Consider the following 121,317-nt stretch of genomic DNA (forward strand, 5'->3'; position numbering starts at 1 on the left):
CTTTCTTCTGATTGGAGCTTCCACGAACACAATCATAAATTTAGTAAAAAAATTATACTTTTCCAACGAAATTGAAGTTAAAATTACTATCATATATTCCTATTATTAAGCAGAAAGAGGCGTGGGAAGAAGAGGTAAGAGACGCAGAGAACAACTGAATTTCTCTGCTTGTAGATCTCTAGAGTTGTGGCGTCCTATAAGAACTGTAGACTTGAAGCTCTTAAGCTGAAGTCTTGATTCTCATATGCTCCTCAAGAATGCAGAAATAGCAACCCAATAAAGCATACATTCATAGAGTTTGATAAGATAGCGTATAGAATCTGCTTAGGTAAAGCAGGGTATTTCTTAGTCGTGCATATTCGGCTGCGCTCTTAATTGCTTTTATAAGCTTAGCCAACTCTTATTTAATTAAAAAAATTAGATTTAATAAAATAAATATTTAAATAAATGAAATATATTTTTCTTTTCTTTTTTTTTATATACATATATATTTTTTTAAAATAGTTTTTGATTAATTTAAATGTAAACTGTTTTTTTCGTGTGTTTAGATCAATTGTTTAGATTAATTGTTGTAGCTAAGCAATTTTTATAAAATTTTTTACAATAAGTTGAAGTGTTATAATTACCTAAAGCAACCTGTGAAATTCCGATCTCTACCTATTTCAACAGTGAACTGAACATATACCTTGCCTCCAAATCAAAAGAGATAAAATATTGCAAATCAATTCGCGTCAGATTAAAGAATCATAGATATGGCTTTTATCTGTTTGGTATAGGCATATGTTAGCACAGGAAATATATAATATTAATATTAGCTTGTTATACTTTCATTCCGTTAGCAATCGTAGAGTCCGCCTTAATCTTGAGTGAATGCAATATTTTGTTTTAGTTTCTTATCGGGGAGATTTGGTTAGCTGGTACGAATTCATAAATATAGTAAAAACTTTGACACCCAATTATCAATTAATAATTGCCACAATCATCAATTAAAATTCATTTAAATAATCTACAGATTAACACATATTATGGCCCCTTTAATTTATTGAGTGTTTTCATAATTGTTATGGCCACTTGGGATAACGGCATTACGCTATTATCATAAAATGCTATAGATGCAAACAGGTACTTGTAGATTACTAAACGAACCCCTTCTTAAATAGTTGGAATACTATTATTTATTTGCTTGGGTGAAATGTGTATACTCTTTATTGCAGTGAATAGAATAGAATAATAATAATAATGATATTGATAAGTAGTAATGCTTAAGAGTAGTAGCAAGTAGGGCTCTCCTGATACCTCTTACATTTGCCTTCTCTTCTAAGAAGATTCTTATGGGATCATTCTTCAATTAGGTTCTTCTTCAAACCTTATGAAACCTGCTTCGGCTTGAGGAATGAATTCTGTTTCCTTCCTTTGTTAGATAAATTTCCTGCTGATCTCCTTGGCTGCCTTGCCCCTTGGAGCTATCCCGCCTTAACCATCGAGATGGAGGCCCACTAGGCTGTTAGACCCACTCTTTTCACCCAAGTAAATCACAGACTTCTCTCTAAGCATCTGCATAAATATGATTGCAAATTATATATTATTAAGCATATTTGTGCTATAATTTAATATATATATATAGTTAATTATATAATATATATATAAATAATTTAATAATACTTAAGCTCTATGCCGACTGACTGATTAGAAATTTTTTACGATTTAAATTCTATTATATATTTTTTATTAAATAACTAACTTAAGTTAGAAAAAGAAGCTAACTCTGTTCTATAAATACTTTCATTCATATATCAATCTATAACTTTCTATATTTATAAAGTCAATAATTCTCATAGAAATTTCTGAGGCAAGAAATTCATAGGCGAACAACAAATTGTATCCGAGCTAAGTGAAGTGCGAGCTTATCAGCTACTTGGCAAACGTTGTTATGCCCACTTAGCCCTAGACTTGTAGATATACCCGACCCAGTCGGGCAGGCATATGGTTAATCCGTAACTCTACGTTATCTTCACTTGTGAATGGTTGCGCTTGTTGGCCGCTAATCGCATGGCTGAGCACATATAAAAGCTGTTGCTCTCTCGGCCTGAGCTTCAGTTCTAAATTGGATTCGTTTGCGAAAGAGTCGGATGCAATGCGATATATAGCTCTTATAGCAGCTGTGCTAGTGATTAGCTCATGTCCAGCGGAGGCTAAGTGTGGCTATGAGGTACAGTGCCGTCAATCATAATAAGAATCATGTCTATAAAGCATATCAACAGGCCTGTCCAGCCAGCAAGCCGAATATGATTAATGTGCACTTGGTGCCCCACTCTCACGACGATGTCGGCTGGCTGAAGACTGTGGACCAGTACTATTACGGGGCAAAGAACAATATACAGCATGCGGGTGTACAGTATATACTCGATTCGGTGATTGTGGAGCTCTGGAAGAACCCCGACCGACGTTTCATACAGGTGGAGACGGCCTTCTTCTGGAAGTGGTTTCAGGAGCAATCCGATTTTGTGAAGGAAAAGGTTAAGGAATTGGTGAATGCAGGACGCTTGGAGTTCATTGGAGGTGCCTGGAGCATGAATGACGAGGCTGCGGTGCACTATCAAAGTGTTATCGATCAGTTTTCATTGGGTTTAAAGTATGGCTAAGAAGAGATCTGAACTAAGTGAACAGAGCTTCATTTATGATTCTCTCTCTCTCTCTGTCTACCTCTTTCAGGCTGCTCAATGATACCTTTGGCTCCTGTGCGCGTCCACGCGTCGGCTGGCAAATCGATCCATTTGGCCATTCCCGTGAGATGGCCTCGATCTTTGCCCAGATGGGCTACAGCGGCGAGTTCTTTGCCCGCATGGATTATGTGGAGAAGAGCAAAAGGCTGGACGATGTGGCCATGGAGATGATTTGGCAGTCGAGTGAATCCTTGGCTGATTCGGACATCTTTACCGGACTGCTCTATCGTCATTATTCAGCTCCGCCCGGCTTCTGCTTCGATTTGCTCTGCAGCGATGAGCCCATTATTGACAGCAAGAGCTACGACAACAATGTCAAGGCCCGAGTAGACGACTTTATAAGCTATGTGAAGAAGATGTCCAATTCGTTCCGGGCTACGCATATTATGGTGCCCATGGGCGACGACTTTCAGTACGAGGACGCCGAAATCAATTTCAAGAACATGGACAAGCTTATCAAGTAGGAAATACCAAATTTCGATAACGGAACATCATAAAATAATATCGATTGCCTGTTTCACAGATACGTGAATGCGCGTCAAGTGGAGGGGTCCAAGGTGAATGTTTTCTATTCGACGCCTTCGTGCTATCTGAATGAGCTGCACCAAATGCAGCTGACGTGGCCAGTGAAGAAGCTGGATTTCTTTCCCTACTCGAGTGATGCGCATTCCTATTGGACGGGCTACTTTACCTCGCGTCCCACTCAGAAGCGTTTCGAGCGGGATGGCAATCATTTGCTGCAGACGGTCAAGCAGCTGAGCGCCTTCGCCAAGCTGATCAGCCAAGAGCAAACGGAGGATTTGGATGCATTGCGTCAGGTGATGGGCATAATGCAGCATCACGATGCCATCACAGGCACCGAGAAACAGGCAGTTGCCCGTGACTATGATCGTCTGCTCACCGATGCCATGGTGGATGCCCAGGATAACGCTCGGGATGCACTTAGAGTGCTCACGAATCTGACCTCGGGCCAGTTTGATAGCTGCTTGGAGCTAAACATCAGCGTGTGTGCCTTTACCAAAGATAGTGCCAACAACGTCGTTGTGACTCTGTTCAATCCACTCGCTCATCCCTCGACCCAGTTTGTGCGCGTGCCGGCTAAGCAGGAGGAATACCTGGTCACAGATGAGAAGGGTAAGGCTAAGGTTTCCATTACTTAAGTTGCTTCTGCTATTCACGCCCTTAAATAGGTCACGCTGTGCCATCGGAGCTAGTGCCCGTGCCCTGGCAAGTCCTTGCCATACAGCATCGCTCGAACGACACCCAGCATGAACTGGTGTTCAAGGCATCCGTGGATAAGCTTGCAAGCTACTACATACGCGTGCTGCCTACTCCGAAGACTCTGCGACGTTTCCAAACGGTGCACTCCATGCAGCAGCAAAAGAGTAAGATTGAGCCCAAGGATGAAGCGGATGAGCTAGTGGTTCAGAATTCGGTAAGTGATAGAGGAAGAAGGGATGTAGTGGGGGAGAGGGAGAGGAGGATTGAGTGGGGGAGAGAGAAAGAATGAAGGGAGACAGGCAAAAGGTGTGTATGAAGGAGTGCAGAGAAAGAAAAGGGAGAGAGTGACTGAAAACCGAGATGGGGCGAAAGATCAAGATAGAGCGATACAGAAGATATAGAAAAGGAAAGAGATGTAAGGAGGAAGAAAATGCAGGAATGTGAATGGGAAAAGGAGTGTGGAGAGTAAGAGAGAGAGAAAGAGAGAGAGAGAGACAGAGAGAGAGAGAGAGAGAGAGAGAGAGAGAGAAAGAGAGAGAGAGAGGAGAGAGAGAGAGAAAGAGAGAGAGAGAGAGAGAAAGAGAGAGAGAGAGAGAGACACAGAGAGAGGGAGAGATAGATAGAGAGAGAGAGAAAGAGAGAGAGAGAGATAGATAGAGAGAGAGAGAGAGAGAGAGCGAGCGAGCGAGCGAGCGAATGAAAGTGAAAGGGAAGAGGAAATAAGAGTGGGAGACAGAGTGAGAGTGAGTGATTGCGAGAGGCAAAGCCTAGGCCGGAGAGAAACCCGGAGAAATAGTAAAAATGAGAATGAGAGTGTGCAAGAATGAAGAGAGGCAAAGTGAGTGTTAGAAATGCGACGGCAATTAAGTGAGCGAGTTAAGGAAGAATGAGAGGAAAAGAGAAATGGAGAATCAAAAAAACTGTGAGATTGAGTAAAAGGGAAAAGTGTGAAGATGTAGATTGGATGTGAAAGAAAGAGACTCAATATATCCTTCATCTATGCAAATAGAAGTTAATATTTGTCATGTGACCAAATAAATTCGACTAGTTATACTAATCATATACAGACATTCATAATGTAAGATCCTTACCATATTTGAATAATTTGAATATCTCTGAATTACAGCAAATTAAGCTGATTTTCGTCAAGAGCACAGGACATCTGAAAACAGTCGAAATGAATGGAGTCTCGGAAAATATAGAACAGAACTTTGCGATATATAAAGGTGCGTTAGGGGACAACAGCGCCTCCGAAAAGCGTTCGTCTGGTGCCTATATATTCAGACCCGATGGCGACATTACTGTCCTCTCCGACAAGATTGAGTACACCGTATACGATGGTGTTCAGGTGAAGGAGGTGCATCAGCAGGTGAACGAGTGGATCTCTCAAGTGATTCGCATCTACGAGGGCGTAAATCGTGTGGAATTCGAATGGCTAGTTGGACCCATTCCAATTGAGGATAATAATGGCAAAGAGATTGTGACACGCTTCAAGAGTGGAATCGCCTCCAATGGGGTCTTCTACACCGATTCCAATGGACGTGAGATGATTAAGAGAGAGCGAAATAAGCGAGAATACTTCACTCCAGATATGTCCGAGTCGGTTAGTGGAAATTACTATCCAGTAACAGCTCGCATTTCGTTGGAGGATGAGCACAAGCGTCTCGCACTGCTCAATGATCGTGCTCAAGGCGGCTCCAGCTTGGCGGATGGGCAGCTGGAGTTGATGCTTCACCGGCGACTACTGAGGGACGATGCCTTCGGCGTGGGCGAAGCACTGAATGAGACACAATACGGAACTGGCTTGATTGCCCGCGGCAAAGTTTACCTCATCCTCAATGAAGCTGAGAATAAACCCAGTGTGGCCGAACGCTTGGCTCAACAGGAAATCCATTTGCCCTACTGGAAGTTCTTCAGTAGCTCAAACACAGCCAGTGTTGTGAAGCCTCTGAGCATACCCGACTTTAGTGACTTCCCCCAATCGGTCAATCTTCTAACCCTGGAACCCTATTCCACGACAGAATTCCTCGTGCGTGTGGAGAACTTCATGGATCACAATGAGGGGCACACAGTCAGCTTCAATATTCGTCATATTTTCGATGCGTTAAATGGAAAGGATATACGCGAAACTACCTTGGATGGTAATATGGATTTGGCTGATATGAAGAGATTCAAATTTCAGCACGATGGCTCTAAGCCTAATGCAGTGGAGTATATCTCCGCCACATATGAACCATTGCTGGCCACTGAGGCTAGCGATGCCTCCAAATTCAGTGTCACTCTGAATCCCATGCAAATTCGCACTTTTATTATCACTTGGCAATAGTTTTCGGTGTAAATAAACAAAACTTTTAAAGAACTTGCAATTTACTTTCATTTTTCAGCTATAGATGAAATTTGTTATGGATAAAGATTAAAGATGGGAGTTTTCGTCCATCTGTCCCATATGTACCTTTCTCTATTCATCATACAACTTTAAACCTTACATTTTTAGCGCCCGCAACAAATCAAAGAGGGTGGCAGATGTTTTTCTTATGCACAGCCGGGAGTCCATAGACGGCTGGACGTCTGTCTACACTACTTTTACTGTTTGCGCTTCAAATCTAATTTGTGTGTGTGCGTGTATGACCAGAAGTTGATCCCATTTTGCTACCTGATTTAAGGTCGTTCCCATTTCTATTCGCAAAACAATATATAGTTGCGCAAGACTAAAGATTTTTGGTGCCATTATTCATACAAAAGGAAAATGCATTGTTGGAAGAATACGACAGATATTTGTCGTCTAATTAAGTAAATTATTAAGGAATGTATTATATATAGGATATGTATAATCGGCAACATCTGACACTACTCTTTAATATAATACTACATGGAGTTTTTATAATTTATTCAAATATTCTATCTACAAAAGTCTTCCTAAAAACTGATGCCTAAAATTGAAGTCTGAGGCTTTCAAACGACTACTGTCAATGTTTTTTCAACTGATCTGGCAACACTCGCCGCAATGCGCTATCAGTTGTGCCATAACAGTGCTTTAACAGAATCAATATTAGCATGTAAAAGCTATATATCGATACTTCCACATTAAATTAACGATGAGTAGCCACATTTACATTATAAATTAGCTTTAAGCCAAACTAATGCAAATTTGCCAATAAATTATTATTCATAATACTTCCAAAATACTCAATACCATGTTCAAATTTTACAGAAAATATATCGCTTAGATGTATTAATCGATACCTTTTGTTAACTATCGAAAATAACAACGAATGGACTAGCTCGTTCATGTTTGACCGGGAAAAAATCAAATACCATTTGCTCTTTGGTCGTGCGTCAAGCATAATTTCGGGACTCGCACACGGTGACGGATCTAAAGAAAAAAGACTGCAAGCGTAAGAAGGCAAGATTGATTTAAGCACGGGCTGAGTTTTGTATGTAAATAAAATTCAAGATCTGCAAATACGCAACAATGTTGTAAAAATTTAAAGGCAACTGTATTATAATATCGTATGCGTCGTGAATGTTGAATGTAATTTGTGCTTCAAATTTTGATGATAAATTTTGCTTGTGTGTAAATGTGTTCGACTTTGAGCATTCGTAACAACGCATACATATGCGTTTATGCTAGTGTGAGTAAAAACCGAAACGCAAGCGACTCAACAAACGGCGACAGCGATTCGAAGCCGCCGACGCAGCAGCTGAGCTAAAGAGACGATATTACATACATTCTCACGCACACACTTTTACTTGCGTACGTAAAATAAAGAGAAGCGCAGATAAAGCCACCATTTTTTAGTGACGAAGAAGAGAGCAAGGCGCATGCAAGTAGTCCGCGCCTTTGGATACAAATAGAGGCATTTCAATTATTTTTGTGTGGAAATAACTGTAAACATAATATCTTAAAATGGCCAGTTTTCAAATACATCGTGACAATACTGAAAAGGAGAATCCCGGCATGCCGAGTCTAAAAGAAAAGTCATCGCTTCTTCATGGAGCTGGTGGCAAGCAACCGCTCGCTGTAATTGGTGGCAAGGAGAAGGCTCTGGCACCTCGCGCCAATTTAGTTGTGCTGAATACCAACAATAACCATGGCAATGTGCAACGCGGCAACCCCGTGCCGTCCGCTAAAATGGTAAGGTTCCATCAGAATTCATATCCTAATTTTGTTATATGTTGGGTATTCTAACGCAGCTGCCCCTTGTTCAGCTTTGCTGGTGGTGGAAGTGCGATCACTAGACAGAATGGTGGTGGGTTTTCCTGTCTGTCTGTCTATGCCTGTTTCCTGATTACTCTTTTGAATATCTCTTTCCTCTCTCACACGCATTGAATAATAAAAGTTTAATTTAAAATTCTATAAATTTTAGCAGATGATGTTAAGTATATGCACATGCGTATGCGCAGGTTAAGGTTTTTGTTTTCCAGGCTATGATGGCGCGCCTAATCGTCAAAACTAACCTAGAAATGCATAGACGATGTGCGAATCTTGCGCGCTTTTTTTTCGTATGACATCAGACTAAGGCGACTATACAAAAAGAAGGCTATTAAAGCAAACAGCAAACAAAGAATACATACATTGAAATACAATTACAGCACCTAGGCGCACACAGTCACATATAGAAGCACACTGCATGCTTAAAAGGAAGAGAGAGTAAGACAGAGAGAGAGAGAGAGAGAAATGTATGCAGGGAAGCCAGCAAAGGGCGCGCACACAAAACAAAAACAACTAAAGCGAACGACGACTGCGTGCAGCAGCGCATTTAACAGGATTTTTCCCAGAGCACAGGAAAGAATACTAAAGCGAGATAGCAACTAACCTTATGAGGCTTCCCCTTTCTAACACATTTACACACCGACACCATGTTGTAATTGCGTTACTCTTACATTTGTTTCTGTATGTACTCCACTTTTGTTCGCAGGGTTTTCGCGAAGTTGCCAAGGTAAAAGTAGATGAAAATGCCTGTTTTGGCGCCACCAAGAAATCAAACGTTGTGCCCGTGGTGGAGCAATTCAAGACATTCTCCGTCTACGAGGACAACAACCATACTCAGGTGCAGTTGCAAATCGGGAGCAAGGTACTTTCCAACGTAGCCGACAAAGAGAATATAAAGGGTGTCGATCAAAATCTGTAAGTGGATACCGAATTGGATCGTTCAAAAGTGTATAAATGCAATCCTCGTATCTTTAGCGATCAAGTGCGCAAGGAGTTCGCCATAGATCATGCCTACAATTTGGATGGAACTCCCATGTCCGTCACCGATGTGCAATCGCCCATGTCCGTGGACCGTTCCATGGCAGAAACTAGCATCATTAGCGCCGAGATAACTGACAACAGCCAGGTCGAGGACATGGCTGATCTCAAAAGTGATGCAAATATATCACTCATGGAAAATATTGTTTTGCCGCGCAACGATCGTCAGCGCTTCTATGAGGTGGTCCAATATCAACACGATATATTGGAAAATTTCCGCGAGAGCGAAGTAAGTACAAAACTCTGTAACTGTAATTAGAAATATTTAATGCGAGAGAATGGCTTATATTTATATTAAGGTGTCTCTGATTCTGATACCCCGTAGAGTAGTGTTTCCATTGGCCCACACGTTAGTTAAGTTGCTTTTCACTTAGCGCCCAATCTCGGTGTACTAACAATATATACCTACTTGTGCATATGGACAGCTAGCATGCACACAAACACACACATATATGCATACATACACATACAAATTTGTACATTCTAGCAGCCTGCTGCACCCTCGTGACAACGTTGTCTTCGCGCGTCGTTGCTTTTCTTTTCTTCGTTTGCCTGCTTCGCCAGTTGTTGATTACTGCAAGCAAACGGGGTTCTACATCAGCGACGTTCCTTTTAAGTGCGCTCACGTGCCTTGTTTACCATCCCTAACTTTTATCAGCCTGGAAAGTTCCGCTTTAGATTGCTTGGTTTAAGTTCCATTTTCCAGCTGGAATGTTACATTGACTGCTCAACTTCCTATTTCAGCACCAAATGCATACTTTTTATCAATTATTGCCAAACAAAACACTCAACTTTTAATTTAATCTTTATTAACTTTTCATTAATTAAATTTAAGCATTATTCAACCGTTAGCAGCTGAACTCGGGCCTGGAATAGTTCCAGCAGCAGAGCTTGAAAGTGCTGCAACAAAACAGGCTCTGCTGCTGGAACCATTCCATAACGAGCTCAGACCAACTAACGTGAGGTCTTGTTGAACTGATCATAGAACTCATCGGTGACGGCATTGCTAAGCTGTGCTAGTGCATCCTTGCGTTGTTTGTCCTGCTCGACAGCCAGTTTGGCGTTGGTGCGTACTAGATCGTCCAGTTGCTGCTTGTGTTTGCGATCCATTTCAATCTGCTTGAGCTTGAGTGTGCGATCCATGTTTATGGCATATTGTTCCCACTGTTTGTTCATCAGCTGAACCTCGGTCTTGCGCTGAAGCGTATCGGCCAACTGCTGCTCCTGCCCCTTGCGGAACTCCACCAGTTCGTCGGGAGTCATGCCCCGATACATGAATGCAATCTTTTTGTTTGGATTAAGACGTGATTGAGCAACGTCCGGATTCTCGGTCAACATATCGCTAGACAGCATATTGTAAATCTCTGCCATATCGTCCTCGTATGTCTCACGCTTGGAACGCTGGCGATTCACCTCCTTCTGCTTGGCCAGATTGATGTTGTACTGACGTATCTTGTGTATGATTTGATGGCGCATGTTATGATCCGACTTGGCCATTTCCTCGAGATGCTTATCGCGGCACTGCACACTCTCCATATACACATTGTCGGCCTTGCGACGTGCGTCCTCTGCCTGCTTACGCTCCATGACCTGCTGATCCAGCCAGGCGCGCTGTTGCTCACGCTGTCTCACCTGTCGATCACCCCTATGCAGATCCTCGCCAATAAAGATCTGTGCACTGGAGACGCCAAGCATTATGTCATCGTCGGCTATGCGAGCCGGCTTTGCTTTCTTGAGAAAGTTTGGATCATTAAGATCAAATTCGCGACGCTGATCCAAACGCTGATAACGGCAGCGATAATAGTTTAGATCGGAGTCCGCAATGCGTTTTTCCTTCTCCAGCTCCTTTTCCTTGGCTGTTATTAGGCGCTTCTGAAGTTGTTCCTGCTCTTCATAGCGCTTGTCGCATTCCCGCTGTTCATTGTTTTGTTTCTTTTTCTCCAAAATCTGACGCTCCAATGTATCCAGATCGAGCTAATAGAAATGTAACAACGAATAGAGACTCTCTTGGCGATAATTTGTACTTACTCCAAATAACCGTTGCCTGGCATTAAAGATGCGACCCTTACGCTCTTCCTCGTACTGCGCACGCTTCCGCAGCCTCACCGCCTCACTGAGGTCCTCCTTGGTACACAGTGGCATTTTCAGAGTCATCTTGTCCTTGTTTTTATAACTTGACTAGCTGTAAAAATATATATATTCACATATGCGTATTCCGTTTCAGTGTAAAAGTATTTCAGTTTCTGATGCTCGAACCGGATTTTAAGCTTTGCGTTGAGTTTGTTTGCCCGGTTGCCGGGTCGTTTGTTAGACTATAAAACAAACAAATTCTCCATCAGTTACAAACAACCCCAACAAAAAGAACTTGGTTTCCATATAACTGATTTCTGAATAAATATATACTAGCGGATCGATGGTATATGTTATAACTCTTTATATTTAAATAATTTTTAAAAATCCTTAAACATACTTTATCTAAATTCGCATAAGTCTTAAAGCAACATTTCTTATTCCACTGTATTTGAACATCTTAAGCATATTTTCTGCATTCACAATTTCACCAATTTCCTGCTTTGGCGCTTGGCGTGTCCCATAGTCGTTAAATGGCCCATTAAGTAAACACCTAATGTACATCGTGTTCGTATTGCCGTCTTTTGGCCGAAAATCTGTATGCTGGGAGTGGCTTGTTAGCTCTTCGATTGAAATGTGGCTCACGTAGCGCTAAATAACCAATATACAAATAAAAATTGGTAAATTCGATAGCTTGCTAATGTGGGAAAAAGAGGGGGAGATATGAAGCCAAACGGGTTTAGTTTCCCAGATCGTAATGATGAAGCATAAACTGGCAAATTCGAAAACTATTTGTTTACACAGTCCAAAGGGGGGAGAACATAAAACAAAGAATTCAACGAAGTTTTAAGATCAATATATAATCAAATGTGTAAATTAATAAAACAATTTTGAATATAACAGCATCTCAGCAAGATATATACTACATGGGTTATAATTACTTCTAAACATGCTGTTCATCATATTGCAGTGCCTTTCTGTGGGATTTTCATCATTTTGATATTGATATTCTCTTGCAGAAAAAACATCGCCCGAAGCCTCAATATATGCGTCGCCAGACTGACATCAACCACTCGATGCGCACCATTCTGGTTGATTGGCTGGTTGAGGTAGCCGAGGAATACAAACTGGACACTGAGACATTGTACTTGTCTGTCTCATACTTGGATCGCTTCCTCAGCCAGATGTCGGTGAAGCGTGCCAAGCTTCAATTGGTGGGCACTGCAGCCATGTACATTGCATCGTGAGTGAATGATTTAAACCTCATTTATGCTGTTTATGCATATGAAATGCCTCTCTTTACAGCAAATATGAAGAGATCTATCCACCAGATGTTGGCGAGTTTGTCTTTCTCACTGACGACAGTTACACTAAGGCTCAAGTGTTACGCATGGAGAATGTGTTTCTTAAGATTCTATCCTTCAACTTGTGCACGCCCACGCCATACGTCTTTATCAACACATATGCCGTGCTCTGCGATATGCCCGAGAAGCTAAAGTACATGACTTTGGTAGGTGATCGAACGTTCGACCGGTAGATGATCAATTAATTTAGCATTTCTTTAACTTTTCCTTTTTTAGTACATTTGTGAGCTGTCGCTTCTGGAGGGAGAATCGTATATGCAATATTTGCCCTCACTCATTTCGGCCGCTTCGCTGGCATTTGCACGTCACATTCTAGGATTGCCGATGTGGACGGCTCAACTGGAGGAGATAACCACATACTCATTGGACCAATTGAAGCATGTGATTGTGCCGCTGTGCAAGACTCACAAGGCGGCCAGAGAGCTAAGCACGCAGGCCATACGGGAAAAGTACAATAGGGACAAGTAAGTTCAGCCATCAAATATGCTGCTTAGAACAAATAATTAATAGAATTCTTTTTCTTACAGGTACAAGAAGGTGGCTAGTATTCAGCCAATAGAACTGAGCCAATCGGAAATGGAAAAAATTGTACAGGATTATAAGGCGGCCAGCAAATGCCAGGCAGAGGAGCAGCAGCCGGACAACGATATGAAATCTAAAGTCAATTTGTTTTATAAGTTTTAAGTGTTTTTTACATCCAGCATCAAGCCATGATCAAATTGTATTGTAGTTTAGAGTTTTCAATGTATCCCCTCCCTCTAGTAGTAGTTTTATTCGTTGTAAGTGTAAGTACGATGCATTAAGGTTTTTGTGCCAGCTGACCGCTGACTTGGGCGTACGCGGCATAATACGAGCACTGCCAACAATAGCAGCAATAGCCACATAACTCCAATTAAACATCCATCGTACACTGGCAAGCTACTGGACATTTGTATATGCTAAGAGGCCATATATAAGAAAGCGGAGCTACAACCATAAGGAAGATGAGCTAGTGCGATCCACGTTCAAAGCGTGCGCTGTAGCAAATCACAAACATATATGGATTGTTTGAGACAGAGAAAGTGAGAGAGAGAGAGAGCACCACAAGATGAACCGAGGTAAAAAAGAAAGATGAAGCGTAAAGACAATCCTTAGGCTACTTATACAATTTTTAAGTTATTGAGTTCATTATTTGTTCAATGTCGTATTTTTTATTTCTTACGTATTTATATATAACCAGATATGTATGTTTACAATATGTCAATCAAACAAATCGGCCCGAAAACTAAAACAAAAAATAACATAAAATATTTATGCTACACATATGCTAACTAAATAGGCTATAAATGTTCTGTGAACCCGAAGCAAATATAAAGAAAAATACATAAATTTTACTTCAAATATCATTTAAAAGTTTTACCCAACCAACCCTAGAAATGTATTCAATTTACTAGCTTATACATATATATATCTATAAACATTTTACACATATAATGACGCTTACTACACTACTTAGTTCAACTCTATTCTTTTAAATTATAAATGAAGCACAAAAGAAAAAAATGTATGTTTAGTTATTTGCCCAACATTGACGAACAAATACTTTTTATCGTATATAAAACAAAAGAAAACTTGTATTTCGAATTTTACAAGGCATCAATAAAAGTTAATGATAGACCAAGAGGCACGTCCATTAATAATATATGGTTTTATTTCGGACTTATTAACAATCTGTAGTATTTGTGGCATAGAATATAGAATTTTGGGATGTATTTAAATTAAATATTCATGTCAACATTCGTCACCTTTGATTTCAAATCCAATTGCTTAACAAATCACTCAACTAATTGCAAATGAATTTAAAATTCATTTGATGCGCATATTTAATTGAAACAAATGAAAAACTTAAGCGAATTCCATGTTCTCATTTATAACAAGTGTTTATTGAAAAAATTAAAAAAACAAAAGTAAATTGCTAAGAGATTTAGCATTTGCTCGATTTGTTCCAATTGCCAATGGAGCCGCCGGACACCCACCTCGATATGAAGTATTTAATATAATTTAATTCTTGCTCGATTCTCGATATATTCATATAATTATTGTCCCAAATGCAACTCTTGAGCGTAAGAGAAACTGACAACAAAAAAATGCGAATGTGAGTTCCTTTAAGTGGAGCAGTTATATGGCAGACATATCGTTGATCATCGCTAATATGCAAATCGTGTGTCCGGATGATAGCCAAGCTTGTCTAATGCTGGATTGCAGGCAAAGTTAATCATGGGCGGCGGGCCGCAGAGCAGTACGATCGTGTCGTCATTGGCGGGCAGCAGGTGAGCTTCAACCATCTCATCATTGATAAAGCCAACACTATAGGTCCAGCCTAGGATAAGAGAAAGAAATGAGAATCGGGAATTAACTAGAGAACTCAATAAAAGTCTTAGTTCGACCAGAAAAACCTACACAGACACACACAACATTTCCCTTGCCTTGTGATTTGAACTGAAAAGCTCGCGTTTAAAATATACAGATGCTAGGCTGAAAGATTCGTTACTTAATAGCTAAAACGTTGCTCGGAACGGTGTCCCAGCCTTTCAAGGCCCGGTATACAGGTATAGTTGACCATGGGCGGTGGACCGCACAGCAGGCACAATGTCTCCGGGCCGGGCGGATGCAGATGCTCGCCCATCATCTCGTCGTTGACATGGCCTGTATTGTACAACCAGGCTATGAAGCGTGCGTTCGCCGGGCGGGGCATCCGTTTATGGGCAGCATGTGGCGAGGAGCAAACACAAGATTCTCAACATAATAGATGGCTTTTAGAGCATTAGGAACTACAGAGATTGCACTACACTGATTCAAACTGAATGATTTATGTGAATGAGCTCGAATTGTGATGTGCATGCAAATACAAACAAAGAAGATTATACTCGACAACCTGAATATAAATCTGATTTAACATAAGTTTGAAAGCTCTTTCTCAATCTGTAAATCTAACTTGGCTTGAATTAATGTTTCTTATTCCACAATTTAAATCAATTAGATTTCTCTCGCACAACTTCTTCGTGCTCTCATAAATTAATCTGTAGTCTCTGACTATGTATCTTAAGCTAAGCCCCAGCATGGATATGATGTTGATTCGATGACAGTTTAATGTGTTGCACAATATTTGAAGCCGCAGCTCACCTTCGGCTGCTTTGTCCACAGTGTACCAGACCTTGAACTGATCGGGATGCTTCTTGGCCAATTCATCAAGCTCGTCACGCAGCAATATGTCTTTTTCACTCTGCAATATTAAAGTTAGATAGTTAGTTTCTAGGGAATTTGAAGTATATGAACAAGCTCACCTGGTTGGCAAAGAGCAGCGCAAGCTGCGTCTTATCCTTGTCGCTGCGCTTGAGTACTTCACGTACGAGTTGCAACATGGGCGTAATGCCACTGCCTCCTGCAATCATGTTGACGCACTTGGCCGTCACATGCTTGGGCGGATCTTTGCGCAGTTTCTTAATGGAGAAGGTACCGTTGCCCAGATATTGCAATCGTCCAGAGGGTCCACGGAACGAAATCTTATCGCCCAGCTCCATCTCTTCCAAATGCTGCGTCATTTTGCCACCCGCTGGGAATTTGGGATGCGTATCCTTGAAATACACCTTTACAATCAAGTCAACATAGCCCACATCGTCATCGGACGAGATAGGCGTATACGGCCGTATGACGAGCTCATTGTCAATCGTTGCAATCAGATGAATATGCTGGCCCACAGGCAGACCAAGTATATGCTGCTTGGAGGGCAGTCCAAAGCGAAAACGTCTCGTATCAGCGCTGAGCACCTCCTTTTCGATTAGGGGCAGCTGATACTTATCATTGGGATCGACTAAAGTGCGCAATCGTGCGGTTCGATTGGGTTCGCGACGGGGCTTCGTCGACTTCTTATTGATAAAATAGTGGACTATCAAGGCGCCGGCAACGATAGCCACAACGCCCACGGCAATTGGAACAAACTGTAAATATAAAACAATACAAAACGTTAAACAGAGAAAACTTGAAAAGTTCGATTTCATACGCCTTAAGTTTCTTCTAAATAGACCTACATATATATACTATTGTCAGGCATATTTCGTGGCGATACGTGTTTTTCCGCTCATTTTTTTTTTTGCCCGACAGATGCCTTTGCTGATTAAAGTCTACACTCAATAGGTCCCCATCTAGAGCTAGGTTCACCAATAACAATTTCATATGCTTGAAAATAATATCTAAAAATATTTTCCCCAATTTCGGGTCAAAGTGAAATTTGACTCCGTGATCTCTTTGTGGTAAGTTTTTTGCCATCTCTATGAAGCCACCTAAGAGTTGGTGTCTCTTAAAAGCTCACCGTAATTGAGGTTATTTTGTTTTGCAAGCAATCAACTGACACCGAAAACGTCTTGGCAGTGACCTTGAAAACGTAGTCCATTTTGGGTACTGTTTCGCCATAATGCACAGAGCACTAACTAGGCTGCGGGTGATAAATAATTATCGATGACGTCACTGCCCACGCACAGATAAACAGAGAGCACATTTTGGCCCACAAGCGTGGAACCAGACAAGAGAGAAAATGAGAGGGAGAGAGCGGCATATTCCAATGCGTGGCAGCAGTTGCGCTCATATTCACTTAAATCTTATTCAATATAGACTTACATCAAAATCTGTCATTTTTCACACACTTGATGAATGTTTCTTGTTTATTGCGTATTAGCAATTGAAATTATTCAAATGTTCAACTTGACCAACTATTAGAAATAGCAAAGCGTTTGATCAACCGCTTGCCGCCGCGCACAATTTACAATTGAAATGAAGTCGAAGCGGGGAGTCAACGCGAGGCCGAAGCGCCGAGTCAGCACGCGTATGCAAACAGTACATTCGAAAAGTAAACGGTCAAGTTAAATATAGTCTGCCATAGTCTGTTTCTGTCTCTGTTAATGATCTTAAATGCAAGTTTAAGTTGTATGACACAAATTTAAATGTGTAATTTGAGCATTAAGCAAATACATATGTTGTTTACTGTAGATAGTACTCTTGTCAAGCATTCGTAACGATGATATGAAATTATATGTGAGAGTGAGAGACAGCGAAAGCAAGTTATAATTAAAGTGAGCGGCTTTTTAAAAGAGAGAGCTGTTGTGCAAAGAGCAATTTTGCTAGTTGAACAGCTGATTTGTCTATGGATATGCCGACCGTGACGTAGTGTAAAGCAAACATAAATTACATTACATTACATAAATTTTAACACTTGTAATTTGAAAAAACTAGAGATGAGCCATATGGCTCATGATTATTCAGTCACCGTCACAGTCACAGTAAGGGAAATATTGCGCAACTCTTTGAAAAATTACAAACAAATTAAGCTCAAATGTCTCTTTCCAAGCGGAGAGATGCTTAAAGTAATTGAGTGCAGCGACAAGGTTTAATATCCCCTCGACTTATGGAAATTCCTTCTAGCTGTTAAATACGTCGTATAAATAACAATATTAATAGCATGACGTCATTTGAGAATGTGTTCACCAACAGCGACAGCCAAAGGCTCTATGATTGTTGTTATAAATACCTTTGTAGAATATCCGCATATTCTTTTGCATTTTTTGGTGGGAGATGCCAAATGGCAAAAACATACACATTTGTACATACATACATATTAATGTATATTTTTAAGAATTATGACACAGCCTAGCTATATGTGATGTGCGTACGTGATGAGAAGAATGAGAGTATATCGAATCGAGGGTACTAAAAATTATGCAAAAGTTGTGCTGCAACATGTTTCGTAACTTACATTGGTCTCAATTAGACGCGCCATATCCAACGACTGGAGCTGCTGCTGGAACTAGGGAATTGCCGGGTTTTTCCAGCAGTTGGAAAATCAATGAATGCACTCTATGGATAAATATTATATAATTCGTTTATTGCAGCGATGGAACATTACGCACTGCTGGCGCACACGGACAGAAGTTTTATTTTAAAACGCAACGCAGGCCCACCGCAAATATGAGCGCGCAGATAGTGAAAGCAATTGTTTTGTTTGACCACGAAACGTTCGCTCTCTTAATCGTTCGCTCGAGTCAACGTACCACACTCTTTGATTGCTCGTTGTAAGCTCTTGGTTTTGCCAGCATCCACTGTAAATTTCACTTTGAAATTAATATATATATGTATTTGATTCGTTTATAACTGCGTCGTCTGCCGTTTCAGTTAAATAACGTGCGCATAAAAACTTTCTAAGCTTCAAGACTATTCAAAATTTAGAGAAACAGCTGAACTTGGTAAAGAACTTGTTTATGGATTATAAATACAAATGCAAAACTGAAGCGTTGCCACTGTGTTTTATGTGGGCTACATATGTTAACAATAAGCATATGAGTAACAATAGCGATTAATTCATGGCAACTCTGGCCAAAAAGTAATCGATACTGAAAACTATACTTGTCGAAAGCGTTATCTTTCTTTCGTGAATCGCACGTTGCAAAGTGTAGACATGGCGTAAGTAATTTAATCCGAAAAATCTTAAAAAATAAATTGCATCTTGAATATTATAATGAAAATAAAACAGTATATTGGTAAATCATATGCTGTTTTATGAGTTCTGCAACATATTTATTGAATGCTGCAATCAGAAACCAGCTTTTTGGACAAATCAATGACCACATCAGTTTGGAAATGATTGCAATAATAAAATTAAATTTTGTGCCAAATACGTGACTACACATTAAAGTTGCAAGCATTTGCGCAATGCTTAAACATTATTTCCACATAACAATATACAATAGATAATATACAAAATATTCAATTGCTGATCCAACTAAATTTTCAATTGCAGAACAAAGGTGTCTCGTGACACACTCCTTGAGGGAGTTAATGGAATTCTTGAGCATTCGCTCAAGAAGAAGCGCGGCTTCTTGGAGACGGTGGAACTCCAAATTGGCCTGAAGAACTACGATCCCCAAAAGGACAAGCGTTTCTCCGGCACTGTTAAGTACGTTGGCTAAAATTACCTGCGCTGCTCACCAAATTCAAGTGGCAACAGCGTTAGGTAGTCGCGTGTGTGTTGTCTCCCACATACATTGCGGCGGACCTGCACTCAGGGTCTTAAAATCAAATTGAGTAAGCACCAGCAATGGTTGCTGATCCAAATTTAGTAGATAAATAACAAACTGCTCCTCTGCGAGCTGCGTAAGTTTTTTTGAATTTGAACTGTGCAATAATTTCCCTTAATTTTTCCAAATCAAAAATACTTTTCCTAATCGTTCCTCTTTACTCATCTTGCAGGTTGAAGCACATCCCACGTCCCAAGATGAAGGTGTGCATTCTGGGCGATCAGCAGCATTGCGATGAAGCCAAGGCCAATGGCGTTGAGTTCATGGATGCTGAGGCACTCAAGAAGCTGAACAAGAACAAGAAGCTGGTGAAGAAACTAGCCAAGTCCTATGACGCTTTCCTCGCCTCTGAGTCGCTTATCAAGCAGATTCCCCGTCTCCTGGGTCCCGGTCTGAACAAGGCAGGCAAGTTCCCTGCTCTGTTGTCGCATCAAGAATCGATGATGGCCAAGATCGAAGAGGTCAAGTCCACCATCAAGTTCCAGATGAAGAAGGTGCTGTGTCTGTCCGTTGCCGTTGGACACGTTGGCATGAAGCAGGATGAGCTCACCCAGAATATTAGCTTGTCGATCAATTTCTTGGTCTCGCTGCTCAAGAAGAATTGGCAGAACGTGCGCTCCCTGCACATCAAGTCCTCAATGGGCCCACCCCAGCGTCTATACTAAATTAATTTGTATACTGCTGCAAACTAAGTATCTTTCAACAAATAAAATCTACATTTGATATAAATGTAAGCAAAGGCTTTGCTTATTTTTGTACACATCCAACATCCGTGAAAGGGAATAGGTCGACCATGTATAGTAAGCCCAAGCTTAAAGCGTTGGTATATATTTAAAATTAAATTAGTCTTAATTTACATTTCTGTGGAACTGATTGTCCTGGCCAGGAAGTCCCGCACGTCGAGGGCAAGCTCCACTTGCTCAGAATTATCCATTTTCGACTCGATTGGCGGTGATTTGAATTTCGATACATTTACCGTGTTGCCCCATTCGAGAATATGTGGCTCGCTCAGCTCTTCGAGCAGATTGTGTAAGACGGTTGCAGCTGTGATTATGCAGGAGGCGGTCTGAAAACTGATATCCAGCGGTTGACTAAGGAAGCGCCAGCGGGATATAAGGCGATGCATGGCGCAGTCGCTTAGCTCCTGGAGATGATCAGCCACTTCGTTAAAGTCGTATTCGTGTGGTGCCACCGGCTCGGTATAGCGCTGCAGCAGCCAGGGGCGCAGCGGATAGTTTTGATTTGCGGGCGCCAGCACAAACGCAGGCACTGAGCGCTGATTGATGCGATATGCTGGCAACTGAGTCAGAGAATTCGGTGCCTCGGCAAACATGGGCGGCAGAGGCGCCTTGTTACCATTGCCGTTACCCAGGCGCAGCTCACGGAAAAGCATGCGATCATCCAGAAGAAACTCCATGCGTAATGCAGAGCTCAGCTCAGTCTGTTTTCCTTTGCCACGCAGCGGAATGGAGCAGACGCCCAGCACGCCAAGCAGAGCTGCAGGCATGTTGCATTCTCTCTTAAAGCCAGCCACAACATTTGCGCAATCCGCCTCGCTTTGTGGCAGCAGGCGCAGCGCCTTGCCTAGGCTGGTCATCACGGCATTGCAGAATACTTTCAGGCATTTGATGGTACGGGTGCGTGGCAGTGCAAATTGCTCCGAAATAATTGAAATGCGCTCCCCGCTGGCCAAGAAGAAGAGCGAAAGACCCACACATTTGTCTGGCGTAATGACTTCCAATTGGGATCTTAGCTCTGGCACTGAGCGCAGTGTGGGTGCCAGTTGGCCGCAGAGAGACTGGAATGTGCTGCGTGTCACATGGAAACTGTCGAGAAACTGTTCATCACTGTATTTTGGTACTGCGTGCTCCCAAAACAGCGTCGGGGCATCGGAGTTCGTCTCCAGCTTGGCAGAAGCAACACCAGAGTTGCTGTTCTCTATTTCCGTCTCCATTTCCTCTTCGTTCTGCAACTGGTTGTGCTTCATGCGTAGCATTACAAACATTTGCATATAATTGGACTGCAGCTGCATCATTTGTTGCATGAAGAAAGAGCGCAGATTTTGGAGTCGACGTCGTGAACGTTGCTGACGACGTCTGCGATGCACAATAACTGTGTGCTGCAAGTGTCGCACATGCAGCCGGATTAGCTTCGCTATTTTCTCTTTGCGTTGCTGCAAAACTCCGCCTGTATATTTGTCATTGGGCTTAAGCAATTTGGATAAGGCATCGCTTAAATTGTTGTTTATTTTTTTCAGTTCCTCATCCATTTTCAATGCACCGGTGTGACCAAAAGTAGTAGACGAATAAAAAACTTTACAATGACTCATCGATGACAAAATACCAAATGCACAATATAATCGATATAGTGTATTTAAGCTCTGCTCAGCTCTAACGATAGCAAAGGCACAAACTAATCGTTTTTGTAAACGCGGCGGCGACAAATTATATCTTAAGATGGCCTCAACGAGCTATTCGCTTAATTTTGATAGGTCCATTGAACCTCGCAGCACGTCCACACCCGTGCAAGCTTCACTATCGCAGTTGCACAAGGCTCTCATTGAATATGCAACAATTTCCTCCCGATTGCTGTTCATACAAGATCCTAACGTATACACTGACTTTCATCACTCCAACGAATCATTTAACGAATATTCGAAAGCGGAGCTTTGTGAAATTATGCTAAAATTGATTTTGCCAAATGTTCACTTATACCAATTGTCGTCGGCAATAAAGAATCGTTTGAAATTGTTGGAATTGCATCCGTGCTTTGAACAAACCCACCACGGCTATCAATACTCACCAAATCGTCTCGGCGTTCCAATCGTCCTACAGCCAACATGTGATTTTAACCTGTCGGGAGAACTGCCAACGTTGATGGTGAATTTTGATGCGATTTGAAATGTGTTATGTTGCTCATCTATTTATTACTTACTGACAGTCCGAACAGCGTACACAAACAGGTAGCACTACTCTCCAGTTGGATACACTGAAGCGTACCGGCGATAGTTCCCATACCATTTTACTTGAAGGCCATGCCCATGGGCCCAAGTTCGAACTGAGCTTGGACATTGCAGCACTCCTTTCCGCAATGCTTTCCAATGATTGGGAACTGTCTTCCAACGAAATGCACCATGCATCCAAAATCAGAAGGCGCTTGCAGCGCGCCAAATTCAATTTCCAGGAGACCGGAAATACATCGCCATATCGTGCAAATCTCGTGCAACTCGTTGATAACATGGATATGTTCGAAAAGCTTAAAAAACATCTGAATAGAAGCTTTTCTAATTTGTAAAAATAGATGGAATTATTTATGTAATAACAAAGAAAAGATTATTTGAAGTATTTTTATTTATATATAGTTTTTATTTAAATTTTTTTTTTAATTTATTATACATTTATTTGTAATTTTATTTAATTAATTTTAATTCAATTATTCACCACAATAATGTTTAGTAAACAACTCACCACTATTTTCATAATTCATTTCCAAAACGAATTTACGATAAACGCCTTGGTTGCAGGTCAGCGCAGGTAGACACGATCATCTGTCGATCTGATGGTGCTCGAAGTTGCCGCCGCTCTTGCGCTCTTATAGCTAAGAGAGTTGGGTGCGCACACTCCAAGCGCCAGCAGCAGCTTCAGTTTCAGTGTGTCTGTGCGACGGTTGTCCGGTGTTCGATTTCAGCGTTGGCTTTCAGTCGCAAACTACGTGTAAGCGAGGATAGACGGGTGCGCGCTGCTGCTGCTGTGGCTCCAATTTCGTTTCGGTCTCAAAACAAAAACAAAAAAGAAGAAAAAACAGCCAACTGGCGCGTTTTGTTTGGCCACGGTGCGAAAGAGAGAAGCGGAGAGCGGGACGCGAAAGTGCGGAGAGTGGCTCGTAATGTCTGCCAAAGCGTAACGAAAATTTTCAAGACAACAACAAACACAACAACAGCAAATATCATTAATGGCATTTTCTGCTTCGAGTTTGTGTGTGAAAAGTGCACAAAAACAACAAAAAAGTAAAGCCGAATAGGCGAACCACAGCAAATGGCAAAATAGAAATGTAAAAAGGTATACAAAAAGCAACTGCAACATCTTTAATTACATTATTAAAATTAATAGCAAATTGTTTGTGCGCGCGCGCGAGTTCCTTTTAAACAAATGCAAACAGAGGGAAAATAACGTAAAAGAAAAACAACTCAGCAAAATGTTCGAAATGTATGAGAAAATTTTTACTTACAAAATTATGGTCAATATTGCCATTTACTCACCTGCAGTTGTCTATGGCTGCCTGACTGTCTGTCCGTATGTGTATGTGTGTGTGTAGATCATGGCTGTGTGTGTCTCAGTGTACGTGTCTGTGTGCATGAGTTGTTGCATAGCTGTAAACCAGTTGCCAATTGCAACGTGTTTTCTGTTTTTTTTTTTCCAAAGAGACGATCATAAAAAAATAATTACAATAGGAAAAACCGTAAAAACTGGGCAGATAATACTGTTAAAAAAAATTAAAAATATGTATTTTTTTTAAATCATAAAATAGTAAAAAATAAAAACTATATGTAACTAAAGAAAATATATAGAAAACATAAATAAATTCATAAAACAAAAAATAAAAATATATATAAATAAAAAATATTTAAAATATATATTTTATGTAAATATATATTTAAAGATACTCTTTAAATATATAAGAAATAATTAATAAAATATATTAAAAAAATAAGAAATAAATAATATATATATATATATATATATATATTGTTAAGTCCTAAACATTTGTTTAATAATTTTATAGTTTATTAAATATACTATATATAAACTCGTACGCAAGTAAAGCAAAAAAACTCTAATCAAAAAATGATAAAACAAAAAATACATAGACAGTCTATATAAATGTATATATACGTATGTATGTAAATATACACATACAAATATAAGTATATATTTCCTGATTACTTTTGGTTGCTTTGTTGGCGAATCTTCAGGCCAATATCAACACGTCCGAAACGCGTGTTAAGACAAAAAATCATCTCAAAGAATAAAACAAAAAGCTACAATAACTATATATGTATAAAGAGAGATTAAGAAAAGTTTAACTGTTTTTTTGCTTTTTGAGTTCTGTCTTTTTTGGCTAATAAAACAAAATTGATATCGTAAATAAGACTGAGAGCTGCAAACAATGAGATCATTAAAAGAGAGCGCCAGTGAACGAGGGAGAGAGCGAGCGCGAGAGAGGAAGAGCGTGTCAAGCCGTGCTCTGCTGGAGCGTTAAAGGCCAGGCCAAGTGTTGTTGGCCAAAAATAATAATAACAACAATAAAAATTCGTTTACATATCACAATATTGCACAGTGACAACAAAATGTAAGCAAAGCAACAAATACACAAAAACATTCTGTACTCACACTCATGCACATGTGAATATATCGTATACGGAGCTGCGCTTGTGGTGTGTGTAGGTGTAAAAACGATCTAAAAGCGCGCGCGTCACTTCGAGATTTCCTTTTTATACTGTTTGCAACAAGAAAACAACAACAAAGAGCAGCTGAGCGGCAGAGAGGTAGAGCGAGTGCAAGAGAGAGAGTACGCAAGCAGAAGCTTGTTTTAAGTTTTGTTAAAATTTGAAATGCTAATGAATTAGTTTCACGAATGAGCGCCCAAACATGGCAATTTATAAGAACACACACACATGTACACATATAAGCACATGCATAACTTCTGCTCATAATTGAGCGTTTCTCATAATCCGTTTCCGAGTCGGTTGTTTTATTTAAGGGTCAGCTAGCTGCCAAGGCAATCAAGGTTGATGATGTCTTGTTCAGAGGCAAAAAGAATTGCCCCTAATGATCGAGGCGCTGTTGAGAGCGAATTGTCATAGAGACCATTAGGAAGCATTTGCTAATATCAGAGAGAGTCAGAAAAGTTTACAAAAATCAGGTTTTTATGAATAATCACAGCTATAAATATATATATATATATATATATATATATATATATATATATATATATATATATATATATATATATATATATATATATGTGTATATATATATATATATAGTAATTATTTAAATATATATGTATATATGTGCGACAGCTTAAATACTGAATAACTTCCAAAGCTTGACCAGCTGCCAACAGTAAAAAAAAATAAGAAATTAAATGTTCTGTTCTCATATTTACGATATTCACTTTTGCGCTCTCATCGCCGTTAAGTTACGATAAACGCTCTCTTTTGCTGCTAAGCTGCGCTTATGCTCTGTAACTCTCTTGAGCGCTCTCTCTTTCTCTTTTGTACGATATTCCAAAAACGTAGTCTACCTGTTGTTTCTTTTGTTTTGCTTCTGCATTGTCTGCACAAACATTTTTCGCATATTTCCATGTGTCCCATTCAGCTATTCAGAACACATACAAATGCAACAACAGCAGCAACAACACGTAAAATTGGCCAAAAAGCAAGAAAAGATTGGAAAAAAATAACAACCGAAAAAAAAAACAAACACAAACTTTCATTAGCGTTCGTTCGAAACATTTCGACAAGCCCCGCTATCTTTTTTCGTAGCTTCGTACGACAGGCATTACGATTACGCGTGGTAAAAAAGAAATTCATCATTCGGACTGACTGACAAGCGTCGCAGTTGACGCGTGATCGTAGTTGCACAGTGGGGCGAAATCAGCAGAATATCACAAATAGAATTTTGAAGTAAAAATTGAATCCAACACTTAGTACGTAAATAAAATCGTAATATATTAAGCGATATTTAAAGTGTATTTAAGCATGCAATGTTTGGGCTGACTGGTGCCACTGTGCGCAGTAGCTGCTGTCGCCTAATATCGTAAATCAGCTGCTCATCACGTTCAGCCAAGACGCAGCCAGTGCGCTTAGTCTTGATTGTGGGGCGCTAAGTAACACTCGCGGTCTGCTAGGCAAAGAGCTTGGACTATGGGATGCCATGGACTATGGGCCATGTACACGTTTTAGTGGCCATTTCATTTGTCGTCGCGCACTTTCCAACTTTGAGCGTATAGAAAACGCGTTAACTGTGCGACTTTTAAATGCTTTTCACTGCTTTTACCAATTTCTTGTTCGCCGTTGTTGTTGCTGTTGTTGTTATATTTCTTCGTCGCTTTCTTACAGCTGGATTACAAAAGAAAACTTGAAATTTTGTACGTCGCATCGAATACATTGCAGCAACATCCGCCTATTGCCAGTTGCACAATTCCAAAAGCCAAGTATCTGTGTATCTCTGTAGCTGTATGGTTGTTAGCTGTGACCAGTCAAAATGCGCGTATCCAACAGATACCAGTCATCATCATCATCATCATCATCAGGAACGACAGCAATTGCATCTTACCAAAGTCTAAGCACGCACATTGAAGTAATTGCAGCAGCTGCCCTCGTATAATGAGTCAAAATGTGGCCGACAGTCTGGTGAGTATCCAAATCTTTGCTATATACACAATTATATATGTATCTTATGTGCTTACGTGTGCGTGTTTAGCAATAGAAATAGAAAATCCTATTGAATATGCATAGAAAGTAAGTTGAACGTAGCTCTTAGGTCAGTTTTCTTACCACAGCTCTAGAAAGCCTCCCCTCAGTCGTGACCCATTTCAGTTGTTAATTGCTTTAACTAATATTTAGTCTACTCTATAAATAGTCACACACTCTCACAATAAGCCAATCAATAGCTATTTGCTAAGTTATAATACTAAATATTTACTTTAATCATATGTCAGCTGAAGTAACGTCTCTAAAAGTTAACTATAGCAACAATTGAAGCTGATTTTACTTAAATTTAGCATTTAAATTAAATAATTTAACAAATTATATAAATTTCGTTATTTGATGTTGATATTAGAGCTGACAACAAAGTTTTTGTTGTTAAATTATGGCCTTTCTTTGCGATTCTCATTAATAGCTTAAAGCCTTTCTATTTTTATATGCATTTTATGCATTGAAATACTCATTGTTGAATATATTATAGGTGTAACAAATTTATATTAATGTGTGGTCTACTTTGGTCTAAAAAAACTGTTACACCAAAACTGTTATACTGCTATACTAAATAATGAAATTGAAATATTAAATAATAAATATTCAACATATTCTCCATGTGCGTTTTTCATATATTTCAATTTTATAAAATTTTTTTATACATGCTTTCTATGCGATTCTCATATATTTAAACATCAACATTTCTTGCTAGTATTTGCTTCAGTTAAAAAATATCAAAAATCTGTGTTTATCTTTGGCCTTTCTACTTAACAATTTTATACCAAAACTGTTATACATTTTCTCTTTGTCTTTGCTAAAAGCAATGACATTGAAATATATTTGTCTTTGCCTCATTTGTATTGATTCACTTTTGCCGAGTTGTGCATCATTTGATTGCGTTGTTGGGTCGTCTTTGGTCGGCTTTCGTCGTTGCATCTTTAATTGATCAATTGACTCGTGTTGGGGGTCTCCATATATTCCTTTTCCTAACAAATAGAAAACAAATCGTTTGATTGGCGCTTACGTAAATTAAGGCTTATTAATTTCCGTATTTTGTGTATTTTTATTGTTTTCATATTTGATTGACTCTCTCTTTTATATATATATATATATATATATATATTTGGGGCATATGAAAGACCCAAAGACCGGCTGGACAATGCTTAGCCATAGATATATGTATATAAATTTACATAATTATGCCATTGGGCGCTGATATTTGCGGTTACTTCGGCACCCCAAAACGGAACGTGGAAAAATGTTTGTTTTTTTTTTTTTGGCTTTTTCACATAAATCAATTTAGCTAAATGTTTGGAGGGAACTTGTCTTGGAATTTTAAGAGCCACATAAATATTGCTGATGTTATCAAATATTATGAATTCCATTGTGTTGGTCAGTTGAGTTTTTTCACACACCTTGTAAAAAAAACAATATAAATATATTTTATGAATTTTATATTTGTTTCTTAACTATTTTTATTACATATCAATGCTGGTAAAAAAGAATTTATATGCGAATTCAAACGTTGTGTATGCGCATATATTACTATACAAATTTGTAAGAGAGCTTTTTCCACTCTATTATATTTCGCTACCCATTGACGGGCGCATACACACACGCAAACACAGCAAGAGAGCCGCTGTGCGAGCACAAGGGCAATTTCTAATGGGAACGCACGAGAATGAGAGCCGCTCACTAAAAAAAACATAAACAGAGCGTAATGAGGAAAATACGAGTGGGTGCAAAATTCCCACGACCCAAACAAATTACCTGAGAGCGAACAATAGCGAGAGGGGAGGCATGAGGCGAAGCGGTGAGCACTGTGCTAACGCCAACGCGTCGGCAGAGGTCGCTCGTACAACCCTCGCTCGTGTTGTTCTAAGAGAGGCAGAGAGCGAGAGAACGAGAACAAAAGCCGAGCGTGCCCAGTGTACATGCGTGTGTGTGTGTGTATGGCGATGTTGGGGCTGTCACGGATCTCGGGTCGAACTGGTCGCTGAGTGCGTTTTCAACAGTTGTTGGCAGCGGTTGTCCCGTCACCGTCTCGCCAGAGAACCTTTTTTATTCAGTGTTCTGTGCGGTGAATTATACGAAATAAGGAAGCTTCGAAATCGGAAACGCGAAATGTTTTATAAATTGTTCTTAATTATCTAATGTGCAAGAAAATTTGCGTCTAGTGGTTGCTTAATTTTGTGTATGTAAAAAGGATGCAAATAAATAACTGAAAAGAAAAACGTGCAATACATAAAACATACATACGTATGTATGTGTGTGTTTGTATGAGTGTGTGCAAGCAAAGCAATAGTTGAAGAAAGGCAGACACATAAACATAAGGAGAACGCGCCTGCCAATTGAACGTAGTGCAACGAACCCGAGCCCGAACCCGAACCCTTCGCTCAAAACGGGGGTTGTGTACGCGCTGCAGCCCAGCCAACCCCCTGCCCACTCAGCTGACCGACTGACTCATCCATCTTCATCCTCCTCAGCGGGCAGCAAAGCTGGCGCTGCGACTCCGGTCGCTCGCGGTGCGTAGCCAAGAATAAATAAAAAAAAACGTGAAAAAAACAACAACAAACTACTCAAAGCTAGATTTACAGCTAAATCTTCACGTAACGTAACGCAACGCAACGCAACGTACTGTATTCTATCGTATTTGTATATCGTATCGTATCCCCATGCGCATCAATTTCGCCTTAGCTTACGGCACAAACACACGCACACAGCTACAGAAAATAAAGGAGCAGCAAATTTATTGATTTTGCTTTCTACATTCATCTTATCGCAACCATTACGAATTGCAAGCGCAAAGTAAACCGAGCAAAAACAATTGGATCTGCGTTTAAATTACAAACGAAAAAAGTCAATCTCAAATGGTAAAAACTGTGAATAAAACCCAACTGTCTGCCAAAGCGCACACACAGTAGAAAAAGGCGCGCATAAAAAATTGTGCGATAAGGAAGAAAACTAAAATATAAACAATGAAAGCTTTGGTTTTGGTCGACGGGTTGATACTCTTGCGAACAGTGTCTTCATTAATATATGTGAAATTTTGTTTTAACTATTTTTATTTAAGCCATTTTTAAAATTGCTAAAAAAATATCTTGAAGTCAAATTTCAAATTTCAAATTAAACAAAATACAATTTTTGATTTTTTAAGTATTGCTAACAGTTTTAATATATACATTTTCATACATATATACATTTTCTTAAAATTCTCCACAATTAGAGCAGCTTCTATTTTGGGCCTAGAGCATTGCAATTGTTGAACATTTCCATATTCACAAAAAATTCCTTAATAGAAGAATTTAAATTGTTTCCGGTTTATGAAGAAACATTTCAATTTCCATATATTTTTCTCACCTGCAAGAGTAACGAACGCAGAAAAACCCCAAGCAAATATCTCTTTGTTGTTGTTATTGTAAACCCAACCCACCACAAAAATGCCAACAATAATAACAACAATTGAAATAGTTAAGCCTACGCCAATTTTTATGCGCACATATTTAGCATATATATACATACATATTCAAAGACATACATACAAATAAACATATGTATATATATGTATTTCCCCTCCATTAGCATTAAACCAATCCAACTGGAATTGGCGTGTTTTATTTTGTACTTGATTTTGATAGCATTCGAATAGGTAATTTATGGGCTATGCATTAGAAATATATAGTTTTTCAAGAGCAGAGACATATGTGCTCTATGATATTGTTGTCGTTGTTGCTTGCGTCTCTGAAAATGTCAACAGCAATTATACGTAAATATATGTATTTATATGTGAAGCTATGGACACATCCATTGGCTTGGAAAACTTAAGGCGTAGCTGGGCAAAGCGCCTTGAAAAGCTGCTCAGTGCCAATCAATATGAAGTATTTACACTTGGAGAAAAACCTTAAGGGGAATTGGAGAAATATATAAAGAGATGGAGAGAGAGAAGGGAGAGAGATGGAGAGCGACAATCCTCTTAGAGTATTACGAACAAAAAATAAATAAACAAAAAGAAAAATAATTAAGTTTCGTATGTGGAATATAAGCAATAATTAACTAAAACAGGTAAAAGCTTATAAGACCTGAGAAGTTCTTTAAGGAATTCTGATTCTACAGTATATTGAATGCATTTCATATGATAATAATACATAGTCTTTTAAGTAAACGTAGATAATCTTAGAATACATTAGAAGTTCTTTGATAACTTCTAATTAAATCTAAAGAATTTTAAATTTATAATGTCATATGATATATATGATATATAAATATATAATATTAAATTGATAACCATCAATCATTTCTCGAAAAGTAATTGATTTTTGTATAGAATTTCACAAGAATTTCTATTTGATAAGGAATGTTTTCTCCGGAGTTAAGAATCCTAATTAAATTAAAGTATTTTAAGCTTATTCCCCTTTTCAATGTCTTCAGAGTATTAAAAGTTTAAAAATAATACACATACCAATAAGAAACCACTAGTTATAAAAAAGATTTTTGGAATTAAGAAATTGAGATAGGGAAAGAATAATTTTTGAAAGATATATAAGCAAATATGCTCAGTCTTTAAAGCAGCTATGTCAATCTCAACTCAGAGAAAGATGTAGCAGTATTGTAATACGAAACCTCTAGCTGTCAACTCGAAGATATACAGTTCTATGTCTAGTCTACAGTGCAAACTAATGCATATATATCATTTTTATACCTGCATTCTGTTTTTTATATGCAAATATACCCATGTAAATTTACTGCTTCTCCACCTTTGAGAAACATTTTAACGATTTTGCTTTCGCTTCTTGTTATGCTCATTGCTTCAAGCTTTAATTCAAGTTGATATTTCTATATCCGCTGTTTGTTTGTTATAAAAATATATATATATTTATGCATATATATATCATTTCTGCTGCACAGCGGATGTGGTTTGATAATAGCCGCCCAGCAAACAGAGAAGGCACTAGGTGATTCTGTAACAGAGAGAGAGAGAGAGAGAGTGAGAGCGCGAGGGGCGGACGTGGGGTGAGCTAGGTAGGGAGAGAGCTAGGTTGGGAGATGAATGCAGTCAGTTGTAACTGACGAAATGAACGTCCAACGGACGTTGTACACTCATTTAGTCAGTCACTCAATGCGACACGAGACACGAGACGACTGCAGTATTTCGGCTTTAGCTCAGTTGCTTTTCTGTTGTATATTTTTGCTGCTGCTATAGTTTTTATTTGCATACCCTGTGCAAATGGTGATTTAATAAATGGGGTATATTTATCGTTTAGACAGTAAACTACTTTGCTTGTTTGGTAAAGCTAAAGATTTTATATTAGATAAAAATCGTTTGATAATTATCGATTTTTGGCTTGTGTTTTTAAACAAATGGAAGAGATTAAGACACGCCATAGGTGATATGTAAGCAATATATAGCATATATAAGTAGAATGTACTCTGCAAGTTGTATTTACCTTATATATAATATACAATAAGAAGTATAGCCCTGACTAACTGACTGGTATATACATTTTTATATACACCCAACTCAAATGATGCATTTGTATATAAAATTGACCTCTTTTGCAGTTAAAGCTTTCTCATACAGGGTATTTTCTAGTCAAGCACTGAATTGTTGAATAACTTTTACATGATTTGCTTTGTGCTTTTTGTACATTTGCATTGTTTGTTTGCCTCTTGCTGTTTATCAATGCAAGAGCCAACTCGTGGCCGGGCTTTGGGGTCGCGTCCATATAAATAGACCGGGCAAAACAATCAGGCTCCCCCTGCCTGACCCAACCCAACCCAACTACAGCTGCCCATCGATTGTTTACTTTGATGTTGTTACTGTCCGTTCTTAGCTGGCAGCAGAGGGGGGCGTGGGCGGTGATGGCAGGTGGGATGAGGAGGGAGAGGGGGGAGGGGTTGTATTAAGCTATTTTTGCAACATCTTTTGCATTTGCGTCGCAGCTAAGTCAATTAAGCCATGGCGTCTACCCTCACACCCACACACACACACCCACACACACACACAGGCAGACGCCAACACACCAGTCAATAGAATTTTGCCATTAGCCATCAGGCCGCACTAAGGTCAAATCCCACAGTTCTATATTTAGACGGAAAGCTCATGTGAAATGCCTCGTCATCGGCTTCATCATCATCGTCATCATTATCATTTACCTCATCTTCATTATCATCTGGAGCAATTTGACATAATTTAGCTTTATGTCTTTATAATTGCCTTCCAAACACTTGGCAATTGTTGAGCTAAAATTATATAGTACCACAAACAAAAATAACATTGTATTTCCTTAGGACTTTATTAATTTAGTCTCGTAGTCTTATTTTTGGATGTATTTTCCCCCCATTGATGAGTCAACTGCAATTTGCTGTTTTTGTTCTGAATGACGTCGACTTATCGCTAGGGTCGATCAATCTTAACTGCCACTCGATTTGCATTTCCAGTTACATATATATATCTATATATATACTTAATGAGTTGTAATCAAGTTGAGTGAGTCTTTCCACAATATGTATGTGCATACTGATTAGGGGGCATAGCAAATGCTATGCTATGTGGAAATATAAACCTATATATATATATAATTTTGTGTGAAATCTGGCACGATTGAACTGGATCTGGGTCTGGGCTATTCATTTAGTTAGACTTTGCACACTTCAGCATGATGCACAAAATTTCAATCAAGCATTTAAAAACAAATGAATTGGCATATCGAGAAACGTGACTCGAAAACCAAATTTGTATCAATCGATTTGTCATTTATCGCGTTTGGCAGTATATATATATATATATATATATATATGTATCTATAGATTATTGTGGGTTAATGTCTTAATAATTGCTGTTAGGTAAGAAACAATTTAGCTGTTTCGATTTTCAAGTAGATTGATTAGTATTAGTTACTGAAAGTAATAGTTGCTAAAAGAAATAGTTTATTTAAATATATGAAAACAAATTATAATTATTTTTTATTTTTATTATTATACTCATTCTTGAAATAATTAGGAAAAGTTAATTTTCCATCTAAAAACTAATTATTTGCATCTGTTTCGACGTGCACAGAGCTTGGCGCGAGGGAGAAAGATAAAATTATTATTTTATTTATTTTACTAACTCAGACTGAGCACGAATTTGTAGCCAGAGCAGCAGAAACAATATGAAGTGCATATAAGATATATAATATATATGATAAATATAATAAAAATTATATTTATAATAAAATATTATATGTTTTAATTCCTAAAAATATAAAAATCTTTTAACTATTTTGCATTTATGTTCTCTTTCAAATAACTAAATAAGTAATTAATTTTTTTTAATACATCTTAACTTATTGCTAATTTTCCTTTCTTCCTTTCCTTTAAAAATAAATAAATAAATTCGATTTCTGACAAAAACTTTTCATAAGATTTATTTTAGATTTTTTCTAATGAATTCTTAAGACTTAAGTAAGCTTCTTTTCAGTTAGCCTGGTTCAGAGCACAAGTTGCCTATTCTCATTTGCTTACAGCCATACTCGATTATTCCAAAAATCGTAAGCTTAATCAATAAGTCAATCAGTCAATCAATCAATCAATAGTTCTGTGAAGCAGCTCTTAGCCTAGCAAATTTTTGCAAATATTTTTCTCTTTTTAAGGCTAAAGACCTGTCGAGCTGTATTAATCTCTTTCGCTATGCGATTATATATGTTAGCTGGAATGTGGCAGGCAAACTGTTGCAACTGTTCACATTTAATCTAAATCTGTGCTGAAACGTGCCAGATTAACTGGCAATTCCTATATATACTTATATGTGTGTATATATATTTTCCTATATATATTTACTTTGCTATGAGTGTGAAATTGTGGAACTGAGAGCTGCGTGCGGTTGGCTTTGAATGCTTTATGCGTTTATTTCTGGCCTGGCATATTTTATGATCCTAACATTAATCGCTGCTGTATACGAATTAAATGTCGAGGCGCCGCGAATTGCGGCACGTTTCATATGGAAAGACGTTTGCCATGGACACGGGCCAGCATCCGGCACGGGTTCGACCCACCGGCCTGACCTGCTGATCTGTTTGCTTAGATAACTGCAAAGCTGACAATTTCAGAGGAAAGGCCCAGCCCATTAAGAGAACAAACATGAAACGAGTTATGCAATGTGGAGCATCATGGCCTGACGCTTGAATTGGGCACAGTTTGTGGCCCAAATGTTTATGGCCAAGACACTCAACATGAAATTTGCAGCTCCATTACAGTTGCTCGCAAATAACTACGTACGTCTAATAAATACTGTGTGCATACACAAGCTTCAAGGCGAATTGCCATAAAACGAGCGTGAAACGGAAAATGAAAACGCATTTTCCAACAACGATTTCCTTGCACAAATGGCCACAAATGTTTTCAACAAATTTGGCATCGCGCATTAAAAACAAAACGAATTTTAAATACACTATAAATAATTATAAATAAACTATATATGCGAGAGCTATCTTGAGTGATCTTGCCATATTGACTGCCTCTCCCTTCACCTCTCTTTCTGTTCCGTTACACGTTGTCTCACACAGCTTCGTAGGCCCAATTTCTGTCAGTGTATTGCAATGTATAAAAATCGCGCGCGCAGCTGTCAATGTGAATGTGAAGCAACAAAAATCGGCCACAATAATAAACAACTTCCTGGAAAAGTTGTGCTGCACGCTTTTGGCTAGGCTAATACCTTATGTGGCATTACGGCCAGGCGAGGAAGCGGGGGCGTGGCACGAAATGTAAAAATTGTTAAACAAAGGCGAAGCGCTTAGCCAGGCTGTTGCCTCTAATTGCAATTTGGAATGGGGAAAAGTATTTAACCAAATATGGGAAGGTGCCGAGCGAGACGCCACTTGAGTTGCTTTCCATTGTTGGGGTTGTTGATATTTGTTGTAGCTGTGCCTATGTTTATGAGTCTGGCTGCTGACAGCCGAACAATATAAGTGTATTTTTATATATTGTGCGTCTATCTCTAAGTCGAAAATTGTAGGCAAGGTCAGGGGCGGGCAGACAAGCCCTAGGCATTGACAGCGACTCAGCTCTCAAGTGAGATGAGTTGTCGATGGCGATGTCTGAGGCGATGTGAATGAACTCATTTCACGGTTAGTTTCGCAGCGCTGCCAATGCCAATCAATGAACCATAATCAAGTACAAAATGAAACGCGCTGCTCGAAAGCGAGTGCGACATGAGACTGACCCAAGCCCCAAAAACCAAAAATTTTGCTTGCAGAATTTCACAAGCCAAGCGAACTGTGTTTGCCAGCATAAACAGTCGAAGGAAAAGCAGCAGCTGCATCATCCACCCACGCTTATCAAGAGCCACACCTGCGCCTATCAGCTGCAGGACTTAGCTGGCTATAATCGCGCACTGATGCCGCCGCTGGACAATACAGACTTTAGCAGCGCCTGGCGTTATGTCAACAACAACAGCAGCAGCACGCTCTGCAACTACCATCAGCAGCAGCAGCCACATCATTGGGCCAAAGCCAAGCAGCGTCTATATCATCACAACACCTGCCCGCGCCAAAAGAAATTAGCAACGCCCACACACACGCCCACAGCCACGCCCACATCGACGTTAAGCCGACAGCAGCGACGTTCACGCTCCACATCCTCCTCGGCTGGCAAGCAGCGTCGCAACAGCTCCTATCATTCCTACGATGATCTGGACACCTCATCGAACGCGGTGGCCAATGCGGAACGCAAAGTCGTCGCCAGCCTCAAGTATCTGTGCGCCTGCACAGGCGCCACACTGCGCAATCTGTCCAAGAAGACGAAAGATCTGCATGCCAAAAAATATACCTACACCAAGGTAATTAGTCTTAATGCATGTGATCAGCTATATATACTTATGTATAGCTATATATACTTATAGATGTAGCTATTTGCTATATCTAACTTTTTATCTAACTTACGAGTTGTTCAGAGTCGCAATATACCCTGCAATTGTCAATATTGAGCCTGATTCAAGCTTTGGCTTATCATATTTATTTATTTAACATATTTTAACACTTTATATTATTTTATATAATACTTATGAATTGCCATTTATAACATAGTAGACTTTATAGCTTTAGGCATTATCTCTGATTCTGTTTACAGCTCGAAGCTGCTGTTAGTCTTTAAGAAATGCTGAACAATCTAGCTTACTAAAAACAGTTTCAGTATTCAGTTTCAATATTTAAATGAAACATTAATGAATTTTAAATTTACATTAAATATTTTACTTTATGTTTGACATTTTTCAAAATTTTGAAAAGTTAAATCAGAATATTTTAAACAAAAAAATAAATAAATAAATTAGTCTTTTGAGTCACTAGATTTTTATTAAATAAAGTCTTAAGTCACTAGATTATTTATTCATTATTCAGTATTTACTATGTTTTCCATTAATCCTTTTCATACCAAGTACGCCTTGAAATATTTTAATTTTAATTGCTTCAACTAGGATCACAGAGTGGTCTAGTTGGCTTTCATTTTCGTTAGCTCTCCAAATGTTTTCAATAATGCAGATTATTATATCCATCTTTAAGTTAAATTATTAATTATAGATAAATTTTCTTTTAATTTGTGTAAGTTTTTCTGCCATAAAGACAGCCAAAATATATGCTCTGCCTGCTTAAGTTTATCATCTCATTAATTATTTATATTTTAAAATTTTAATACCAAGAAATCTTCAACTTCTTAGATTTATAATTCAAGTCAATTGCTTCAACTTAATCAAATCTATTTTATCTTGAGTTCTGCACATATTTTTCGAATTTTTTTTATACTCTATAAAACAGTATTTACTCAGCTTTGTATTTGTTAAATAGATTTAAGAATTGACATTGAATAACTTTTGTTTATTTTAAGCGGAGCTTTGAACCCATCAAAATATTTGTCTCTGTTTGTGTTTACTCAAAATTGAACTTTAGCTAGGTAAACCTTAATTAATTCACGCAGTTTGGTAGGCTTTAGTTTCTTTATAGTGCTCTATAGCCTTTAGTATTTCTAGAATTTTATTTATAATTTATATTTGCGCTTTTGTTTTATCGAAAATGTTCTAAGCAAAAATATTTTCCAAGTTTTGTATAGAAATAGCTAGAACATTTTATTTCTGCATTTCGATTTTTTTTTTTAAACAATGAGAGTTAAATATGGCTTTAACAGAGCTGTTTATATTTGTTTTTAATTTAATTTTATTTTATTTTTATTTATTATTTTTTTGAGTTTAGAAATTAACTATAAAATTTAAATTAATATTATATATTTTCTTTATTAATTAATATTTTATTTTACTCTTCGTGTGTATTCCGAGTCTATCTAATGCTGATCATACATTCATTTACCTTAGCTACCTGTAGTCTAATTGATCGTTTAGTGCGGCAAACAGCTACAGCTGCAGCTGCAAGCGTTTACTATACTCTGTATACTCTGGCTTTAATAATTGTTGTTTTCAATAAACATTGCTAAAATAATTTTGACGTAAATGAAACTAAAAACAAGCTAGCATAGTGCGTCATTAATTAAACAGCACAGCAAATGAAGCAAATATATGGAAGCATACACATAGATACATACATACACATATTTATACATATATGTATATATAAAGAGAGGGAAGTAGCAGCAGCATTTAAACAAAAAAAAAACATACAAAACGCCAAATAAATAACAAATAAATTAAATAAATACATATGTATGCATTCACATACATATTTGCATGTATGTTGCGTGTGTGTGTGTATCTGTGTTTACACACAAAATGAACAAATTTCTTATTTCGACAGGCGAAACAAAAAAGAAAATAAAAAAATTAAAGAAGAAAAGTCAAATGACTTGGCTGATCTTTCCCCGTGAATTGATTAAAAGTTGCCTTCAAGTTTGCTACATATAAACACAAATAAATATATATATATAATACATATAATATATATATATAAACATATAGACACACGTATTTATTTTATTTGGGAAGTAGCATGTGTAGATCAGCCAGCCGAATCACAAGCTACATAAGTACACAGCAATTAGAAAAAAATATAAAGACAACAAAAAAATGAACAAAAACCTTGCAGTCGGGCGTTAATGACTGTCTAATGCTCGTGCGGTTTGCCAAAGTAGCTGAATTCATAAAATTTACAAAAATAAATTCATTTATCGAAAATATTAAGCAACAATATTCAAGGTTCAAAGTTCTGCAGCAACTGAAGCTATACTTTACTTTGTTTATTTGCATCTCTCAAGTTGAAGTTGAGGTAGATAAGCTATAGTATTTAAATATTATGCTGGTGTCATCTGTAGACTAGGATTACAGATAGCAACTTGTTGAAATTCAAAGATCGAAGATCAAAGATCTAAAGTCAGTTTAGTTACATTTGACACTGATTATTCACGCACTCAAGAGAACCTTAATAGAAAACTACATTGCTTGTGGTATAAGTTGTTAAACTGTGAGAGATATTGTCTTTTCGTTTGTATAATAATATTTAATATAATTTTTGCTCAATCTCTAAAAAAAGTCAACTGTTTCTAATTAATTTCAAAGATTCTTCCCTAAAAGACTATGAAAGATATATTATTTTTGATTTGCCACCTTCCTAACTTGATAATTTCATGATCTATACAGACATAACTGTCCAATTCCAAGTCTCTAGCAGCATATAGAAAACCATTATATTTTTTATGACAATCTAAAGTTCTGCCGATATGCCACCCACGCACTATAAAATCTTCACACTCAGACGACATCAGATCTTAACTGTATATTCCACATTTCCAAGTTCAAGACAACTATTGTAGCAACCAATATGCTCTTCTGTTTCACTTGATGAGCGAACAGCGAAACGCAGAAACAATTGCAATTTGTTAAAATTTGTTGCTTCAATTTTTGGGCTTCACAGGAAGCAGTCGTAGCGACGTTGTTTTCGCAGCTGTTGTAGCTTTTGCCTTTGCTTTTGTTTATGCTGCCAATTTTGATATAGATTCAAGTTGAAGCTGCGTGAAATGCTGTGAATGAAAGTCATTAAATTGAATTACCCAACACTTAAGCACTCCAAGCGCAGTGTTGTAAGTGAAAACATTGGCGCCTAATAAGTATACTAAGTAGTTTACACAACTAACAACAAAACAAAACAAATTTTCAACATTTTTGCCAATGTTATTTATGGGGCTGGGCAGCTACGAAAGACCTACAGCTGCCTACAGCAATCTAGGGAGAGCATTGGCTGCGGGTGGGTCGACGGGAAGATACTCTTTAATAAAAAATGTATGCACTTTTCAAGACCATTTTTAAGGCTATAAAGCAGCAGCAGAAAACTGTAATTAAAATTTGTTATAAATTTATAAAGTTAATTATATAAATCTTTAGCATGTGCTTGCTATAGCTAGAGCATACCCTATAAATTAAAGTGTAGTATATCAAAAATATGTTTATGAAATTTCCACTTTAAACACATAAATCTAGCTTCAGCCCTTGGCCATGTCTGCTAGCCTGTTACATCATGTTTGCTCAAGTTAATATGCTCCTCTTTTTATAGCGCATATCACAATCATAAAACAAATTGCGCCGACCACTTAACGCCCAAAATGTTTTTGTTGTTTTTTTATTTCTCTTTTTTTTACGAAATATTCAAACAATTCACGAAATTTTATGAAATGAGGTCAGAAGCTCAGACACGGCCACGGCTAACAAAAAAGTAAACTAAACATATTTGAATGCAGGATTTGCTGTGGCTTGTGTTGTTGTTGTTGTAGAAATTGTTGTTGTGTGTGTAATGAAAGCGCATGCGGGCAATTAATTGGCCGAACATGAGATTCATTAATGTTTACATGTACAGCAGACGTGCCAGAGTGTGCGTGTATATAAGCATATGTATGAGCTGATGTATGTGTGTGTGTGTGGGGTCAACTGAAAGTGCAGGATTGGGGGCGGGGGGCTATTTAGCATTGACATCTAGCTCACTGAGCGAATCTTTCTATAAATGCAGGCCATGGCTGCTTGGTCTGGGGGCAGGTCTTCAAAACAGCTTCCGACATATGTTTTGTTGTGCACACACGTACACACACACACACTCACACAATAGCAACTTGCGTGTTGTTGTTGTTTTCATCGCTTTACTTATTCAATTTTCTTATGGCTTGATTCATTCATTGCATTTTCACGCAATTGCAATTAAATGAATTTATGAATTTAATTAATTTCTTTTTTTGTTTTGTATACATATATATATATACGTTCATTCATGTTAACATGTGTATATACACACCTGCACATAGAGCAATTGCATTTGTTTTGTTTGAAATTAATTTTTGCATTTTATTATTCAATTTAGAATTTTTATGCATGCAAATATTTGAGATATTTGCGTTTTTAGCCAAACTTTTAAATATTTACACAAACTTAAATACATAATTAATGGCATGTGACTTAAATGACCTTTAGTATTAATTGAGCCTATCAATATTTTTATATATACATATACATATGAAAATATATAATTTTTAATGGCGAAATTATTTGCTTAGAGGAAGAACCTCGTTGGAAATTTAAATATATATTTTATATTATTGTGTTTTTTATTTAAACGGAAAAGATGTCTTTTCAAATGTTACAGACCAAATAACCAGGTTGAAACACTCCTACTTCAATCTACTAATCTAGTCTACTACTACTACTCTACTTCTACTCTTCTATTCTACTCTAACTCTACTACTCCACTCTGCTTATCTACAGTACTGTACGCTACGACTCAACTCTACTATGCTCTACTCTTCTACTCTACTTTACGACTCAACTCTTCTACTCAACGACACTCCTCTATGACTCAACTGAACTATACACTACTCTTCTACTCTATTCTAGTACTCTACTCTACTAATTAACTCTAATACTCGACTCTGCTACTCTACTATACGACTTTACTATACTATACTCTACTACACTCAATTACTCAGCTGCCATTGAGTCGTGACAAATGATTAAGAATTGATTTTTAATAATTTGAGTTTTACTGTTTGCAATCTGAGCCTGTATTAAGCAGTCGGTTGAGCTCGTCTATATTATAGCTTGCCTTTATTAAATTAGATCAATTAACTTTGAACCCCCTGGGAATCGCTTTTAAAATGGATTTTGTTTTTGAGGAAGGAATGTATATATATAAATATACTTAAATATATATATATAGAATTTGTATGCCATTCAATGGCATTTAGAACATTGGCTATAAATCGAAATTGAATTTGTTGTTATTTATTATTCATGGCTGCCTTAGTCAGAGCCATGGACTATTAACAAAATATTTATTAAGCAATTTAAATGCCAAATCGAAAATGTAGCGAAATGTGAATGAATTTTCAGACGGGAAATGTGAAAATGTGGAAATGTGTCGGCCTGTTTGGCCAACACAATAACAACAAGAACAGCAACAACACTTTAGCTTAAATACAATTTCTTTTGACATAATGTTTATATTGGAAATATTTGAAAACACAAAATTCTTGCCTTGTTTTAAGCGAATTTTATATTGATTTATAAATAGTCGAAAATGCTGCTATAAATGAATGAATGATTAATTATACTAAAGCACACATATATACATACATACATACATAAATGTATACATACATACATACATATCTATCTATATACATAGATTAATTACTTAGCCTTTGGCCACTTTGCTAATTTGACATTTTGATTGGTTTCTCTTTACTTTTTATAGCCCACGTGGCGCCTGTGGGGCGAGGAGCACGAGAAGAATGCAATTTTCACTGTCTACCTGAAGAAGGTGCGCTATCATCGACCAACGCCCACGGCTAGCAATGTAAGTGATATATATATATAGATATAGCTAAAGCTATCCGTTCGCAACTTAATGTCCCTCGGCTATTTTCTTGCAGCAAGACTCGGATGATGAAATTTCTCATCTGGAGTGGGAGACGGTGCGTGTGCGATTTGTCAAGGCAGCCACATTGGCGCGCCTTGTGGAGGCCTTGGCCACCGATGATGGTGAATTGGAGTCGACGTTTATCAATGTTTTCCTGTCCACGTATCGCACCTTCTCGACGCCGAAACAGGTGCTCAGTCTGCTGACCCAGCGCTACGATGCGCTGCATGAGAAGCACGTCGAGGAGCTGGAGTTGGCGCAACAGAATGGCAGCCAAGAAGAGGATACCAGCTATGATTCGCCTGCCTCCATACATGAGCAGCACAAGAAAACTCTAGTCTCCGCGCTGCATGTATGGCTGGATGGCTTTCCCGAGGATTGGCATGAGGATAATTTGCAGCAGATTCTGGCATTTGCTAGCAAGCGCCTCAAGCGCTCCGATTTGCATATCAAAGTGCTGAATCGCTTGGAGCGTTTGCTCAGGCAGCAGGTCTATGGAGGAGGCGGTGGCGGCGGAGGTGCTAGCCATCATGGCGATGGCTCTGGCCTGCCTTGGCTGGCGACGCAAACGTCGGGGCAGGCGCAGTTCATGATGCACACACCGTGCGGCTCCCAATACGATTTGAGCGAGCAATTTAGTGGCCTCTACTTGGCGCCCATGTACCGGGGACCCACGCACTTTATGCAGGCCTTTCGCTTTCCTCATGTGCCCGTCCGTCACTTTGCCGAGCAGCTCACCCGCATGGACACAGAGCTCTTCAAGCGTCTGATACCGCATCAGTGCTTGGGGCATACGTGGGCTAGGCGGGACAGTGGCGGCTCCGAAACGGTGGTTGCCACCATCAATCAGTTCAATGCGGTGCTGTTTCGCGTTGTCTCCAGCATACTCATCGATCGGCTGAAGCCACAGGTGAGTGTGAATCTTCAAGCTGGCGGGAATCTCTTGCTAAACGCTTCTCTAATCGACAGGAACGCGCCTTGAACATCTCACGCTGGATTGATATAGCGCAGGAGTTGCGCATGCTCAAAAACTTCAGCTCCTTGAAGGCCATTATTTCCGGACTCAATTCCAATTCCATTTACCGACTGTCCAAGGTCTGGGAGTTTTTGCCCAAAGAGCGCGTAGGTTCAAGATTAGAAAACTCAATTTAACTTTCTTTTTAAATTATATTTATTCATTTTGCAGATGGAAATCTTTACGGAACTCGCACGCATTTGCTCGGAAGACAACAATGCCTGGACTTTGCGTGAGGTGTTGAAGCGCGAGGGCACAGCCAAGAATCCAGATCCGGCTGGCGATCAAACGGATCGTCATTTACAGAAGCTCATACAGAACCTGGGCACACAGACGTCGCATGGCACGATACCATATCTGGGCACATTTCTCACAGATCTGACCATGATACACACGGCCAATCCGGACTATCTGACTGAGGACAAGCTGATCAACTTTGACAAGAAGCGCAAGGAGTTTGAGGTGCTGGCCCAGATCAAGCTGCTGCAAGGCGCTGCCAACACTTACAATCTGCACGAGGATGCGCTCTTCGATCATTGGTTCGGCTCGATGCCTTTGCTGGACGAGCGGCAGGCGTTTGCTCTCAGCTGCCAGCTGGAGCCACCGCCGCCAGCGCCGCGTAAATCGGTGGCCAGCACGAATACGTCGCTAACGAATACGACGGCCTCGTCCACGGCCTCGATTATGGGCAGCGCTGGACACGGCCATCGCAAGACTGACTCCATACACTCCAATTCGAGCAGCGGGGCTGGCTCGCAGTTCTACTGTGAGCTGAATAGCAGCACCAGCTCCAGGCACAATTCGCTCGACAGGGATGCGCATCATGCCTCGCTGATGTCCGCCTCGAGCAGCACCTCCAATCTATCCATGGACTCCAGCAATTCAGGCGGACGGCAATCGGCCCACAGCAAGCTAACCCACTCCCAATCGCTGGGCAACGGACTGAAGAATGCTGCGCTGATTAATGGCACCACCAACGGTGGCTCCCCACACAATCACATCAATGCACAGCTGGTGCAGCCGGCTGGTGTGACCACCCAATCCGCACCGGATTTCTACATCATCCGAGTGACCTACGAGACGGACAACATTGAGCTGGACGGCATCGTGCTGTACAAGAGCATAATGCTGGGCAACAATGAGCGTACGCCACAGGTCATCAGGAATGCGATGCTCAAGCTCGGCTTGGAGGACGATCCGGATCGTTTTACGCTTGCCCAGGTGCTGCCCGACAAGGAGCTGGTTATGCCAAAGACAGCGAATGTCTACTATGCCGTGAATACCAATTATAATCTTAATTTTATACTGCGACCACGCAAGGACGAAGCTGGCAACGGGGGCAGCTAGTCCACACTGGTGCCCCTGTCCCAGTTGTGGTGCTTGGGATATGAGGGCGAGGAGTAGAGTACATAAACCGATTCCCGCTTGTATATAGTATATAGAAACACGATTCGCACATGACAAAACAAGTTTGTTTTTAGATAATAGTGTCTTAATTTATTTATTACAGCAATCTCTCTCACAACTGATCGATAGCAGAGCTTTTAGCTATCGATTAACCCGTCAATTAGCTCGTAGTACAACTCTCAACTTTTGTAATCTCCATTCAAAATCCGTTTATCACGCACACATACACATACTCTATATATATATACATATATGTGAACTCTAAAAACTGGAATAATTGCTGATATTTATAAAACATACATATATATATACTATTTACTGATATTGATATTAATATTGATATTGTTTAAGCGATTGATATACAAAATTTAGTACAATAATTTTTGAAGTTAGAATCGATATTAGTTTTTCGACGATAACTCGTTAAGTCGACGAGTCTATGTACTTTATTTTGATGCAAAGCCCCAACCAATATGATATGTATTTGTATAGATGTTTTATTATTGCTATACGTGTATTGTTTAAACATATATATATTTATATATATATATATATATTTGGTAATACAAATTTGTAACTAAATATATAAAGTGTGGGGAGAGAACAGAAAGAGTATCTACACTTCGGCATATAAACTTTTGTTGAGCTGCCCCGCACCTTACATCTAGTTAAGATATTGTATTTGTGTGTATATTTAGCATAACAATTTAAAGAATTATACATATATCAATCCATAGTACTTGTATGAAGGCATATTAAATATGAGTTCGAAAAGAAAACAATTAAGAGCAAGAACTAAGCAGAAATACATTAAAGAGAATGTGTGTAAATATAAAAACGAAAATAAGTATTTTGCCTTTTACTATTACAGAATGTGGAACAATAATAATATGCTCTACTATGCGATTCTCATGAAGACAAGTAGCCAAGAGAGAGAAGTTTCGAAACTTGTACGGGAAATGTTGATGAAGCGAAGAGCGTGAGAGAAGAAGAAGAGAGAAGAATATAGAGAAAGAGAGACTACTTTAAAGAAAGAGAACAAGGAGCAGGGAAGAGAAGAAAATAAAAAGAGAAACAGGAAAATAAATAGAATTAAGTGAAAGCGAAGGAGGAGGCTAAGCAGTAAGACGAGTGGAGCGAGAAAACGTTAAAAAAAAGTGGTGGAAGAGAATCAGGAAGAAAAGAAGGAGAAGGCGAAAATGCGAAATTTAAAATAGAAGCATAAGGAGGAAAAGGAGAATGAGAAACAGCATAAAATGAGGAGGAGGAGGAGAAGATGTAAGAGAGCGAAAAGACGTAAAAGAATGAGAAGGAAGCGGAGAAGAATGAAAATACGTAAGAGGAAGAGGATTAGGAGAATCAAATGGAGAAGACAAGATGCAAGAGAAAGAAGAGGATAAGGAATAAAGGAAAGAAAATGAGAGAGAGCAAGACAAAGGGGAGAAGGAGGAAGAGGTGGAGATGGAGATGGACGTGGAGGAGGATTCAATTTGATAAAGTATTGTTAACTTATGTCATTCATTGATCCATTACTCTATTGACCAACCCACTCAAATTAGATAGATAAAAGGCAGCTCAATATGTGCTGTAGACAGGCTCTCATAACATGCCCTAATCGCCGCAATAATTAATAATAATCAGATATTTTCCGTCGACTCTCGAGTAGCCTATCTATAGATTTTCCATTTAATCTGTTTATATTAGGCCTAACAAATATCTGGGCTTACGTTGAAGAGGGTTTTGTGCTCTGGTTTACCTGCGATACTATCAGCGCTGTCCACTGCCCGTTGCCAGAGCGGCGAACCCTTTCTAGAAAAGCTCTCAGCTAGCGAATGTGCGGGTTAACGGGTCAGCACATTCCATTAAATTTGTCAGGACATGAAAATAAATTACATTTTGAGTTTTCAACTTTTTGCTTTTAGCTTTTTGACTTTTTAGCCAACTTTCACCTACGCAGCGAATGAGGAGCTCAGAAAGTAAATCCCGACAGCTTGTCCCCTTTTTATACCCTGATCCCATTAAAAATGGGAAATCAGGGTATAATGGTTTTGTGCAAATGTATGTAACAGGCAGAAGGAGGCGTGGCAGACCCCATAAAGTATATATATTCTTGATCAGGACGACAAGCCGAGTCGATTGAGCCCTGTCCGTCTGTCTGTCTGTCCGTCTGTCCGTCTGTCCGTCTGTCCGTCTGTCCGTCTGTCCGTCTGTCCGTATGTGTGAACGCGTGGATCTCAGCATCTATAAGAGCTAGAGACTTGAAATTTTTTTTGTAGGTCCGTGTATAGCACGCGCAGGTCAAGTTTGTTTCAAATATTCGATAACTATTCGCATTTAATTGTTATCGAATAAAAACATTATTGAAATGCAGTAAATAAATTATATCTCGAACGTCTTAAGAGCTAGAGCCTCCAAATTTTGTATTTAGTGTTATGTATATTTTATGCAATTTTGATTTTTGTTGGATTTTGGATACCGGCTCCAAATTCCCCCAAATTCTTAGAATTTAAGTTTAGTTGGAACTAGGGCCATTATGTGAAGGCGTTTGCATCTCAACCAAGCCAATAGGATATGTAGATCATATGCTGAAAATTTCATTAAAATCCATTAAGTAAAACAGAAGTTATTAAACAAAACGTTTGGCCAATTTGCAAAAGCACATGTCAGCAGCGCCACGCGCACGCATTTTTCCTATGCGTGTGCACACATACATTCAAATGCGTGTATACTTTTCTATTCCAAGAATTGAAATTGCGATTGAATTGTGCTGAATTATTAGCTGCTACTTATGTTCAAATTTGCAACAGCTCGCGTAAGAAGGGCAGTGGCTGCGTTGGTAGAGGCACCTCTCGGATGCAGCTTGGTCCGGGTTCGAGACCAGAGGAGATGAAATGTTTTTTATTGTTTTATATTATTTATTTATTTTTTTTTTTTAGTTATGAAGTGGCGGTGTTGGTAGAGTTTGTGCACGTTGCGCAAATAATCCGGGTTCGAATCCTGGTCTCGCAATGTCGATTTTTATTTGTTTTCTTTTTTTTTTAATACTCGATACAAACTACGGAAAATATTACAAAACTCAAAGGACTGGGATCAGGGTATCTCCTAGTCGGGCACCCCGACTAGAGCTTTCTTACTTGTTTTCTGTGTGGATATATAATTTGGTTCACAGGAACTTTAATTAGATCACTTGAATGACAAACATAAATCTCTAGCCGCAATAATAAAAGCAGTCAAACAAATTGAGATTGAGAGCCCAAACCCAAAAGCCGTTGCGACGTGTGGGCGACTATGGGTGGGCTTGAAAAGCTCTCGAACAAAACTTTTACAAACTAGTGAAAAATGTTCAAGCCTTAAATGAAAATGGAAATGAGTCGAGCTGACGTCTCCATGGCAGCCAGCAGAGGAGCTGGCGTGCGAGGTGGGCGCTGCAGTGTGAGGCGCGACAAGTTGACAGCCAAGTGTGGGCAAATGCTAGTAGCGGTTAAAAAGCTCCGGGGTTAACAATGACGTCATAGCTGTCTATGTGTGTGCGTGTGTAAACTATTTTGGCGTACGCATTTCGTCATAAACGAGAATAATCAATAAGCCAGGCAGACAGAATGACGCAGCCAACGTGACATAATTCCAATACAGAGGCAGCAGCAGCCGCAGCAGCAGCAGCAGCAGCAGCAGCAGCAGCTACTGATAAGGCGAGGGTCAGGTCGTGTCGGGTTGGGTTCACGTTGGACCAGCGTCGTAAACAGGCCCCAAAACATGAAATTCAATTAGAAAACTTTTTGGCACGGCTAACAAGTACGTCGATGGTGCAGGCTCTGACGGCAGTGGAGCAGCGCGTTAGCCTTCAATCGGACCCCCACTCTTTTATAGCACGTGTACACTCGTCAACACCTTGGGGCCAACCTTCGTCCAGCCTAAGCCCGATATATATATATATATTTTTTTTTTTGTGCCTAATATGCTGCCCGCTGTGCCAGTGTGCGAAATGCAACAACGTGTCGTTCACACTCACACTCACACTTTCAACAAAGACACTCTCGCTCTCACTCTGTGACTGGCTGTCTCGCTCTCGCTTTTTGGGCGCAGCTTCCAATGGGGCGGCGTGCTGTGTGCCTACCTGGCGAACTTCATTTTGACTTTTTGCGCTGCTTTGCTTTGCCTTCGATATTCGCCTGGCTGTCAAAGCGTTTTTTGACGTTTCGCCATGTGTTGAGTTTAGCGCGTGGGAGAGACAGACAGAGAGAGAGTATGTGGAAGAGCGAGAGTGAAAGAGTATGGGCGAGAGAGTGTGTGCAAAGAGAGCGCGCACTGGGAGAGAGCTTTCACCACAGCTGATGTTTGCCTGGTTCGTTCGTTACCTGGCCTAGCGACTGCTTGCTTTTCGGACTATTGAGTGAGATTTGTGCAGGACGAAAAGTTTTGGGTGCGAGTGTGGGTGTGGTAGCTCCTTGTTATTGCTGCTGCTGCTGCTGTTTGGCTTGGCTCGGCTTGCGTGCTGTTTACTGTGTTAGCTTTTTATAGGGCACTAAAAAAAATAGTAGATCACCTTGATAAGCAATTAAACATGAGGCACTTTGTGCAGATAATGCATTTAGCCACTGTAAATGCTCCCTTGACAAACTAAAACTGGATCATGGCACTTACATTGATTATGAATATGCATTTTTCTTAACTTTTTATTTTATCAAATTTTTCTTATCAAATATTATTTAAAACAACAATTTAGTCCTTCTCTGTGATTCTCATAGCACTAAAAAATATGAAATACCATAAATTTACTTAAGGTAAAATAAATATAAAGAAGAACAAAATCTATTTGTGAGCTGTAATTAAGAAATAATATTTTAAGCCTTTCTTTGTAATTCTCATAATAACTTACTCTAATGAATTAAATGAAATCACTCAGATTCATTGAAAATATAGATATATTACATTTTAGTAAAACTAAATCCATTTTTGAATAATTTTCACAACAATTTATATAGCCTTTCTTTGTGATTCTCAAAATAATTCGTATTCAGTAATAAACAGATTTAGTAATAAATATGAATTGAAAAATATTTAAATAAATTAAAGATAGATAAAGAAATATTTTCTCTGTTGGTTATATTTAAAAAAGGTGGAGCCTTTCTCTGCAATTCTCATGATATAATTCTTTATATATAATAGAAATATGTTTTCTTTTCACATGTTAGTAAGTGAAACAGCGAATATTTTCTTTATTCAATATTCTATATTGCTCTCTTTCTATATATCTCCTTCTCTCCCTGCCTTACTCGTTATCTACATAGTGCTCTTTCCCTCTATACCTCTCTATGCCTACCTCTCTCTCCCGCTTACTATCTATCTATATAGCTCCCTCCTTTTTTAATCTCTCTATCTCTTTCTCCTTCGCTCTCTCCTTCTCTATGTCCTTCTCCTTCTCCGTTTCCTTCTCCCTCTCTCACTCTTACCTTTCCTATCTTTGTTAGTCACTTTCAATTATGTAGTCGAAGTAAATATTTGATCACTTGAGCTAAATATTTACTATTTACCAAAGTCAGCTTTTTTGCAGTGCACAATTATGACTACATTTGGCAGATACTATTTGGCGACTCTTCTATCGTTTCTGCTTCTGTTTTCATTATGAAAGTAACGAATGTAGCAAACGAAACGAAAACAATTACATGGAAAGAAATTGCTCTGGCAAAAGCACAGAGCAGGACAGGACAGGATAGGAAAGGACTTGCGTCTACGTCGACAGCCACAATAAAATAACAAAATCCAAACAACGCAAACTTTTGAGTGCAAATGCTAACAAAAACCAGAGACTGAAATTGTAACTGAGCCCGTGAAACGATTCCGAGACGGAGACCGAGGCAGAGACAGAGCTTTAATTTCTACTCGCCAGCCAGTCGCCACATTCCAAAGGGGTGACAGGGGGCGTGGGGAGGGGGAAGTCGGGTGCCTATTCGTGCCCGATTCGCTGGCCTGACAAAAGCCTACATTTTGGGGAAAAGCTCTGGCCCGACGAAGGCGACGACGACGACAAAGTTGGGCCCAAGTAGTCAGAGTAGTGGAGCCACACGGTTCAGACGGGGCGCTCCGCAGCAAACGCAGCTGAGACGCGCAAAAGAAAGCACAGAAAAAGCAGAAAAAAAGAAATAATAAAGAAAATTATTCAAATAAAAATTTTAAATTAAATTAAAATGTGTTTAAAACAAATGCAAAAAAAAAATAAAGTATAAAAAAAAGCAATTGTGTTTCCGAGCTAAATTCAGAGGCATGCAAAAATTATGTAGATACTTTATGAAGCCTGAAGCCATGTGCAGAGCACAAGCAACGGGAATGCCCAGCGGATTTCAATAAAACAGCAAAAGAAAACGAAACGAGAAACCAAAACCAAAACCAAAACCAAAACCATGATATGTGCACGAAAATCCAGTAAATGAAACAGTTTTTTGTAACCTTGAGTTAAAGGCAACAACTGCTTAGTCAATAACAACTCGAAGCACTCAAAATACCAACAAGAAAGTAGAAGAAATTAAAAAAACAACCACACGGCCGTACACCATGGCGTATGGGTAATATATGAATACGTATGGCACGACATATGCAGTAAATGTGCGAGGCAGCTGTGTTTAAATATTGCATTATGCACACACTGTGTGCCAAGTGTGTGTGCGTGTGCCACTGTGGCATGCCACTTGCCTCTGCCTCTGTCTCTGCGTGTGTGTGTGTGTGCGCGTGAGCTAGTTTGTCAATGTGTTTTTGTGAGAGATGGTGCCAAATGAAATATTAAACAAATTAATTCATATAAATGCTCAAACTTGTATTTATATGCCACCCAACAACAACAGCTACAGCAACAATAGCAGCAACAACAACAAGCAATAACAACTATAACAACTATAACAACAACAACAGCATGTTCGATGACGCATTCTAGAGTAGGGCAGAAGGTTAAATTACTACGGCAACAACGGCTACCGTCGAAATTCGCCACGTACAGCGATTCGGATTCGGAGTCCGAAAATATCAAAAGCGATACCAATACCGAATCGCAGCACGCAAGTTGGCGATTTATAGGCGTGCGACCAACTACAATAAGCATCTCCTGCTGCTGCCGCTACCCCTTCTCCTCTTTCTCCTCCTCTTCCACCTCCACCTTCTATTCAATAGCTCAACGAAGTTCACCACCCACAATAACAAAGAGGCCCAGCAATAGTTGTTGCTGTGGTGAATTTGGCAATAGACAACAATTCAATGTGCCTTGAGGCACAAGTGTGACCATCTAAAGCAAATAAATATCGTCAAGTATCGTTTAACTAAAACCAAAAAAAAAGGAAAGAAAAAAAACAGCAAAGAAAACAAAGAGAATCCCAAATTAGGCATTGAAAAAGAATTAAAAAATACTCAAACGTGCGTGTGAGCCGCTGAGAGCGAGAGAGCGTCGGGAGAGCGTGACGCGCTGAATTCACCACGATTTGTTTTCCTCTTCGTTGACGGGCAGCGTTCGAATAAAAAAACTTTCACTCTCGGCACAACGTGGCGGCGGGCGGTGCGAAAGCATCGAGCAGGAAGCGCATAAAGTGACACACAAACACACACACACACACTCACACAAATCACACACACACTGAACACTGAACACTGCACACTGAACATTGAACAGAGAACACAGATAGAAGCAAGTTGAAGAAAGCCCACAGTAACTAAACTAAACAACGACAATATCCGCAGCAGCAGCAGCAGCAAAACTTTTGCATGCCAGCAGCTGACTGCTGCAGGAAGCGTGCCACAGGACGGCAGGACAGCAGCAGAACGGACAGCAGAAGCCACTAAAGAAGCGGACAGTCCGGTACTGGCTGCTTGCCTGACTGCCTGTCACAGCCATTGAATAGGCCTCTTCAGCGCGAACACTGGCACAGGATACAGGCCGAGCACACACGCAACGCAATTTAAATGTATCCTTAGAATTTCAAACAGGTGAGCGACATTCATTGAGGAAGTAACAAAAAAACAAAAACCTACAAAATAGTTGTATATCTCTGAGTGCATGGGAAGTGAACCAAAAGACCAACCAGCAAAGAGTTTTTCTTTTCCATATTTCACGTTAGATAAATGAGTGCTTGACTATTGTGAATGGAAACTTTCTGACAATTCGTGTGACGGAAATGTTGCTGATTGTTGATTGCGATCAATTGATAACGTCTCGTGTCAGAATCAACTTTTTATATAGCAAGATAGATGAGCTCTGTTTAGTATGCTAGGGGGTCGGGAAGTCCAAAGACTATATGTGATATAAGTGAATTATATAGAGTAATATAAAGATATGTTTTATTCTATAAGGTATAGTCTGTGATATTAAGAATTAACTAATGAAAAATGCTGAACTAATTGGAATATATATCTGGGATGTACATTAATTATTATTTTAAAAAACTCATATTTATATTTTTTTTTATTTTTCTAGAATATTTTAATTATCATTTTTGAATTATTATTTTTTAAATAAAATTTTTTTATTATAATTGCTTCAAGAATATCAAGAATAATTTTGAAATTTGTCTAAAAATATGAGAGATATAAATAGGGAATTATTTAAGCGATGCTTTGATGGAAATTATACTTAAGGTTTGTTGATTAAATATATATAGAATATTTTTATTTTTAGAAATTTATTGTTGCTTACTAAAATCTTCTTTAAAAAAAAACTAAAATCTACTGTCATCGAAAAAAAAAACCGCTGGCTAAAAAGCTATAAACAACTGTGTTAATAGTGTTATAGACTTCATTAGCTCTCTTTCATATTCTCTGCAGTATTTTCTGGCAGGCCAAAGTCAGATTCTTAAGTTCCTTTAAAGCTATATTGTAGTTAGGAATTTGTCAGCAGGCAAATCAATTTTAGTTGCATGCTTAAGGTGAGGCGCTCTCTATATATGGTTAGGTTATTGAATCATTTATCATTCAGTGCTACCTGGCCATTATTTATGTTACGTTGTCAACACACGATGGAGAAGGCGACGAAGAGCTGGGGAGAGGTGTTTGGTTGATGGGTGAAAATTAATAATGTAACCGTTGCTCGACTCACATCGGCGCATAAGTAATAGTTATTTAATGAGTTTTTCGGTTGGAATTCTGGCCAAAAAGTTGTTTGGCGCCAGGACATTTAATTAAAATTTGCGCCTAATTAAACGTCAAAACGAGGCCTGTGCCGAGGCGAGGCGCGCTGTGGCGTGGCGAGGGGAGCTAACTAACAGGACATTGGTAGGCGCCGAGGGCGTATGAGTGATTTGCATTTATACTCATCAATAGCTGTTTGGCCATGTGTGCGTGTGCGTGCGTGTGTGTGCGTGTGTGTGCGTGTGTGTGCGTGTGTTTGCTGGCAAATTATCAGCGCCTATTTAGTAGCTCACATTGCAGTCTGTTTGCTTGTTTATTTTGTTTCCCCCTTCCTCACTCTCTGGCAGCTTGCCTTTAATTGAAAATGAAAATTGATTTCGAGTTGTGAGAATATTTTCCACGATTGCGTGCTAAACGTTAGACATGAGTCGCCATCTAGATACACATGTATTTGTGGCTCAGACTCAGTTGGCATTGCGTATTTTGCATTTCATTAAATGCGCCCTGGGGTATGCAATATATTTATGCATATTTCTTTCTTCTCTCACTTTAATTGTTGGTCGAGCTTCTAATTGCAACTTAGTCGAGGTCGCACGTAGCTTGCCTCTTCGGTGGGAGGTGCGCCAATTAGTGTGCAATTTATGCAACTGAAGATGTGCTTTAATTGCCGTCGCATTGCCGCACAATGGGCGTGGCTCGAGTGCCGCCAAGTGGACGATGAAGTGAAGTGCATATGATTCGTATTGAGTTAAGCTAGAAGAAAGAAATCGATATTGAGAGTGTATGAGAGTTGACGTTATATTTTGTTAGACCAGATAAAAAAAATTAATGTCTATGAATGAGATATAAACTGGAAGTTGACTGCTGGTATTCAGCTGCAGCAAAGCAGATTGTATTGATTTTTGGCTATGTTTAGAACTGAAAATTGTATTTCATTGACTGTTGGCATTATAGAAAAGTTTACTATATAGAACTTTCTTTTAAGAAAACTTTTGCCTTGTCAGATAATATTTATTTGTCAGCTAAATTTATATAATAAGCTTTCTTAAGACCAAATTAGAAACCAACTCTCGATTATATTATTATTATTAGTTTTAAGTTTCCTTTTAAAAACTCTCATATCAAAATATTACAAATTTATTGTTTATATAGTTTATAGTAAAACTGTTTAGTATTTTTACAATGAAAGTTTCGTATATTTACTATCAAAGTTTAGTATTTTTACCATGCAAGCTTAGTATATTTACTGTTAAAGCTTAGTATTTTTTCTCATCAAAATTCAATGTCAAAAATTTTTTTGTATTAATATTCAATTTATTTAATTTTTTTATAGCTATTTTTGAAGTTAATGCTTCTTTTATTGTCTCTATTTTTAGGTTTTTATTTATATATAATTTATATATTAACTTTTCAGTAATGTTTTTTGTCTGTATTTTTCCATTATTTTTAGTAGTTTCATAGTTATTTATTAGCATATTTGAAACTTGTTTCTAAAGTATTTTTCGTATTATTTATTGCCTGCACTTTCTGTGTTTTTTATAGTAGTTGTTGGGCTTAGCGGCCAGCTACGACCAGCACCCTAGTTAAAGAGCGGGAGTTGGCTTAATAGATTTATGTTGTCAAGAGATGGTGGTCGTACGGCCCGTTTCTCTGCCTCTTCTTGTGCAGGTTTATTATTTCTCTCAACGAAAGATCACAGAACAAATTGATTAAAAATAAAAATGAAATAAAATATTGTTTAACTAACTAGTTTTGATGCCTAAATGGATGTCTTCTATGCCTTACTTACCTAGAAATTGAGTCTTTCGGTTTACTTCTAGCGACACACAAGAAATTTCCTATAAAGAATAACTTTCTAACTAGCAGATAGTTTGATCCAGACATATTGCTTATTCTTAGTAAAGAGTCGACCAAAAAAGCTCTAAATGTGCTTCAAGGTCGATAATTGTTTGGGTGCTCAATTATAGCAATTGATGAAAAGTGGTTATAGAGGGAAAGGCGCAGTAAACCACGAAATAATGCAAAATCAATACAGAGAAAAGAAAAGGAACTAGAAAACAAGTGAATTGCAGAAAGCACAATTTGACATCGGATAATAAACAAAGTAATAATCGTTTAGTTGCGTGGCAGGACTCGTAAGGCTGGCAGGACTCGCTGGATAATACAATAATAAGCCCGCAATTAGTGTCATTGATAGATGCGATGCGATAAAGCCGCCAAACAGCTGAGACCCAAAGCATTTGCATTGTCAAAAAATTTAAGCACAAAGGATGTGCTGGTAGGCAAAAGGATAAGCGATTCGACTCGACTCGGGCTACATTAAGTACAAGTTCTTTACTAAATGCCAGCTCCCCTCCACTCTCTCTCTCTCTCTATGTTAGCATGTCCTTTTTTTGCTGTTCTTGTCTGATTGAAAAAGTTGTTTGGGAGCGAAGGGCAAATCGCAATTTCAATTTTAATATTTCCATTCGCCTATGCGCTTTACAGCTCTGAATGGAAAACTACTGCGAATCGTTTCATTTTTCTTTTCTCTACATACATGTGTATGTGTGTGTGCTCGAGTGTGTGTGTGTGTGTGTGTGTATTTCCACTTTTGTTCATTTGCCACATTCCCATTTCGCATTCAGAGTTACAGTTTCAATGGCATCGCCAAGGCTGAGTGCCTGAGCTGCCGAGAACTTTCCTAATACAAGATGCTTAAAGGACGAACACAAATGATGTTGTAAGGCGAGCCAGCCTCCGCGCGCTCCCTCCGCTCGGCGCGAGTCCTTGTCCACAGTAACTAAAGTCTTAAGTGAATTAAGAGCCAAACTTGTAACATTTTCTTTACCTCGTTATTTTGCGCCCTCTTTCGCTCTCTCACTCTCTGGCAGGCAGGCAGATCTCAAGGCTTTGGCACTTAATGAGCGACCCTTTCGCGTGTGAAGTGTTCGAGCTACGTAAATAAAAACGGATTAGTTTTGCGGCAACTGCTTCCCGTAAATATCTATTAATGCTTTGCTTTTTTCTCTCTCCCTCTGCCATGCGCTCACCTGTGTCAGTTTTTGTTTTGGCTTCCGCTGCCTCTTTCCGGACTGCCTTCAAAGTTCAGGCTCATTTAATAAAACAAGATTGATTGTTATGGCCCGGCCGAGTGAACAATCTAGCCGCAGGCCTCGACAGCTCAAGGCAGGCCAACAACTGTTTCGTGTGTTGGCCAGTGTAGAGCTCTGTGTAGATGATGCAGCACGGCTCATATTGAACATAAATTCTCGATGTGTGTGTGTGTGTGTCATGTGTGTATAGAAATTAAAGATAACATAATTTGCCCTGCAAATAACATTAGTTATATAACGAAATAAAAGTAGATCTTAATAAACAAAATAATTGACAAACGAAGAAAATTTAGTTTATTATATTATATATTACATATGGACAGATGAACGGACAACAAGATGTATAATAAATTAATATCAAATATTTTATTTTCTCGTCTTGAACGAGCAGCAGATTCTATGTAGTAAATGCATATAAATTCATTAATTTGTATATATAATAATAATTTACTATTTATATATTTATTTTTTATTTATTTATATTTAATTTATTTTAAAAAAATATAGATTTATATACAACGTAATTTTATATTTATATATATTTTTTATATTTTTTATATTTATTTGTAAATCAATTTCTTTTACTCATATATTTATATATATTTTTTATATTTTTATATCTACTAAATTGTTAGCTAGATAAAATATATATCAAATAAGTGCATAAAGATTGAAGGCAATAGCTTTGTAAATAGATTTTATCTTCTTCCGTTAGTTTTTCCCATTTGTCTGTGGAGCTTTCTGCTTGCCAAACGGAATTAAAACTCTTCTTGGAAAAGGCTGCAGGCCATATTTCTAGTGCTGCGTGACGTCCTTTATTGTTTATTATTTTATATCAGCTCTTACTCTATCGCTGTCTCTTTATCTGTCCCTGTCTTTGTCGTATATATTTAAATAGCTCCAAGCCTTAGCTTTGTTTGAGTCAAGCAAAGCGATTAATATATTCATAAAACCATTGAACTGTTATAGACTTTGAAAGCGTAATTGAGATTTATTTGCTAATAGTTGGGCTCAACTATTTTGCATCAAATAGCAATTTGGGCAAAATATGTGAAAGGATATTAAAAAAAGCGAACTCTGTCTATATATAAAATACAATTTCATATTATGCTATCGAATTTTTGAGGCAGCCACGTAAAATATTGCACCTGAGGCAGGCAGCAGAAATATATTTATAAAAATTCTATAACCTTTTATATATATATAGAGCGCTCTCTCTATATATATATATATATATATATATATATATTCGTTTACTAGGAACAGACACGTGAGCAACTGCCTTGTTCCATAATTTGTGGACAAAAAACAAGAGATAGAGCCAGAGGCAGAGTGGATTTGAGTGTATTTGTTTCTGGTGCCTGGCGTAGGCTGGAGCTCTTGTACTCTCAGACATTGTACACACTCCATAGTTGTCTATCGTCTGCGGCTTGAGTGCGCGTCTCGCTAACCTGCACTCACGAGTTGTTAAACTAACTTTCGTGACTGGACATGTGTTTAACTCTGTGTGTGCGTGTGTATGTGTCTGTGTCTTGGCACAACTTGGCACACGCTGGCAACGTACATAGCCAAGGCTTCCCCTCGCTGGCAAATGTGTAGTTCCATTTGCCTTTTACATTTCCACATTTCCTACTTGGCTTGTTTGCGTGTCTGCGCATAGATGGAAGACTGAAGACACGAGGACAGAGGACAGCGAAGAGAGGACGACCTACTCCGTGGAATGCCGCTTTGCATATTTATTTTATTTGATTTGGTTTTCCTTTTTGCCTTTTAAAACTCCTCTATATATCTTTCGCTTATATAACACGACGTGTGATTAAAAATTCGTAACTTAGCTGTTGCTTTTACCTTTTTTGTTTGACTTCTTGCAGCTGCGCTAAATTCAGTTTTGTGACTTTTTTTCTGGCTGGAAACATCGTTTTCTTTGTGTGTGACAGGCTTTTTATTATTTAGCTTTGAAGGCGCTAGCATGTCAGGCAGCCAGTTGGACGACTGTCCCGCTTTTTCGAGCGTGCTGCGTCTTTTGTTGTTGTTGTTGTTGTTGTTGCTGCTTGTGCTTCATTAATATTTAATTAAAAAATCAATAGTTGACATGTAAGTCAGCGACGTTTCGTGGCTGCTTCGCTGCTGTTGTTGCTGTTGTTGTACTTTGCTTTTCAAATACCTTTTCTGTCCTAACTTATGCATATGCATGGCGCATATCTTATTACAACAGATTTTCTTTTCCTTGCCGCTTGCCGCCTGCCACCTACGTGACGTTCCACTTTTAAGTCCCACGAACACATGACACATTTTCCTTTTTCTTTTCTATTTTCCGTTTTTTTTTTCGTTTTTCTTGAAAGAAAATTGAATAAGACATATAGCGAACTGTGTTGCATATTTATCAGCAGCTGCTCCCGGAAAGCGGACGGCGGCAAGGCGCGTGTGTGTCCATTCAATATGCAAGGCAGACATGTCCGAGCACCTTTTAATTAACGCCAAATTTACATAGCTCTGGGCTGTATTAAAGAATCATGAGGTTTTCTTTGTGTAGCCTTAAGTCTAGCAGCTGTTCTTAGCCGGGTTTGCGCGGCTCAGGCATGAGACATGAGAAAAGTGCAAATTTATGTAGAAGCTATAAAATGCAAAGACCAAGAGCAGGCACTGCTGGGGCGCCCTCTGTTGGCCTGATTGGGCACCTCATATCTCTTATATTTGCCTTTTTGCAATTTTTGGCTGGATTTCGCAAAGCCCTCGTGAGTCGTTGACTTACTTGGACCATTCAAATGTTTAATTTGGACTTTATATTCTCTTGCTACTGAATGTTTTTTAAAGTTTTTACTTATATATATATATTTATAAAGGATATTTAATCTTTAAGAAACTATTGCTTAGTTAAGCTTTACCCATTTACACAGTCAAAAATCATTCACATAAAAATTTTTAGAGCTTACATTATATAATAGTGTTTATTTTTATTAATTTATTAAGTCTTATTTATTATTATTATTATTAAGCTTATTTATTATTAAAAAAATACAAAATAAATACGTTAAGATTTTTCTGTCCTCATCTCCAAGTTCTGTAATAGAATGCTCTAGAATTCTTTACATCTCGTATAATACGTTTGAGTATTTTCTGGAATTTTTCTTCTCCACTTCCTCCCTAAGCTCTTGAGTTAACTGTATACATTTTGGAGCTCTCTAAGAATCCTTGTTCAAGAGTCTCCTTGGATTTCTCGAACTTCTAAAGTTAGAACTTGGGCTAAATATTCCAAAGCTTTGATAATTATTAGACAATATTTGCACTCCAAGTTCCTCATCTTCATATATAAATATAAAGTTCTATTGACGCTCATCTGCTGTTGACGAATGAAAAACTGTCACGTGCTTTGAGCTGTCTAACCCACGTTGAGGGCGACTGTCATTATTTGAAGAGACAACTATGATCCAAACAAGGCACGTGCAGTTGTACAACATTTTGTTATTATTTTTAGCAGTTTATCGCACACACACACATACATTCCTCACTCTCTCTCTCTTTCTCTCTCTGTCTCTCAGGCATACACACATTACTCGTACTTCAGAGTTCGGCTGGCTTAAATAGCCAACGGCTCTTGTGCAGGTAATTGAGCTTTAACATGCTCAAAGCTTATTAATACATGTAAAAGGGTCTTTATGTATGTGTGTGTGTGCGTGAGTGTGCGTGCGTGTGTATCTGTATGAAGTTTATGAAGCTTTGTTTTGTTTTGGCCAGCGTTTATTTGTGTTCAATGCTGTCGCTGCTCTTCTGCCCAGTTGAGTTTTATTTATGTGACATAATTATCCCAGTAGACGTAGGGACGTAGGCTGACAGCGTAAATCCATCCGATAATCGTTCCCATGAAACGGCCAGCTTATACACACATATATGTATAACAGTCTCCATTATATTTATGGCAAAATATTTGGGTTAAGAACAAGCGATAGCCTACTTTTGGTCGTAAATGTAATGAATAGCCATTATATGTGTTATACTACAATGTATTATGCTTAAATCTGTTATATAATTTGTCAATTTTGTTTTATAAATATCTGTTATATATATTATTCTATTATATACTACTGACTTAAAGTATTTTCGTTTAACTTATACTTAGTTATACACTATTCTGTTATATGCTTTTCTGTTATATATTAAAGTGTTACATAAACATGTCTTCATTTACTAATTTGAAATTTATACATTATTTACTGTTATATGTTATACTGTTATATATTATTCGATTATGCTATTATATCGCTCTGCTTAGCTTATATATAGTATTCGCTTATATATTGTTCAGCTATATATATTCCTGTTGATGTGTTATACCATTTGTATTCATATTTCATATCTACTTTAGACTGTTATATTATATTATTTTGTTATATATTATTCTCTTTTCTATATTAACATCTCATATGTATTTGCTATATTTGTATATACCAACTATACTGTTATATACTATTCTGTTATACACATCTTTCGTGTAATTTTGTTATATATATTATATATATCTTATAATTCTCATTCGTAATGACTTGTGTTGTTTGGCTTATGGAAATCTCTCAGATCTTTAAGATTTATTGACATCAAGCGGAAATGGGCACACATACAGACACACGCGCTAACACACACACACACACGCCCCACAAATCATTTATGCGAACACACAAGCTTACTCGTGTACAGGTAGATGGATGTATGGCTGGGCTCTGCCTTTTTTTTACGCGCAATTAACCCAGTTACAAGTTCGACATGCCGCAAAGCAAACTCAGCGACTCACTCACACACACACACACACCTACACACACACACACACACATCCTGCATTTATCATAATTACTTCCCTGAATATTTGTGCACAGCCCTGCCAAAAAATAATGCTAAAAAAGTTGATGAAGGCCCACGCTCACACACACCTGCCCACACACACACCTCCTCAAAAAGGCGACAATTTAAATGTAAAAAAAAGAGTGAGAGGAAAGCTCGCGCTGACTGCTTAATGTTTTAATATGCCTTCAGCAACTATTAAGAGGATTTCGCATTAAGTGCCAGGCACATATCAAGACATCAATTATTTATAAATAAAAGCGCAGCCCACTTACGCACAAAGCATTTTATAGCATACTTCTGAGGGCCAAGGCACAAAGCCAAAACCACAACAGCAACAACAACAATATAATTGCGCTTGCAAATTGTCAACAAAAACAACAACTGAGATAAGACGAGAGAGAAAATAAATAAATAAAGCTACGACAGATAAAACTAGCCAAACAAACAAACAAAGAACATGGCGACAGACAGATGCAAATGCAAATCCAGAAGCTAGGTCACAAAATATGAAAATTACGAAATTTAGATGCGCTTTAAAATTTAGCAGATGGAGTTGCTAAACAGAGATATCAGTTATGTTCCATGTGTTGGATAGCTAAGATCTTTATTGAGTAACCCAGTGAAGACTTTGGAGAAGTGGAAATTTTATGTTTCATATAATAATTAATACATAAAATACATATATCATATATGATATATAAATGTAACTTGAACATTGCCTAAAAGACTTTTTTATATATAAAAAACTTGATAATTTTATAATGGTTATAAATAATTATAATGACTTGAAAAATAGAAGAGAACTTTTGCTTTCAATATATTATTTTTTCTTGATATAGACACAACTTTTTGTATATTAAAAATTGCTCGATTTTATAAGTACATAAATGTTGTTCATAGAAGAAATTTTATTAATTAATTAATTAAATTAATTCTGAATGACTAACCCGCTTCTACAGATAAATATACTTTATAAATATATAAAAATTAGGAAAGGCAAAGATGTTTAAGAATATAGAAAAGACAGTAAATACACCTACTAGATTGTCATGCATAAATACCATCGCTGGCTCTAGCACAACTAGTACTCAAAGTGCATATACCCCTTCGTAAGAGCATACAGATTTGAAGTAAAGAAATATGCATAAATATGAGAGTTATGTGCGCTTCTAAATATGTATGCATGTTAGTTGGTATTTGTATTTGAACAACAGTTACTTTTCAAATCAAACAAAACCAGGAGGCCATTGACAATGCCAACGTAGGCGAGCACAGTGGAGCCAGCGATTGATTGACGAGACTTTGGGGCAACTTAAACAATTTGCTCAAATGATTAATTGACTATCGGCAGTCAGGTCGTTATTATGTGCGCTTATCGATTGCTAATCGATAATTGTATATTAATTGAATTCGTCTGTTTTTGCGACACTGTGCGAGTGCCAAGAGGAACGAATTCCAAAAAAAGACGGAGAACAAAAATGTCACATTGCGCACATGAAAAATGTCCTTGGGACAGCGCCAAACGCCAGTCAGCGGTGAGTGTGTGTGAGTGACTGTGTGAGTGAGAGTGTGAGTGACTGTGTGTGTGTGCGTGTGCTCATTGTTGTTGGCTTTGCAAAGCAAGGTCATGAGTAAATACGCTGGAGCCTGCTGCTGTTTATTCTACAACAAAGCCCGGCCAAGCACAAGTAAAAAGGGACACACGCTCGCAATTTATTGTCGAATATATGTATTTATAAGGGTATCTAGTTGATGTTTCTTATTGATACAAATGCACATATGAATTTATAAAATATGCACACACACACGTACTCAGAGCGACATATGGAGCGTTTGCTTGCCAATTTGCTGTGGAAATACATTTGCAAATGCAAATGTATGTCCGTTTATCAAAAGGCACATTATTGAGTGCTTGTTAGAGCTGAGCACGAACAGCTGATATATATATATATATATATATATATATATATAAATATAAATTTCTATGTTTATGCATAAAGCTCTTGGCTTTAAATATAATTATCCAGAGTGTGAACCACTTTATAATGTGAAACTTCTACAATTTTGCCTTAATTGAGCATAATTTGATTAGCAAATTATTTTTGTTTTAGTTCAGACTTAGTGCAGCATATTGTTAATGCTTTTATGAGGTAATAAATTAAAACTAATATGAAATAATTTTAAAAATTAAATAGCTTTGGTAGTGAAATATATAAGTAATGACTTGTATTAAATTTATTATTTATGTTTTAGATATGAATTAGGAAATATTTTACTTGTTTTTATATTTTAAATTGAAAGCTTTTAGCTGAAAATTAAAATAAAGAGCAAATATGTAAAAAATTTAGTTTACCTATTTACGGTTTATTTTTAATGTAAATAAATTTCATATGATATTTAGAATGTTATTTTAAAATAGAAGTCTTAAAACATAAAAGAAATAAAACTATTTATCTGCATAACATTTTTAAATAATAACAAATTAAATTAAATGAAAATGTTTATTAATTTTATTTGAAGTTTGTATTTTTGTAAAATTTATATTTTTGATATTTTTATAATTTTATATTTTTTATATTTTGAAAAAATATAAATATACGAAAATTTCGTAATGTTTTTTTTTAATAATAATAAAATATTTTGAAATATTTTTACAATTTTATAGTTTTTATATTTTTGTAAAATATTAATATTATTAAATAATAAATCAGTTTGCATCTCTTTACAAATTTATATAAATTAATTTATAAATATATATAGGGTATTATCTGTCTGTCTGTTTTGAACATATATAATTTATAACTTTTAGTTAAGCTTACAAAAATCGTATGTAAAGCAATTTCATATTTTTAAATTTTAGCTAATAGCAAAAGTTTGCTTTGCGGTATAGCTATAATATGGCACGCGCTTATCCTATTTGCATGAGCTTACACAGCACAAGCTATATACCCTGTAATTCACATTTAACATTTAAAAATAACTATGTAAGCACACACTGTAAGCGGATTTAGCACAATTTCCTCATGCGAATGCTGGACTAAGTGAGAGCCAAAGTGAACAGCGCAATTTTCGTCAACGAATTAATGAGCTTTCCTTTCCGCTCTCAAAATGGGGCTAAAAGTGTGTGTGTGGAGGGGAGGGAGGGAGTGGGAAGGGTAGCTTGTCCCAACTTTAGCATATGCACATGAATAATGCAGCCGGGTTTGTAGGTTCTGCTATTGATTTCGAAACAAAAATCGCATACGCGGCGTATGCGAGCAAACAAAGGAACGCAGCCAACAAATGGGCCATAGTTGTGCGAGTGTCTCTGGGTGTGTGTGTGAGTGTGTGTGAAAACATATGACTCTAGAGATTAAGCCATTGTTTGTAATGGGAGCCGCAGCTAGCGCGTGGCTGAGCTGCGGCTTAACGATTGCGAATGTAAACAAAAGTTGATGGGGAAACGAGTGCTAAGAGGGGCATAGTGGATAGCCTATTTTCAGTTGCTTAACTATGAACTAACCATGGGCGCACATACTCATATGCTATTCATATTGCAGCACCAGCACCCCAACAGTGTAATGCGACTTGGGGGTAGTGGTATACCATACGACGGTGACCCCCTGACAATGAGCGCAGCTGGCAATGACTATGCCGAATTATGCGATCTTGGACCATCACGTTGGAGTGCACGCGCCTATGGATATCATGCAACACAAGCAGCGAATGCATCCGGCCTTGGAATTGGCGGCATTGGTGTACCGGGCGCCACACAATCATCATCGAGCGTGCCGACTGGCGGCTCATCGGGCCTCAGCGCTCATCATCTGCGGAGCAGCGCAGCGCAGCCAAACAGTTACGAGGCGGAGGACATTGGTCTGGCCTTTGGCATGATCAGTCCGCCGCCAGGCAGCGCCGGACACGCGGCCCATTACGGCCCCGGCGCCGGCTCACGGGTGGGCAACAGCACCAGTTCGCTGCGTGCCGGAGGCGGCGGAGCCGGCAGTGGGGGTCGCTCCGGCCTCTACTATTCGCCGCCGGGCACATCCTATACGATCATTGAGCGTCCCCATTCGCCGCACTACTACTACAATTCGGCAGGTGTGCCGACCAAGGGCGGTTCGCTGCCAGGTCGCGGCTCAGCGTATCTCAGCTCCTCACCATCCAGTCACATGGCCGCCGGCACCGCCGGCACGCTGCCCACGTCGACAGCGGCGAGCGGCCGCCACTCGGCCTCGGCCATGGGCAATGGCAACAAGAAGCGGCCCATTTCGCCGGAGCAGGTGCTGCGCATGTTCGGTGCCACGCAGTCGTCTTCAGTTCCTACGAGTAGCTATCACTACAGCAACGGCGGCACCCGGGATCGGGATCGCACTGGGCGACGCAGCCCGGCCAGCAGTCCGCCCTCAACAACGCATCAGGTGAGTTGGCATCTGCAAATGCATTAGACACCATCTAAATGTTATTTTTACTGCTGACAGATCTATCGGGATCGCGAACGAGATCGAGATCGCAGTGTGCCCAACATACATGAACTTACGACGCGCACTGTTTCCATGTCGCGTGATCAGCAAGTCGATCACGGCTTCGGCATTTGCGTTAAAGGAGGCAAAGACTCAGGTAAGCTCGACTAGAACTTAAGAGCTGTAAGATCTAGAGTTCTTCTTCTTAATATACAAATCTCTATGAATGCAGAATTTCTGTGCCTAACTAAGCTTTAAGCATTCTATTCTTAATCTATCTACTGCAAGGCACATTTCAAAAGAAATATACAAAAGTAAAGGAAAACTTCTTGCTCTATGCCATGAACACTCACAGCTGCTTCCCATTCGCATACACACACACATATATACACATATATACACATATATACGTATGTATGTATCTTGGCAGAATGTTTATTTGTGGAGTAACTCCTTGACGTTTGCCATGTTACGCCCAGTCGATTCGAAGTTCAATTGCTTGTCTCTCACGTGTGCGACGATGTGTAGAACCTCAATTGGACTGGCTCTTTAGACCATTTCATGCAATTTAATTTTCAATTCGATTCCATTGTCTGTCGGTCTCTTGCACCTTTCTTTTTTCCTCTTTTTCGTGTACATTCGATTTAGTGTTATAAAACGGCAGCAGCTTTGACATTTCCAAGCGCATTTTGCACCTGGCTACCTCTCGCTGTCCATGACTCTGTCTCTGTCTCTGTCGCTATCTCTATGTCTATCTCTGTTTCAGTCTCTGTCTCCTGCCACGCGCTCCTCCATTCACTGTGGGGTTTTATTTATTTTTAGCTTACAACGTGCGACGGCTTTAAAATCGATAAAAAAAGAATCTATTTAAGTCGTGCGGCCGCGTATGCAGGAAGGTTCCATCTATCAATTCCACCTAAACGTGGAACTCGCGCAGTTTACTTTCCTTCAGCTCGCTTTTTCGGCACATATGGCTGCAATGCTCTTACCTACACAGAAACACACACTCGCGCTCATTCATGCTTAATGAAAAAGGCTTACAAAAAAAAAAAAAAACAAAGACATAAAAAGAAAGTTCAAATGTCCAAGGCGTAACTGTCCAGATACCCTATTTTCAGCCAGCTGCTGTTAAAATACAGATGAAAGCTCAGCTGTTTGGAAGTTTTCTTTTAGGCATCGATACTTTAAAGTGTATTTGATACTATTGTGTAGGATACAAATTGGAGATACAGCTTAGAGCTCTTGTGTATTCATATAGGTATATCGATCTTCATAAAATTGTTTACTTTAACTCTATAACACAAAGTATCGATTACTTACGCTTATTATTGTTGTTATAAATATAGCTGGAGAATTAGAATAACTGGATAAGCTATAGTGGAGTATGTACTATAGATTCTTTTTATACAAAGTTATCGATAACTTCTGCTAAAGATTAATTTTGAAAAGCTTAAAGCGCTGTTTGCAGTACTGAATCATATTAAGTTAATTGATAGTTATCGATAATTTCCAATATAATGCAAATATTCTATAGTATACCATCTATTTTTGTTTTAAGTTATCGATTGTCGATATTTATGGTTATCAAGAGCAGAATTGAACGTTATTAGAAAATGAATTGTATGAAGATATTTTTATGTTATCGATTACTTTTATGAATATCGAATTTAAGAGAGTTAGCTTGAAATTGATGATATACGTTCACATCAAGTTATCGATAACTATCGATATATTCGCCATTTAAATACATTCTCTCATCACATCAAGTTTAGTTTACACCAAATGACAGGAACTGCATAAAGTTATCGATTATTTGCGATAAACATTAGTTAAATGAGCTTAACTGGTAGTATAATTTGACATCAAGTTTAATTAACACAAGCTAATTGACAACAAATCGACTTTATAGTCTCCCTGATGTTTCCTTAATCATTTAGCACACATACGCCCCATTGCACCCTTTATTTGTGGCTTAACCAATTTTTAATGACTACAGGGTATATAAATTTGGCCTAACAGTGGGCGGCGCAGGGGCGTGTCACTGTGTGCTGTGTGTTGTGTGCCGTGTTGTGTCTTTTAATAAAAGTTTAATGCGCAGCGCTTACTAATTGATTTCTTTTCTCCCATGTTGCTTTTCGTTTTATCGACAGGCTTAGGTGTTTTCATCTCACGCATCGAGGAGAATTCGGTGGCGGAGCGCGCCGGCCTGCGGCCCGGTGATACAATCCTAGAGGTGAACGGCACGCCATTCACCTCAATCAATCACGAGGAGGCGCTTAAGGTGAGCTAACTGCCAATGATTCGCTACGAAACTATCTTTTGATACATTTCTCAGTAGTTTTAATATTTTTCTAAGCATATTTATACATATAGAGCAGAAAATCGATTAGAGCACATTACGAGCGAGTCAGCGGGAATTTACAGTAGACAACGACTAAATAAGAAATGCATAAAATTCTGCTTAAATTTCTTATGTAATGTAGTCTAAGCTAAGGAGTGAGCACTGTAGCGCACATATGTAAGATATGTAAGAGCTGCCAGAGTCTGTTAGAGAAGCTGAAAAACTGCAAGAGATTACATTTAAGCATGTCCTTCAGTCCTTGAGCTTAGACAACGACATCGAAAAATCTTTCTATTCAAAAGAGATAATTTAATTGTACACTTTATTGATTTTTAATGTGATTTTGTTCGATAGGCTGCTTGTTTGCCTGTTAATAGTTGCGATAAGGGCCAATGCAATCGAGTAGCTGTGCCTTTTATGTGCGCCACTTGGCAGAGTATCTAAATCGCAAAGCCAGCCCCAACACCCCCTTCGCACATAACCCACATAGGCAGCCAAGTTGGGGACAGCTGCGCTGCCTTCGCTGACAGCGAAAGTCAATTTATTGTGGAATATTTTATGTGACACGTTATGATAGTCAATATAATTCTTCATATACGAACAGTAGCTGCCGCTGCCGCTGCCGCCGTTGCTGCTGCTGTGTGCGTGTGGCCCCATCAAAGGACATTAGACTAGGGAACCGAGGGGAACTGACAGCCAGTTGAGCACATGTTGTGCCACTTCCCACGCTGCTTTCCAATTTCAACTTTATTTCAACGACAACAATTTGTTTGGCAATACATGTAAAAGAAATAGAACGGGTCTATTGCCGCTGCTGGCGGCCCTCTGCTGTGCTCGTTCTTTGCTCCGACCGATTTTGAGTAGTTTTTTCTTGACTATATCTTGCACTTAACATATAATGAAACATTTTGTATAAATAATACTGAACGTTGAACGAAATACATCATGAGTATATGAAATACACACACTAATACAAATATACACTGAGAAAAAATTGGCAATAGATTAGTCGCATTGTATTCACTTTATAAATTTACGTTTTTCAGTAGATTTTTCCTTCAATTTTTATCAGTTTCATTTTGTTAATTAATTTCATTTATAATTTAATTTCCTTAACTACGCTTCAGCTACACCTCAAGCACAATCGATTCGTATACTCTACTGCAGCTCAAAGTATTTTACTCTAATCTTGTACTTTTGAAGTATTTTATTTAGAATTTTTCCAAGTTTTTAATAATAGTTTTAATAAGCTAAAAAGTGTTTGAAATTTTATGTGAGATTTACTTAGAGAAATTTTCAAATTCGATTTTTTAAACGTTTTTTAAATATATTTTTTTTGAGATTTTTATAAAAAATCATTTATGTTTTAGATAAGCATAAGACTCTTGAGTTTCATTTGGAGAATGGCCTAAAAGTGTTAAATAAAAATATTTTTAAATATTTTAAGGGCAAGTTGCAACCTTTTGACAGCTTGCCAAACTCAAAATTTAGCAAAAATATCTTTTTGAACACATTTCCCAAACGGATCAGCAGAAGTTAAGCTTTAAGTGCTTGCCACAACATGTTGCACCACAAAAACTGTGTGTGGTTAATGTTTCGGGATTATTTGAAAACGAAATTCGAGGCTTGGACATTTGTGCCAAGCAATTAGCACAATTGCACGCAAATGAGTTTTTGGTCAGAGCAATTAAAATTCTGACAGCCGAATGTAGGAAATGCTGCAAATTTTGAAATGTGAAAATATGAAAATGTGGAAAATATGGAAAATATCTGACATACAGCAAAAACCACAATAAAAGCACAAACAACAGTCGAAAAGTGGATACGCCCACTTTTCTGGCATTATGTACGCCCAGTGGGCTGGATTTATGCTAATGCATTGCTTCGAAAATATATTTTAATTAATTAAAATTGTGTTTTACATTTAGTTTTTGGTTTTTGTTTTCTGTTTTCTGTTCTTCTTTTGTAAGTTTTTGCCACCCGTTTTTTGCTCTCTTTGCTTCCCCTATCGTTCGTTATTTTTGCTTGCATCTTTCGTCTTCCGTCTTCCGTCTTCCGTCTCTCTTTTGTGTCTCTTCTATTGCCACATTTTTTCTTAACGCAGAGATGTGTGCAGATATTGAAATCGTCACGTCAAATCAGTATGACGGTGCGAGCGCCGCCCACGCTGAACTCAACGGCGCCGCTGCACGGTTTTGGTCCACCCTCGCGGGATCCCATGTACGCATCGATGGCCCCCCTATTACCCCAAACGGCAGCCGCCCAGGCAGCAGCGGCAGGTGGAGCGGGTCTGCCGTTTCGTCAGACCTGCTCCTGGATGGATCGACACGGTCGTCCGGCCTCGCCGCCCATGGAGTATGGCGGCAGACGAAACGAACGAAGAGATCGGTGAGATACATAACATATATAACACATATATATAGAATATATAAAGTAATATTAGTTTATTTCCTAGTGTGCGTCGCGTGGAGCTGCTCATCGAGCCGGGCCAATCGCTGGGCCTGATGATACGCGGCGGCGTGGAGTACGGCCTGGGCATCTTTGTGACGGGCGTCGACAAGGATAGCGTTGCAGATCGAGCCGGTCTTATGATTGGTGACGAAATCTTGGAGGTCAATGATCAGTCGTTCCTCGATGTGACGCACGACGAGGCCGTTGGTCAGCTGAAATATCACAAGCGCATGTCGCTGGTGATACGTGACGTGGGCAAGGTGCCGCACTCCTGCACATCCATCGAAATGGAGCCCTGGGATGCGTACAGTCCAACGGGCACGAGGTGAGATGGGATGTGGGAGATGGGGAATGGGAGATGGGAGATGAGAGATGGGAGACGAGAGATGGGAGATGAGAGATGAGAGATGAGTGATGAGTGATGAGTGATGAGTGATGAGTGATGAGTGATGAGTGATGAGTGATGAGTGATGAGTGATGAGTGATGAGTGATGAGTGATGAGAGATGATTGATGAAGAGAGGATTTAATTCATCTGATCTGATTATTCATATATTATTTCCATCTCTTACAGAGCACGCCGAAAAGGTCAGATTGCGACCATGGTGGAGGAGAAGGCGCGCTCGCTGCTGCCACGACATCATTTTGCAAGTCTTTCATATTATATAGCCGAATATAGTGTGAAAGCAATGACCATAGATGCCTTTGTTGCCGTCTTATTAGAGATGTTAGATACGTACGAGAAGGTAAGTCGAACAACTGAACCTGCTTTTGGCCATTGGGCATAATCGACTCGATGATCTGCAGCACACGCTTGTGACGGAGATTCGAGAGCTCGTCTTTCCGGAGGATCGTACACGGTACGATGAGCTAGTGTATCGCCGGGAGCGCGATCCATATAGCGTGGATAGGCATAGGGTAAGAGTGGCTAATATCCATATATATTTATATAGAGCACATTTAATGCCCGTCTAATTGGTAAACCCCTTCCTGCAGCGTAAAGGAGACCCCGCACGTGATTTGCCGGTAAGCTTTTTAGAAGATTTATTCTACGACACTGACACCATATATAACTAGCTGCGCATGTTAAACTATTGTACGACAAAAATAATTTAACTACTCGCCTAGAAACTAGCAAAGCGAGGAGTCAACTTGATTGCTCTACTAAATAATAGACATATAACTAACTATATATCTGTGTATTCTCTACTGCGGAACTGTTCTATGTTTCTATGAAAACTTTAATTTTATTTACATCTTATTGTTGTTGTCGCTGTTGTCGTTGTTGTTGTTGTAATTTTTAGTTAAACTAATTTATATGAAAACTGAACTCTGAATGGAATAAACTATCGATTATAAGTACTCGATACACATGCAAATACACGACACTTGTCCAGACAAAGCAAAACTTGTAGTTTAATTACTCATCGTGTAGGAAACTTTAACAACTTTAACTTTTTTACAACTTTAACTGTTTTTTATTATTATTTATTTATTGTTTATGCTTAATAGTTGCTCTCTGTTTGCTGCATGCCTATCGATTTGAGAAAAGCTTACTTTGATTCGGCTTCTCGATTTTGTTTTTGAGCGAACAAATATCGAACCAAAACGAATGTCAATTTTTACTTTAAAAATGCAAAAAAGAAAACAAAAAACAAAATCAAAAAAAATATGAAAATACAATTACAAAAGAGTTAAACAATGCAGTTTTTGTAGTTGCACCAAATTCTTTTTTCTTCTAGGCCTAAGTAGCAGGCACAGTTGCTGTGCCTTGCGCTCCATTTATCGATAGCACAGTAAGATCGATAACAGACGCCGTTCCTTGGTTAGGCTTAGTTGACTAAGTAACATAATCAATTGTAAAATAATGAAATTTCGTAACATGTATTATCCAGATATAAGTAACTATATAGCACTTACTATATACTATATAATACCCAAACAGCAGTCACCGATAACTCACCCCAAACTCTGCTTAAAACATATCCAGGCACTTAACGGAACAAAGCTATATGTATATATACATATATTCAAGAAATGCACTGATCACCTTACTCTTTCTCTCTATCTCTCTCGCACGCTCAATGCGATTCTCTCTCTCTCTTACACACCCTTCACACACACTATCTGTGTAGCTGGCTCAATAAAACTATTCAAGGCCTAACCGTAGACCCTTTATATCATATTTCGCTCACTCTCTCGCTCTATCTCTTTGTCTCTCTGTCTGTCACACTGTCTCACTCTTTCACTCACGTTCTCTGACTCTGAATCGTATGCAACAACAACGTTCGTTCCATTCCATTCCCAACAGGTAACAGCTGACGATATGGAAGTAAGCGCCGCCACTGGACGCAGTCCCTCGTCGGACTCGGGGCTGGGCGGCATGACCGTAACGGATATACATAAACGGTACCTAAACACACTGAGCACCCACTACTAACAAAAACAAGAAATGACCTGTATTGAACTGTAACTGTTATTCCGTTAACCGTTCCGTTGATAGACCCGCACTGCAGTTACCCTATCGGCCCATGTCGGCGGGACCAGTATTGCATCGATCACAGCATTATCAGCCAGCCACAGCCACAGCCACATCACATGCAGCTAGCAACCAATCACCATCACCTACGCCACCTTCACTACAACAACAACAACAACAACATTATCCACATCATACCTCATTGCGTCATCTGGGCGGCGTTGGAAGTGCGCGTCATCATCAGCATCTTCTTCCCCATCAACAGCAACAGCAACAGCAGCAACAGCAACAGCAGCAGCAACATTTGGGACCAAATCAATTTAAAGTCAAGCAAGCCAAAGACAATCAGCAACAGGTCAGGAATTTGCGTCGCATTTATGGCACACTTATCTGATCTGTCCCACTGTCTCTCTGTTCTGGCTCTCTTACTGCTAAAGGCTTTCATAGTCCTCTCTCTATCCTTTCTCTCTCTCTCTCCTTTCTCTCTCTCTGCCAGCAACTAGCTAGTAGTTGTCATCAGAAATCGTTGGTTCTTTTAATTTCTGTTTTTTCGCCAAGTCTCCAACAATTTCTGATCACTTTCTCTGCTCAAATAATGAAGATTACAAATTTAATTGCATATTTAAGTGAAAAATTGACATTCGGAACTGAAATCGGCGCTAGTTGAGCCGTTCGTTATATTGTGTGTTGTCTGTTGTCTCGAGTTTGTTTATTCATTTTTACCAATTTTCATTTCTAATTTCGTCCAACTATTTATTAATGTCATTCGTGTATGTCTAATTGTCCAATTGTCTTTTGTTTCGACTACTTTCGTTAACTGTTGTCTAATTGGCTGCTAAGTGTAGTAGATTAATTGGCTATTAACTGTTAATCTAGCTAAGAAAATTTGTGTCAAAAATTGATTTTTCGCTTCTTCTTAGGAATACGGCTGTGATGAGCATAGAACTCGACGGGGCAGCGAGACCCTATTACCGGAATATGAGCAAGATGCGGTGAGTAAGATATGGAGCTTTACTCCGGTTGGTAAAGGGGCTCTCTCTGTCTCTCTCCCCCCTCTCTTTCTTGATATACATCTCTTTATGTTAAGTCTAGGGATTCAGCCTATCATTTCATTAAGCTCATTGTCATCTCTTTCAGCCTATGCCTATACCTCTTCAGATATACTTACCATCCAATAACTTTTCAGAGTTTCCCAGCAACACAAGAACACTTAAGCTTTGATTCTTTATTATTAACTAGTTTAAGTTATAACTAAAACACTAAACTTAAGCACTAGAGCCTTCAACTCTTGATGGATTATGTTTATATATATATAGTCTATATAGCATGTATGTCTACGTATAAGTAGTGTAATCAATACGCCAATGCAATCCAATTGAGCTCAAACAGACCGCAGAGCCCTCGCGTCCCTCTCCCTGCTACATTTTGTCGTGCGTGGCGCTGTCGTCCGCGGCGGACCAGGCGACGGCTCCACCCACTACAGGCAAATGATAATCGCGTGGCGGCGTAAAGGGGCGCACAAAGTGTCGCCACTGATGGTGGGCGTGGGCGTGGTGCGGATGATGTGCCTGATGATGAGGGGGCGGCGTCACAGCCGTCGCGGTTGCATGTTGGTGCTGCTGGTGGCAGCTATTGGGCTCGAATTTCGGGCGTGGTATGCGCAACTGTTTGATCTCGGTCAAATAGGTTTCCATGTTGCAGGCCACCGCAGTTTTGTTTGTCCGCCTGTTGATTTGTTGAGTTGTTTTAATGAATCGCTTGATTTGTAGCTCTTTCTACTGCTGTTGTTGTTTAACCAACTTGCAAATGTTATGGAGTGTGAAAACGAGTGTTGGTTGTCAACAATTTGCCAAAGCCAAACTTAAACAAACGACAAATCGTATGGCACTCGGTTAGTACATATGTTAAATGAAAGCGTTGTGTGTTTTTAGATAGAGAAAGATAGCTAGATGGAGAGATTGATCGATAGATAGATAGATTGATAGAGAGATAAATATAAAGATTGATATATTGACAAACTTATAGACAGATTGATAGATAGAAAGATAGATAGATAGATAGATAGATAGATATATATATATATAGATATACAAATACATGAATGTAAGTAAGTAGATACTTGAAGTGTGAAGGCTATGAAAATCAAAATAGGTATATTGATAGATTGACAGATAGATAAAAATAGCATATAAATAAGTAGATAGGATAACAGAGCTATTCGTGTAATAGGTTGATGGATATATATAGCATAGATAATTCATATAGAATTACGTATGTAGATAGAAAGGTAAATCGATTAGAAAGATCGAGGATACTCAGATCAAAAGTTCTATTCAAATATAAATTTCTATTGATTTATCTATATATAGATACAAGGTGGAATTTGAATAAGCATACAGATAAAGAGTTAAGCTGGTGAGAAGAGTATGAATAGTATAAGAGTATGCACAGGAATATAGATAAATAGATAGGTATATAGATATATAATAGAAATCTAAAATATTATTAGAAATATCTAGACAGATTAGTAGTTAGAGAGATAGATAGATTAACAAATTGGCAATAAATAAAGAGTTAGATGATGAGCAGCTGCTTAAATATCGATCGATGGTAATTGATCAATGTTAATATATGTATACATAGAGAAATACATAGATCGAGGGATAGTTCAATAACAAAATCCAACTAAATAAGACTTGAAGGCTATGAAAATCAAAATAGGTATATTGATAGATTGACAGATAGATAAAAATAGCATATAAATAAGTAGATAGGATAACAGAGCTATTCGTGTAATAGGTTGATGGATATATATAGCATAGATAATTCATATAGAATTACGTATGTAGATAGAAAGGTAAATCGATTAGAAAGATCGAGGATACTCAGATCAAAAGTTCTATTCAAATATAAATTTCTATTGATTTATCTATATATAGATACAAGGTGGAATTTGAATAAGCATACAGATAAAGAGTTAAGCTGGTGAGAAGAGTATGAATAGTATAAGAGTATGCACAGGAATATAGATAAATAGATAGGTATATAGATATATAATAGAAATCTAAAATATTATTAGAAATATCTAGACAGATTAGTAGTTAGAGAGATAGATAGATTAACAAATTGGCAATAAATAAAGAGTTAGATGATGAGCAGCTGCTTAAATATCGATCGATGGTAATTGATCAATGTTAATATATGTATACATAGAGAAATACATAGATCGAGGGATAGTTCAATAACAAAATCCAACTAAATAAGACTTTATATTTATCTTCTTTCTTTATCACATTTTGTCTTAGTTCAGCTGAGTTTTAGTAAACTTATTTTAGCACGTTTCTATGCACAAAGATCTTGAGATCTTAAAAAGTTGAAAGTAGATTTCTTAAGCTGTTCAATTCTAGAGTTTTTCACTCACATTAAACTGTAACGAGCGAAATTTTGCCAATTTCCAAAGCTTCGCTGACAGAAAATGAATGTAAACATTTACTTTTACTATAGATATATATATATATATATATATATATATATATATACGTTTTGCTTATATAGGATGCATTATTTAATGCTCAACCGGCTGCATTATAAACTTATTATGCCTTGAGCTTGGCAAGGAGTGCACGAAAAGTGAAAGTCAATTGGCTGCTTACAAAGCCAAAGAAAGAAACAAACAGCAGAAACAAGAAAAATATTTGCCTGTTGTTGCCAAAAGACACGAAAATTGCTATAATTTCCGGAAAAGGCGTTCGTCCAATTCCAAATCCAAATCCCAAGCTCCAATCCGAAACGCATCTCGACTGCAAGTTCAATGTGTGTTAAATGCTGTGGCCCTGTCAGCAGAGATTTGGCATGGAGCAAGAGAGAGAGAGAGAGAAAGGGAGAGCTGGAGCTAGAGTGAGAGGCCATGCTGTTTGCACAGCTGACACTTTTTCAAGAGATGGCGGCGGGGCGCGGCACGGCTGGCGGGCAGGGGGCAAGTTCGACTACTTCGACGGGTGACCAGCGACCGGCTGGAGCAGCGAGCAACCAGTTTGATTTCAGCTAAAACAGACAAACAACTTTTTGTTGTTGCCGTTTAGTGGATGTCTGGGCACTGCGACACTCACTTTTTGTTGAAATTACAACGGCAGCTAGTCCAGCTGGTGGCAGGAGGCAGCAGGCAGCAGGCAGCGGGCAGAAGCCAGGCGAAGACCAAAACTCAAAGTGGGTCATTAGAGAAACGTACTAAATAAGGTACAAAACTTTGTCAAGAGCAGGCCGTGCGAGCAGCATAAATGGAAAGTAAATAGTTGTTGTTGTTGTTGTTGTTGTTGCTATTTTTGTTGCTGCATTTACGAAAGCGGCAAACAAGCAACTCGAAAAATGTTGTTTATAATGTAAATAGACGTTAAATAAATCATTTTGATGCGTAGCAGCAGCAGCAGCAACAGCAGCAACAGCAACAACAGCAGCAAAACCAGCCAAAATCCGGTCCGGTCAATGGCTGTAAAGGCATAATCAACACACTTTAATAGACCCAGTTGCCAGCCTAGAAGAAGAAGAGCCGCAGCAGAACTTCAGCTGCTAATGAAGTCCAATTGTCAAAGTCTGACTTGGTTTTTCATTGGGTTTACAGTTACGTAGATTTTGACTCGACTCTTTTCCATTAGAAGTTCTCGCCGCTAAAGTTCAAATTCTTTGTTAGCTGTTTGTTTTGATCAGGCTTAATTATGTGATCGCTATTCACGTCTGGCTCGCAACGATTAGTGTTTGATTTAATTGGCTTTCAAACGTCTGGGAGTTAGAAACCGACAGTTGATTGAAGATAAGTTTGTGAGAAGTCAATTAAATGCCCTTTTGCCAACGACTTGGATCTAAGCCAAGTTGAAGATGTGTTATACTAGAACCAGTTATAGATGTGATGTATATTTAGGTCATATTGCTGCACAGATAAAGGATAAATGATCAAGTAAAGCAAGAGCAAGAGCTGTGAAAATATATATAGCTATAGATGTGTCATATAGATATGGATAGATACTATCAAACGTCTATATACGTTGCCGCAGAGAGTGTCTCTAAATATCGACTACTTAATGTGAATAAGAATCAATATGTTTTATAGTTCAAATCAGGCATAGAACGCACATTCCCTGCATGCCCTACTCGACCTTCAAATGTATAAATTTATATAGAAGTATGCATATCAGAACTGACTATAGATTTAGATATATCCCATACACATTGGCCAAGTTATCTGCAACATAACTTTATAAGTTCTTTAGAAATGGCATTTTCCTTGCTCTCAATTATAAATTCTAAAATAAATAAAAGAGAATCAATATACTTGAATGAGTCATAGAAACAATATATAAATATATAAATATATAAATATATAAATATATAAATATATAAATATATAAATATATAAAAATATAAATATATAAATATATAAATATATAAATATATAAATATATATGAATATAGATAGGTCACATATTGATAGATAGTTTCCAGAGAAACATCAACTGTTAACTGTATGCAAGAATCCTGATGATTTGTAGCTTAACTGAAAGACAGCATACATATACTCTATATATACTATTTGAGCTTTAAAGAGTAGCTAGGCCTACAAGAACTAGTCATAGATATAGTTACAATCAAAATCAACCAGAAAACTTCCTAATTTCCATAGATATCTCATATCTTGTCTAAATTGCAATAACTAGGGCTTACAACTTGACTAAGTCACAGCAAGCATCTGCCCATGCTAACTTAAAATGTAAATAAGAACAGCGAAAGCAGCTTCTTTATGCTGGCTATAATAAAATTAGGCCTAAGCTTCAACTGGCTGCCTCTGTAAAAACTAATGTGCAAAGCTTCTCTCTCTTCCTCCCACTCTCTCACTCTCTCTCTCTCTCAGTCAATCTGCTGACTTCCAACTTTGACCCACTTAAGTCAATAACACAAATATTTAATCATATTGCACAATAAGAGCTTTGGGGCGTTTTGGCTTTGACAGCAGCTTAGCGATCGGACAAGCTGTCAGGCTTATTACTTTAGTGGGTCAATGAGCGCGGAATAGTCTATGTATATGGCATTATGGACACTCATATTCATGGAGAGTGACACAATGGGCTGTTCGCATGATCTTCTGGCTGCGGCCAGAGGCACAATGGTGTGAATTGGACAGCGAATTGGCTGCTCACCTTTTGTTTACAAAAGATTAATAGACAGAGTAAGATGGCTAAGAAGGCAACTTGGCTGGTTCTATTGTGGCAAAAGTTGCGTCAAAACTTTCACAAGCAGCCAGAGAGAATTTTCCAAGAGCAGCAATAATGAAATTGACGTCCAATTGCCCAACCCATTTAACTGTTTGCCCGCTTTTCTGGCTCTCGGCTATAACTGAGAGTTTTTTCCCATTTTTTTCACATTTTTTATTTCAGTCAGCACTTTTTCGAAATCCGCTTAGGGCTCACAATTTAAAATCAATCAAATTTATGACTGTGCAAACTACGCAGCTCGTCGTTATGTGTAGTATATGATATATAGATATGTCTCTGTCTGTGTGTGTGTGTAGAGATTTGTAACCAAATCCAAGCGCAAGCAGCTTCACATCACATCAACGCATGCCATTGACCTCAATGGAGACTTGACGAGTTGCTCAACTGCCATTAGCTACACATTGAAATATATATTATATTACTATTTTATGCCTCTATATAGGTGTTTAAGTGTTGGACTTTAGTGGGTTATTGACTTTATGAGTGGGTGGTCTATGAAACTTGTCTCAAGGTCAAAAATGTGAAGACGGAACTGTGGCTTACAGCAACTGAAGCAGTTGAGTTTGTTGCCTTAACACTTTTGCAATTCTCAAATTCAAATAATGAAGCTAAATTTAAATTATTAAATGATTGACTAACTGCAGTGTTTAAGACAGTTGAATCTCAAAAAAAAGTAAAGCCAGTCAGCTGGGATTGTTGGCAGCGACTGCTGCTGGCCTAAGCCTAACTGCTTTCCCTTTAGCTAGCTTTTTCGACTGCCTTTTCTAGGTCGAGTTGTTTAGCGACTTGGCTCGTAGATCTGCACAGAATCTCGACTTCCGTCAGCGCGCACAGACACAGACCGAAAGCAACTTAATTGCAAAACCAGTCAGCACTAAAATCCAAAGAAACAAAACTTCAACTGAAGTCGGAGTTACGACTGTTCGCGGCTGAAGCCGCTGGCTGCAGGCAATTAAAAAACATCAGAAAAAAAGCGAACATAAACAAAAGAAATTAGCAGACATAAAAAACCGAGCAGAAGGTGAGAAATAGAAGTTAATTGAATGCAAATGCAAAAAAAAAAAAAATGAAGACGCCGAAGAAGCAGAGAAAAAAATCATTGCTTGAAGATCCGCAACTGCCTTTTGGGTTGTGACACATGTGTGGCAAAAAGGCTGGCGGCCAAATGTTGCAAAAAACACACACAATGATGATATAACAACAACCAAAACACCAACAACAACAACAAGCAGATATTGCCTGTGGCAATTGCCGCGCTCGGCCAGGCAACTTCTTACAATTGCTGTTGCTTATTGTTTATGCAACAATTTGTGGCAAACAGAGCGCGAAATGAGCGGCAACGACGGCAAATTTGTCAACCCGCAACAACTTGTTTAAGTTAGTTTCTATTTTTTGTACTTTTTTCTCTCTTTTAGTATTTACACGTAATTTGCAATTTATACGCACGTTTTGTGTAGCTCTGAAAATGCTGTGAACTCAGCCGTGGTAGCTGCTGCTGCTGCTGCTCCTCGCTCGCTGTCTCTATGACTCCGCTCGAGTTTGTCTGCCTTGTGTCTCGGTGTCTCTGTGGGCCGCCAACCTTACGCTTCGAGCAACGACGCGCAACTAAAAACTGAAAATGCAGACGCGGCCAAAACAGCAGCCGACAGCGCAGTCGACGACGACAGCGACGCTGTTTTTAAATATACTCTGCAGTGGGAGCATAAGAAGTTTGGTAGTCACTTAGCCTAAGACTTGGAGTTCGACTTGGTTTAAGTAATAGTTAAAGATAATTTGTAGCTGACTAAATGAAATTTTTGGGTAGCAGTGCTACAAGTATTTAAAGTATGCTTCTATACTTATAGATTCTGATTGAGCATCTCAAGTTTATCTTACCATTTTATGAAACTATTAGCTTTGTCACTCTATTGCCATGAAACTTTTTGCCAGCTGAAAGCTGGTTTTAGTTGTCTCCTGCCTAAGTCTTCCATTTGCTTCTACTTATTTACTCATTTACCATCAGAATCATGTCTGAAAGTTAGCTTTAATGCAATTTGTAGCTGAGTTCTCTAAGCAAAACAATCATTTAGTCATTTCAACAACAGGAATGCCACGAATCTTAGACTAATATTAAAGAACTTTTTGAGTAGCAATAACAGAGCGTGTTTCTTTTAGAGACTCACAATTTTGAGTTGCTAATGCTGATTTAATTAACAGCCCATTTAACAGCTGTTATTTGTTTCTTATGGAATCATTAATGACGTAGTATGTTTGATTGAACACAGTTTATTTTATTAATATTATAAATATTTTTCTTTACTTTGTAATACTTTAAACTTGTGTAATTCAAAATAAAACACTTTATAAACATGTGTATGGATACATAAAGCACATAGACATAGATACATGTGCATATATACATACAAAGGCATATATACATTTGCATACAACATATGCATCTAAATATTTATTTCTCTAATATGAAGCTTGAGTTACTTTCAGCATCAGAAAGTCTTTCACTGCTCACATTTGTATCAAGTTTTAAACTTATATTTATGGTATATTGTATATTAATTTTCAGCAGAGTATACAAATGTTGTCTCTCTCAACTTCACAAGTTTTTTAAGTCTTTTTGTAAATATATCTTTGTAGCTTACTTTGCGTGTGGCTTTCTTTAAGTCACTGCGACTGCCTGCGTTTCAGTTGCTTTTTTTATGGCTTGGTAATAAAAAAATGAAAAAAATTACACACAGAGTGAGGCAAAAGTAAAAAGCAACAACAGCAGCAGCAGCAGCAGCAACAACAATTATAAATGGTGCAGATTGTTGAAAAGATTGTCAATATTTATGGCTAAAAATTATTATAGATAAATAATACAAAAACACTTATAGATATATATATACGCAACTATATCATTTTTCGTACGTAAATATGCATAAGTTAGACAGATATATATATATCTCTATATGTAAGTTAGCTGTAAGTTGTTGTAAGCTTTACGCAATGGCCAGCAGCAACTGCAGCGGCAGCAGCAGGAGACAGCCGCATGTATCTATCAGATATTGTATCTGCAGCTGACACACTGCAGCTGCGACTGGCTCTAGCTCTTGCGGCTGTTTTGTTTTGCTCTTGCATGACGTAAACAGAAAATGTGTTCAATTGCCTTTTTTGTTGCTGCTGTTCGCTCGCTCGCTCGCAGTTGATGGTCAAAAGCCACGCTTGGCATTGAAAAGAGATGAGCCTCGTTAGCTGTTCATTTTCTCTTTTTCTTTTATTTTTTGGGTCTAATTGTTTACATTTTTACAGTTGTTCAATTTGTCTATATACATATATCTATATGTTTGTACATTTTCTCTCTCTTTTTTCTCTCTCGCTGCAAACTGATGCAACTCAAAAAAAAACAACACAGGAACAGGTAAGCGCTTGACGTTTGCTTTGCATTCGTTTCTTGTCGTCGTTTCTTACCATTTAAGCACTTTTTTCAAAACTATATTTTAAACACACACACATGGAAAACATCCATTAACACACACACACACACACAGCCACACACAGATATAAATAACTTCATTACCAACAAAATGCAATAAGGAAGCAGCCAATTTTTGCTGCACAATGCTAAAAACGTCTTTTTGCCCAAGCGTTGTAAATAAATTAAGCGCTATTATATTTTTACTAATACTACTCAACTACTACAACTATAAACAACTATATATACTCGTATACCATTTCCCACTGATTGTTGTTAATATCGGCCGCTGCAGTTGCAAATGAGCTGCGGAAATACGAATTGCCTCGAGCCATTTAATTGCTGACATAATCAAAGCTAATAATTAAATAGTCCACATTGGGCTAGTCAAATGTGGCCAACTGCAGTGGGAGCTTTGCAGCGTGCCCTTCAAAAGTATGCAACAGAAACTTAACAAACTGAAACTGAAGACAGCAACATGCTGCTTAGCAACAATTCATGCTTGGCAACATGCGGAGACAGCAACATTGCAGCCAGCCATAGAGCTTGTGTACAAAATGTAGCTAAGCCCAACAAACTAAGCAACATGCTGCTAAGCAACATTTCTTACTTAGCAACTTGCAGAGATAGCAACATTGTAGCCACACACAGAGTTTGTGAAGCGAAATGTAGCCAAAAATACAATTAGAACTTAGCAAAACAAGTAAATTGATTAGAAACCGTTGGTATATATATATATAAACTACATATTATATGAATAAAAATTCATCAACATTTTAGTAAATTAATAAATTAAAAATTCCAAAAATCATTTAATATAGTAAACATTTTAATAAACATTTAGTAAATCATCAAAGACTTCTTTACATTGAGGGTAGATATAGTTAATCGACACGTAAAACCCCTGATTAAATATATAAATATTTAACTAGCTAAAAGTGTATAAAAACGTAGCTTAACAATATATCAAAATCGTATAAATATTTCTATAACTATTTAGAGTGTATAACAGAGCGCAGTTGCAGGCTCTACAATTTCCCTCCCTTTCCAAAAAAATAAAAAAAAAACACATAAGACAGTAACCCCAGAACCCTATTCAATTTCAGTTACTTTTCCTTTTTATCACATTTCTCGTTTCTCATATCATTTTCTGTTTTCGCACTTTTCATATACATACATACATACATTCATACATATATATGTTTATCAGATATTCATTTTGTTTGCCTTTTTGTTTCGACTCCAATGAATATTATTTAATGTTTAATTTTTGTGTTTCTATTTGAGTTGTGTGAGCTCTTTCTCTCTCTCTTTCTTTCTTTCTGTTTGACACACTCTATCTCTATCTCACGCTCTCTCTCTCTATCTCTGTATCTTTCTCAACCTTTACCCGTTCTCCCCCCGAAATTGTTCTCGTTTGTTCATTTGTGTGCATTTCAGGGCGGCTACTTAGATGGACTACGTTCACATTTGGGTGGTTTAACACAACGTGTCAAATCATGGTATTGGGGACGACCTCTTGTAAGTGCCAATGTATTTTTCGTTTAACGCAAAACTAACAAAAACCAAAAACCAAAAACCATAAAAAAACTGTAATAAAACAAAAACCAATTCAAAATCAAAAATTCAAAGAATAATATACAAAGAAACAAAACCACAAGAACATCAATTGTGCCACAGTTCTATGCAATGAATGTTTAAAAGAATCTTTTTTGAATTTGCATCTCGTTGCATTCTCAGCGCATAAATCAAAACTTAAGCCTGATCTAGTGTTGTTGCCAAACTGTTATTTTATGCTCTGTCTCTTTCACTATCTCTCTCTCTCTCTCTCTCTATCTGTCTACTAAATAACTAACCAATTAACTAACTAACTAACTGTTTTTGTATGTGCCTTGCCAAGACTTAGCACAAAATGCGCGTGCAAATTAAAATAAAACTAAAAAAAAAGTAAAACTTAAACTAAAACTTAAACTCAATCAAATTTGCATTTCAATTTGTCTGTCACCCACACACTCACACACAGAACTTTTTATGTTACGTAATTGTAGGAAATTGTTTGCTTTAGTTCTCGAAACTCAAACACCTCTCTCTATCGTCACTCGTCTCTCGTCTCGTTTATTGTTTCAATTTCAACTAATTGCTTGCCCAGTCACACTTGGATTCATTTAGCTCAAGAAAACAAAGAAAAAAAACCTAAACGTAAATATTTTTCTTTCGCATATTTTTCATTTTCACGTTGCCGCACCCAAAAATTTTGTTACTAGCGAGTTTTTGTTTTTGTTTTTGTTTTTGTTACTGTTTTTAGTAATTGTCAATGTAAGTATGTTAATAAGCAAACAGCAGAAGCCGAAATACAAATGCTATAAACCAAATCTAAATAATTCAACACGTTCAACAACAAACTCAACGCAATTTAAAGCAACAAAAACGGTCAAATGCAAAAAGCCAAAAAACAAACCAGAGAAAAAGCTTGAAAAATACATTTGCACATTTACGCATGAGTCAACCTAATTTGTTAACACCCTTCAAGAAAAAACCCACCCAACCACCCAACCACCAAGGCATCGACACATGCAGAAAAAAAAAAAAATAAAAAAGAAAAAATTGATTTCTACTCCATCAACTTTTCATATTTTCTTTTGTAGTATTTTTATCCTGTAATTAGATTTTCAACTTTCCTTCATTCTTTTGTACATTTGCGTTTCTAGTCTATACCCTATACTTTTGTATTTACCTTAGCTGCTGCTGCCCTCACACACACCCACACACCCACCTACACACACACACACGTACGTTCTCTAGTTGTAGCTCTAACTCTTAGATAAATCACATTTGTAATAAAAAAAGTATGAAGTTCTTTGAAGTTTTAGTTAGCGCTTTTCTAACCAAAAATATATATACCCTATAAACAAATTTGAATTAAATTAGCCAATTAATTAGTCTTGTTGCAAATCTAGCCAAAACATCTAAGTGTCTTAGTTGCCAATTTTTGCCAATTTTGCCAATTTGCAAGCCGTTTTTTTCGTACACTCTATGAATATATATATATAAACACACTTTGTATGGCTTAAATATAAGCCAAGCTGGTAAACACACACACACACAGACACCTGCACTTGCATTTTCATAAATTGCACTCACACACACACACACACTAATAACACTTTAAGCTTATTCAAAGATGAAGATGAAGAAGAAGAAGCAAAGTTTTGTATTATACACACGCTGCGTGTATGTCTTAGCTGTTATCGATTAACCATTCGATAACTGTGTATTCTAGTGTTAACTAACTGTTCTTTAAGTTATATTGTTCTAGCCATGTATAATACACCTGGGCATAGCCCAAGTCTGCCTAACAGCTGAGCTATGCGAGGGGAAATATTATCAAATATCTGCACTAGAACTCATCGTTCTATATGCAATTGAGTGTGCGTTTATAAAATGAATATATATTTGTTGTAGACAAGAAAACTAGAGTCTAGTGCTTATGGGTAGAGCAAGTGCTTGGAGAAAATATCATAAATGCAATTAATTTCATGGAATTCCTTTCAGCTGCTTAAGTTGTTAACTGACTCATTTATAAAGCAGGAGCTTTAGCAGCTTGTAATTTCCATCTACTGAACTTTACTATTCACTAAATGCTTAAAGTCTATTCAAAGATATTCACTTCTGTCTACAGAAGACTTCCCTCTAGACTCACAGTTATAGTCACATCTGTCTTTATGACTTCAAGAAATATATACAGCGTAATTTCATAGCAAAATCTAAAGCAATCAAATTGTCAGCTCAACAGCTAAACATATCACTTTATGAAGTTAGTGAAGGATTCGCCCAGTTTCTATAAATAATTTGAATCTGAGTTTCTGTGCTAAGCAAAAGATACAACCCAGCCTAACTCAGTATATTCCTTAACAAAAGCCATAAATAGTAAGAAGTCTGCAATACAAACTCTCAAATGCAGCTGCTGCCACAACAGGCAAGTCAATTATACAGCAATCAAGTATTCAATCAGAGCCAATATTTCTAAATATTTTAACGATGCAGCAGACTCCGCTACGCTCACAATTATCCTGCACTGAGTGACTCAATTAAAGCCAGTCCAGCCGCATCTCAGCTCAGACTCCAATTGGTATTCAAATGAAATCCAAAAAAGACAGTCTTCACAGTATTTCAGCTCTCAATCGATTCACTCAAGCACGCAAATAAGCTTTTTGCATATGCTATTTCTATCAACTCCCCCACACCCCCAACCAAAGCCTCACACTCTTAGCTATATTATATATATATATATTTCTATATATATGAAACAACAATATTCAACTGTCATACTTTTTTCGAATACATTTGCAACTATTCTCAATGTTTGCCAGTCGAGAGACTCAAACAAGTCTACAGTAAAACAATAACACTTTACCGGACGTTAATGTTTACATATATAAGGTCTTGGACCATATCGATTTCTAGTACAAAATACCAACAATTTCTTATGCAAACATTTCTCTAATTTTCATTTTATATTCAACTTATTGTAAAAATACAAAAACAAAAAAAAAACAAATCAAAATTCTTTACAAACTTTGCGCACTCTGCATAATATTTGGCTAAAAAAACGTAACACAAAAAATGTGCAAAAAAAAAACTATTGAAAAAATCAAAACAAAAATTAGGAGTTGGCCACAAAACTCTCAAGAAGTTTCGATATGAAGGAAGAAGGCGGCACTTTGCTGGGCGATAAAGGTGTACGAAGGCATCAGGTGAGTGCGACAACCAGAAAATAAATACCAAACAAACCATAGAAATGACCAGTAAAATACCAACTAAATAAAATACTGAAAATACTAAAACTACGCAGAGAATGCCAAACAACAACAACAACAATAATTAAACAATAAATAAATTAGCAACTAAAGAATGTTTGCGGTTTGATTAAACAAAATTTTGCTCAATTTCAATTTTATGCTCTCTCTACCAATCAATCAGAAAATAATCTATAATTATTTAATATTTATTTGTTAAATCAAGTGAAACACATACAAATGCACACACGTTAAACTTGTTTTCGAAACCAATTAAAATTTCCATACACAATTTGGTCAGCAAACAAACAAAGAACAAAAAACATTTCATGCTCCATTGACACAACAGATTTACCCGATATATATATATTTTTAAGATAAAATGAGTATTTAATTTGGTTTTACACTGAAAACAATTAGCATATACTTATTATCAAATCGTTGTACAAAGTACAGAATACTTAGCTTTGCTTGCTCCACACACTAACTCAACCAGAACCTAATCTTTGATAAACACCCAACGATTTTTATATATATGCTCCATATCTTAATCAATCCCAAGCATTAGTGAATGTAGGCTATACCTGTACCTATATCTATATCTATATCTATATCAATATATCTTGCAGCTATTGAACAGCAAGTTATGCCATGCTTAAATCTATATTCAACTAAACTATGTACTCCTTATCTATATATATCCCATATCTGATGTGATCTGGATTTACTTTGATTGTTGCCCCTTTGCTTGACTCTCGTTTCATGTCTCTCTTAGTCCATGCAGCGTCTGTCAGCTGAGCAGAACGGTGGTTCAACGACTGAACAAAAACATGAACACAATCCAAACGTCGTACCTGATCATAGAGGCAACTTACACATTACAGTTAAGAAAACGAAACCAATTTTAGGTATTGCTATCGAAGGTGGTGCTAATACAAAGCATCCGCTTCCTAGGATAATCAATATCCATGTGAGTCAACAAACCTGAACTATATAGAGAAATTGTATAATTAATATTTGATATGCTTTTAGGAAAATGGTGCGGCATTTGAAGCGGGCGGCTTGGAAGTCGGGCAGCTGATACTGGAGGTAGACGGCACTAAGGTCGAGGGTCTACATCATCAGGTGAGTAGGAGAAGCAGAAGAAATATGTCCTATGTTCAGTAAAGTGAACTAGTTGGTTTAGGCCGTGAATGATACTCTACAGTAGCTCTTCTGTAGTTCAGTTCAGTTCACTTATTCATTGGTTCATTGAACCATTGAAGCTTCTTCAGCTAATTGAACCAAAATAGTTCCTAATTTGATAAGCAGTTATAATTTCCCATTATTAAATCAATTTGAACATTGCAGGAAGTTGCTCGACTGATAGCCGAATGCTTTGCAAATCGTGAAAAGGCTGAAATAACCTTCTTAGTTGTCGAAGCAAAGAAATCAAATTTGGAACCGAAGCCAACAGCGTTAATATTTTTAGAAGCCTAACATTTGCTTGCCCTGCCGGCTAGTGACCCATTGGAACGACAGAAGCTGGAGTTCCTTTATGAATGGGGCATCGATTTAACGGAGACGCCAAAACCAATGCCAACACCGATACCGCTGACAAAAGCTAAAAATCCACCGCCACTGCCTCATGAGCTACATTGCAACAGCAACAGCAACAACATCAGCAACAGCAGCTACACCAACAGCAACAGCAACAACTACGGCAGCAATACTGCGCTCAACAATCATCATCATCAACAACAACAACCACCATCACAGCAGCAGCAAAACTATCATCCCAACACGCCCACACACACGCCTACAACACAAGCTACAGCTGCAACCACAACAAAACAACAACAACAACAACAGAAACAGCAACACTTGAGCAACACAAATACACCAACGAAAGCATCGCGCGAGGCAACGCCCACACGTGAGCAACAGCAGCAGCAACAGCAGAAGCAGCAACAGCAGCATGCCACGCCCACCAGCGAGCAACAACATACACCAACACGCCAACAGCAACACCAACGGGATCCACATCATCGCGAACGACAGCAACAGTTGCGCGAACAGCGCGAGCAGCGTGAACGCGAATACCAACAGGATCACCAACAGCACTCACATGGACATGGCCACGGACACACATCACACTCACATCATCGTGATCAGCACGAGGAGCATTATCATTATCAGCAGCAGCAGTCATCAGCGCATTATCATTATCAACAGCAGCAGTCGCAGCACCAGCAGCAGCAACAACAACGCTACAACAGCAACAGCTACAAGAATCATAATAATTCCGTTTACCAGTGAAGAAAACAAGCTAAAATAAACTCAACAACAACAACAACTAAATTGGAACAATTTTGGAACATTCTTAAAAACAGCTTTTAACAGTTAACAGTTAAATTGTGCTAACAAATATCCCAAACGCTAATACCCGGCTATCTCTCTCTCGCTCTCTCTAACACGCACGCCTCTCTACACCAACTTAACGAAAAGAAATACCCAAAAAATGGGACATTTTTGGATATGCTGTTAACAAATCTGCAATTCAATGTTGTTGTATGAGCTCTCGTTAACAAATTTCCTAAATTTCTCGTTAACAACAATTTCCCATAACTTTTGTTTATGCTATCTACTTTCCCAGGGCTGCTCCGTGGGAGCAAAAAAAAAAATATAAAAAATTATTAATAATTTTATTGACTTCCGACCAAAAAACTCTTTTCAAATACATATCCAAGCTTAGTTTGAAAATTCAGTTAAAAATATTTATTTATATATATAATAAAATTTTAATTTCAATTTAAACCTTTTTGATTCATATATCAATAAAAAATATCCACACTGCCAAAAAAAGAAAATTATATAAAAAATATAAAAAAACCTGTGGAGCAGCTCTCCTCTCACGCTTTCCTCTGGCAAAATCTCTTACCCCATAGAGCTAGCGTTTTACCTAGTTAAAACCCGTAAAGTAGAGCCCGTAACAGAACTTAGGACTTCTAAAAATCTGAAAAAATCTTATCTAAAGCTGTAACTATGAAACAAGCTAATGTGTATTATGTATTAATGATATTATGATTATTAACGAGCAACTTAGTCTAAATGGTTAGTCGTTAAAACTTATTTAAACTAAATGGAACCATATTTAATTTCACAAAAAAAAAACAAAAAAAAACCAAAAGAAAATGCAAAAAAAATATATGAAATATCCACAAACCCAACCAAAAAAAAGAAGAAAAACAACAAAAATATGGCAAATATTAAATTAAATAAGATGAAGAAACCAGAGCTTAAAAAAGAGTTATAATTAAAATCCCTTAACCGTAAGAACACATTAATTACGCAAGAAGAAGCAGAGCAAACAGCCACAGAACATTGTAAAAAGCAACTGAACAAGGAGAAAGAAAAGAAAACAAGATCAGCTTTTGTTACACACATACACACACACCAATACACACACATGCATATTGCTTCACAATTTATGTAATTAACAGCTACAGCAACATCAACAACAACAACAAGTATAAAGCCCACCAAAGCAAATAATTTGTAAAAAATAATCGTAATACACACATACGCTCACACACACCAGCTCACTTACACACATGTGTACAAAATACCTAGTAATTGAATGAAAATATACCCAAGCAAGGCGATGTGTCGATAAAGCAGTATAGCAGAGCAGCACTGCAAGCAGTGCAGTGCGGCGCTCCACTCACCTACTACACCTAAATAAAATTTAACGAAACAAATACTTATCAGCAAAAGAAATAAAATACCAAAAAAGGCGCAAAATTTAAACTAACAAAGGCAAACAAAAACCGTTATTAGTACAATTTTAACTGCACACTGCACACTCTTTTTGAATGTTTGTTAAATGTTTTAGACGACAAGAACAACAGCTGCAAAATTGTATTCCTCTCACCAACAAATAACCACAAAACAAAAACGGTAAACGAATTATAAAATACTACTAAAAACCAAAAGAAAAAAGAAAAAGCTACGCTACTCTACCATTAAACAACTAGAAAACAATTTAATACCATTTACAAGCAGAATATGCAGTAGAGAAACAAACGAACGCTTAAAATTTGAGGTTGATTGGCATTAAGTAAAAGTTAAAACGATGTTAAAGGCCGACAGGGCGCGATAAAGAGCAAAAACTAAAAGAAACAACAAAAACAAAAGAAAAGAAAACTAACTACCCGAACGCACGACTCAAGAACTCTCTGTGCAAATACTATATAAATATATATAAATAAATTTATATATATTGATTGTAAAATATTAGCAACAACAAAACAAAAACTAAAACTAAAACTAAAGAAAAACCAACTTTTTATTAAGCAAAAACAAAATTAAGCAAAATTTTTCGCCAACCTTTTTCTCTCTCTCTTTCTCTTTACTCACATAATTTTTGGCAAACAAAAAACAAAAAAAAGCAAAAAGCAAAAATACTTTTCAAATTTTGTTCGTTGTGTGTGCATTGAAATCTGAATGTCGTTTGAGCAATTCGTGAAGAGCTCCTTCAGTTAGCTTTGTGTCTAGTTCTTATAAAGAGCATAAATATATATATGATTATGCCTTGGTTACTGCTATCCCTCTCTCTCTCTCTCTCTGACTCACACTATCTTTCTCTATGTTTAGTGAGCAGAAAATAGTAGAGAAGAAAGATGAAAAGAAATGTTAAATTATATCGTAATTGTACTTTTGTTGACTATTATGTAATAACGCTTTGCTGTACGTTAATCCTAGTTTTACTGAAATTATAAAAAGAAAACAAAAAGAAAAATCTAAAAAAAAACTAAAGAGTTAGCTATTGTTAGTAAACTATTATATAGAAATGATTCAAAATAAATTGTTCGTGTATAAAAAAATTATTAAAAAATTAACGATTTCTAAATTCGAAATTCCAAATTGTACTCAAAAAGAAAAAGAAAACTTTAAATTTGAATTGGTAAAAATGAAATTCAAAAAGAAAACTAAAAACTTGTTAACATTTTTTTGGCAACGTTTATGCGCGCGACGATATCGTGTATTCGCAGTTCGTTTGTAAATTTCAGCAGACGCTGACTAAAGAAAGGCTTACTTAAACCTAACTTAAAACCCAATTCACAGATATATATATATATATATATATACATACATATAAATACTCACATAACACGCATATAGAACATACTCGTATACTAACATACACACATATATATACATCTATATATGCATACATATGTATATCTAACGTAACGACAATGACAAGCAATTTGAAGCAAAGCCAACAACAATTTCAATTTCCGAAACATATGAAAAAAGCACACAGAGAACAATACGATATGAGATCGAGTTGAAGCAGCTACTATATATATACGCAAATATATATATATATAGCTAGTTGATACAGAAGCGCTTATGCTATGCTAAAGGGTAAAAGGCATTTAATCATAATTACAAAAAAAAAAAGAAAAGAAGAAAACAGCTTATAAATACCATAAAAAAAACAAACGAAAAACGAAATACCAATATCGTAAATAGCAATAGCGTATTCTAGTTGATATTAAATTTGTTGTATAAAAAGATTGAGCTAGACTTTTAAATAAATATATATAAATATAAAATAACAATTGCATAAAATATAAATATATATATATATATATTTATATATATATATATATATATTTATATATATATATATATATTTATATATATATATATATATATAAAGAAGTGAACAGCTGTAGATAAATGTGTACAAAAAACAATCTCTTCGATGTCTCTTCGAGCTCTAAACAGACAGAAGAGCAAGAAGAAGAAGAAGATGAAGCAGAAGACAAGAACAAAAAATGAACTATATATATTATACTATATGATTTGTAAGGATCTCGCCTTTATGTTCGTCTAATCAGTTATTATCATTCTATATCAACTACAAACAACAACAACAACAACTGTGCCACCTAGTACATAACAAGAAAACAGTTATATATCTGCAATATATATACATACATACACACATACAAGCATATATATATATAGAAATACTAAAGAAAAACAACAAAAACCAATGCTCACTTTTATATTTTTATCATACATACCCCAATATATATATATATATATATCTATATATCTATATATCACGAAAACCAGGCACCGTTTGCAACACCAAAGCAACTAAAACAAATAAAGGGAAATACAAAGGAAATTTGAGGGAAATTATAAAAGGAGATTGAAAGGGAAATACAAAAGAAATTATAAGGGAAATACAAAAGGAAATCTGAAGGGAAATTACAAAAGGAAATTTAGAGGGTAATGCAATAAAAATTAAAAGAGAAATTTAAATTGAAATAAAAAGAAACTCAATAAAGAGTTTAATTAAGCAGAGACATTTAATATTTTTAAATTGATAATGATGAAGAAAATGCACAAAAGGAAATAGGAAATTTTATTTTTGATTAAATACAACAGAAAATTCAAATTTAATTTCAAAGCAAACATAAAAGGAGTTTTGAAATATAATGTACAATTTTTTAAAAGGCAATTTTAAATGTGCCTATGCAGGAAATATAATAGGAAATTCTCACAATTATTAATAGCAGAAAACATAATTGCAATTTTTGAGCTTGTTTTGCAGGAAATATACAGTTTGCTTTTTGAAATTTAAGTTTTATTTTGTAGGAAATTTAAAAGGAAATGGTATATAAAATAAAATTTTGAATTTTAATATTGCAGAAAAAAATGGAACTATCAATATATAAAGGGAAATTAAAAACAAATTTTGCAGAAAATTTACAAGTATTTTCTTTTCTCTTTTAAATTTCCTTTTGTATTTCCCCATATATATATAAAAAGAAACTGGAAAAAAGAAAATTAAAATTCCATTAGGCAAAGCAAATTGCTAGCAGCTTTTCTTTATATATATTATATATATAGATATATATAGCTCTTTCCATGCGAGATACACTCTATAAGTTAGCTCAGTTATGTTTCTTCAGACACCAGTCATAAATCGAGCTGCATATACGGATATGAAAATAGTCTAAATAGTTATTTCAGTTGTGTACATTGTAAAGCGAAGGCGGCAACTTTTTGAGCAGTGCATAAAGTTAAACATTTAAACATTTATTGACAAACTATTAATAATATTATATATATATACAAATATATATATATATATATATATGATTGTATTTATCAAAATTAAAAGCAAAGTAAAACGCATTAGCATAGCAACAATTGACATTATTATATGTGCATATATATATATTCACACATATATATGTGTATGTATATCGCTGATTTATTATTATATTATTATTAATTAAATAATTGCAAAAACAAGAGTAAACAAATGATATTGTCCTTGGTATTTACATATACATAAAAGAAAAAAACAAAAAATGAAAACAAAAAAACCAAAAAAAGCAAAAAAAACAACAAACAAAATGAAAAAATAAAAACAAAACGTTTTTTTATAAACCACAAGCCAGTTTCTTGCAGTGTATGCCTCGGCAGTAATCGCAATTCGAACCGGTTAAGCAAGCTGCTTTGCATAGCTTTGATTAGTTTGTTTTAATTTCGTTTCGATTTAGTTGAGTTTTCAAGCTTTTACCGTGCGCAAGTTTCAGAGATGCCGCAGGCCAAGCACAAGCTAAGTCCACACGATCAACAGGTGTTGGACTCCATATTCAATCCTCTAGAGCTGAGTGGCATCGGGGCTCACAATGTGCAAATCGAAGCCGAGATGGAGCTGCTCGATGAGGAGCCCCAATCACCGTTGCTGCCGGCCTCTCGAGAGCTGGAGCTGGAGGCGGTGAGGCTGGCTGAGCGTGGGGAACTGGAGCAGGCGCTGCTGGCATTCGAGAAGGCCCTCTATTTGATGAAGCGCGCCTCAATACTGAACAATCGGGCGCAGGCCCTGCGTTTGGCCAAGCGAGATCAAGGTAAAGAGGAAGGGAGGGAAAAATATAAAATCTCCAATATATAATATGAAACTATAATGGAACTATCCTACATGAAATGGGACTAGTTAGTTAAGGTATTAGTATTGAAAACTTAGCGTATCTTATTATCACAATGTAAATTTAATTTAAATATTTAGATCTGACTTATCCGAGACTCGAACCTTTAGTACTTTGCCTTAGGTATAACTTATTTCTAGCTTCAACAATAGATGTCACTTTATAGTAACTTTTAGTCTGTTGTTAAAGCAGTGCTTACACTGCTCTTAACTCAAATAAGCAGTTCAACTGCATACGTTAAATTTAAAAGCATTAATAATGGGTTTTATCGAGAATTCCAAACGAACTTGCATTTATACTATTACAACCATTGTTGCTACTACTATATTTACTTCCACTACTATTACTTTTAATTATTATTATTAGTACAATTGCTACTACTTTTACTACTACTGCTACTGATACTACTACAATTATTGCAAATTCTACTACTATTTCTAATTAAAGTAACCCATACAAATTTCCCTTTATTTTACACCCCTGCAGAAGCGCTTGCCGATCTAAATCGCGCTCTGGAATTAGCAACTGAAAAACAGGCACGTACCAAATGCCACGCCCACTGTCAACGCGGTGTCTTGTACAGGAAACTAGAAAATTTGGATGCAGCACGCGCGGACTTCGAAGCCGCCGCACAGCTGGGCAGTAAATTTGCACGTGAACAGGTGAGAGAAACACTCAAGCAGCCATATAATACGATTGTTTCCTATTTATCTGTGTATATATTTACAGCTAGTGGAAATAAATCCCTTTGCGGCGCTATGCAATCAAATGCTGCGCCAAGCATTCGATCAGCTCAAGTGAAAGAGACTTGAGCTGTGATTTAAGCCAAGAGGAAAAGGGCCGAAAGCCTCGTTAAAATAAATAAACATTAATTAAGTTTCGAGACGCGTCGTTTAATGTGATAAGCAACAGCAAGAGGCAAAGGCAACCGCTGCCTTTGCGTCATGTGGCAAGCTGCAAAATAGCTCTAGCGGCGCATACGCATAAAAAGTGGCACGTGGTGGCAGTCGTGAGCACTCGGGGCCCACAAGTTGGCAGCAAAAACGAAAACAGTTATTAAATGCAGCAGGCCGTCAGATTGCAGCAGGCTGTGGTGGCACAAGCTGTGCCACTAACTGTGGCAGTAACTGTTTGCTCGCTTCCACTGTGAACGCACAGAGTTCACCCTCAGCCATGCGACCGCAAGCTAAATTAAAATAAACGAAAGTTGTTTCGCGCAGGATAACGAGCAGAGAGAGAGAGAGAGAGCGAGAGCGAGAGAGAGGGAGAGAGAAGGAGAGCAACGTATATCCACTCGGATTGAGTTTTGGGGCTTTCAGGATTTGCGGTTTGCTTTAGCACGCGCAATTGGCCAACAGGTAAACAGGCAACAGGCAACAGGCAAACGTTGCACAGATCCTGTAAGCGCGCCAAGCTTAACAGTTAAATGTTGGCGATTTCGGCCCCCAGCTGTTGTAAGCGGCCTTTGCCTTTAGCCAGCTTTTTGTTGTTGTTGCTATGCTCGTTCGCTAAGTGAAAAGAGAGCATATTGATTTCAGAGCTGACTTCGAACTGCTAAATATGATCAGCTTATGGAGAGTTATTGTTAACGTAATTGATATACTTTAAGGCGCCATTGAAACTAGAGAATTTAAAAGCTGAAATTCATACATTCTAAGCTCTAGTATGAATTTCAGCTTTTAAATTCTCTTTGAGTATGCATAGCTAAGAGTGGGTGTATTTTGGATAAATGAATTTTCCATGAATATAAAGTCTGAGTAAAGCTACTTTAGTCAATGGGTCATCTCTCGAAATTCTTTAGAAAATAAGACTGCTCTATGAATTTATATGAAATATTTTTTATAATAATCATTTAAATTTGCATAACAAATTGGAGATTCATAAAAAAATATATTAAAATATCAGAATGGAAAGTACCAATGCAGAGGAATGAGATACTTAGGCCCATCCATGGCAACCAATGTAAGGTACCAAAACAAAACAATTAACATCAATAGAAAGACTTGAATTGTGGAACGTTTATGTATGCTTCTCTAGCCCAAGCCCAGATAAACATAAGCAGCTACGCCCCTGGGGGGCATGGCAAGTAGTAAGAAATGCAATATCTTTTACAGTTTTCGATCTAAGCACAATTATGCAGCTGGCCAACTGTTGAGCTTGACTATCGCTGCACACACTGCAAACAGTTAATAGCAAAAACACAAAAACTATTTCCAAACTGACAAAATGTAGCTGTGAACGAGCATCAGACAGTCAATAACAGCCACTGGCAACGTTTTTACTTGTTTTTTTTTTTGTTAGCGATTGCGGTCAAAAGACGCGCGCGTCTTGCTGCTGCTGCTGCTGCTGAAGCAGGTGCAGCTCTCACACACACACACACAAGAGTTGAGCATAAGGTGAAAAGGATATAGCCATGAATGCAAGTCAAGTGGGTCTGCAGTCGCCGTTGCATAGTAGTAGATGCGCGCGAGCAAGTGTCCTGCTAGGCCACTCATACGAGGGTTGCACCAATTTTTGATTGATCTCTTGCAGTTGGAGCTGCACACACACATGCACACATATGCATATGTGTGCGAGCGCATGCGCATGCAGTTTAATTTTTTGTTAAAGGAAGTTGTAGGTAGCTAAGTTGCTGCGTATCCTGCGTCAGTTGTGCTGAAGCCGCAACAAAAATCGAGTGCCATATGTTGCACAGTCTCAGTCTCAGTCTCAGTCGCAGTCACAGTCTCAGCCTCAGCCTCAGAGCCAACTGCAACTGGCAAATGGTCAAATCATTAGGCTCCCCAAACAGATCATCAGCAGCGTCGTTGGCTCCCCATGCTTAGCGGAACTAAATGCCAATCTTTGACCAGGCCGGAACTGTAATTTGATCGACCGAGCAGAGCCAGCCAGATAGACATTAGATAGCATCTCATAATGTTATTTTTCTTCCTGCCCAAAACGTTGGTAGACGTCTTTCATTCTAGAGATTCCGCCACTGGGTTATTCACCCTCAGCTCAGCTTGACGCGGCTCAACAGTTGCATTTGCGAGTCCTTTCTTTCAGCTACCTCAGCTTGCCTCTTCTACTTTTGTTGCTGTTGCCGGCTTTGTATACCTGGCTGAGGGCGCGTGCCTGCTGTCGTCGTTCAGAGAGGGCCCTGACTTCTAGTCAACACATGACGCTGCTGCTGCTGCTGCTCCTGCTGCTGTCTTTTGTTTAAACTCTGCTCGACCAGTTTTTCTCTACTCCTTATAAATATATATATATGTCCACATATATATATGTATATTTAGTTTTTTGCTCTTTTGATATCGTTTGCAGCAACTGTAATTCGTGCTTATGCAAATATTTTGATCAGACTGCGGACAGTTCGAGGCATCAATGAAATAACGCTTTAATTGACGAGAAGGCCAAAAGCCATCGATGAGATGTGGTAGCTCAGCAGCCAGCCCAAGCCAGGATATTGCTTCATATCTCAGTATTCATTATGCCATATGGACGACCGCCTCGCTTACATTTGTATTGATTAATTTAAAGTATGCCGTATGGTTGGCCACTCTATCAACTGTCTTGTCAAAATTTGAGCTTCTCTTGAGCGCATTTTTATTGAATTTCAATATATATTTTTTCACTTTTTAATTTATTATTATTTCAAAATATGTATAGCATTAAATTTATATTTTTTGATGCTAGACAAAAAAATTTGTTGTTTAGAAAGGATTGCATTATTATATGCTTCAGCTTAATTAAATCATTTTTGAGTTTGAGAAGCTTGAGCTAAATCTGTTTTATTTTATTTACACATTTTTATATACTTTTTACAATTTTACAACTTTGAAATTTGTATCATATTTGATATGGTTTGCAAGCTGCTGTGAGGAAGAGTTGAAAATCGAGAGAGCAGAAAAAAATAAAAAATGTAATTAAATTTCAAATTAAATTACTTGATATATAGCTCTATATATTGAGATATTAATTACTAACTATATTAAATGTTATCCAAACTAAAGATAGAATAAGAATTTTAACTTTAATATATTTTTTATATTTTATATTCATTTTATATTATTTTTCTTTTATTTATATATTATCATTTTCTTTTCATTTTAACTGAAATTTAATTTAAAAATATTCCCTTTGCTCTATTATATCTCTACTTAATTCTTTTTCCATAAACTTAAAATAAAAATTACTTTAACTTATAATAATAATATAACTATAATAATTTATGTTTTCCCTCTCTATTTGTGCTTCATATAAATATTTTCCATTCTGAAGTTCCCATCAAAGTTTTACTAATTTCCATATGTCTTTATCTGTTTACCTCTAGCAATTCAAAGCTCTTCTTGCACTAGCCAACAGCTTGGTAGCTGAGGAGCAACGTCTAGCAAGGTAGACAGTTCTAATTGGCATAGATGCAACCAGAGTTGTCTCATAAATCAAGCCGACTGCCTAGTTCTGGCTGCTGGCGGCGTTTGGGCAACACGCGTTGACATTTATGAATTGCTTGGCCATTTACACGACACAACTGAGACAGACCCGCCCGCACGTGGTAAGAGTCAGGTTCTGTTACTCCTGCTGCTTGGCAATTTACACTCGGGCAACAAAGAAAGCGTGGAGCGGATGCCTCTGGCGCCACGACCCATGAATGGGCCGCTAAATCAAGCAATTATGAGAGCCTTTGTCGCAACAGCCAAAACATATGCAAATTACGAGGCAGTTGCAATTGTTATGAAGATGCCAGCAGTTCTCCCGCTCCCACTCTGAGAGCCAACAAGATGTTAGTCTAGCAGAGGCAGCTGCGGGGGGAGACACGAGCAGTGAAATCTGTTCAGTTCAATGAATTGATTTTGTATGGGCATCGCTGACACTGACTTACGCGATTGGCAATGCAACGAGCGCCTAGTTTATCGCCCGCCCAGCCAGAGATTGAGACAGGGCAGAGCACTGACTGCTGCTGCTGCTGCTGCTCGCAGTAGTGGGACTTCGACTTGGACTTGAACTTGCTCTGTGTTTGTTGTGTGCCTGGGCATATGCAAAGCGACCGCCAAGTCAAGAAGCTCTGATCGGGTCTCGTTTTGGTGCCGCAAAGCCGCCGACGCCGCAGTCGACGCTGCGTAGAGCCGCACGCCACATTTCAATGATAAATGTTCAGAGAGCTTGCCCCGACTCCAGAGCTCGCTGCTACCTGGGCCCGAGCTAGCCGGCCAGCTATCCAGCTAGTTGGCACTGCGATTGCTCTTGGGCTGCGCTATATTGGGTAAATTGTTTTATTGCAGTTCAATTGTTGGGCCTGGACTCAGGGTACTTGGGATTGTCAAACGGCGGCGGCGCTCCTTCGAGCTTACAGCTCCAAGCTACCCCCCAAACAGTAGTTCAAAAGACATTTTATGCCAGCCCAGAGGGTATATTGAAATAGGCGGAAGGTTTGCAGCGTAACGAGGTGTAGGAGCGAGCAGAGAGCGTGGGAGAGAGAGGGAGGGAGGGGGGGGGAGGAGTCAGAGAAGCAGATATCAGAGAATATATATAGAAGACATATTAAGGTAATAGAGAGACATAGATAGAACTAGATATAGACAGTTAAGGAGAGTGAGACAGAGTGAGACTGAGAGAGAGAGAGTGAGTTAGGGATAAAGACTAGAAAACATTATTCTGCTTTTTGAGTAGAGACAGAGAAAGAGAGAGAGAGAGCACGTGAGAAGGGAAGGTCAAAGTGGGAGAAAGATAGAGAGGAACATAAAGTTTTAGAGTGAGAATGAGTGTTAAGGTGAGGAGGGAAAGGAGAGAGAGCAAGAAAGGAGAAAACTAAAGCCATATCTAGCAAAGATCTTTCTGTATATTCGACACAATACTCTGTAGAGAGAGTGGAGAGTAGTTTATATGCAGAATATTATATATTATTCATTGTATAACAGATCCTGTTGAATACAGAGAGAAAGACATAGAGACATCAGAAATCAGATTTTGATTACATAATTCTGTATATTTCAACAGAGGCAAAGTTACATAAGAAAAAATCTTTATACAATTATATTTATAACATAGTCAGTTGAGTTAAGAGAGACAGAAAAAGAGAGAGAGACAGACATAGCAGAGAGAAGATACAAAAGATTTCTTTGTGTATATTCTCCGATCTCTCTCTTCATTCTTCATTCTTCTTGAACATATTATTTCCAATAAATAAAGCAAATACTATTACAAATATAGAGTAAGAGTATTGCTGACTTCGGTCAGGTGTCTCCTTAACCCTTTCTTATTTATATCTTTGCATCTCCTGCGCTGCGCTGCTCTGTGCGGAAAGCTGAAGCTCTCTCATATGTCTAACCGTATGCGGAGATTATGGCATCATTTAGAGTCTTGTGAAAAGTTAATAAATGGCTTATCTGACCGTGCGGCGACATGTGTTTGGCTTAATTGTGTCAGCGTGTGGGTTGCCGTTTGGAAAGTCCGCATCGAAGCCAGCACGGCCAGCCAGCTGAACTTTCGCACAGACCAAAATGGTCAAAAGAAATAACTTTTGCCAAATTGCAATTGCAATTGCAGTTGCAGTTGCAGTTGCTGCTAATTACGACAAACAGCAGCAGCAGCAGCAGCAGCAGCTCCCGTTCAACTGTCAGAGATTTGTGCGGGCGAATCGGCTCAGTTGCAGTCCCAGCCCCAAAACCCAATCCCAAAAACTTTAGTCGGTGCCTTATTTGTAGCAAATTGTTTGTGGCGCCAGCGTGTTGAACAGCTAAACAACTAAACAAAATGCTGCGTTCGTAACAAGCGGCGCTCGGAACAACATCGACAACAGCGACAACATGCCCCGGAGGTCGAGTGCGAACGACGGGGCCATTTGTAAGGCACAGCCCAAAAATGGTCACATTGGAATTCAATCTTAAAGCCATTTGCAATTAATATCAAATGAAATTGAAATAAATTTCAACAGAAATGCGAATGCGATGCCACCTAGTTCGCATCCAAGTCGAGTCCCAAACCCAATCCCAATTCCAGGCCCTACTCGTTGCCAATTGCGAGTCGCTGATTTTCATCATGCGTTGCGTAGCGTTGCGGGGGCAGCAGCCACGCAGCAACAGTGCAACAGTGCAGCACAGTGCCTGCCAGCAGTAGAGCAGCTTTCGCTGGCTGCTGTGCCTCCACTGGTCAGTGGGCAACTGCAACCTTTTGGCTCCGCGCTAATCGCCATCGTATTCCCAGTGCCATTCGCTCTCTTCCCCAGCTCGACAACAATAATTTTATCAATTTTTGCTTTATAATTGTGCGCAGCTGAAAAGGTAGAGCAAGTCTAAAGTGTGACCAGGTTTCTCAAAAATAAATAGAAAATAAAATATAAAATATAAATTCTATGCAATATATAAAGCAAGCATTGAATTTTAGCTTTTTAAAATGAATAATTTATATATGAATATATTTATCAAAATATATTAAAATTAAATTAACTTTAATTTAAATTGTACTTTTTTCTTTATAAATATTTTTTATTTTCTAAGATCAGAATTTTAGATTTAGAAATATAAAAAAATATATTTTTGTTTTTTTTTTATTATCTAGGATTTTCAATTTAGTATTTATTTATCAAAAATTATATTTTTTAAGTAATTGCATAAAATAAAAAATAAAAAAAATATATATGTATATAAATATACATTATATATATATTTATAAATAAAAAAATATATATGTATATAAATATACATTGTATATATATTTATATTTTTTTATTTATTAATTTTTTTTCAGAAATTTATTATCCTAGAACCTTAATTTTGTATCAGAATTTTCTTCCTGGCTTGAAAGTTATTATTTTATATATAAATTTACTATCTGCTGAGAAATTGACTATTCTAAAATATCTAAAATATTTTTTTTCTCTTTTTTCTTCATATATACAAATATATCAAATCACAGAAGGAAGCTTTGTCTACATTTCAGTCTGCCTATAGAGTTGGGCCAAACCTCTTTTCATTGCGAAACGCAGCTGGTCACACTGCTTGGCTGTTCCACTCAGGTTGGGTCAACAGTAAACTACGCAGATTTCATTGTTTGTTCAGCGGGTGGAGCGGGCGAGACAGCGGCGAAGGAGGGAGCAGCATGTAAATGTCCGTCTCGTTGCCAGTGGCTTGGCGGCTCTGGCGGCTCTGGCCAAGTGGCCAAGTGGGCAACAACTGTCGGGGTCTGCATGCTCTAGCCAAGGCTCTCTGTGGCTGCCCAGGAGGCTTGCTGCTGTTGTCTTAAATTAATACCAAATTGTCAACGTTTGCAAAATGCTGCAAGCCGCGCACCAACGCCACATGATAAGACGCAGACCAACAGGCCTGGTCGACGCTGTAGTTGGGGTTCGGGCTGCCTGCAGAGCCAAAGCTAAGGCTGAAGCCGCGACTGAGGCTGGGGCTGCGCATGCGTTTTGGATCTATGTACGTCTGTGAGGTTGCTTTGTTTTGCGGCTTTCGCTCGTTTTTGGTCTCGCTTTGGTCTAAGGTCTTCGATGGTCGTCAATTGATAGCCAGATTTGTGCAATTATCATTTTAATAATTGCCAACAATCTGCACGATATGAACCGACTGCTGCCTCGGCATCCATTTAGTGTGGACCCTGTTCCTTCTTCTACTGCTCGTCGTGCTCATAACCAGTAGCCGGCAGCGCCTTCTGCCTGCTGCCGCTGTTGTTGTTGTTGTTGCTGCTGCTGTTGCCGTCGCCGTTGCCTTTTAGCTTTCCGCATTTGTTAGTCCGGGCGCACATCTACATAATAATAAATTTATTACAGATTTCCGTCTGATTTGTTGTTAAGAATTTTTTTGTGCTTGCTGCCAACTGCTAGCACCCACTGTGAGACAAATAGAATACACTTAAATGGCTGCCCACTTAAAAGATGACGGCAGATTGTGCGATAAATCAGTGAAGATTGCCAGTGCGTAGAACAGAAGCAAACGCATTCCGAAGGTCTGGAATTCAAAGGGACTGCCAAGGAAAAATGCGTAGCAACTGTTTTCGTAATTTTCAGATGTCGCTTTATGTATACCAAGATAGAGAATAATATATAAAATATTTAAATACGAAAAAAAATTTTTATTTTAAGTTTTAAGTTTTTTTAAGTCTCTATTAAATGAAATTATAAATTTCGAATTTGAAACTCAGTTTATAATATATTTTTATATATACATTTAGTGCTCTTTATTAGAATTTCATTAAATTCTCTGTATAAAACCTAAGCCTAAGGTTTTAAGGCTTGAAATTTATAAAGATTCTTGACTATTTGAGAATTTTTAATTCCAGTTACTAGCTTATTTCTTTTTCTTAACTTGTTTATAGAATACAATAATAATACTTCTATCATTTAATATATGTTATATAAGCTTCTCAAGCAAATTCGGCATAAAATCAAAGCTAAAACCAAAATCTAATCCCAAAGTGCACAAAATGCTTTTTAGAAACCGTTACATTTGAGACAGCCAATTGGTGCTTTCAATGCAAACACACACTCACTCACACATAAAAATCAAATACAATGGACTAACGGTTTGCTTAAGCTCGGCAACTCAACTTCACCACGCAGCCACATGTAAGAGGCAGGCAAGAGAGACCGACAGCAACACACGGACAGCACACAGTGACAAACCCGTTTGCTTGCGCTTGCCCAGGCAGAGGGGTGAGCAGCGCGGTCCACGCGCAGTCAACGCCCATTGGCGAGCTCGGCCAATCAGCGACGAGCACTGCGCCGCGCCACGAGCCAAGCGACCAAGTGTAAAGGCATTCGGCGCAGCGAAAAAAGAAGCAGAAGCCAACGTGGGATTTGTTTTTGTTTGGCAGAGAGCCAAAGAGAGAGGCGAACGCAATGCAAACAAAGCTGAGGGTGTAACTGGGAATGTGTCGCACTCATAAACAACAACAAAAATGAGCCCGATAAAAATGGAAAGAGCAACATAAAATGGAAAATGGAAAACGCTATGCGATTTACACAGTTGCTCTAGCTGTTCTTCTTGTTGTGTTGTTGTTGTTACCTGTGCCGCTTGCGACTGCGCATATCAAACGATGATGGATGGGCACGCGTCTGGCATAAGGTGAATCCGTTACAAAAGCCAGGCGGTTGCGGCTACCGCTAACCCTCGATGCGAACCCTCGCGCTCTGAAGCGCAACGAGGGCGATCTGCCAGCCAGCAAGCCAACCAGCCAACCAACAGCCCTCATCGTAGCTACAATAATGAATGACTATCGGGGCTGATATAGTGCTGACTATATGCATAGCTATATAGCCTATATATGGGGTCTTATGCATGTGTCTATGGCATGCTTCGCTTGAGCTATTGCGGCTTGTGGCACGCTCGTGTCTTGGAATGTCCTCGGGGGTGTCTCCCGATCTCCAGTTAACTGCTGTAATGGCGTGCACATGTCCTTTAAATGCATGCAAAGGCGTTCGAGAAAATTGCGCCAAAGGAAAAGAAGAAGGAACTCATCCGAACAGGATCGTTAAATGCTGTTGCCAGTTGCTCGAAGTGTGCCCGCGTTTTCTTGTCAGGCGTAACCTAGGCAGGTGTGTGGGCCACAGCGCCATAAACTGGAAATAACTAAGCAGCAGCAGCAGCAGCAGAGGCGACCAAGCGAGCAAGGATGAGCGCAGCCAGAGTGTAGGAAGAAGACAGCGTTCAGGACGAGCGACTAAGAAAAAACTGTAAACTATGAGGAAAGGTGCATCTAAAGGCAGAGAATGCAGTCGCAGCCACAGCGGCAGGTGATGAACCATGATTTTTAATTGCTCTAAAATTTCAGATAAGTGCCAAACACTTTTGAAATGATCAAGTCGGAAAGGTATCGAAATATATGTGGATAAATATATATATTTTGAAATAAACATAACTTTAAATAGTTGCTCAGTCCAAAGTCAAGTAAACTACATCTGGCAGCAGGACTTGGCTATATCTCAATTGAAAGAATTCCTCTACAGCCCGGACTCCAAAAGTGTCAGACGCTCTAGGCACTTTAAGAATAAATAAATATATAATAAAGAAACTTTTACAATTTAGGAAATTTTTTTTTATCCGCAGCGAGAGCTAAGCATTTATTAATTATATACATATATTTATAAACAGTGTTTATTTATTTTAAAAATCTATGCTGTAGTAGATTTTATTATAATAAATAAAAATAAATAATCAAAATAAATATTTCTGTAGCTTATCTCATCTTTAATGTTCTTAAGGCTTTTACAAATAAGTCCAATTTTTTATTATTTTACAATATATAATCTATTATATCACATTTGTACAAAATACATATGTATATAAGCATAAATTATAATTAATATATAAATTTAAATAAATATAAAAATAATTCCAATCTGATTTTAATTCCATGTGGAATAGCATTGAGAACTTAAATGCCAATATTAGTAATTGGAGTGCTTAAAAAAATATTTAAAATATATTTTTTTATAAATATAATAGCTAGAATAGCTAGGTCTTGTTCTTCTACGTGTGGTCTTCTCAAAAATATCATATATTTGTTTTATTTTTAAATTAAAAATATTTAACAAGCTTCTGTCATGCATAAATATTTTTAATAATTGTATTTGCCAACTCAAGCAGCTTTTCTATAAAATATAATCAAATGTACATTAAGAAATACAGTTCCGTAGTATAATCTACTTACCTATGCATAGCCAATAATCTGGCTATATATCCGTTAAAATAGTACAAGTCTCTCACACTCTGGGATCAGTCAGATCATTTAGATCTCAGCTTGCTTACGCTCAACCCTCGAATATCCTTTAGATTCGCTCACACGCGCCTGTACTTTAGCTGAGTCAGTCACAAGCATAAGCCCCGGGCTGGACAACAGTTGGTGTCAGTTGTGCCAACAGCAATGCCAATAGCAATAGCAACAGCAGCAGCAGCAGCAATAACAACTGTAACAGTTACAATACGAAAGAACAGCGCGACGAGGGCAGCGCAGAGCAACAATGCAGCAAACGCCCGCCAAACTTTAACTGCATACCAATTAGTTGAGAAACGCGTGCTGCCAACAACAACAGCAACAACAGCAACAACAATGTGAGCTGCGCACGATCAAAGCAACTGATAGAGAGGAGAACAGGCGGCGCGGGCCCTGGCGCTGCGTAACTGTGTGTCTTGACCCTTACAACATGCAGGACAACAACAACTACAAGAGCAACAGCAACAGCAACAGCAGCGGCTGCCAACTGCTGCCAAAGGTGAAAAACCAGAGTTGGCAACACACACACACACACACACACAGACACATGCTTAGAGGCGAACAAAAAGGGCTCAAGAGCCACCACTAAAGTCAACACCAATACGAACGCAATGAGGGTTCGTTTTGATTCGGCTTACACACACACACACACTTATGCACTCACACACACACACACACGTGTATTGAGCCTCGATTTTCGGGCCAAGTCGGCCTGGCACTCGCTTCACCGTTGGCTCAATTTAGAACCGCACAATCGGCCAAAGATTCAGTCAGGTGCGAAGCACCGAGCGATACAGACGTGTGCGTCTCACAAGCGAACCAACTTTCATACACAAAGATCTGTTACCAAAAATTATCAAAGTTAGTAAATAATTCGAGCAATTCAAGCGATCTTTGTGTTCGTGTCTCGTCTTCAAATTGTTGTCAAGTTTTAGTTTGAAATAAACAAGAAAACGAAAAAAGAATTTGAAAATTTTGTTGGCCACATTTAGCCAAGTGTTTTTCGGAAAGTGCTTAACCAAAAAGGTCTATAAGAGCCAGTGCCTAAGGCCAACAAAATGAATCATTTGTCGCCGCCGCCATCGCCGCACTCGCAGCCCAGTCCAGCGGGCTACGCCGGTCCCACTCTGGACAAGCAATGGATGCAGCGCGCCTCGGCCTTCAATACGGTTATAGCTTCGGCTGCCGCGCAAAAGCTTAACAATCGAGGTGAGTCGATCGACGGAAGAGGCATAAATCTGTGAGATGGCCTACAAGTAGATCTAAGACAATTTTGTAGGGAGGTAAAAGTTGAGATGAGCCATATTTAAGGCGTTATATGGTGTCTAAACAGAAGTTCAGCAGAGACGCCTTTAGAAGGCTTTAAATATTAGGAGAAATAGTCTAAGATATGAGCGTTAAGCACGCCTTAGTAGTATCTAGAACTTGTGATGGCTAAAAGAAAAATGTATAAAAATATGCCTAAAATAGCAAATATTTGGCTTAAAATATTTATATAAAATTGAGTGAATATTAAATGTGACTTAAAGCCTAACCAATTCCAGAGAAATACTTACAAAATACTATAAAAAGCTAAGAAAATCATTTCAACAGCTTAAAGATTTAAATCTCTCGGGAAATAAGTCTTACCGAACGCTTTAAACTTTTCAAGGAAATGCTTAAGGCATCAGACTTAAAATATCTAACATTGGAATTATATTAATAATCGGTAAAAAACCTTTACTTTATATCTTATATGAATGTTAATAAATTTTATGTATTCACAAACGTTAAATATTTTTTTAAATATTTCGAATTCATAATTTAAATATTTCAAATTATTTTTAACACATGAAGCTTTGAGATATTTCATAAAATATTGAACGCTTATGAAATATATGAAATATTTAGAAAATATATAAAATGTTTATAAAATCGTAATCATTTCTAATTATATAAAAGGGTTCAGTATTTTATATAATAGCTTATGTCATATAAGAAAATCCTTTAAATTTCAACTTCAACGTTTTCCATCACAATTTCATTCTCAATCCTCTACAAATAAAACTAATGAAAGCTTGATGATATTTTCATCAATCTCAATTTTTCTTTAAGCACATTCCCCCTTCATACATACATACATATAGCCTAACTATATCTCTACTTCTCCCACAGATCTGCCCTTTCTTTACAATCCGCTGCTCTACTCGAGCGCTCTGCTCTGGCCGCAATTTCTGCTCTCCTCGGCCTCGGCATTGGGCACGCCCCTAACGCCTATGACACCCAAATCGCCCGCCTCCATTGTGCTTGGCCAGCGTGATCGCGACTACGCCTTAACGCCCGAAAAGGAGCAGGAGCTGCAGCACAACAGCAGCCGCAGCAGCCATGTGCTGCTGCAGCAGGATGAAGATATGCCACTGAATTTAAGCACCAAGCAGCGCGCCAGATCCGTTTCGGATCAGGATCATGATCACAATAGCAGCAGCAGCAGCAGCAGCAGTAGCAGCCTGAGCGGCGGCAGCCTCAGCCTCGATGAGCGGGAGCAGCCACTGCATCTGACCACGCCGCCTCCTTTGAGAGCTGTCAATCTGAAGACTGTCAATGCTGGCACGCCCTCGCAGCAGCGTCGCTCGCAGGGCAACATCATCTGGTCGCCGGCATCCATGTGCGAGCGCTCCACGCGGCACGAAGCTGCAGCAGCAGCAGCAACTGGAGAAGACTTTGAGGAGCAGCAAGTGGATCCCATAGTGCGCAAATTCAAATACGAACGTCGCTCAGCTGCCTCCATATCGTCGCTGCAGTCGCCGTTGTCCTCGACGAGTGTCGCACAGGACCTGGACTTTGAGACGGCGCAGCAGCAGCTGTACGCACATCGCAGCGCTTTCATGGCTGGTCTGACTGGCAACAATCTGGAGCTGCTCACACAGCACCTTAAAACACAGCAGCAGCAGCAGCAACAGCAGCAGCAACAACAACAGCAGCAGCAGCGGGTTAAAGCCGAGTCTGAGGCTGAGCAGGAGAACAAACGTTCGGCAGCAGCTCTCATGGGTCTTGTGGCAGCCGCCGAACTGGGCTACATGCGTAATCAACACCAGCAGCAACACACGACTCAGCATCAGCAGCAACAGTTGCAACAGCAGCAGCAGCAGCAACATCCTGATTCGACGGCCACAGATGTTGCGCGTCGTTCGTCCTCCTCATCGTCGTATCAAGGCGAGTGCGAGGAGAAACGCAGCGGCAGAAATTTTCAGGTAAGCCAGACGGGAAGTTAATTTTTTCCACTTTTTCTGGTCTTGTTTTTGGTCAAAGTCGAATCAGAGTTAAAAGCGGAAGTGCAGAGAGAGAGGCAGAGAGAGCATTCAGCTATAGCTACTGCTATCTGAAGTATCTGCCATAAATCTTAGAAAAGTAAATCATAATCTGTAGACTGTCAAAGCCTTGTCCTTGTTGCTAATGACCCTATCACGTGACATCAGCTCGAGTCCTTTTCAATTCGCCTGCCGTAAGTAGTAAATTCATTGCATAAGTCTTCAGCATATATCTGGCATATCGCTTGCATTGCGTGTCTGTCTCTCCCGCTCCCCCTCTCTACCCCCTCCCTCAATTTACCCGTGTTAATTGTTTCATATTTTCGAAGGTCCTGTCGCGTTTTAATTGCTCTGCCCACAGTTTGTCCACCCAATTCAATTTGGGAAAGTGGCACAGCACAATATCATGTCATAAAGAACACAAACTGTTTGCTTTTTATATATATATATATATTTCATTCGAACTCTTCTATGGAAATTCAATTAGGCACAATCGAAATCACGCAATTAGTTAATCAAATAATTTTGATTATTTTCCCAAAAGGGGCGGAGAGCAGGCAAGACTCCCCTCTGAAGATTTATGCATATAAATGACGCCTTCAATGCTTTGGGCTCAATCGTAATTGTCGTTTTGTTCGAGGGTCTCTTAAGCATATTCATTTTTTGCCACATTAGGCAGAGAGGGCACACGACCAAGGCATGTTATTTGAGCTGCAGTTGGCCGGGCTCGGGGCATGGTCATGCTCTGACTACCCCCGCTGTCAGTTTATGTTTTTATCAAAGGCACTTCAACACCCGCGACAGGCGGCTACGCTTTCACACATTTGCCGAAGGAATGAGCGGCAGAGTTTTTGGCTCTCTCTCTCTTTCTCTCAGGTGAAATGCGATAGCTGAGTCGAAAGGGTTTCCAGACATATGGTCGAAACAGTTGCTCGAGTCCTGGACGCAGGCGCATTCATATTTCTTCTTGGCTCTGGCTTTTTTGTAAGTCTTTACATCTGCTGTTGTTCATGGCCCACCCGGCCTGGCCGACTTGGCTTGGCTTGACTTGGAGTCTGAGTCTGAGTCTGCGGCTGCGGCTGCGGCTGAGTCATGTATTTGGGGTTTCTACGCGAGAGTTTTGCCAACTTCCGTTACGTTTTCGAGTTGAGCAAATTGACATTATGGCTCAGACTGGGGCCGTAACAATGGGCCAACTAATTGGAGCTCTGTCTAGGCATGGATACAGCTCAAATGCAATCCACAAATAGAAAATCCAAAAGCAGAAAAAAAAACTAAAATAAAAATTGTTTTTTTTTTCTTGTATACCTTATTTTGTTTTTTGTTGTACTTTTTTGTTTTTAAGCAGCGCACTTGTGTCAATTGACAGTATGCGTAGGTTTTCGAAAGGTTTTTCTCATTATTAATAATTTTTTTTTGTGTTTTGTTTTTCTTATAAATGTCACACACGTAGCCGAGGCGGTTGGGAATGGGATTGAGTTGTGTCAATGCGGGAGCGACAATGTTTAGATACTGTTGCATGTTGCAGCCAGACAAACTGTGCAAACATTTAATCTCCTCGTTGCGAAGATGTTACGAGGCGAAGACCAGACCCGTTGCCCAGTCCTCGATACCCAATGCCCCCACAGCTGTGTTTGGCTTACAAATAACAACAGACACACATATTTATATATATATGTATATATTTCGTATATATATAGCTTAATAATATTTTGTCATCTTGAAGAAATGAATTTCACTTGAGATTTAACATTGAGTCGGAGCTGAGCTGCTGCTGCTGCTGCTGCTGTTTGCATAGCTGTTCCTTAAAAATAAACGCGAAAAACTTTATGATAGACTGCCACGCCTCCCGCTGCCTTCTCCCCCCCCTCTCACTCTGTGTCTCTTGCCAGTCAGCCATATTGTCTAGCACTGCCTGTGGGTTTTACCCTATTTATAAGCACCTGTGAATAAATATTTGCACACTCACAAATCTAGTTTAATTCATAAGTATTTAGCACACACATTATTATTTTGTTTGAGATTTTATTTGCCGCCAAATTCGTTGGCCTTTCAGGCTGTTCAAATACGACTAGGTTATTTGCTCTAACCCGCTCCAATTCGGCTTTCTTTTCTTGCAGTGTAAACAGTGCGGCAAATCGTTTAAGCGCTCCTCAACACTATCCACACATCTGCTAATACACAGCGATACCCGGCCATATCCCTGTCAGTATTGCGGCAAGCGATTCCATCAGAAGTCCGATATGAAGAAGCACACGTACATACATACGGGTAAGTTCACTCTCCCTCTCTCTCTCTCTCTCAGTATCTATCTCTATCTCTATCTCTTTCTGCTATTTGCATATGTGATAAGCAAGCTTTGTTTGTGAGCTGTCATAGCTGTTGACCCACATGAAACTAACTTTGGCTTGTGCTAAAAGTTAAGAGACAAAGGGTTGCTAGACTATATATGAGCTAGATTATATATGAAATAGACTGTATACTATAGTCTGAATACGAGCTAAACTATATATGGATATGGATATAAGAACTTGAATTTGCTTGTAGTGCATTTAGTCTATTCTCTGCCATGTCCTTGATCAATTGAAAATATTTGATTTCACATAAAGTGTATATATAAAGAATATATATTTAAACTCTATATGTATAAATCTATCTAAATACTGTGCAAATGTGTCAAGCGTAAACGAACTTTAACAGCTCTTTGCATGTCCACCCTAATGTGTGATTTGAGCCACCCTCAAACGGCAAACGCTCGTCGATGTTTATCAGCTTTCAATTTGTCTAATTGCTTAAAATGTAGTAAAGCTAGACAATTAATAAGCACCTTCTCTTCCCACTTTCTCCCCCCCCCCTCCCCCCTCTCTCTCATTCTCTCTCTTTGTATAAATTTGCTTTCATTACAATAATTGTTTTTTATTGATTTGCGCAGGTGAGAAGCCGCACAAGTGCACCGTCTGCCTGAAGGCCTTCAGCCAGAGCTCCAATCTGATCACGCACATGCGCAAGCACACGGGCTACAAGCCCTTCGGCTGCGGCCTCTGCGATCAGTCCTTCCAGCGCAAGGTGGATCTGCGACGTCATCGGGAGAGTCGCCACGAGGAGGCCGCGCCGTCCATGCCCATCAAAATGGAGGTCAGCAGCAGCAGCTGCTAAGCAGCAGCAGCCAAAACACGATATGTAAATAGAAATACTCATGTATTTCACCTATGGGATGAGACACCATCCGAATCCAGTGGACCCTAAGCTAAGAATACCAGTTACCACCAAGTTGGCACGCCTGCAAATGCAAAGTCGTCTAAGTCGTTGCTATGAAGCCAAAGTTTGTTTTGTTTAGGCAAGCGATAAAAAAAAATTTAAATTAATTTAAATATATATTGTTAAGCGAGACGAGGACATGCTCCTCGCGCACTAGTTACTGGCTAAGTTAATCTCTGCTCAATCTTAGATTTAAGCTCTGTAAATACACCCAAAAAACAGAAGACTTTTCTAGCTCTATCTATAAGCATATATTATGTAGGTAACTAAATATTATTTAGATCTAAGCTAACATAATTTATTTCATAGTTAATGTTTTTTACATCTTTTGAATTTGTTTTTCTTTTTGTAACCCTAAATACCAAATCCAAAATTGGCAAAGAAAACGCAGCTAAAAGTACCAAAGATCCCAACAACAACAACAACAACAACAATTGGCATAAAGCGTCATTTATTATTATTATTATTATTATTACTATTATTTAAAGTTTAGCGCAGTCCTTGTTTTACTTACGACATATTTATATTTACTTAAATTATTTAAGCCCCATTGAGAACCTGATCTATTTATATGAATGTATTAGCTCTTAAGTTTTTCCATGACAATTCTTTATAATTTATAAAAATCATTTTCATTTTGTATTTAGCTATGTTTAATTGTATTTTTTTGGCGAAAATAAAGTTGAAAGCTAAAGAAACTTAAAGAATTTTGCTGTTATTATTTAAAAATTGTTTGTTACATAAAATAAATATTAAATATTTATTGGGATAACAATTTAGAGCTTTTTTTAGCTATTGCGTTAAGTTCTTAATGAGCTAAGCAATACTCAATTAAATACAGCTAGAAAGAAACATTCTTAGATAGTTTTCACTTGACTAAGAGATCTTCGAGCAGTCAGACTCCGGTTCTAATTGGGACAACTTTATGTATTTTTTACTATTTTAAATAACTTTTTAAAGTTTTGAACTCATCTTAGACTATTTTTAGTATGTTTACTATTCTCAAATACTTTTTTAGTATTTAGAAATGAAATAGACTTTATTCTTAATAGAAAGATTAACCTCTAGAACTTAGCTTGATTTTTTCTAAACTTCGTTACAGTTACAGCTATTCCAAAGCTCTAAATTATTATTATTATTTTATCAAAATATTTAATCTCATAATCATTATTAGGGATAGTTAAATTTATGTATAAGTAAATACATATAAATATTAAAAATATTCTAAACATTCTTTGCACTTCAGTAGGTCCTCAGCTGATTAATAAAAATTCCTCAGCAGAGCTCATAAAATGCTTGGAATGTCCTCTATGCAGCCAAGCCTTAAGGGGCTGCAGCTCAGGTGTCCTTCATTTACTCAAATATTTGCAGATCTATCAATTTGCTTGTCTCTATTAGTGTTAAATGCATTTGTAGCAAGGACGAACTCTTCGAGCAGCTGAATTGCTGCGGCAACATTTTGTTACAAATTGTCCAAAAATGCTCCAAATATGTTTTGCGTTGTTTTTGTTTTTGTTTTGTGGGCAGACGAAAACCTGATTTTATAGTTAAATTTCTGCACGTCGCCAATTGGGACTGTGGGACTAAGGGACTGGGGGACTGAGTGCTGCTCCTGTTTTCGGGTGACGCGGTGATCTTTGATCTTCGCTCATTGCGGTATGCTAGGAATGAGCTTTGTAAAACGCCGCATTACAAGCAGCAGCCGCAGCAGCATTTTCCATTCTGGAAAAGAGACCAGACGATCTGGAGGCGAGCGGGCGACGCGATCGGGCATGGCAAAACGCCAATAAGTGTTCGAAGATCCAGCTAATTGCGCCCGAGAGTTGACTGTGGGCAATGGCAGTGGCAATGGCAATGGCAGAGGCGAGCAGTGAGTGAGATCGGGAGCGATCATCATCGGCGATCACTGATCGCTGCAATTGCCGGCCAACAAGCGAATGTCAATGCGTTTTGCGGCACTTTAAAACGCCCGAAATGAAGTTTGGCAGTTTACAAATCACCGACTCCGGGTCCCCACTCTCATTATCGCCATTCATCTGGTGCTCGCAATCAAAATCAGCGAACATTTGGCAAGGATTTCACTTTGGCTGCCTTCTGCCTGTGCAGCGCCTCGCCACTTGTGCCTTGTGGCATGCAACAAATTGATCGAAAATTGACAAAATATTGGCCAGACAAAAAATGAGAACAGCATCATTCGGCAGCGGTCGAAAATATGCAGTTCAATTGCATTGACGGCTGCAAACAACAAAAAAATTCAGCCCAAGGACCTTGGGGCAAGTGCCGACAAAGCGATAAATTGCAGATGAGACTGTGCAACGTAGCCACTCCACTAGCTCAAGTATTTCATAAGCGAAAAGAGACGCATTTACCGTGACAAGAATTTGCCCGATATTAGAATATTTATATTTATACAAAATTAATTGAAACTCCGAAAATACAAAACAATAAGAAGAAGCTCTGAACTCTGTGTTTTTTATAAAAATCAGCAAGTGTCTGGGTCTCAGTCAGGCTCAGCATATCCTGACCTATAACAGTCTAGCAGGGAAACAAATTGAGAGGCATAGAAATAAGCTTAAGAACTTAATAAATATTGAAACAGAGCTGAAATGAGACTAGATAGGTTAATCAGGGGCTTTCTACTCAAAGTTGAGAAAGAGATTAAAATAATTTAACGAAATAAAAAATGAAAACACTTTTAGCTCAGTTGAAACTAAGTTGAAGTTATCATTAGAAAAATTTGTAAAAATATATTATAAATTTATACCTTTAAAACAAAAATAAAAAGCAATTTTTTAAAAGATTGAAGTCTACCTATAAATTATTCGAATTTTTTAAATATATTTTTCAGCTCAATATTGGATATTACAAAATGCCGAAGCAAACAGAACTGGGCCTATTTAGAAATTGTTTAGATCAGTTGGGAACAAGAAACATCTACAAGAATATATTTTTAATATCTAAGTTAAAACAGTTATTGAACTAGATTCAAGTCCAAGCTATTCCCTTGCTGCATGACAAACCCTTTCAAGAAGCAAGCAAAGCCTCTATAAAACCCCGTTACATAGCGCGAGCTAAGAGCTGATAAAGTTGCGATTGTGTCTGCCATATGTTGGCTTCAGGTTTATTAACCCCCAAGCCGTTAACACCTGAGCCCACATAATTTGTCATGGCATTTGAATTTGTACAGCATTCAAATACAAATAGACGACAAGCCCCCATGAACATAAGAGAAGAGAAGAAAGAAAAATGTAAAAAAAAGAAAAGCTGCAACCCCAAATTGAAATAAAGAAAACAGTCGTGAGGGGAAAATCATCTTAGAAGTGCCTTGAAGTGATCTAGGCCCGCAACATATCCGTTTTCCGGCTACCCCTAGCTAAAGGTGCCGGGCAGGTGACTTCCACATTGACTGCGACTTCGACTTCGACTTCGACTTTGGCTATTAATAAAAATAATAGTTGCGGCTAAAAAAAAAAAGGTGAGCCGGTCGAGCGAGGATCTACACACAGACACAGAGACAAAGAGAGAGAGAGACTGACATCAAGACGTGGAGGCCGTCACATGAAAAAAAGATGTCTTAGGTCAGTTGCAGTCGAGGGCTGCTGCTGCTGCTGCAGGTGAACCTAAGCGAGGGCACAATTAAAAGGCCGACGAGGGCTGTGGCAAAAGGCACCTGTGCCGCAGGAGCCGAATAGGAGGTAAAGGCAAAATGTTACAGCGGCTCATTTATGTTTATGTCCTTTCGTTGTAAGCAGCGCTGATTCCGATTCCTTTTTCGAGCCGCACAAGTGGCGCGCCAGCACCTGCTGAATCCTGGAACCTGTCGTTGTCATCGTTCGTCCTCAACATTCACCTCCTCCTCATCGTCGTCGTCGTCGTCCTGGCTCAATAATTGTGAGCCAGACGAGACGCGTGCTCAGAGCCGGTTTACGGCAAACATATGCCAGGCTTGCAGTCGAGCCAAATTACAACAGCAGCGGCAGCAACCTGTACCGGTCCAATTGGCATGTGGGCCACACGCCAGCCAAAAACCGAACAGCAGTCATAAAAATCTCTCGACTCAACCACAAAGCAGCCAGACTGCAATCTTCGTCTAATCTAGGCTCCGTGCACCTTGAGGGAGTGTGCCGCAAGCTGACGCATGCAAAACACAAGAAAAAAAAAGATGACAAAACAAAAACAAAAACCAATGGAAGGTGCACAAACCAACAACAACAACAACTACAACAACAACAAGTGCTGTAAGTGCGCCTGCACCTGTCACGCTCATCGATATTACAAGCAGCCAAAATGACCCAATTTTTAGGGGACCTTTAGGCCTGCAGCCTGAACCTCAGTCTTAGCCTCAGCTAGAGCCTGCTCCTGGCTCCCTGCTCCTTGCTGCTGCTGCTCTCATTTATATTGTTCGATCTTCGTTTTTATGGGTTTTTCCTCGCTTCAAATCGTTAAGTTATGATTGCTTTTTACCCTCAATAGCCATTGTCACCTGCAGCCCGAGTTGGGCATATGAAATTTATGTAGGATTGATTGTTAGAGATTGACACATGCAGTGAGAGTGTCTATGAGTGTGTGTAACAGTGAAGTGTCTTAATGAAGCAGCTGTAAGTTGCGTTGCACATGGTGTCCTTTTTAATTAATCCATTACTGATTGATTCTTAAAGCAATCTTGAAGTTGTAAATAGATTGAAGCAGTTCATATATGATTAAAATTATAGTAAAGTATATGTATACAAGATATCTGTGATAAATAATAATACATATAAATAATATATTTACATTTTAAAAATTAAGAATAATATGTCTAGCATGAATATAGGCTAATTATTTTAAATATATAGTTATTTTCATTTAAAATAATTTTTTAATCTTGATACGGGATTTTTCTGAACTATTTTTGACTAAATAAATAATGATTTTAATTCAGTTTTATTAACTAAATATATACATATATATATATATATATATATATCACAGATAGTAAATACAGCTGCTTGTGTTGACATTAAAGTCTGGTAAGGCAAATGGAATAGGAAACAGTTTAGCAAGTTCGCCGACCAAATCAGAAGCCAACAGAGTGCCAGGCAGGCAGACAGTCAGAAAGACAGTCAGAGATTAGCCTTACCTTACTTAGGAAAATCTTAAGCTCGTTCGATTTGCATGCGAACATTGACAAAGGCAAAGCAATGAATGACAAATCCAAGTCAAATATGCAACCCCTACTATATACACATACATAGTATATATGTATTAGTGTGTGTGTGTGCGTGGGGTAGTCAAGTGGCAGGGCATATAGCCACATATAAGACAAGGCAGATTGTGAAATCTATTTAAACAGCTTAATTGGCAACAAGAGCCACGAGTAACAAACAAAAACAACCCGCAGACAATGAGCCAATCAGCTCAGCTTAGCCGGCAGGGTGCAAAAAGTCGAAGAGTCAAAAGCCCGAGCCAGCAATTAAAATGACAAAATCTAAACACACAAAATGGTACGGATTTTTGCCATGTGCCACAGCCAAAAACGGCCCAGAAAGGTGCAGTCCAATAAGAAGAAGAAGCAGCAGCAGAGCAAGAAGACCCAAGAGTGCAACAACAACAAAAGCGAGTAGCAATGAGAGAGTCGAGAGTGCATGACTAGCGAATACCCTGAATGCGGTGGGAAGCAAATTATAGTTAAGTATGTTTATGTGTGGATACACACACACACACACACACACACTGGTATCATTTGTTTCTCTCAGAGCTGCCTTGAGCTGCTTTGAGATTATATTGTTATTTAATACCTTCACTTGTAGTTGTAAAATTTTAATAAAATTTTCAGAGCATATATGCTGACATCCAGGTGTGTCTATATAACAAAAAACTTAGTATAATCTCTGTTCATATTGGGAATGACTTGATAAAGTTTCAGTATAACCTGATATATTTTATGTATTTATAACAGAACTCAGATAACTAAATTTGGGATTTCGAACTTTTATGGTTTTGAAGTTATTCTTAAAATAAAATAATAAAATAATAAAATGCATTTAATATTCTAATCGATATTTATCGATAATAAGCAAACGATAAAAATTGCCGAAAATACTTCTACTTCTATGGTATATAAAAAATATATATTATAATTATGAGTCCCTCAGCTCTTGTAGTTAACGAGTTCACTGAGAATATACGGACTAACGGACATGCGGATGAACGTGCTTCGATCACAAACACTTTATGACAGTTGCCACGCCTTCATCAACCTATAACATACACTTTCACAAAACCAATATACCCCAATAAACACATTATCAATGGGCAATGGGACAAGAACAGAAACC

The 121,317-nt window shown here is 38.2% G+C and overlaps 12 protein-coding genes across 24 annotated transcripts; 8 read left to right on the forward strand and 4 right to left on the reverse strand.

The window, feature by feature from the left end:
* The first annotated feature begins 2,098 nt into the window (after window positions 1–2,098).
* On the forward strand, window positions 2,099–6,303 carry LOC111605744 (lysosomal alpha-mannosidase-like). Its single transcript, XM_023324448.2, has 6 exons — window positions 2,099–2,209; window positions 2,262–2,632; window positions 2,713–3,183; window positions 3,247–3,857; window positions 3,914–4,158; window positions 5,071–6,303. Exons 1-6 carry the CDS (start codon window positions 2,135–2,137, stop codon window positions 6,268–6,270), a joined length of 2,973 nt encoding a protein of 990 aa, XP_023180216.2. The 5' UTR covers window positions 2,099–2,134; the 3' UTR covers window positions 6,271–6,303.
* Window positions 6,304–7,274: 971 nt separating this feature from the next.
* Window positions 7,275–13,927, forward strand: LOC111591858 (G2/mitotic-specific cyclin-A). Its single transcript, XM_023303740.2, has 7 exons — window positions 7,275–8,079; window positions 8,864–9,072; window positions 9,133–9,424; window positions 12,285–12,508; window positions 12,571–12,775; window positions 12,846–13,093; window positions 13,157–13,927. The coding sequence occupies exons 1-7, from the start codon at window positions 7,852–7,854 to the stop codon at window positions 13,311–13,313; spliced, it is 1,563 nt and encodes a 520-aa protein (XP_023159508.1). The 5' UTR covers window positions 7,275–7,851; the 3' UTR covers window positions 13,314–13,927.
* LOC111591860 (RIB43A-like with coiled-coils protein 2) lies at window positions 10,135–11,461 on the reverse strand. The gene is made up of 2 exons (XM_023303741.2): window positions 11,224–11,461; window positions 10,135–11,169 (listed from the first exon to the last, which is right to left on the reverse strand). Exons 1-2 carry the CDS (start codon window positions 11,347–11,349, stop codon window positions 10,150–10,152), a joined length of 1,146 nt encoding a protein of 381 aa, XP_023159509.2. The 5' UTR covers window positions 11,350–11,461; the 3' UTR covers window positions 10,135–10,149.
* Window positions 13,928–14,529: 602 nt separating the features above from the next.
* Window positions 14,530–18,944, reverse strand: LOC111605735 (NADH-cytochrome b5 reductase 3). Of its 4 annotated transcripts, none has more exons than XM_023324434.2 (4): window positions 18,415–18,935; window positions 15,953–16,606; window positions 15,792–15,891; window positions 14,530–14,988 (listed from the first exon to the last, which is right to left on the reverse strand). In XM_023324434.2, the coding sequence occupies exons 1-4, from the start codon at window positions 18,436–18,438 to the stop codon at window positions 14,816–14,818; spliced, it is 951 nt and encodes a 316-aa protein (XP_023180202.1). In that variant the 5' UTR covers window positions 18,439–18,935; the 3' UTR covers window positions 14,530–14,815. The 4 variants fall into 4 exon arrangements, with proteins under 4 accessions (XP_023180202.1, XP_023180203.1, XP_023180204.1 ...); XM_023324435.2 differs by lacking the exon at window positions 18,415–18,935 and adding an exon at window positions 17,283–17,625; XM_023324436.2 differs by lacking the exon at window positions 14,530–14,988 and adding an exon at window positions 15,118–15,375 and having other exon boundaries at window positions 15,793–15,891; window positions 18,415–18,944.
* Window positions 18,945–19,033: 89 nt separating this feature from the next.
* Window positions 19,034–20,466, forward strand: LOC111605737 (60S ribosomal protein L10a-2). Its single transcript, XM_023324438.1, has 3 exons — window positions 19,034–19,118; window positions 19,456–19,611; window positions 19,905–20,466. Exons 1-3 carry the CDS (start codon window positions 19,114–19,116, stop codon window positions 20,395–20,397), a joined length of 654 nt encoding a protein of 217 aa, XP_023180206.1. The 5' UTR covers window positions 19,034–19,113; the 3' UTR covers window positions 20,398–20,466.
* A 40-nt stretch (window positions 20,467–20,506) lies between these two features.
* Window positions 20,507–22,048, reverse strand: LOC111605734. Its single transcript, XM_023324433.2, has one exon. It carries the CDS (start codon window positions 21,999–22,001, stop codon window positions 20,586–20,588), a length of 1,416 nt encoding a protein of 471 aa, XP_023180201.2. The 5' UTR covers window positions 22,002–22,048; the 3' UTR covers window positions 20,507–20,585.
* A 105-nt stretch (window positions 22,049–22,153) lies between these two features.
* LOC111591871 lies at window positions 22,154–23,026 on the forward strand. Its single transcript, XM_023303754.2, has 2 exons — window positions 22,154–22,611; window positions 22,673–23,026. Exons 1-2 carry the CDS (start codon window positions 22,189–22,191, stop codon window positions 23,024–23,026), a joined length of 777 nt encoding a protein of 258 aa, XP_023159522.2. The 5' UTR covers window positions 22,154–22,188.
* A 418-nt stretch (window positions 23,027–23,444) lies between these two features.
* Window positions 23,445–45,762, forward strand: LOC111591854 (ral guanine nucleotide dissociation stimulator-like 1). 3 transcript variants are annotated; one of them, XM_023303735.2, is made up of 6 exons: window positions 23,445–23,790; window positions 26,856–27,149; window positions 42,923–43,024; window positions 43,101–43,997; window positions 44,057–44,209; window positions 44,274–45,760. In XM_023303735.2, exons 2-6 carry the CDS (start codon window positions 27,123–27,125, stop codon window positions 45,447–45,449), a joined length of 2,355 nt encoding a protein of 784 aa, XP_023159503.1. In that variant the 5' UTR covers window positions 23,445–23,790; window positions 26,856–27,122; the 3' UTR covers window positions 45,450–45,760. The 3 variants fall into 3 exon arrangements, with proteins under 3 accessions (XP_023159503.1, XP_023159502.2, XP_023159504.1); XM_023303734.2 differs by lacking the exons at window positions 23,445–23,790; window positions 26,856–27,149 and adding exons at window positions 29,239–30,088; window positions 36,448–37,029 and having other exon boundaries at window positions 44,274–45,762; XM_023303736.2 differs by lacking the exons at window positions 23,445–23,790; window positions 26,856–27,149 and adding an exon at window positions 29,241–30,088.
* A 6,591-nt stretch (window positions 45,763–52,353) lies between these two features.
* Window positions 52,354–90,696, forward strand: LOC111605731 (whirlin). Of its 8 annotated transcripts, XM_023324431.2 has the most exons (18): window positions 52,354–53,474; window positions 66,082–66,942; window positions 67,003–67,141; window positions 69,135–69,265; window positions 71,430–71,713; window positions 71,781–72,101; window positions 72,350–72,521; window positions 72,583–72,693; window positions 72,772–72,801; window positions 74,087–74,184; window positions 74,279–74,609; window positions 75,175–75,246; window positions 83,906–83,911; window positions 85,406–85,486; window positions 88,633–88,719; window positions 89,537–89,731; window positions 89,794–89,886; window positions 90,112–90,696. In XM_023324431.2, the coding sequence occupies exons 2-18, from the start codon at window positions 66,103–66,105 to the stop codon at window positions 90,238–90,240; spliced, it is 3,120 nt and encodes a 1,039-aa protein (XP_023180199.2). In that variant the 5' UTR covers window positions 52,354–53,474; window positions 66,082–66,102; the 3' UTR covers window positions 90,241–90,696. The 8 variants fall into 8 exon arrangements, with proteins under 8 accessions (XP_023180199.2, XP_023180191.2, XP_023180194.2 ...); XM_023324423.2 differs by lacking the exons at window positions 74,087–74,184; window positions 74,279–74,609; XM_023324426.2 differs by lacking the exons at window positions 74,087–74,184; window positions 74,279–74,609; window positions 88,633–88,719.
* On the reverse strand, window positions 75,673–82,108 carry LOC111605733. Its single transcript, XM_023324432.2, has 2 exons — window positions 81,964–82,108; window positions 75,673–75,979 (listed from the first exon to the last, which is right to left on the reverse strand). The coding sequence occupies exon 2, from the start codon at window positions 75,946–75,948 to the stop codon at window positions 75,673–75,675; it is 276 nt and encodes a 91-aa protein (XP_023180200.1). The 5' UTR covers window positions 75,949–75,979; window positions 81,964–82,108.
* A 5,654-nt stretch (window positions 90,697–96,350) lies between the features above and the next one.
* LOC111591869 (tetratricopeptide repeat protein 36 homolog) lies at window positions 96,351–97,606 on the forward strand. The gene is made up of 3 exons (XM_023303751.2): window positions 96,351–96,686; window positions 97,251–97,426; window positions 97,494–97,606. The coding sequence occupies exons 1-3, from the start codon at window positions 96,374–96,376 to the stop codon at window positions 97,563–97,565; spliced, it is 561 nt and encodes a 186-aa protein (XP_023159519.2). The 5' UTR covers window positions 96,351–96,373; the 3' UTR covers window positions 97,566–97,606.
* An 11,907-nt stretch (window positions 97,607–109,513) lies between these two features.
* On the forward strand, window positions 109,514–115,017 carry LOC111591868 (zinc finger protein sens). The gene is made up of 4 exons (XM_023303750.2): window positions 109,514–109,664; window positions 110,610–111,685; window positions 113,863–114,013; window positions 114,675–115,017. The coding sequence occupies exons 1-4, from the start codon at window positions 109,514–109,516 to the stop codon at window positions 114,896–114,898; spliced, it is 1,602 nt and encodes a 533-aa protein (XP_023159518.2). The 3' UTR covers window positions 114,899–115,017.
* The last annotated feature ends 6,300 nt before the right edge of the window (window positions 115,018–121,317 follow it).

This window comes from Drosophila hydei, unplaced genomic scaffold (genome assembly GCF_003285905.1).
Source record: "Drosophila hydei strain 15085-1641.00,03,60 unplaced genomic scaffold, DhydRS2 tig00000001-arrow-pilon, whole genome shotgun sequence".
NCBI lineage: Eukaryota > Metazoa > Arthropoda > Insecta > Diptera > Drosophilidae > Drosophila > Drosophila hydei.

Excerpts from the sequence above, each read along its gene's own strand:
- LOC111605731 (XM_023324431.2), top strand. The coding sequence starts at position 66,103 with ATGCGACTTGGGGGTAGTGGTATACCATACGACGGTGACCCCCTGACA. Across the intron at positions 72,522-72,582 it reads TGTTAGATACGTACGAGAAG|CACACGCTTGTGACGGAGAT; the intron begins GTAAGTCGAACA and ends GATGATCTGCAG. Across the intron at positions 88,720-89,536 it reads AAGGTGTACGAAGGCATCAG|TCCATGCAGCGTCTGTCAGC; the intron begins GTGAGTGCGACA and ends TGTCTCTCTTAG.
- LOC111591869 (XM_023303751.2), top strand. The coding sequence starts at position 96,374 with ATGCCGCAGGCCAAGCACAAGCTAAGTCCACACGATCAACAGGTGTTG. Across the intron at positions 96,687-97,250 it reads TTTGGCCAAGCGAGATCAAG|AAGCGCTTGCCGATCTAAAT; the intron begins GTAAAGAGGAAG and ends ACACCCCTGCAG. Across the intron at positions 97,427-97,493 it reads GTAAATTTGCACGTGAACAG|CTAGTGGAAATAAATCCCTT; the intron begins GTGAGAGAAACA and ends ATATATTTACAG.
- LOC111605744 (XM_023324448.2), top strand. The coding sequence starts at position 2,135 with ATGCGATATATAGCTCTTATAGCAGCTGTGCTAGTGATTAGCTCATGT. Across the intron at positions 3,184-3,246 it reads AACATGGACAAGCTTATCAA|ATACGTGAATGCGCGTCAAG; the intron begins GTAGGAAATACC and ends CCTGTTTCACAG. Across the intron at positions 3,858-3,913 it reads CCTGGTCACAGATGAGAAGG|GTCACGCTGTGCCATCGGAG; the intron begins GTAAGGCTAAGG and ends GCCCTTAAATAG.
- LOC111591860 (XM_023303741.2), bottom strand. The coding sequence starts at position 11,349 with ATGACTCTGAAAATGCCACTGTGTACCAAGGAGGACCTCAGTGAGGCG. Across the intron at positions 11,170-11,223 it reads CCAGGCAACGGTTATTTGGA|CTCGATCTGGATACATTGGA; the intron begins GTAAGTACAAAT and ends CATTTCTATTAG.
- LOC111591854 (XM_023303734.2), top strand. Across the intron at positions 37,030-42,922 it reads AAAAATATACCTACACCAAG|CCCACGTGGCGCCTGTGGGG; the intron begins GTAATTAGTCTT and ends TACTTTTTATAG. Across the intron at positions 43,998-44,056 it reads TCGATCGGCTGAAGCCACAG|GAACGCGCCTTGAACATCTC; the intron begins GTGAGTGTGAAT and ends TCTAATCGACAG.
- LOC111605734 (XM_023324433.2), bottom strand. The coding sequence starts at position 22,001 with ATGGATGAGGAACTGAAAAAAATAAACAACAATTTAAGCGATGCCTTA.
- LOC111591858 (XM_023303740.2), top strand. The coding sequence starts at position 7,852 with ATGGCCAGTTTTCAAATACATCGTGACAATACTGAAAAGGAGAATCCC. Across the intron at positions 8,080-8,863 it reads CCGTGCCGTCCGCTAAAATG|GGTTTTCGCGAAGTTGCCAA; the intron begins GTAAGGTTCCAT and ends TTTTGTTCGCAG. Across the intron at positions 9,073-9,132 it reads AAGGGTGTCGATCAAAATCT|CGATCAAGTGCGCAAGGAGT; the intron begins GTAAGTGGATAC and ends TCGTATCTTTAG.
- LOC111605735 (XM_023324436.2), bottom strand. The coding sequence starts at position 18,438 with ATGGCGCGTCTAATTGAGACCAAT. Across the intron at positions 16,607-18,414 it reads CGCGTCTAATTGAGACCAAT|TTTGTTCCAATTGCCGTGGG; the intron begins GTAAGTTACGAA and ends TTATATTTACAG. Across the intron at positions 15,892-15,952 it reads CGCTGCTCTTTGCCAACCAG|AGTGAAAAAGACATATTGCT; the intron begins GTGAGCTTGTTC and ends TTAATATTGCAG.
- LOC111605737 (XM_023324438.1), top strand. Across the intron at positions 19,612-19,904 it reads CGTTTCTCCGGCACTGTTAA|GTTGAAGCACATCCCACGTC; the intron begins GTACGTTGGCTA and ends CTCATCTTGCAG.
- LOC111591868 (XM_023303750.2), top strand. The coding sequence starts at position 109,514 with ATGAATCATTTGTCGCCGCCGCCATCGCCGCACTCGCAGCCCAGTCCA. Across the intron at positions 109,665-110,609 it reads GCAAAAGCTTAACAATCGAG|ATCTGCCCTTTCTTTACAAT; the intron begins GTGAGTCGATCG and ends CTTCTCCCACAG. Across the intron at positions 114,014-114,674 it reads GCACACGTACATACATACGG|GTGAGAAGCCGCACAAGTGC; the intron begins GTAAGTTCACTC and ends TGATTTGCGCAG.
- LOC111605733 (XM_023324432.2), bottom strand. The coding sequence starts at position 75,948 with ATGGAAACCTATTTGACCGAGATCAAACAGTTGCGCATACCACGCCCG.
- LOC111591871 (XM_023303754.2), top strand. The coding sequence starts at position 22,189 with ATGGCCTCAACGAGCTATTCGCTTAATTTTGATAGGTCCATTGAACCT. Across the intron at positions 22,612-22,672 it reads GAGAACTGCCAACGTTGATG|TCCGAACAGCGTACACAAAC; the intron begins GTGAATTTTGAT and ends ACTTACTGACAG.